General features: G+C 42.4%; 3 protein-coding genes and 1 long non-coding RNA gene across 17 annotated transcripts; 1 reads left to right on the top strand and 3 right to left on the bottom strand.

Annotated features, from left to right (window-relative positions):
• Window positions 1-35,147: 35,147 nt before the first annotated feature.
• Window positions 35,148-45,388, bottom strand: LOC124506929 (uncharacterized). 2 transcript variants are annotated; one of them, XR_006960899.1, is made up of 3 exons: window positions 45,322-45,388; window positions 42,831-42,915; window positions 35,148-35,295 (listed from the first exon to the last, which is right to left on the bottom strand). It is a non-coding gene; the product is annotated as an uncharacterized LOC124506929 (long non-coding RNA). The 2 variants fall into 2 exon arrangements; XR_006960898.1 differs by lacking the exon at window positions 45,322-45,388 and adding an exon at window positions 43,791-43,859.
• COMTD1 (catechol-O-methyltransferase domain containing 1) lies at window positions 44,277-47,384 on the top strand. Of its 3 annotated transcripts, XM_047073020.1 has the most exons (9): window positions 44,277-44,552; window positions 44,681-44,737; window positions 45,143-45,510; window positions 45,667-45,794; window positions 46,053-46,158; window positions 46,247-46,365; window positions 46,470-46,524; window positions 46,794-46,927; window positions 47,132-47,384. In XM_047073020.1, exons 3-9 carry the CDS (start codon window positions 45,417-45,419, stop codon window positions 47,282-47,284), a joined length of 789 nt encoding a protein of 262 aa, XP_046928976.1. In that variant the 5' UTR covers window positions 44,277-44,552; window positions 44,681-44,737; window positions 45,143-45,416; the 3' UTR covers window positions 47,285-47,384. The 3 variants fall into 3 exon arrangements, with proteins under 3 accessions (XP_046928976.1, XP_046928975.1, XP_046928973.1); XM_047073019.1 differs by having other exon boundaries at window positions 44,681-45,510; XM_047073017.1 differs by having other exon boundaries at window positions 44,278-44,329; window positions 44,434-45,510.
• Window positions 47,385-50,159: 2,775 nt separating this feature from the next.
• VDAC2 (voltage dependent anion channel 2) lies at window positions 50,160-62,424 on the bottom strand. Of its 3 annotated transcripts, none has more exons than XM_047073014.1 (11): window positions 62,405-62,424; window positions 62,183-62,272; window positions 61,931-61,988; window positions 60,759-60,827; window positions 59,880-59,929; window positions 56,717-56,869; window positions 56,571-56,623; window positions 55,740-55,967; window positions 54,481-54,631; window positions 51,879-51,936; window positions 50,160-50,723 (listed from the first exon to the last, which is right to left on the bottom strand). In XM_047073014.1, exons 3-11 carry the CDS (start codon window positions 61,959-61,961, stop codon window positions 50,632-50,634), a joined length of 885 nt encoding a protein of 294 aa, XP_046928970.1. In that variant the 5' UTR covers window positions 61,962-61,988; window positions 62,183-62,272; window positions 62,405-62,424; the 3' UTR covers window positions 50,160-50,631. The 3 variants fall into 3 exon arrangements, with proteins under 3 accessions (XP_046928970.1, XP_046928972.1, XP_046928971.1); XM_047073016.1 differs by having other exon boundaries at window positions 61,931-61,985; window positions 62,405-62,423; XM_047073015.1 differs by lacking the exon at window positions 62,405-62,424 and having other exon boundaries at window positions 62,183-62,312.
• Window positions 62,425-64,260: 1,836 nt separating this feature from the next.
• SAMD8 (sterile alpha motif domain containing 8) lies at window positions 64,261-143,181 on the bottom strand. Of its 9 annotated transcripts, none has more exons than XR_006960895.1 (8): window positions 142,982-143,181; window positions 114,781-115,373; window positions 102,188-102,283; window positions 99,850-99,967; window positions 95,238-95,388; window positions 92,682-95,062; window positions 87,578-87,957; window positions 64,261-65,791 (listed from the first exon to the last, which is right to left on the bottom strand). XR_006960895.1 is itself a non-coding variant. In XM_047073013.1 (8 exons), the coding sequence occupies exons 4-8, from the start codon at window positions 115,356-115,358 to the stop codon at window positions 94,758-94,760; spliced, it is 1,248 nt and encodes a 415-aa protein (XP_046928969.1). In that variant the 5' UTR covers window positions 115,359-115,373; window positions 122,288-122,457; window positions 131,603-131,644; window positions 142,982-143,070; the 3' UTR covers window positions 90,458-94,757. The 9 variants fall into 9 exon arrangements, 6 of the variants coding, with proteins under 6 accessions (XP_046928969.1, XP_046928967.1, XP_046928968.1 ...); XR_006960896.1 differs by having other exon boundaries at window positions 87,582-87,957; XR_006960897.1 differs by having other exon boundaries at window positions 87,803-87,957.
• Between the last annotated feature and the right edge of the window lie 998 nt (window positions 143,182-144,179).

Raw genomic sequence — 144,179 nt, 5'->3', positions numbered from 1 at the left:
CCTGAGACAAATCCTTGATGGAGCAGCATCGTCTGTGTCTGAACCTAGTGCCCCCACACAACTTGGCTTAGGCATGTTGTTGCTAATGCTGGAATATTGGGGCCGACCATCTCCACCTGCAGTGGAGTCATGCTTCCCTGCTCAGCATAGCATCTCCCTTCTTCTGGACAACACTTCATCTGACCATGCACAAGAGCCAGCAGGTGGCCCATGCCTGGCCCATCCTAGTACCCCATCTGCTGACTGCCTGCACAGTGATGCATCCAGAGTTGAGCACATGTCCCAAGCTTGGATAATTGAGTCCTTCCCAGGGTTTTATAACTAGACCAGGGATAGGTATCTTCGTCCTCTATGGGCACTGATGTGAGGCCACAGCTTCAGCAGCCATGACTCTGCTGTGAGGAGAAGCAGTGGGAAGAAGATGACATTACCAGGAGGAGCAGAACCTAGGGATGGAGCCTTGGGTCCTGACTTTGTTGGAGGTCCTGGGTCCACTCATCACTACCCTGCTCAAGCCTCAGAAAATCTTAAATCAAAGGTCCAGAAAGTATTGCAAGGTAGGTAGGTAGTATTACAAGGCACATAGGACGGTAGGTAACTGGGATGGGGGCCAAGAAAGTAAACGGAAACAAACCCAGGACAGGGAGGAGTGGAAGGTGCATTGCAAGATGAGCTGTAGACAGAGCATTGGGAGAGAGGATGAGGGAGGTGGGGCATGCATCCAAGCCAGTAGATCCATCTGTCCCCCAGGATTGGGAGACAGGGACTGCAGAAAGATGAAAACAGAGAACACCCTGTGCCCATGTTCAGACACTGTGGGGGAGTCACCTGGAGCATGCAGAGGCGTGACATTAGAGAACCAGAGTCTCCCAGAGCCAAGGCCAGTGCACAGCAGGCAGGTGGAGGCCATGCCACAGATGCTCACCACCAGAGGACAAGGAGAGGACCACGCCCTCCACCCCCAACCCCCTGCAAGGACCAGAAGCGACTCGTGTGGAAGGGCATTTCTGAACCACGTAGGCAGAGGGCACACTGGCTCAGGGTGAGTGGACTCAGAGTTCCACAGCCTATTTGGTGTCCTTCTAGCTGACCTGTCTGTAGAATCCAGGGTCGTGCCCCTAGGGCCAGTGCCTCCACACCTGAGATCGGGAGACTCTGGGATCACACCTTCCTCCCAGCAGTAGGAGCTTAACAAACACAAAAAAGTTTGCATAACTGCTGGGGGGTGGGAGGTTCCAGCGGAGGAGGCAGGTGACAGCAGTCCCTCTTTCTCATCCCTGGCTGCCCATACAGGGGCTCTGGCAGCTGGGAGGTGGGTGTGGGGCACCTTCCCCCCTACCCAGGGAAAGAAACACTGCAGGGAAGAAATGCAGCAACACCAAGGAGGTACTCAGCACTTGCCATGCACCAAGTCAGTGCCCAACATTCAATGGGCATGATCTCATTCACTCTTCACAGCACCTTGTGAATAGACACTATTGAGTATGCTCATTTCCCAGTGGAGCAAATAGAAACACAGAGAAGCTAACCAACCTAAGGTCACAGAGGAAGGAAGTGATGGCTTTCTACCCTAGTCTGTCTTGCTCCAAAAATGGTGAAGAATGAGCAAGCAGAATGTCTTCTACACCTATACAGTTCATACAGCAACATGTGCTTTGCACAAATACCCACAGCCTTAGCCCTATTCTACATGGGTATGGGGGAGACACTTTACATTTGTGAGCAAAAATGTAAATTCAATTAAGCTTCATTTTGTGGCTTCAAGCTCTTTATGAAAATACTTTTATACCTAATCCTGTGGCTATGGTGGCACCTAAGAGACCACCTGATACAAATGAGGACAAAGAGCTCAGGTCATGATCCCTTATTGGCAAAGCCAGGTCTAGAACTCAGGTCTCTAGACTCACTCACCAGTGCTCTCTGCACTTCCCTCTGATGGAGAGAAATTACCATGAGCTAAGCATGGGTCCTTCCCAGCCATGTGCTGGTGAATATTTAATAGCCAGCTCTTCAGGAAACCAACCAACAAACCAACAACAACAACAAAAAACCCTAACTTGTAGCATTTGCCATTTTCCTAGTATTCCTACCGTGGTCAATTTCAAGCCTCCAACATCATGTCCCTCAATGGAGTTGGGGGGCACTCCAGCACACCACTATTCCCCCCACAGACAAGGGAAGATTCCAGAGCAAATGATGCTAAGTGCAAGGACTTGCAAGTCAATCTAATAGTCCTCTTCCAGTTTATCAATGAGTCCACCATCCACAGAGGCTCAGAGTGGGAGGATTGCCAATGGCAGAAGAAAATCTGTCTATGATGGCTCTTGAAGCCAAAGGAGACCAGTATCAACCAATGTCATTAACTAGAAATGTAAATGGTTCAGGATAAATTGAGGAAAATATAGTGTTGTGGTTTAGAGAACGGACTCTGGAGCCAGATGATATTGGGTCCAATCCTAACTAGCTGTGTGACCTTGGACATGTAACTTAACCTACCTGTAAAATGGGATGGCATCAGGGCCATGGGGGTTATGAGGACTCAGATAAGAAATGTGAACCCAAAGCTGTCAGCACAGTTCCTGGCACACAATAATCACTTGGTAAGTATTGGTTTCGTGTTGAATATGGGATCTAACAGTACTTAGTTATATTTCTTTAGCTCTGGCTTTAATTGCATCCTCTGTTTAAAAATCAGTAACCTGGCTAATATTCACACGTAGTTTTTCTAAAAAGTCATTATATATTTTTTTTAATGTTTATTTATTTTTGAAGGAGAGAGAGAGACAGAGAGGGAGGGGGGAGGGGCAGAGAGAGAGGGAGACACAGAATCCGAAGCAGGCTCCAGGCTCTGAGCTGTCAGCACAGAGCCTGACGCGGGGCTCGAACCCATAAACCACGAGATCATGACCTGAGCCGAAGTCAGAGGCCCAATCGACTGAGCCACTCAGGCGCCTCAAAGTCATTATATTTTTAAAGTCCGTTTGCATGGATATAAGAGTCTACCTTCCCCTGAGTTAACCACACCCATGGAAATCTGTAAATTATAATCCAGATGGTACATCTGTGTGGTAGCAAGACAACCAAATAAAGGCAAAGGGCTCAGACAAAAAACCTTTCCAGCATTAGCCTTACATACTCCATGCCCTGACATGACAGAGTTAATCCTGACGCTTACCCCACCATCCACGCAGCAGCCCCAAGAACAACAGGGGAATGTTCTGAACCTGGGGCTGGGGGGATCCTGTCTTCTGTTTCCACCCTGCTCTCTTTCTGTGCTCTCCTCCCCATTGCCCCTCTATCCCCTTCCCTGCAGACCTCAGTCCATCCCTCCACTGGCTTCTCCTCACCACTCTGCTCTCCTAGACTGGTCTGTTAGGGCATGAAAAATGGCTCCGCGGAATAAAGATGTTTCCCCTCTGATGAGCACATTTGCAGAAGGTATGTCAGAGATCCCAGGGCTGGGGTTGGGCGGTCTCTCAAGAAAGTTGTTTGTCCCCCCTATTTTCCCCCCTCCTCCTTTCCCCTCTCCCTCCAGTGCCCCCACCCCACTTTGCTTACTTATTGGAAGAGTAATAAATATTGGGCCGACAGGCCCTTCTCACAGTTACAAAGCCTACCTGTAAGCGAGCTCAATAATTAGCAGTCTTGAAGATGATATATGACTTTCATTACCCTTTGGGACCAGAGACTAAATGAGGACAGAGCTAATTGCCGTGCAAAGCAGTTTGGCATGAATGAGAAAAATGCAGGCCCTGTCTCCTGCCAAAAAAAAGGGCCCTATTGCCGCTCTGATCTCAAGGCTGGTTTCTGCCGCAGGAGTTCACTCGGTGTCCATAAATCATGGGCTGCTTACAGCTGGGGCTGCCCTGAGTCGTCAGCGGGCTGTGCGCTGAGTGACAGATCCCAGCCGACTGCATTAGAGCCTCAGCTCGCTCCTTTCTTCTCCTCCTCGTCGTCCTCTTCCTCCTCCTTTTAGCACTGACCAGAAAATTAAACCCAGACTCCTCAGAGCAGGGAGGCTGGCTGGGGGGTGGCAGCTGTCGACTGGGGTTGGGTTCTGGATGCCCATGCCCAGTTGCTCATGCCCTGCACATGTCTCCCCCACTCAAAACATGCCCTGGGCCCTGAGGCCGGGGAAGGAAGGCTCTCTCCACCCTCAGGAGGAGGCAGGCCCCTCCTGGAATGCTCCAGACTGAGCTTTTGTCCTTGGTTTGTCATCGAGACAAATGTGGCCTCCCTTCTGGCCACATGTCTCCCTCTTCCCCCACCCCCCTTCAGGAAATGTTTCCCTTCCCTTAAAGGAGAAGGACTGACACCAGCCACATGTGTGTCTGCAGCTGACAGATGGGCACAAGCCGTGGGGGGCGGAGCTAGCTGTGGCTGTGACAGGGAGGACACCTCCCAGCAATGTTTTCATCTCTGCCCCCTCAGCCCTACCCCTTGGCCACTCCTCAAGGAGCCCTGCTCCGGAGGGTCCAAGGTGGGAAACGCCCCGACCATGCAAACACCATCCTTGTCCCCTTCCATTCACTCTTACTGGTTGGGAAGGAGGTTCCCTCCCTTGTGGGCAGACACCAATTTCACACTCAGAGCAGAGCTACCTGGCTTTTCTAAGGGCAGTCATATAATTAATTCTTAGTGTGGCCAAATTATATTTGACACTTAATTTAAAACTCAAGGTTCCATAATGCAAAACCCTCTCCTGGTAATAAGGGTGACATGCACAGTGTGTGTGTGTGTGTGTGTGTGTGTGTGTGTGTGTGTGTGTGTGACTTGACAGCCAGAGTTGGAGGGGTGGCTCCATGTAACTCCCAAAGAGGGAAGCAAGCTGACTTTTATTGAACAGCTACTTTACTTTACATCCAGGGATTTCCTGCTTTCTTTCTCATTATCCCATTTATTTTCTCACTTCCTTCCCAACAATCCTGAGGCAAGTGTTCGTTATTGCTTCCACTGTGCAGATGAGGAGACTAAGACCCAGTGAGGTTGATTCACCCAAGGTCATCCTGCTAGGAAAGAAGACAAGCTGGTGTTCATGATCTTAGGAGCCTCTTACTTCTCTGTGTCATTCAATTCTTCCTTTAACGATGGGGGTAGGGGTCCCCAAACCGGAAACCCCAGCTGCTTTACAGGGGTGAGAATAAGGGCCACACTTAGGCTGTGGATTGTGGACGCCTGGGTACAGCCCCTTAAACAAGTAGACGTTATTTGTCTCACATAACAAGAAGGCCAGAGACACGTCATCCAGGACTGGCGCAGCTCAACGAGGACTTCAAACAATCTCTATCTTTCCACTCTATCCCCCTTACATTCCAGCTTCTTGCATTCCGGTGACCAAGTGGCTGCTGTACCACCAAGCATTATGTTGCAGTCCAGAGAGGGAAAAGAGGTTAGAGACAAGGGTGAGAAAGAATTCTCCAGCCAACCCTTTGTCTTTTTATTTGGGAAGAGGAGACTTCCTCTTGTATGTCATTTGCCAGAACTGGATCCCTATCCGCCACCTTCCCCCATCGAGACCAATCAGAAGCCAGGAGAAAGAGTTGCCGTAGTTCATTTAAACCAATCACAACTCATCCCCTGGGGCTGGGAGCGGGCCCAGGGTCCCAGCTTCCCAAAGACCAAGACCCTCCAGTTGCTAGATGTAAAAGTCACACTATCAACAGGGAAGGAGAGAGGATGGCTGCTGGGTGTGCAATGGACAGTGCCTGCCACATGTAGTTCTTACCCTTGGCTGTCTCTTACTCTCATGGAAGAGACCTGGGGCCCAGCTGGAGAAAGACTGATATGCTGGCTATGTGCACAGACAACTTTGGGGAGTTTGGGAAATTTGGTTCCCTCCAAAGCTACCATCTCTTCTGCGTTCTGTTTACCCCCAAGCTCCCTGATGGTAGGAGTTTGTGTTTTGTCCTCTGGACCTGGGTCTGTGGATCTGTTTGTGCATGGGGAGGGGTGACACCATGATCACTCTCCCATGTGTGAGCCCCAGAGCCAGCTGTGGACTCTGCTTGGGCAGACAATGGAATGAGTGAGTGAAGTGGCGGTGGGGGTGGGGGGGTGGATAATTCCCACAGGAAGGTAAAGATCAGGATGCCAGAGACCCTGTCACTTTAGTGATAAATGTCACACTCTTGCTTTGTAAAGTCATTGAGAGTCAAGTTGCATTAGGTTGTTATAAGAGGGTTGTTCTCTTCCTACCTCTACCTGCTGCTGGGGCAGAACTGAGCATTCCCTCCCCACCAAGTCTATAGCACCCATGGGGAAAGTTCTCATCACTGTTTCCAAATGGGGACAGATTCACTTGCTGGGAGAAGCATCTGCCTAGAAGCAGGCTAGAGACAGGTGGCACACTCAAACAGGGCCATTGGGTGGGGGGCTTGGGGGGAGGTGCTGCTACACGCCAGCTCTCCGCCCAGCCTACAAGACTCAACAGGTGCTCTTATCTGCCACTCTCACGCCCAGATTTCTGATATTGCCCAAACCTTTTTCAAGAGGCTCCTACATGCATATAGGAAACATGATGGAAGGTTTCTCAGTGCTACGGCCCTATTTCAGGCTCCACCAGGAGCAAACCAGGTCACATCTCTCTTTCCTCAAGACCCCAGTGGCTTCTCACATCGTTGAGAATGAAACTCTTTACCTTGACCTACAAGTAGGGTGACCTGTTATCCCGACATTATTATTAGTATCACGCCTCTCAGTCTCAAATGTGCCCTAGTCTGGATGATAAATTATGTGGCCATCTTATCAAGCAGTAGGCTCTGCATGTTCCTAGCCCTGCCTCTGCCCCCAGGCTCCTCTCCTCTGCTCACTCCAGCTCACATGCCTCACTCAAGCCAGGAAGAGCCATTTTTGAAGGCCTCAGGACCCTCGTGTCTGCATTATCCCACCTAGAATACACTTAGCTCTATTCAGCTCTCAGGTCTCATTTCAATGTTCCTTTTTCAGAGAGGTCTTCCTTTATCTATCCCTTATGAACCTTAGTTGTGTCATACAAATGATGTTATTTTCCTTTATTGCCAGAATCATCAATATGATGACATGTTTATTTGTTTAATATCTGCCTCCCCCACTGGCTTGTCAGCAGAGACCCCTGTATCTCCAAAACCTAACAGAGGCTGTTGCCCTATAACTGTTTTGTGAATGAAAGGATGAATGAATGACTGAACGAATGAATACATGAATACATGATGTTACTCCCAAATGCATACACCCACTCCCAAATTAGCAAAGTCACTATAATCATCTGCAAGGAGATGTGATTCTAGCATAGTCTGAGCTTCCCAGCAACGTAACACATCACTCTGAGCAGCCCATCACAGGAGTTCAACAAAGGCATTATGGAATGAGAGACATTGCACCGTCAGGCCTTTCCTGCACCTGGTTCTCATCTTACTCCAAGCAGGACATCGGCCAATTTGCCTCCAAATCCACATCACCATATACAATGCCATAGTGAACATATACATGTCCCCTTATGGACCTGTGAGAACATCTCCCCCAAATCTAGATTTCCCAGGGAGCTAAATCAATAGACTACTAGAGATATACACACTTTAGATATTTAATTGGATTAAATCCTCACTTTTTGTTTTTTTGGTTTTTTTTTTAGTCTGCATAAGTTCTAGAATTCTTGGGCCGATTACCCATCTTGACAAGTGGGGCCTTGAACCAAATTTAATTTGATAATTAAACATCAAATTTGATAAGTAAATATACACTGTTCATCTATTCCAATTATCATGGGAAATTTGCTTCTTGCTATAGACACAGCTTTATGTCCTATTGCCCACTCTTAGGAAAAAAGGCATCAGAATGAGCTGGTTGCTATGGGGGTGGCCTGGGCAACATGAACCCTTGCCCAGCCCCTAGCATGGGTGAGGGGAGCAAGTGGAGAAGAAGAGAAATCTCTGCTAAAGGCTGGCACACACTAGGTTGTGTTCCTCCAAGACCTGGGCTGGGCCAATGGCAACACCCAGAGCCCTCCTATGCCCAGAGAGACCAGCATGCAAGCTACAAACCACAGAAGGGTCAGCCTGGGGCCTGTGGGAAGGGAAAGGAGAGGCAGAGCCCTCAGACTAGCCCCAGCAGACTCAAAACAGAAAGGCCATTCTGCTCCCACCCTGTCTTCCCAATCAGAATTACATAAGGCAAATGTCTGCTTGGCTCATCTGCAGCCTGTCCACAGGCCAGCCCAGGCCTGATGAACTCTGGCATAGGACATCCAGAAATTTGGCAGGATGACTGTATGAGCAGCCTGGAATTTCACCTGAGCAGACAGAAGGAAGAACCCTGTCCTGGGGGGCAGCCACAGACAGCTTCCCGAACTCTGGTAGAACGCATTCAGGCATGCAGACAGACATTCAGACAGATGTGCAATCAGGGATGACAGATATACAGCTATGGGCACAGAGATGCACATCCTCTCATTTAAACTCACTCCTCTCCTTCCAGCCAATCCCATAACCCCCTCAGTCTCCTCCAGAACTGCTGGCCTCCCACTTTAATGGCACTGTTTTGAAAGCAAAAGAGCACTGAGCACTTTCCACTTCCAGCCAAGATGGAGTAACAGGGACGGGATTTATTCTCCCACCTGAAACAATTAAAACATAGCACAAAATACATGAGACAATTTTTGAGACACTGAAAATGAAGCAACAGAGATAGGAAATCAACAAGGTGAGCCACATACTTTTCCTAACTTACTGCTTTGAGAGTTTCCAGGATGCAGCAAAGAGAGGAAGAATCCCAGGCAGAGCTTAGTTAAGGAGATGAGTTAAGGAGATGGAGCTAAGATGATCTCTGAGTAAATCAAGTTATCTGGTGGCATTTGCAGGATAGATTCCTGGAGAGGAGAGAGCTGCACAGACAGGCAACCTCAGAGACGTGCAGTTCTTCCTTAAATACTCAAGTACTGGCCAGTGCATGGTGTATGAGGATGCTACCCGAGGCCACTGAAAGAACTATCAGAAAAGATTAAAGGGCCAAGAATATTTGGCTGTTTCCACCAGTCAGACTGGAAATGCTCATTTTTTTAATGGGTATTGGGTAGAGTACTTGGAAGGGTCTTGCATCAGTAGTGGGGCAAAATTAGCCCTAGACAAACACTACTCTGTTTCCACCTAGCAAATTTTAAAAGCAAGACCCAAAAGGATCAAACTGTTCCAATAGCATCCAGAGGAAAGCTTTAAGAGATTTATAAAAATACAAAGTACTAGAGCAGCTGGGTGGCTCAGTCGGTTAAGTGCCAGACTTCAGCTCAGGTCATGACCTCACGGTTTGTGGGTTCAAGCCAGTGTCAGGCTCTGTGCTAACAGCTCAGAGCCTGGAGCCTGCTTCCATTTCTGTATCTCCCTCTCTCTCTCTGCCCCTCCCCTGCTCATGCTCTCTCTCTCAAGAATAAATAAATATTTTAAAAAATAAATAAAAATACAAAGTACTCAACAAAGTAAAATTCAAAATGTCTGGCATTCATCAAAAATTACCACCCATTAAAAGAAGTAGAAAATGCAACTCATAAAGAGGAGAAGAATCAATCAATAAAAACCTAGAACTGGCACAGACATTAGAATTGGCAAAGAACAGTAAAACCATTCATGCAACTGTATCCATATTTCCAAAAGCTGGAGGAGAAAGCAAACATGTTAAGTAGAGATATGGAAGACATAAAAAAAGATCCATATCAACTTCCAGAGAAATAAAATTGAACACATCATCAGCAAACTGTAGGACAACTCAAGCAGCCTAATATATAATTATATAATTACACAATATTATGTAATATATATTTTATATAATACACACACACACACACACACACACACACACACACATACACACACAAAACGTGAATCCCCAAAAGAAAGGAGAGGAGGTCAAGAAGAAATAATGGCCACAATTTTTTTAAGTTAATTTATTTATTTTGAGAGAAAGAAAGAGAGAAGAAGCAGGGGAGGGGCAGAGGGGGAGGGTGGGACAGAGGATCCAAAGCAGGCTCTGCGCTGATAGCAGGGAGCCTGATGTGGGGCTTGAACTCACAAACCATGAGATCATGATCTGAGCCGCAGTCAGACACTTAACCAACTAAGCCACTCAAGCACCCCTCACAATTTTTCAGCCAATTCTACTAAAGCTCACACAAGAATAAATAGATATGCTGGGTGCCTGGGTGGCTCGGTTGGTTGAGCGCCTGACTTCAGCTCAGGTCATGATCTTACAGTCTGTGAGTTCAAGCCCCACATCAGGCTCTGTGCTGACAGCTCAGAGCCTGGAGCTTGCTTCAGATTCTATGTCTCCCTCTCTCTCTGCCGCTCCCCCACTCACGTTCTGTCTCTCTCTATCAAAAAATGAATAAAAATGTTTAAAAAAAATTTTTTAAGAATAAATAGATATCCTGAATACCCCTGTATCTATTATGGAAATCAAATTTATAGTCATAAACCTTCCCAGTCCCAGATGACTTTACTGGTAAATTCTATCAAATATTTAAGTAAGAAATAACACCAATTCTACACACTCTTACAGGAAGTTGAAGAGGACAGAATAGTTCTGAACCATTCTGTGAGGCTAATATCACTTTATCAAAACTAGACAAAGATACTACTAAAAAAGAAAACTACTGACCAATATCCCTTGATATAAAAATTCTTAACAAAATTTTAGCAAACTGAATCCAACAATATATAAAAAGAGTAATACATTATGAGTAGGTAGGGTTTATCCCAAGACTGTAAGATTGATTTAACATCCAAAAATCAATTAATATGATACACCTTATTAATAGAGTGAAGGGGATAAAAGCCAATTGATTATCTCAATAAATGCAAAAAAAAAAAAAAAAGAACTTGACAAAATCCAGCACCCATTCATGATGAGAATGCTAAGAAATTAGAAATAGAAGGGGGTGCCTGGGCAGTTCAGTCAGTTAAGTGGCCGACTTCAGCTTAGGTCATGATCTCACAGTTTTTGGGTTTGAGACCCTCAGTGGGCTCTGTGCTGACAGCTCAGAGCCTGGAGCCTGCTTCAGATTCTGTGTGTGTGTGTCTCTCTCTGCCCCCTCTCCGCTCACGTTCTGTCTCTCTCTCTCTGTCTCTCAAACATGAATAAATGTTAAAAAAAAAAAAAAAGGAAAGAAAGAAAGAAATAGAAGGAAACATCCTTGACCTGATAAAGAGCACCATGGAAAGTTCACAGCTAGTACAATTCTTAATGATGATAGACCTAATGCATTTTCCTTAAGATCAGGAACAAGATAATAATATCACTCTTGTCACTCCCATTCAACACTGTAGTAGAAGTTCTAGACAATCCAATAAGGCAAGAAAAGATTTGTTTTTAATTTTTTAATTTTCAGGGGAGGGGCAGAGAGAGAGACACAGAATCCAAAGCAGCCTCCAGGCTCTGAGCTGTCAGCACAGAACCGGATGCAGGGCTCAAACTCATGAGCTGTGAGATCATGATCTGAGCTGAAGTAGGACACTTAACCAACTGAGCCACCCAGGTACCCCAAGAAAAGATTTTTAAGAAGGCATCCAGTTTGGAAAAGAAGAAACAAATTGTCTTTATTTGCATATGAAATGATCATCTACGTAGAAAATCCATTGGTATCTACAAAAACCTATTAAAACTAATAAATGAGTATAGCAAGATTTCAGAATACAAGATCAATGTCCAAAAATCTATTGTATTTCTATAAACTAGCACTGAACAAATGGAAATTTAAATAGAAATTCAAATTCCATTATAGTAGAAATTAGAATGACTAATATCAAAAAGATAAGAGAAAACAAGTGTTGGCAAAAATGTAGAGAAAGTGCACTGTTGGTAGGAACGTAATTTGGTATAGCCACTATGGAAAACAGTATGGAGGACCCTCAAAACATTAAAAATAGAACCCGGCTTCTGGGTATATCACCAAAGTAAATGAAAACAGGAAATATCTGTATTCCCATGTTTACTGCAGCATTGTTCACAATAGCTAAAATCTGGAAACAACTTAAGTGTCCATCAATGGATGAATGAATAAAGATGTGGGATATATATAAGTAATGGAATATTACTCAGCCATGAGAAAGGAGGAGATCTTGCCATTTGCAACAACATGGATGGAACTTGAAGGCATTTTGCTAAGTGAAATAAGCCAGGCAGACAAAGAAAAATACTGCATGGCATCACTTACATGTGGAAACTAAAAAAGTCAAACTCATAGAAATAGTAAAGTGATTGTCAGGGCAAGGGTTGGAAACATAGGGAGAGGTTGGTAAAAGGGTACAAATTTTCAGCCATAAGATGATAAGGCCTGAGGATCTAATATAAAACATGGAGACTATGACTGATAACACTGTATTGCATAATTGAAATTTGCTAAGAGGTTAAATATTTTCAAAAGAAAGAAAGAAAGAAAGAAAGAAAGAAAGAAAGAAAGAAGGAAGGGAGAGAGGAAGGGAGGAAGGGAGGGAGGGAGGAAGGGAGGAGCATGAAGGGATGGATGTCAGTTAACTAGATGGGAAGGCACTCCTTTCACAGCATATACATATATCAAATCACTGTGATGTCCACTTTAAATATCTTACGATTTTATTTGTCAATTATACCTCAATAAAGCTTTAAAATGTTTTTTTAAAAATCATATAATACCATATAATATACTATAATATTCATATAGTATGAATTAGTTCATAATATGAACTATTTAGGGATAAATCTGACAAAAGATGTGTAAGACTTGTACACTGAAAACTACAAACCATTCCCGAGAGAAAATTAAGCAGATCTAAATAAATGGAGACATATACCCAGTTCACAGGTCAGGAGATGGTTATGAGGTGACTTCTTCCCAAACTGATGTACAGCATCAAAGCAATCCTAATCAGAATCATAGAAGGCTTTTGGCAGAAACTGAAAAATTCTAAAATTCATATGGAAATTTAAAAAAAACTTAAAAATAACCAAAACAACTTTGAAAAAGAACAAAAGTGGAGGTCTAGCACTACCTGATTTCAGAACCTGTTAGAAAGCTGCAGCTAGCAAGATGGTGTAGTCCTGGCATCGAAAGAGACAGACAGATCAAGGGAACAGAAAGAGACCCACACATATGTGGACAATACATTTTCAACAGAGATGCAAAGTCAATTCAGTGAAGAAGGGCTAGTCTTTTTAAGAAAGAGCGCTGAAGCAATAGGACATGTATATGTAAAAAAAAAAAAAATGTAGTTCAAGCTAGACCTCATACCATATGCAAAACATTAGCTCAAAATGGATCATAGACTTACCATGTAAAACCTAAAACTCTAAAATTTCTAGAAATCTTTGTACCTGTTAAGCAAAAATTTCTTAGATATGACATCAAAAGCATGATGCATAAAGGGAAAAATGATAAATTGGACTTGATCAAAATTAAAGTTTTCTACTCTTCAAAAAGCTGTTAAGAGAATGAAAAGACAAGTCATACATTTGGAAAATATGTGCAAATCACACATCTGAGAGAGGACTAGAATACATGAAGAACTCTCAAAATTCAATAACAAAAAAAAAAAAGAATTCAATATAAAAATAATCAGCAAAATATTTGAACACTTTCCCAAGGAAGATATATATATATGGCAATAACAGTCAATAGGGAAATACAAATTAAAGCCACATTAGGATCCCTCTACACACCTACTAGAATAAATAGTTCAAATTTAAAAGACTGACCATACCACGTGTTGGTAAGGATGTGGAAGAATGGGAACTTGCATACACTGTTGCTAGGAACATAACATGGTTCAATCACTTTGGAAAACAGTTTGACAGTCTCTTCAGAAACTTAAACATGTTAACTAACTAAAATTTAAATTATAAAAAAAGAAAAAGGAAGTTAAACATACACCTAGCATATGATGAGCCAGCCTGTTCCCAGATATGTGCCCAGAAGAAATGAAAACATAGGCCCACATGAAGACATGTAGACAAATCTTTTAGCAGCTCTATTTGTAATAGCCCAAAACTGGAAACAACCCAAATATCCATCCACAAAGGAACGGACAAACAAGTGCTGTATGAAAAGGACAAAGTGCTAAGGAGATACTTGTACACCCATCTCCACAGCAGTATCTCTCACAATAGCCAGAAGGTGGAAGCAATCCAAGTGTCCACTGATGGATGAACGGATATGTTTACATGGTCTATAGGTGTGATGGAATATTATTCAGCCTTTAAAAGGAAGGAAATTCTGACATTTGCTACAACATGGATGAATCTTGAGGACATTGTGTTCAGTGAAATAAGCCAGACATCAGAAGACAAATACAGTATAATTCCTCTTCTTATGACGCATCTAAAGTTGTCATATTCATAGAGACAGATAGTAGAAGGGTGGCTGCTGGGGGTTGGGGAGTGGGGGATAAGGAGTTATTGTTTAGTGGGTACAAAATTTTAGGTTTGCAAGATGCAAAGAGTTCTGTGGATGGATGGTGGTGACAGCACACATTATTGTGAATGTACTTAACGCGACTGAACCGTGTGCACTTAAAAATAGTTAAGATGGTTGAGTTTATGGCATGTGTATTTTATCACAATTAAAAATTTTTTAACTTTCTTTTTAATGCCAGGGAAAGAGATTCCTTGAAAGTATCCTAGACACCTTCCTGGAGGAGGTGTCAATTGAGTGAGATCCAAGAAGGAGAGCAGGATTTACCTAGAGAACAGGAATTGGGCATCACAGGCAGGGGACAGCTTGAGCAAAGGCAGGAAGGCTGGAATGGGTTGCAGGGCGTGAGGTCAGAGAGCTGGCAGCGGGGCACCTAGGGTTGGGGGGAACAAGGCTGAGAAGTAGACTGGACCCAAACCCACAAGGGCCTCTCAGCTTCTGTTAAAGAAGAGACATTTGTAAACATCAGCCCTGAGAGAGCCAGACTCACAGCACCATGGCTCCATCAAGACAGCCATTCGGGAAGGGAAAGACTTGGGATCAGCTCTGGACAGTTGTGGAAAAATAAACACGTCCCTGGACATTCAGGAAACGCTCAGCAAGGCTGTGTCCAGGCGGGGCTGTTTGCTTATTTGTGACTTTCCTGCTTTCCATCACCCTGTCAGCAGCCACCCTGCCCCTATTCTGACCCTGACACCTGGCCCAGCCTGGCCTCAGTCATTGGCTTCAGAAAAAAAACGGGTCCCCAGGAAGAGAAGGCAGGCAGGCGGGGCGGCACACGGGGTTGGTGGGTGAGTGTTTGTGTCAGAATGCATTTGCACACAAGCAGGTCTGGCAGCATTGTGACAAAAGATGTGTGTATGAGTGTGTTTGCCCACGTGCATGAGTGGGTCTGTGTGTACATGTGAAGGCTGATACATGTCAGTGTGTGTGTGTGTGTGTGCGCGCATGCATGCATGTGTGTCACCCCAGACGGAGTAGGTGGAGGCCTGGGTGAGGCAACGTAGACTCTAGCCCCAGATGGACTGGGTTTGAATCCAAACTCAGGCAAGTTACTTAACCTCTCTCTGCCTCAGTCTTTATACCTGCTAAATGGGAAAAATAACAGTACCTATATTCACAGGGTTGTGGAAAGGACTGAAATGAATCCATGAATAAAAAGCACTTGATGAAAAGGGGCCAGCACATAGTAAGTGCCCAGCAGTTATTATTCATAAGTGTGCCCATGTGCATGTGTGTGCACACCAGTGTGTGTCTGCATGGGTCCTGAGGGTGGAAATGTGAGCAGCTTTGCAGTGAAAGAGCATGAATGCTCTGGAGGGCTCATGTGCCGGGATTCGCGGAAGGGAGCCGTAACCAGCCAGGTGCCAGCCCCCATGGTCCTTTCCCTGGCATCCAGCCCTTGACAACCCAGGCCCAGCCTCCCTGTGGAGGCAAGGAAGGCCTTTGGGCAGCTTCCTTCTCCACAGCCCTGAACCCTGGGGAGCAGGCCTTACACAACGCTGGCTTCTTCCTGCCTTGGGCTATTCATGCCCCTTGTTGTCTTTCCATTTCCTCAGGCTGGAGGATCCTGGGTATTTTTTTCTACCAAAGGCCACTGACCCCAAAAAGAAATCAAGCAAGGATCATGTACAAAAATCAACTTAATCTGGGAACTGTTTTTCTTGAAAAATAACAAAGGAACTCAACTCCTCTGCTTTTTAAATCAAGAACAGTAAGTGGCGCCAATTCTAAAAAAAAGTCCTCAATTTCATATTATGTGAAATTGCTTTATAAAGGATAAAGCACTTTACAGATGTGAGGAAGTCTTCTCTTTGAGAGGCACAGTGCAGCCCACTAGGGCGGGCCTAGGAAGAGAGGAAAAGAAGACCAAGGAGAAATCTGTGGTTTGGAACTGAGGGGTTCATCCGGGTGTGAACCTCAGGTCCATCCTTCAGTGTTCATGCAGGTTAACCACCGCTTCTGTTCTTGAAGTGCTCTAACTCTCAAGCCTTCAGAGGTTAAATTCTAGGTGCAAATAGGGGGCTTCGGAATCAAGCTGGCCTGGATTCAAGTTCCAGCTCTGCTGTCACCCGCAGGACCGCAATATTAAACACCACATCCCTGGAATTGTGCCACATGGGGGCCCATTTTCCAGGTACATGAATTGGGCTGAAGTGAGATGAAGGGTGACCCCAAAAGGATATGTCTATGTCCTATCCCAGGACCTGTAAGTGTTACCTTATATGGTAAAAGATGTGAATAAGCAAAGGATCTTGGGAGGAGGAGCTTATCCTGTATTATCTAGATGGACCCTAAATCCTAAATCTAGAGAGGCAGAGGGAGATTTGAGACAGATAAGAGAGAAGACACAGACACACAGAGGAGAAAGTGATGTGAAGACAGAGACCAAGATGGGTGGACTTTTTTTGAGGATTAAAAAATGAAATGAACATACAGTTAGTTGTAGAACTCAGGGATCCTGCTTTAAGATTTGGGTTGGCAATATTAACCCCTCAGGTGTGTCCCAGAGCACTTATTGCTGGGGATACATGGTGAACAAGATACGGGATCTGTATTGCAATGAGAATTTTGAGTTTTATGTCTGCTTTGGAGGCCTCACAGCCTGATTCTCTGCCTTCCTCACCTCCTGACTCCCAGAAACAGTCTAGAGCTCTGCAGTTTCCTTATCACTAATTGTCTCCCATTAGCTATTCTCCCCCTTCTTCCTTTTAGTAGCAGCACCTGCTGAGTGTCAGCTGAACACGTGCTTTCCAGGTAGAGACTTCATTTCCCAGACTCCCTTGCAGCCGGCGTGGTCCCCTAAGTTCCAACCAATGGGGTGTGAGAGGAAGTGATGTGTGTCCTGAGAAGGAAATTGCCTGCCTTCCCATTCCTCCCCCACCTCCCACACTTCCTGAAATCCACAAGTGGGATTGGTAGAGTCCTTTTCAGCCAGGCAGGAAGGGCAAGAGTCTAGAGGTATGCTGTTCAACACTGCAGCCATTAGCCACATATGCCTACCTAAATTCATTAAAATTAAATAAAATTTAAAACCCAGGTCCTCAGTCACTCTAGCCACCTTTCCAGTGCTCAGCAGACACATGAGGCTAGTGGCTACTCTACTTGCACACATTGAGAATACCTTCATCATCACCAAAAGCTCTACTGGACAGCACTGTCCTGGAGGATGTGGAGCAACAAGACAGAAGGAGCCTGGGTCCTTGGACCACTTTAAGGAGCAGAGTCACCCTACAGCCTCCCCTCCCCTGACTGCCCATAACATTATATTTTTACAAGAGAGAAAAAAACTTGTCTTTATGTATCTGTCAATTCAGCCAGATTTATATCCTAATAAATACTTTAAAAAATCATTTAAGTTACCAGAGGCAATTTCTGTTGCCTGCAACTACTACATGTAAAACAAAAAAGGAAAAAGGGGGGTTGCTGATGTGGCCTGAGGGAGCAGTGAGGACTTTCTTGGGGAAATGCTGTTTACACCAAGACCTTTGCCATTTGCCCTGTCCACAGCAATGAAACTGGGTTTAGCTCTTTGGGTCCTATAGTGCCCAGGCCAAAGTGAGACACACAGTGTGAGAGAGGATGTCCCTCCCTGCAGAGGGACCTAGATTTAAACAGAAGATCCCAGTTCTGAGGCAGAAAATGTACAAGATGAGCCATGCTATACCAGTCAGTTAACAAGGACTCTCCAAAGACCTCTAGGGTACTGTCAAAACGACTCAGGAGACAACTGAAGTCCTTCCATTGGACAAAGATGGGACAAGTTGGGCATTGATAATAAAACTAACTGCAGTGGATTGAAACGCATCAATATGTTTAAATCTATACATTCATAATGATACTAAAAGCAAACAAATGCAAGAAGATGATAGGGAATTAACTTGTTCTTTTGAAGACTAGTAAGTAATAGAACAAATCCAGCCTTAGCCTGCCTTTCCTATATCAATTGTACTCGGTAACCAAGTAGTAGATGGAAGAGAAATTTCTCTCTGCTAGCAAATGAAGAAGGAACGATAGTTTTTGCAGTCTCTTATGACATCTTTATGGATCTAGGTATTGAGTATCAGTGGTCCCTAATACCACAAAAAGAGAGACAACCAGAAATTATGTGTCTCCTGATGGAATAATACACTACCACAGAGTAGCCTTACCAAAAACAGAAAAAACACCCACAAAACAACAAAAAATCTAAATCTAATCAAACCTTTAGATCCAACTTCCAATTTTGGGAAATTCAGAGTCCAGAGGAGGCTTACTAAACATATAATTAGAAAATTCAGGCTATGGGGCATCCGGGTGGCTCAGTCAGTTAAGCATCCAACTCTTGATTTCAGCTCAGGTTATGATCTCATTGTTCATGAGTTCGAGCCCTGTGTTGGGCTCTGCGCTGACAATGTGGAGCTTGCTTGGAATTCTCTCTCTCCCTCTCTCTCTTCCCCTCCCTCCCTCCCTCTCTCTCAAAATAAATTAATTTTAAAAAACATTTCTTAAAAAAAGAAAGAAAATTTCTTAAAAAAAGAAAATTCAGGCTATGGGAAACTCCTCTGAACAACATTCTAGTTTCTTCAACACATCAACTTTAGGGGGGAAAAAAATAGAGGAGGCACTTATGGATTGAAAAAGACTTTTGAGATACATCAACTAATCACAATGCACAGACCTCATTTAGGTCCTGACTCTGACAAACTAAATTTTTTTTAAAATGTGGCATTAGTGAGACACTTGGAAGTTGAATATGAAGAGATATTTGATAATCTTAAGGAATTACTGTTAATTCTTCTAGGTGTAATAATGGTGTTATCAGTTGAAGTGATGTGATATGAAGGATTTCCTTCAGTATAATCTGAAAAGGACAGAAGTAAATGGGGATGTGGATGGGGGAAAACGGCCATGAGTTGATAATTGTGGAAGTTGGGTGATGGGTACAAGGGGTTCATTATATTCTTCTCTTTCTACTTGGATATGAAAATTTCTGTTTGACATTTTCTTAAAGAACCCTTTGGTATCTTTATCTGTTTGAAATTTTCTAAATATATATATATATATATTCATATATATATATATATATATATTCTTAAATAATTCTCCACACACTAAATCTCAAGGCATAAATTAAGATGACTGGACCAAGGTAGAATTTGGTTTCTGCTGCCTTCCCCACTCCACCCACAGCCACCTCCCTCTCTATCAGCCAACCTACTGGTCCCAAGACTGTCTCATGGTGATTTTATCTCAGGGACCTCAATAACCTTCCCTCCTACCAGGTCTCTTTTATTATGGTTCTAGTAACAGCTTTACTGAAATATAGTTTACATACTGCACAATTCACCCACTTAAAATGTACAATTCAGTGGTTTTTGCTATAGCCACAGAAATGTGCAACCATCACCACAGTCAATTTCACAACATTGCCACTGAGTCTTTATCATATATACATTCCAAAAGTTCTTAATACCTGCACATCTTACACAAAAAGAGTTGGAGTCTTGGTCCTTTCTCTCCCAGAAGTCTGCTGCATTTATGCCAGTCTTCCTGCACTGATACAAGTCCCACGTATCATTTATGTTACATACACACACACACACACACACACACACACACACACACACAGTGTCACCTGCCTGGCCACCACATCACAGAATGATGGTCTTCCAAGGCCAGGCTCAGCTCCAACAGAGGCCAGGAGGCATGAAGCTGTGAGCACAGGGGTTGACGGGAACCCTTAGGTCATTCAGAGGTGAAAGAAGCAGATGGAGAAATCCTGGCTGGGTGGAGGAGACTCTGGTGGGGCCCTAGCCATTAGCGGCTGCAGGTGCCCCTTCCCAGAAGGGTGGGAGCTGCTCTCCTCTGCCCTCCTCCCAGATAGGAAAGCTCTGTGTTCTCACCGCCCCTTTCCTGCCCTCCCACCCCACTCCTGAGGCCCACGAATCACACAGGCCACTAAGCCTGCGCAGCCACACCTTTCAAAGCAGTGGTTACCTTTATGAGAGGACAAGAGACATTTCCAATGTGGGCAAGAGCCCCTTCTCCTCCCCGTCCTTTCTTCCCAAGGATTCAATCTTCTTAAATTTTATCCTCCCAGAGACCATCTGGATGAAAACCATTCAGGAAACTCGGCTGGGTACTAAGCTTAGAGCTCTCATCCATCTTGCCCTGTCAGAGCCCATATTTTGGCCTTAAAGAATCCTTACAGCTGGGGCCACCATGGGCCTCCTGCGCTCAGGGAGCCTCACCTTCCAGACATCTCAGGTCTGCAAACTGCCTTGCAGTCTTCTCCAGCCCTTGCCCTATTGCTAGACCCTTGGTCCTGCTCTGCTGTGTCACCCAATTATAATATTCAGAGAAATAGTGTGATAGAGAAGAATTCACATAGACCCAGGAATGGAACTTTTCTCTGCTGTGTGACCTCTGAGCCTCAGTGTCCTCCTCATCAGTAAAATTATGGTAAAGATCAAATAGATAATGTACTTGAGAATTATTCTTCTCTTCATTTATTCTGCTCGAGCCTGCTTGCCATCCCTTGAATTGTGCCAACCATCTTCCCAACTCAGGGCCTTTGCATTTGTTCCCTATACTTGAAAGCTCTTTCTCTGGATAGCCATACACATGGCCCACTGCCTGTAGGTCTTTGCTCAAAATGTTATCTTGTCAGGGAGGCCTTCCTTGACTGGACTATCTAAAATAGACACTGCTCCCACCCCACCACCTCCACCCCTCTCTGTCCTTTACTCCACTTTAATTTTCTTCAAAGCCCTTAATACTACCTAAGTCATTAGAGAATAAGGTGTTTATTGACTGCCTGTCTTCCTCACTGGAATGGAAGTTCAGTGAAGACAGAAACCATGCATATTTTGTTCTCTGTTTTATCCCCAGTGCTGGGACAATGCCAGGCACACAGAAAGCACTCAACAAATACTTAACCAATGGAAGAATAAATGGTGGATTGCATGAACATATTACACAGTACAGTGACCATCACAGGTGCTCAGTAAATAAGAATTATTATTGCTACTAATTTGGAGATGCTAAGAATGTCCCAAGCAGGGGATGGATTTCTCAAAATGGGTAGGGACTAAAGAGAAGAACTCAGAAAATTCCCTGGCCTAAGAGGGACCTCAAGCTCCACCCACAGCAAGCCCTTCCCCCTGTGCTCTGGGAGCTTGGTCCTGGGTAGGTAGGGGACTGCAATGACCTGAGGCTGGACACCTCCCACCCACACCTGGATGGGTGCTCAGCTAGCCCCAGCAATAGGGTTAATAAGAGGCTCTTTGTCCCCACAGGGAAGCCAAGCATCAGAAGGGACTGGTCACTAGGACCAAATTTGTGATTGACCCCCCCCCCCCAGGCCAGGTAGGGCATTAGGCCAGGCCCAGCCAGAGGAACCAGAGAACAGGATCATGAGTCTATCACCCTGAGATGTACCTCCAGAAATCCGGGGCTTCCCAATTCAGAAGAAGCTGGACCCCAGAGTTACAGAGGAAAGAGCAAATCTGCACAGAAAGCCCAGCTCCATCACTTTGTGTGATCTCAGGCAAATCACTTAATCTCTCTGAGCCTCAGTTTCCCCATATGTCAGGTAGAAATAATAATATCCACTTCAAGATGTTGACAGGATGATTATTATTAAGAATAATAATAGTCAGCATTTACTAGCACTTTGCTATATGCTGGGGGTGTTACGTTATCTCCTTTGATCCTTAAAACATCCCTAATGTTAGGAATTTCTATCCCTACTTTACAGAGGAAGAAACTGAGGTTCAGAGAGCTTAGTGACCAGCCCAAAACCACACAGCTAGGAAGAATCAGAGCAAAACTGGACACAAGTCTGCTGATAGTAAAGCCCTGTATTAACTACCATCTACAGGATGCACTTAAGCCCCCAGTACCTGGCCAGGCACTAATAGATTCCCAGTCAAGGTGAATTTTCTTTCCTGAGCTTCAGGTCTGGGAGGCAGGTGAGCCCCGCTACAGGGGCTGAAGGTACAGGGAGCCAGGTGGCCCTTATCCACTGAGTTGAGGCTGCAGCAACAGCCCCCACCCCACCCCCGGCCACGTACTAGCAGCCTGGGCTGGCTTCAAGCTTCCAGAGGGTTGCAGGAAGCTCCTTCCCCAACACCTCCCCAGCTGGGATCAGGCTGGGCTCACCCCCGCAGAGGAAGTTCAGCTAGGTCAGACCTGCCCCTTTCCCACAGCCCCAGAGTGACCCTCCACAGCTTTTCCACTCACCTCTGGGCTGAGAATCTCCCAAGGTCCCCCGCCCAGGGCCTGCAGGGTTACGCTGCCGTTGGTGTTGCGCCTTCTATTAGGGGACAGCCTAATTCACGCATGACCCACACCAATAAATCAGGGAGGGGTAGGGGGGGTGGGGACATTCATAAATCCATATCAAACAGTCCCCAAATTATGACAGATGACATGGCAGTCATAAAATTGCACAAGCAAAACTCACCAAGTCATTAATTTCATGGCCGTAGAAAATAAACAGACACATTTTTTCGCGGCCCTAATAAATTTTTAAAAACTCAAAGAATGGTCCATCTGCTTCGAATAATTTTTAATTTCCTATTCTGTCTCATTCCCATTAGCTATTCCACTGAGATATTTGCTAAATTCTTTCATTTACCTCCTCCCATCTGTATTCAATTACCCTATTCCCAAATAGAGTGAGTTTTTGTTTCTCCTAAGCGCGGGACAAAATACCCCCGCCTGTACCTTAAAGCAAATGTTATGTGTGTTTTATTATCTGTTAGACTGTATGAGTCATTCTAACTCCATTGCCTGTGTGGAAAGGTTTGGAGAGCAATCTGATTTTGATGTTTTTTGGCTTGGGTGGAAAACACCTGCCCGATTCTCAAAGCTAATCTATTAACGTGGTAAATGCTGTAGCAGATGTTCCTGAGTGAGCAAGGGGCCGCACTGGGCTGTGACCAGGCCCAGAGTGTCGGGCACACGGTGGAAATGCTCAGAGATCAGAGGCCAGAAATATCACTGGGGGCCAGAGCTGTCATGAAGTCACATTTTCTGGCTGCCCCCAGGCTCTGGCTGTCGGGAGACTCCTCACTGCCTCCCTGGACTCTTAGCAGCCACTCAAGATAGAAGGACATCTCAAGGTCACCTGGTCTACTCCTCCACACCCCTGTTTTTTACATAAGGGACACTGTGGCCCAGAGAAGAAATAAGCCTTGCCCAAAGCCACACAGCATCCTGAAAAAGGACAACATCCTTTTAGGCTGCAGACCCCAATGTTCAGAAGACCTTACAAGTGAGGTGAGACTCCTTTTGTGGAGCTGAGATACAGAGGGGAGAGCATTCTGTGAGCACACCTTCCCCTACCCCCCCCCACCCCCCCCCCCCCCCACACACACACCAAGTGCCTTCTACCTGGGAAAACAAGATCACTGAGGGGCTTTTCAGTCTAAAACTCTTCTATATCTTTCCTCATCCTGGAGGAGTTGGGCCAGGCCTGTAGGAAGTGGGGTGAGGGGCTAAAGCCTTTGCTCCATGGTGGGTTAGTTTCAACACTGTGTACATACCACTGGGAACTGCAAAGCCCGGGAACATGGACTTCCAGGCCAAGCAGCAGATCTGGGGAGGAATCAGGGTCTCCAAAGACACACATTGTAGGAACTATGTTGTTGCTCTCTGGGTGCCCACATCCCCTCAACTCTCATTAAATCCATGCATGCTAGTGGCTTCTTACTATGGGCACCTGAAATACTGCCCAAGAGCTTTCTCTGGCCTGAGATTATGTTCAGTAGAACCTCAGGACAGGCCAGAGGTGCCAGGGACTTAATGGCCCCAAGAGCAAGCCTAAAACAATGATGAATGGGAGTTGGTGTGCAAATATCCCAGCTCCCTCCCCTCTTGGATGGGAGGAAAACAATTCTGAGACATGTTCTAAAGCCATGGTTCTCAACCAGACATGATCTTGCCCCAGGAAACATTTGGCAATGTCTGCAGATATCTTGGTTGAATGGTTGCTATCTGCATCTAGTTGGTAGAGGCCAGGAGGCCACCAAACATCCTACAATGCACAGGACAGCACCCGCCCCACTCCCCAACCAATAGTAATCCAGTCTAAAATGTCATTAGTGTGGAGGCTGGGAAACCCTATTCTATATCCTCTCCCAGAGGTTCCCAAAGAGATTGAGCCTCAGATGCCCAAATCAATAACCTGCTCATTTAGGCACATTCTCCTGACTTCTTTCCCCTCCCTGCCTCACTTCCCCACTCTCCTTTCAGCACCTCCTAGGACCACCTCTCACATAACTACTTTTACTGAAATCTTCATGTCAAGGTCTGCTTCTTAGGGGACCCAACCTAAGATTATCCATTACTACAGTCATAACAACAACCTTGGAAGATTCTCAAAGGTTTGGGTTCCTGTTTCAGTCACCTACACTCTTACCATACACATGAAGTCCAGTGACACCCAAACTGATGTGGGTGATTAAGGACACACATATGTGAGGGCACACCAGCCAGCCTGGCTAGGAGGTTCTTCGGTCCTACTCTAGTGGACCAGCTGATTGGAACTGTGCTCACCCTGAAAAGTGACAGAAGACTTGAGTGCTGATTCAATGCAATCCCTACCAGAATCTCAGCTGATTTCTTTATAGAAATGGATGAGCCAATTCTAAAATTCATATGGAATTACAAGTGACCAGGAATAGCCAAAACAATATTGAAAAAAAAGAACAGAGTAGGAGGACTCGTACTTCCTGATTTCAAAACTTGCCACAAAGCAACAGTAATCAAGATAGTACAGTACTGAGACAAAGATAGATATATAGATCAATAAACTAGAATTGAGAGTACATAAATACCCATATATCTGTGGCCAACTGACTTTCAATAAGAGTGTCAAAATCATTCAGTGGATAGTCTTTTCAACAAGTGATACCAGGACAACTGGATATCCACATGCAAAAGAATGAAACTGAGGGGCGTCTTGGTGGCTCAGTCAGTTAAGCATCCAACTCTTGATTTTGGCTCAGATCATGATCTCAACAGTTCATGAGTTCAAGCCCTATATAGGGCTCCATGCTGGCAGTATAGAGCCTGCTTGGTATTCTCTCTCTCTCTTTCTCTCTCTCTCTCTCTCTCTCTCTCTCTCCCTCTCTCTCCCTCTCTCTCCCTCTCTTTCTCTGCCCCTTCCCTGCTCGCATTCTCACTCTCTGTCTCTGTCTCTCTCCCAAAATAAATAAATAAATAAATAAATAAATAAACAAATAAATAAATCACTTTAAAAAAAGAATTAAATTGAATCCTTACCTCACACCATATACAAATATTAACTCAAGATGGATCAAAGATTTAAATTTAAGAGCTAAAACTATAAAACCCCTAGAAGAAAATATAGGGGTAAATCTTCATTATCTTGCATTTGGTAAAGTATTTTTAGATATTACCCCAAAAGCATGAATAGTAAAAGAAAAAGTAGTTAAACTGGACTTCATCAAAACTGCAATATTTGTGCTTCTAAGAATACCATCAATAAAGTGAAAAGACAACACAGAATGGGAGAAAATGTTTGCAAATTAGTATCTGAAAAGGGATTTATATTATTAGGTATCTATGAATTTGGAACTACTATTTTCTCCTGATGAATTTAAACCTTACATATTGACCTTTAATACCACTATATCTTCCATAGCCTTTTTTCCTTAAATCTATTGTGTCTGATTGTAATACAATTATGCTAATTTTCTTTTGGTTAGTATTTTTCTGGTTTTCTTTCCCTGTTTTACTTACAATTTTTTAAAAAATCTGTCCTCATGTTTTAGCTGTGTCTCATAGAAGCAGAATTTGGCTATTTTTTCTTTTTAAAATTTTTTTAACATTTATTTATTTTTGAAAGATAGAGACAGAGTATGAGCAGGGGAGGGGCAGAGAGAGAGGGAGACACAGAATTCAAAGCAGGCTACAGTCTCCGAGCTGTCAGTACAGAGCCCAACGCAGGGCCGAACTCACAAACCTTGAGATCATGACCTGAGCTGAAGTCAGATGCTTAACCGACTGAGCCACCCAGGCGCCCCTTGGCTATTCTTTTTAAAATCCAGTCTGAGGGACACCTGGGTGGCTCAGTTGGGCAAGCATCTGACTCTTGATTTTGGCTCAGGTCATGATCTCACAGTCGTGAGACCGAGTCCTGCATCAGGCTCCATGCTGAACATGGAGCTTGCTTAAGATTCTCTCTCTCCCTCTCCTTCTGCCACTTGTGCACACACTCTGTCTCTCTCTCAAAAAAATAAAATAAAATAACAGGGGGCACCTGGGTGGCTCAGTCAGTTGAGCATCCGACTTTAGCTCAGGTCATGGTCTCACAGTTCATGAGTTCAAGCCCCACATTGGGTGCTGTGCTGACAGTTCAGAGCCTGGAGCCTGCTTAGGATTCTGTGTCTCCCTCTCTCTCTCTGCCCCTCCTCTGCTCACACTCTGTCTCTCTCTCAAAAATAAATAAACATTAAAAATTTTTTAATAAAATAAAATTATCTTTAAAAATAAAAAATAAGAAAAAAATAAGAAATAAGAAAAAAAAAATAAAATCCAATCTGATAGTCCATGCATATTAACTGAAGAGTTCAGTCTATTTATATATATAAAGATTTATGTAATATTGCAATTATATTTATTTATAAAGATTTATATATATTTATAAAGATTAAAAATATATTTGACTTTATTTCTATGATCTTTTTGTGTGTGCGTGTGTGTGTGTGTGTGTGTGTGTGTGTGTGTGTGTTTTAATTTGTCCTGCTTCCTAAGGATTTCTTTTCTTCTTTGTTGCAATGCTTTGAATTGACTGAGGTTTTTTTTACTCATCCCAGTTTTTTTCCACCTAGTAGTGTGGAAGATAGGCATTCTACTTCTTCTTTCTTTTTTTTTCAAGATTTTAGTTTTAAGTAATCTCTCCACCCAATGTGGGACTTGAACTTACAACCCCAAGATCAAGAGTCACATTCTCCAACGACTGAGCCAGCCAGCTGCTGGCTTATTTCTTTACTGGTGATTTGGCATTTTGAAATGATTACCTAACTTAACATAATCTAAAGTGAATCAATATTTACCCTTCTCCCAAACAACAAAAAATACTTTAAAAGTTTTAATTCCATTTATTGAGTCCTGGGCTTTAACTCCTTCTCTTGTTTAACCCCATAGAATAGACATTGTTTTGGACAATCAGTGTGTTTGTTTAAATTTACCCCTATTTTTATTATTTTCTTAATTCATTGTTTCTTCTTGTATCTCAGACCTTCTTCCTGAGATCATTTTTCTTCTCAAGTTCCTCCTTCAGAAATCCCTCTAATGGAGGGGAGGGATCTGTTATTTACAAATTCTCTGTTTTAGTATAAATGAAAATGTCTTCCACCCTTATTCCTATTTTTTGCATTCTTATTGAGATGATTCACATACTATAAAATTGGCCCTTTGAAAGTATACAATTCAACAGTTTTACTATACTTATACAGTCTTACAAACATCATACAATCTAATTCCTGAACATTTCATCACCCAAAACAGTATTTTTTCAATTCTCTTTAGTGTATGAGTATATACTTAGGATATACACTTATTCTTAAAAGATATGATACCTTTTTTAAAAAAATGTTTATTTATTTATATGGGGTGCCTGGGTGGCTCAGCTGGGTGTCAGACTTCGGCTCAGGTCATGATCTCATAGTTTGTGAGTTTGAGCCCTGCATCAGGCTCTGTGCTGACAGCTCAGAGCCTGGAGCCTGCTTCAGATTCTGTGTCGCCCTCTCTCTCTCCGCCCCTCTCTCGCTCACACTCTCTCTCTCTCTCTCTCTCTCTCTCTCAAAATAAATAAATAAACATTTTTAAATGTTTAATAAATACAAATGTTAATTTATTTTTGAGAGAGAGAAAGAAAATGCAAGCGGGGGAAGGGGCAGAGAGAGACAATGCCAAGCAGGCTCCATGCTGTCAGTGCAGAGCCCAATACTGGGCTGATGAAACTTGAGATCATGACCTGAGCTGAAATCAAGAGTTGGAGCAACTGAGCCACTCAGGCATTCAAGATAAGTTATCTCTCAAAAAATTATTTCAGGAGATGCCTGGGTGGCTCAGTCAGTTGAGCATCTGACTCTTGATTTCAGCTCAGGTCATGATCCCAGGGTCCTGGGATCAAGCCCTGTGTTGGGCTCATGCTGTGCATGGAGCCTGCTTAGGATTCTCTCTCCCTCTCCCACTTCCCCACTCATGTTCTCTCTCTCTCTCTCTCTCTTTCTCAAATAAAATTAAAAATAGAATTATTTCAGTCTTATTGAGGATGAGTCTTGGGATGGTATGACTTTTTTATTTTTTATATATATATTTTTTATTTGTGAGAGAAAGAGGATGCAAGTGAGTGAAGGGCAAAGAAAAGAAGAGAGGGGGAATCCCATGAGGGGCAGAGAGAGAGGGTGAGAGAGAGAAGTGGGGCTCACCCCAAGTGTGGCTCCAGCTCACCCAAAGCGGGGCTTGTGCTCACCCAAGGCAGGGCTCAAACTCACCCATGTGGGGCTCAAACTCATGAACCATGAGATCATGACCTGAGCTGAAGTTGGATGATTAACTAACTGAGCCACCCAGGTGCCCCAGTATGACTTCTTTAAACCTCTTTAAAGCTACTAGTCTTCTTTCACTGTTACTATTGATACTATTGTAAACTGATCAGCCATTACAGTCTAATTTCTTCTAATTATAGAAGTTGTGAACAATAAAAATTTTTCTGTTATTTTAAAGATCTTCTCCTTGGCCTTCCTCAGTTTGACTATCATGTATCTATGTATGGACTTATTTTTATTTACCATGTTTTGGATTCACTGGAATTCTTGAATTTGAAAGTTCCTGTTTTTTTAATATCATGGAAAATTCTCAGCTACTATCTCTTTGAACAGTGCCTCTCTCCCATTATTCCTATAATTGCTTTCCAAAAGTCTGATTAGACATATATTAGAGCTTCTTATTTTGTCTTCCATGTCTCTTCTCCAAATTTTTCATTTTTCTTTCTGTGCTGAATTATGTGTAGTGCTTTCAGACTTGTTTTCCAGTGTACTAATCCTCTCTCCAGCTGTGTCTATTCCATTTATCTGATCCACTGAGTTTCTCATTTCAAATGTGATACACTTACATTTCTAGAACCTCTGTTTTGCAAACATTTCTGGTCATTTTCATAATCCCTTGCTTCTTTTTTGTGCCACAGAAGCTCAGGGTGTGGAGTTGTCAGCTGCCCAGCAAGGTAGGTATCCCTGGGGACATAGAAGTTTCAGCACTCACTCTCTTCCCTGGGCTCATGTTCCCAATTTGTTCCTGGCCTCTCAAAATTCCCTTATTTTACATTTTTTTAAATTTTTTAAATGTTTATTTATTTTTTAAGAGATGGAGAGACAGAGTGTGAGTGGGGAAGGGGCAGAGAGAGAGAGGGAGATACAGAATCCAAAGGAGGCTCCAGGATCTGAGCTGTCAGCACAGAGCCTGATGTAGGGTTTGAACCCATCAGCCATGAGAAAATGACCTGAGCTGAAGTCTGACACCTACACAACTGAGCCACCCAGGAGCCCCAAAATTCCATTATTTTCTTAGAGGTCTTTTTGTTAACTGAAGAAAATTTCAAAAACATATTTCTAGCATCATTAAAAATTTTTTAAGCTTATTTATTTATTTCTGAGAGAGACAGAGGGAGTGTGAGTGGGGGAGGGGCAGAGAAAGAGGGAAAATCAAGCAGGCTCTGCCCCATCCACACAGAGCCCAACTTGGGGCTCAATCTCATGAACCGTGAGATCATGACCTGAGCCAAAATCAGGAGTCAGGCACCTCACCAACTGAGCCACCCAGGAGCCCCATCATTAGATATTTTGTAGCTGACATATTTGTATGCCTTTAATCATCATCATCTTCTAGATTTTTAAATACCTTTGTTCCTTTTCCAATACCCATGTTTTCAGAACATAGCTATTAAGCACCTATTATGTGCCTAGAACTATGCTGGGGACTGGGAGAATGAGACAGAGATTGTCCCTGCCCTCAGAGTTTCTTATGGTCTGTTGAGAAGCCAGACACTTAACCAGACATCTGCACCCACCCCACCCCCCATTAATCAGTGTGCTCTGATAGGGGAGGCATTCGTAAACAAGACCATGATGAGATACATAAAGTGCAGAAATGCTCTAATAATCAAGTTGATCTCTTTATGTAAATATTCAATACTTATTTAATGGGCTAGCTTAAATAAAAACTCAAGCTCTTTGGGGCTCCTGGTGGCTAAGTTCGTTAAGTGTTCTACTTTGGCTCAGGTCATGATCTCATGGCTCATGAGTTTGACGCCCACAATGGGCTCTCTACTGTCAGCACAAAGCCCTCTTCCAGATCCTCTGTCTCCCTCTCTCTCTGTCCCTCCCCCACTTGGGTGCTCTCTCTCTCTCCCTCTCTCTCTGTCTCTCTCTCTCTCTCTCTTTCTTTCAAAAATAAATAAACTTTTTTTTTTTTAAAAAAAAGCTCTTTTCCTGCATTAGAAGGCATGAAGGAAGCTATTATTATTCAAGCCCATATTGTTACTGGGACATGCATCTTTTGGGGAGAGGATCTAGCCCCACCCCAACCCCAATCTACTTAGAAAACCAGTTACTCTAACCATATACCTCTTGGAGGGATGGTCTGGTAAATTTTTCCATCTCCTTGCATTTCTACTGATGTTTCAATTGCTTCCCTAGTCATCCCTTAATTCTGGTGTTCTGAGTAACTACTGCTGTATAACATATCACTCCAAAACAGTGGCTTAAAACAACTACATGCTATTGGTTGAATTATGTCCCCAACAAAGATATGTTGAAGTCCTAACCCTCAATATTTCAGCATGTGATCTTCTTTGAGAAATAGCATCATTGCACATGTAACTAGTTAAGATGACATCGTACTGAGATAAGGTGGGTCACTAATCCAATATAACTGGTGTCCTTATAGAAAGTGGGAAATCTGGACACAGAGACACAGGGAGAACCCAACACAAAGATGGAGGCAGAGATTGGAGTGATGTATCTATAAGCCAAGGAATGCCAAGCTTTGCTTACAATCACCAGAGCTAGGAGAGAGGCATGGAACAGATTCTCCCTCAGAGCACTGGGAACCAATGCTGCCAACACCTTGATTTGGGACTCTAGCCTCCAAAACTGTGAGAGAGTAAATTTCTGGCTTTGTACCTAGTTTGTGGTCATTTGTAACCTAGGCAGCCCTAGGAAATTCATACATGATCCTTTATTCTGAGCATGAATCTAAAGGCTGCCTGGACCCCAGGCCGCTCCCACTCTGGGTCTGTCCTGCATTGGTGGCTGGGGCTGTGCTCGCTCATCTCAAAGACTCCTCAGGCACATGTCTGACACCTGGGCTGGGAAGACTTGAACAGCTGGGGCTGGATGCATTGGGGCCCCCGGGCATTTCTCTCTCCCATTTCTCTCACCTGGCAGCCTCGGGGAGATGGACTTCTTACAGGGCAGCTGACAGTTCCCAGAGCAAGTTTCCAAGAGAGAATCTGGGAGAAGCTAGCAGGCCTTTTCTAACCAGCCTTGGAAGTCATAGAGCATCACTTCTGCTATGTTCTATTCATAGAGCCCCCCCTATGTCCAAGCAAGGGGCATGAACTCTACATCCTGATGAGAGGAGCGTGTAAGTATTCATGGACACGTTTTCAAATCTGCACACCAGCTCGGTCAGGGGACATCTGACCTGAGGGATGGGGGAAGGCTCCCTAGAGACAGTAACGTCTACCTGCCTGAATTCCTAGGCATGAGGAGTTAGCCAGGGAGCAAGGAGAGGAGCCACTTCCCTCCTCCCCCTGCCCTGAGCCTCCCAGCTGATGCGGGAATCCTGTCCCCCTTCCATTCTCACTACAGCCCCCAAGCCCAATGAAACCCTAGGCTCACTCACTCAACTCACTCACTCAATTGAGCCAGGTCCTGCACATCCAGACTCTGCCCAGATAACCACCCAAGCCAAAGGTCAGTCCGGGCTCCTCTCTCCCACCAACCAAAGAGGTGGAGGGCAAACTTAGGACCTTACGTGCCTGACAGAGACCCTTCCCTTTCTGTTCATTTCTGTCCCTCCTTCCCCACTGCTCTGGGGCAGACAGCAGGCCCCTCAGAGAGACACCCACACATACTATAAGCCCCAAGGTTTGGCATCTCAGCCTTAGGGTCTGGTGCAGCTACTCCCCCCATGAAACCCCTCCTGTGGCTCCCCAATTCTCTCCTTTGTACTGAGTCTTTACAAATCTGCTCCCTACCCCTCCCCCAGCCCATCCCACTGATCAGGAGATGAAAGCATCTCTGGCTATGTTGTTAGTCTGCCAAGGCCACTTTTCTGTGAAGGGCAACATCCAGGTGTCTCATCACCTGGAAGCGCCTAATCTGGGACAGTGAGGGGGTGTGGGGGGGGGTACACAACGCACACAGACAAACACACACACACGTGCGCGCACTCCCTTTTTCTCACCAGGCCTCAGATCTCCGGAGGAGGCTGAACAAAGGTTTGTCCAAGGTCACATCCTCCTCCTCTCCGATCCTGCCTCCACCCTCAGAGCAGCAACCAAGACCATCAGACCAGTGTGTGCAGGGCAGGAGTGCCCATTTGTTGAGTATCTGCTACAGTTCAGCCCTGAGCCCTCTGTCCCTGCCAACCCCCTTACTAGTCTACTCAATCACACGATGAAGAAGCCGAAGCTGGGTCTGTGCCTGAGCTGAGATTCATTGTCATGTTTGTCTGAACATCGTTCTCTAAAACTAGATCATTCACTTCTCGCTTCCTCCTACCCTCCTCCTCTTTACCTCTCCCTCTCTCTTCCTCTTCTTCCCTACCTCTGTTCATCTGTCTATCTGTCTCTAGGCTCCTTCTCTCTCTCCTCTGCTGTAATCCCCCACAAGGGTCTAGGGCTGTTTAGAAGCTAGAATTATCTCCAAGATGGATTTGACCTTCTATTCAGTCTTTCGTACCAGAATCTGGCCACACTTGTTAGGAAAACTGCAGGGAGGAATGAACAGTGGGCTATCTGCTGCCTCCTTCCCCCACCCACCAAGGGACCTTTCTCAGGTCTTTAAGCTGAGACCCAAGGTGGGTTGGGTGGGGGAAGGAACGACTAAAGACCAGAATGGTAAGGGAGGTAGATCATTCCCAGTGGTCAGGCTACAGTAGGACACATACAGCCGAGGAGACAGGAATTAAGTGTTTATCAATAATCAAAGTTCCTCCCAACCTGAAAGCTCCAGCCCAAAAGAGTGCTACCACTTGAAACCTATGTGACCTCTGTTATGTCACTTAACCTCTCTGAGCTAATAGTAACCCCTAATTTAAAGGACTGTTATAACGATTTAGTGTTGATTTCTTTAGAATGCTTTGGGCTAAAAATAACAGAAAAGTCAACCAAGACTTCCTCGAGTGGGGCGCCTGGGTGGCTCAGTCAGTTGAGCGTCTGACTTCGACTCAGGTCCTGATCTCATGGCTCATAAGTTCAAGCCCCTCATTGGGCTCTGTGCTGACAGCTCAGAGCCTGGAGCCTGCTTCAGATTCTGTGTCTCCCTCTCTCTCTGCCCCTCCTCAACCCCCTCTCAAAAATAAATAAACATTAAACATTTTTTTTAAAAAAAGACTTCCTTGAGCAATAAAGATAGTTAATTCTTTCAAACACTGAGATCTGAGAAGTAGGTGTTTTCAGGTTTTGTGCAATGATTCAGAAATTCCATCAAAAACAAGTTTCTTGGGGCGCCTGGGTGGCTCAGTCTGTTAAGCGTCCGACTTCGGCTCAGGTCACGATCTCACGGTCCGTGAGTTCGAGCCCCACGTCGGGCTCTGGGCTGATGATGGCCCAGAGCCTGGAGCCTGCTTCCGCTTCTGTGTCTCCCTCTCTCTCTGACCCTCCCCCGTTCATGCTCTGCCTCCCTCTGTCTCAAAAATAAATAAACATTAAAAAAAAAAATTAAAAAAAAAAACAAGTTTCTTTCTACATTTCTGTTCACTGTCCTTACCTTGTTGTTGGCATTTCATACTGCTCCTCATGGTTGAAAGTTAGCTGCTGCCACTCCAGACATCATGCACCACATTTAAAAAGTGGGGCGGGAGGGAGGATATTAATAATACAACACTCCTTCAGACAATGGATCCTAGTGCAGATGATCAAGGATCCCACCTTAAAAGATTCTGCCCTACAGCATGATCTCCCAATGAGAAACTCATTCTCAAGATACTTTTGCATCTTAAAGGTTCAGAGAAAAATGGTGACACCCCAATGGTAGGGCTCCACACACATGTGAGGCTAGGTAGGGCAGGAGAAGGCTTCTTGGCGTCTCAGGTCATATCATAGACCTTCAGAGCTGGAAGGGACCAGAGATAGTCTCCCCCAACCCCAACCATACAAATGGGGAAACTGAGGCCCAGGGCAGAGAAGTGATTTCCTCATGGTCACACAGCAGAGCCAGGATCAGGAATAAGGATTCCTGGCTCTGATCCCCTCTTAGCATTCTGGGGCAAGTCCTCAGAAAGGAGGGCTTAGACCAGGAAACGCAGGTGTCTTAGGTGGGCTCCCCAGAAGCAGAGCCTGAATCGGGGATCCCTATTCAGATGGTTCACTGGGAGAGGCTCTGAGAAAGGGAGTGAGGGCACGCATAACAGGGGAAGGTAAAAGCTAAGTCTAGCCGCAGCCTGTTCCCACTGAGGGTCCTGGGGCTTGATCAGCATCACAGAGTTAGTCCTACCTTGAGGTCTAGGGGTGCCTGTTGTACCACCACATCCGCCAGCCACTGGCCGCAGCTCGCCCAGCTGGTGCGGCCTTCGGGGTGGGGCAGCTCTCCTCCCTCCGGTGAAGGGGCAGCTGTGAGCCACTAGCAGCAACTCTCCGGCAGCTGGGGGAATGCACACACCAGCAGGTTAGAAGGTAAACAAGCAAGTGTCCTCCCAGAGCCCTAAGCCATTCCTGGCAATCCCAGCCACAGAGCACGGTGTACCAGAGAACAGGCCTGTCCCCTCTGCAACGTCAGTTTCCCTGTTCATAAAATGGGCATGCAGGACCAAGGGACTGCCAGACTCCTTTCCAGCTCTTCCTTCCCAGCTTCTTTGATTCTACTTCCTCCTCACCCCAAAGTTCCAACCAGGCAACCCCAGCTCCCAGACTGGCCACTTGCCCGGGCAGTGGAAGGATCGGTGAGAGCAAAGCAGGGTCTCCACTCAATCAGTCTTGAACCCCACGAGGCCGGCAGAGGCAACAGTTTCTTGGCATGTGTACGTCTCCAGCCTGCTGAGCAGGCCTGGGGAGTCAGTATTTCTTGAAATGTAAGTACCGAGACCACACTGGGTTGTCAGTAAATTCATTATCCCATTATGCAGACCTGAATTATTCAGCGCTCTTGAGGCCGCCTCAGGAACGTGCCCGAGCGCAGTCGATGCCGGCATTAGTGGGATGGATGGAGTCAGGCCCGGGGCATGGTTGGTACCAGGATGATGGATCTGGGCCCAGAGAAGCTGCCAGGCACAAGGGAGTGTCTGACTAGCAGGCCCTGGGCCCTGGGTGTTTCTGGGGCCTAGGAAGTGGATAATGCACACATCCACCACTCCCCTCATCCCCCAGGAAATTGGCAGAGTGTGTTTTTGGAGCCCCATCTGCTCCACAGGGCCCAGGGACAGAAGATCCAGACTTCACCTTTTCCTGGCTGTGTGACCTCCAGGAGGCTGTTTGCCTCTCTGAGTCTCAGTTTCTTTATCTGTAAAATGCAGCTAAATGTTCCCAGTATCCATTCTCCCACTTAAGTTTAACTATAGAACTGATTTTTCTCTGAGCATATAATGCTCTAGAATAAAGGCTATTTCTAGACTGAAGTGTGGCCATATGACTAAGTGCTGATCAAAGGAATGCAAGTAGAAGGATCCAGTGAAACTTTCAGGAGGTGTCCTCAAAGGAAAGGGGAGAGTCCTGTTTTGTCTCTTTCGTTTTGCTGAAAACTAGGATGAAGGTGTGATGGCTGGAGCTCACGCAGCCATCTTGCTCAGGGAGGAGAAGCCACATGATGAAGATAGCAGCACAACATAGTACAAGCCTAAGTCCGTGTTGGCCCTGGAGCCTCCTTATCACCTCCATCTCTATAAAATAGAGATCAAACTCTCTCTTGCTTACGTTGCTATTCTTTTGGATTTTTCTGTCACTCCCAGCCAAACCCAACCCTACCTTGTTGGGCAAGTCTGAGGGTGAAATGAGACGTTACAGGAAAAGCAGCCACGTCACTAGGCATTTCCTCTAGGACACTTCAGTGATTAAGAACTGTAAGCCCTGAAACCTTAGGATCAAATCCCAACTCTATCGCTTATAAGCTGTGCAACTTTGGGCAAGTTGCTTAACCTCTCTGTGCTTCAGTTTCCTCATCTGTAAGACAGAGATAAAAATTACACCTTCCCCCTCACAGGGTTAATGTGGACTAAGTGAGTCAATATGAAGTTACAAAAAGTAGCTGACACACAGCAAGTGCTATATAAGAATCGGCAGTTAGTATCCCGTTTTTACCTATCTAGGGGGATTCCATACATAGCTCAGGGACCTACGTTCCCATAACATCTCCCAAAGCTTCATCTCAGTTTGGTTTTTTCCCCTGAAGGTGATTGTGCTCTCAGGGCAACGATGCCAATGGCATTCTGAGTTTCAGCCATGACACGAATAGCTTTGCCTCGAGGGAGAGGACCCCGGTCTGAGCCAGTAGAAGTGGGTGGCAGAGACTGGGCTCCTGGTGTGGACCCCAAAAGAGGGTTTTCTCTCCAGGAGGCCTATGAAGTACTCAGGAAGAGAGAAAGAGAAATAAAGACCCCTTACTGGCTATGTATCCTGCACAGATATCCCTTCCTTCTGGGCCTCCGGGGAGTGTATTAAATCAGAGGTCACAGCTCATGTGCCAGCAGGACAGAAGACCAATATGAAATATGAGTGAAATGTGTCAGGTCTGAGGCAGCAGGGAGCAGTGGAGACCAGAACAAGAGCACATGACCCAGGGGGGCAGGCATCACACAGAGCCAGCTAACCTGCCAGGCGGCACAATGGGCCTGCTGCTGTCAAATCTTCCTTTCCTTTTTTTTTTTTTTTTTAAAGTTTATTTTGAGAGAGACAGAGAAAGAGAGCAAGCAGGGGAGGGGCAGAGAGAGAGGGAGAGACAGAATCCCAAGCAGGCTCTGCACCATCAGCACGGAGCCCAATGCAGGGCTCACTCGAACCCGTGAACTCTGAGATCATGACCTGAGCTGAAAGTAAGAGTCGGACACTTAACTGATTGTGCCACCCAGACACCAAAATCTTCCTTTTCAAAAGGAATGGAAATCAAATCTGAGTTCTTTGTGAAATTTTCTGATCCTTTCCTGTTAGCTCCATTCAAACAAACAAAACACTGATAAAGGCAAACAAAATATGTCCCCGGGCCAGCTTCAGGCCACCAGATGTAAAACAAGTGCTGAGAGGTGTGCTATGCGACACAGTCTGAATTCTGGAGTCCCCGGATATATTTCACGGCGTATGTGAGGGATCAGCTTGTGTTGAGCCTGGGCGGGCAGCATGGAGGAAAGACAGATGCTGGGAGTTTTCCCTCCCAGGGAAGCAGGTGCCGTGGGCTGGACCGGGGTTCAGGATGGCAGGGAGCGCGGGCAGAGGCTCACGCCTACTACCTCAGGTAACACTCTGGCCCCCAGAGCTTCACGTCCTTCCTCTAAGAAACAGATTAGGGAGTCCAGTTTCGGCCCCTGGCGCAACCCTGGCCCACCTGCCCTGCTGAGGCCCTGCCCAATCCACAGCCTCTGCACCCACAACTTTGGGGACCCCCTCGGGGCCTGTGTTAGCTTGGACTGCTGATCCTGCCTCTTCAGTCTGCCATCCGTAATGGGGTTGCACGCCCACACCCTTCTCCACATGACTTCTCCACTGAGGGGGTAGACTATGCATGCGCCTGTACTCAGCCTGGCCAAGTGACTTGCTGTGGACACTGCAACATCAGCAGCCCTGACTGAGGCAGAGGCTTTAGAACCACTTGGGTGCTTGGCCTCTTGCTCCTGTGCGCTGGTCTCAGAATGATCTGAACCCACCACCTGAATGAAGCACCCCAGCTGACCTGCCGACCCAGGAGAGAAAAGTGCATGGTTATTTTGGAAGCCACTGACACTTGGGACTGTTACACAGCACTTTTGCAGCAGAAGCCTGACTATTATGTTGGGAAGACAGGGGCTTCCCCCACCCATCCCCAGCTCACTGCACAAAATCTCCCGCCCTGTCTGGTCATCGTCACAGAAGTCCCTGTGCCCCTCCCTCCGAGGCAAATACAGAGACTCCCTCTGGAGGGGGAAGTCTCCCAAGTTGTGGGCTGTGAGACCTTGGATGAGCTACTTCCCCTAAGAGTCACCTGTAGGGTGTGGGTGACATGCCTACCTCACCAGGGATTGGGAGGTGTCCATGGGATGCCTCGGGTCTGAGGGGCACAGGGGTGGGAGGAAGTACCCAGGGCTGCTATTTGGACTTGTCAGGAAGGGGAGGAACTTGGCCTGCCTCAAGGGATGGGGCGTCTCCTGTGAGAAAGCTCACCCCTGAGGTAAATGGGGCCTCACTTTTGCAGGGTGTGATTTTGAGTACAGTGGGGAATCTGACACTCTAGCCTGAAGAAAAAGCAAACAGGGTTATCTCAGGACCCACTCCAAACCACTCCTGTGGGAACAGGCCACATTGTTTGTATCAGGAATGCTTTCGAGCTTCCAGTAAAAGAATATGCAACTAATCGTTGCTTTTTTTTTAAACTTTTTTTAACATTTATTTATTTTTGAGAGACAGAGAGAAACAGAGCATGAGTGGGGAAGGGGCAGAGAGAGAAGGAGACACAGAATCTGAAGCAGGCTCCAGGCTCTGAGCTGTCAGCACAGAGCCCGATGTGGGGCTCGAACTCACGAACTGCGAGATCATGACCTGAGCCGAAGTCGGACTCTCAACCGACTGAGCCACCCAGGCGCCCCCTAATCATTGCTTAAATACAAAGCGTTCCACTTTCTTATGTAACAAGGAGTCTGAAGGAAAACAGTTGCTGGTGTTGGTTCGATGGCTAGATAAGGTCTTCAAGGACCAACCATCATTCCTCTTGCCATCTTTACTGTTTGTTTGGGTTTTTTAATCCCGAACATTATTGCCTCACAACCACAAGAGGGCTGCTATGGTTCCAAGCATTTCATTTTTACACAACCCCATTCAAGGTAAGAAGAAGCTAAACAAAAAAAAAAAAGGAGGAAAAAGTCCTGAGAAGCACCCCTTTATCTCTGGCTGGAAAAGAGCTACAGGTGAGGATGAGACAGCAGGTATCTTCAAAAAAGGACTGGGATGGTCATGCCAGTCTGAGACCCATCACGGTTCATCCCCCAGAGTTGGGCATGTTGCCTGAACAACATGAGCTCCTGCAAGCAACAAAGAAAGCAGACAGTAGCCTAGGTTGACATTAACAGTGTCTGTTGGAGGTGGAAGAATCTTCCCCACAGAAGAGAGTGTACCAGGCAGGACTCTTAACTGCAAATCTCACAAGCTGCTCTGTGACAAACAGCAGATTTCACTTTGTTGCAAACAACAGAATCCACTTGGCTGCAGATAAACTCCATTGCGTTGCAAACAGCAGACTGGCGGGACCAGAGAACCGGGCTTGGGTGCTACACAGCCAGGAACTCCACCTCCGGAAGCTCCACCCACTCACTTCCTGGGACTCTTCTACTTAGAACACAGCTCCCGCCACAGCCCACCTGTGGGAAGGGGCTCCACGAAACCACCCAGCAGAGCGGGAACATCCACATCTGTCACACTTGCTTGCCAGGGCATCAATCTCCACACAGCCAACGCACGCCGCCCACACTGGCATTCGGGACCCGTGCAGCACCTCTGATAGGTGGAAGCAAGGTCACATGCTTGCAAAGGCATCTGAGAAGTCTGTATGCTTGTCTTCTTTTGGGGAAGGAAGGACCCACAACATAGGCCAGTGTCTCAACGTGGAGAGGTAAGAGCTGCAAGGAGACGCTCTCCACCCGTTCTCGGAAGGGCCCCATGAAGTCTTGGCCATTTGAAGCCTCCTGAGGATCAGCCAAGATGCCCCACAGAAGCAGTGACGCCCAGGAGTCACCATGGCAGCCCTGGCCATCCCGTCAAAAAAGGAGGAAAGTGGGGCACCTGGGTGGCTCAGTCAGTTACGCATCTGAGTGTGGCTCAAGTCATGATCTCCCCGTTCCCGAGTTCGGGTCCCACGTCAGCCTCTGTGCTGACAGCTTGGAGCCTGGAGCCTGTTTCAGATTCTCTCTGCCCCTCCCCCGTTCGTGTCTGTCTCTCTCTCTCAAAAACAAACATTAAAAAAAAAAAATTTTTTTTTAACATTTAAAAAAACAGGAGGAAAGAAGCAGATGACATCATGAGACACACACCAAGGTCATCGGGGATCGTGGCAGACAGAGTTTTGCCCCCATGATCTCTATGACATCCACCATCAGTGCGAATCCTGTGGTTCTTATCTTAAATGGCAAGGGGACTTTGCAGATGTGACTAAGGTTACTAACCAGGTCACGTTAAAATAAGGGCATTACCTGAGATTATCTGGGTGGGCCCAACGTAAGCACAGGAGCACTTGAAGGCAGAAGAGAAAGGCAAAGTGATTTGAAGCACCAAAAAGATCCAAGACGTCTTTGCTGGCCTTGACACAGGAGCTTCACGAGAAGGAACTGAAATCCACCAACAACCAGTGGGCTGAGAAAAGAGCCGGGGGGCCCGGCAGAACCGCAGCCCCAGCAACACTGTGACGTCAGCCTGGAGAGACCCCAAGCAGAGAATGCAGCCATACCTTGACAGCTTCTGCCCTACAGGACTGTGAAATGGTAAATGGGGGCTGTTTAAAGCCCGCACGTTTGTGGGTGCTCAGTACACAGCGAGAGAGGTAGAGAAGTATCACCCTCATTTTCTAGCTGAGAAACTCTGAACTCACAGCCACGGAGCTATGGGACCAATGACAGACCCCAAGTCCATCTGATTCTAGAGCCCGTGCCTTCGCTTTCCCACTGGGCCTGTCCAGATAAGGAAGCCGGGGCACAGGAGGCCGGGGCATTGCCAGGTCTGTAGCATCTCAGCACAGAGGAGGCAGGAGCAGGCAGTGGGGCTCCATCGTCCCCACCTCATCTGAGAAGCCCCAGAAGCCCCTAACTCATGGTCTCTCTGATTCCATCCGCTCGGCCTGAAACACCCCTAGAGCCTTGGAGTCAGGGCATTGCCCCCGCCCACACCCCCAAAGTCTTAGGTGAACAGGTGCCATCCTCCCTGGGGAGCTTGGCAAACCTCACCCAGATGCGGTCAGACTTCAGGCTGCAAATTTCTGTATGGAGAGGCCTACAGAAGGCAAGACCTGGACAGAGGCTCCAAGGTGCCCCTGGCAGCCCACAGCTGCTGGGGAAGAGCCCACTGAGCGTGGGAAGGGGATGGAGAGCCCAAAGGTAGGAAAAGGATTCCTGAGGTGGGGGCAGGGCAGAGGCGTCAGCTGGCCCCACCAGACTCCACCTCCACGTCTCAGCTCCTCTGATACATAGGCTCCCAATCAGAGGAAACGGTGGTCCCAGGGGCCAGATCAAACCCAGACATCAAAGATGTATTCAGTTCGGCTGAAGCAATGCTTAAAAAAAAACAAAAGTCTAATCCAAATGCTTAAAATGGTGAGGTTTCACATTACAAGCCAGATTTCAACCCTTCTTGAGAACTCACAAGCTCTGGCCACACTGCATCCATCTTCCCACATGGCGGCATAGGCGGCCAAGTGGCTGCCAGGCCTTTGGACGGGACATGAGCTCTGCAGTGCCCCAGTCCGCACTGCCCCCTACTGCTTCCCCTCACCTACCTGTGCAGCCCCTGAACACTTCCATCTTCCAATTGCTTAGGCCTGACCTGACTCCACAACCCTACTTTTCTGCCCCTACCCTGCCCTGCACAGTCCTGGGGAGCCCCTGGGAGAGAGGATCCAACCCATGTGATGTCAGCAGTTCAGAAGTAGAAGCTGGGGGTGTCATGATAGAAATTCAGGGGCCTCTTCCAGACCCATTGTGGTGGAAAGCTGTTTCCAGGGCCCTGATTTGGCTAAGAATTTGTCAGGGGTCAATTCTCACTTCCTGGTATGGACCTAAAGGCATGAAGAGGCACCCACTTTCTCTGCCCTTACCAGCCTGAGAGTTCCTGGGTGCCTAGTGGGGCATTTGACCTGCATGGGACCAAAAGGGCAACCCAGAGAGGTAGAAATGGTGTTCCCCCTGCCCAGCCCCTCATGGCCCTGGGAGCAGCTGCCCACATCCAGATGGCCCTTTGGGGAGGCCCAGCTCCCTCCTCCCCACCGCAGGGGCACCTCTGAGGAAAAGAAGCAACACTGACTTTGTTTTCAGCCTCCTGGAAAAGGCTCCGTAGGATTCCAAGGCGACACTTTGCTCCCTTCATTGTGAGCTGAGACGCCCCGGTGCTGCAATGCAAGAGACAAGAAATGAGTAGCAAACGGGGGAGGGAGGTGGAAAAATTAAATTTTGCGTGATCAGCAAGGTTTCAAACAATCGCTCGCCAACTGAAGTGGGTGCCACGTCTATAAGTCATTCTGTTTTATAGACCATTAGGATCTCCAGAGAGAGCCTGCATGGAGACCACTGCTTTTTGTTGAAATTAAAATGTCAGAGAAAAAGAAATAGAACAAAACAGGGAATCTGCAATTAATTACCAGGCCATAAAAATTCAATAATCAGGAGGCAGAGCGGCCGCGGGCCCAGAGGTATCAGAGCCAGCGTAACAAGAATGGAATACATTAATCTTTTCAAATTAGTTTTTTAATCTGACGGGGATATATGGTGACATGCCTCCCCTCCCTGCCGGCTCCCCGCCCCCCCCCCTCTCCGGGGCTCCCGCCGGAAGCCAGGCTTGGGGAGGGAGGCTCGGGTGTGAGCTGGGGGCCTGCCCAAATCCGGACTCCCAGACAAGGTAGAGCTGAGCCCAGGGCCCCCAGGCCGGTGGCCTGGTGGAGAGAGCCCAGCACGGCTGCCAGGAAAGCACTTCTTGGGTGTCTGGATCTTGCTGGGTCTCAGCGCATGGAGTCAGTGAGGAGGGCACCTCTCTGAGCTTTGGTTTCCTCCTCGGGAAAATGGGAATAGTATGCCAGCCTCATAGGTAGGCTGCATTTAGGAGGCCTGGTACTCAGTGGAAGGCCCCTACGGTTACTGTGTTGACTGTCTAGACCCGCAGCTGCAGCAGCAAGGAGCGGGGTGCCGCTCCAGCACACTGCTCAGGCCGCACTTATGTATCATTTGCTGTGTGCTCAGCCCTGGGAGAGGAGAGACCAGCAGCCCTTACCCTGGGGATGAGGCTCAGAGTCTGGTCAGAGAAACATTTACTGGGGGCCAACCAGGATGCAGAGGATTCGAAGGCAAAGGGGCAGGTGCTTCCCAGCCAGCCGCACCCCCGCCCAGCCCAGGCACAGACAGCAGGCTCCACCCCGCGCCTGGGGTCAGTCCCGCCCTCTGCGTCTGACTGGAGGTCACGTCAGCGGCTCCTGGAAACTTGACCCGGAACTGAGCCCTCCTCCTGCACCGCCTCCCAGCTGGGGTCAGGGCTGTGCTCCAAGTCTCTCCAGCTCGCTCCGATCTTCCTCGGCTTAGCCGGTCTCACGGACCACCCCCTAAACCTCAACAAACCTGCCTCCGGGCCTCGGGGTCCAGGGGCCTCGCACCCGCTAAGCCTCCTCTGGGAAGCCCCCCGGTGGAGTTCCTGACTGGCCAGAGTGGATACTAAATGGGCTGTTGGAGCACCCAGCCCGGGGGGGGGGGGGGGGGGGAGGTGACCTTGAGCGGCCGGATGACCCGCTGCCCTTTGGCCCTGGACTCCTTTTAAATGTAAGTTACAGCCCACCAAGTGCCGGCCCTGTGTAAATCCTTCACGTGGATTTTCTCGTTTCATCCCCTGGGAGGTGGCGACTGTGAATAACCCCATTTTGCAGAAGAGGAAATTGTGAAAGCAGAGCTGCTCCCCATTCTAGTGTGTGCTGTGGTCTCTGAATGCAGCGTCACTAGGAATACAAGCCACAGGCTTCTTTCGCCTTCCCCACTTTGTGTTACAGTAAGTGTTGCATCAATGCTCACTGGAGAGTGACCCTGCAGAACAGCCCTGCAAGGGGACCTCACCTGCCCTCCAATCACTCCCCCTCCCCCAAATGTCTCCACTCCTGCCTCCACATGTCTCCACAGCTGCCATTTACTGGACACCTACTGTGTGCCAGGTTGTGGGATCTGGTGCTGTTTACGGTAAGACCGTGGTTCCTACTTCACACAAAATAAACAGGCTGAGAAAGAGGGACCCAAGAGCTCATACGTCTGTCTGGCACCCAACGGCGGGTTTCTAAGAACCTTGTCTCAGAGCCCCATCAACAAGACCTGCCTCTGGACTCTCAAGCCTCCCCTCCTGTGGTTTTTGTCCCCAAACCGGGTCCTTCAACCGGATACCCTCACTCACCTCCCACAGGAAGCCTCCCCTAATTCTCTCAGTCCCTCTCGGAACTCCTGTAATTTCTATCACTTCGTGCAAATTACTATCCTGTTACGCCAGCGGCCCAGCCACCCACCCACATATGCCCCAGGGTCCCAGCAGAAGCAGCAGCGATAATAAGAAGCACTCAGAAGGGGCATCAAATTTCTACCTCCCTGACCCAGGACCGTAGACCTCGAGGACCCGCACCGAAAGCCCAGACCCCAGATGCAGGCTTGCTCCCCTTCCCGGGCGCAGTTCCAAGCGCAGCCACCAGATGGCGCCCGGCTCGCTCTAGCGGGGCTTGCAGTAAAGCTGTGCGGCCGCCAGATGGCGTTCGAGACCGCAGTTCTGCGGGCAGTACGGGGACAAGGCGGAGACTAGAAGGCAGGCGGGTCCCAGTGCGGGCGCAGAAGCCCAAGCCAAGTGACCTGGACGTCGCTCCCTCCTGGCCGCACCATGATCCAGCCCGCACCCCGGCTCTCTGTGCCCGCCGCGTTGGTCCTGGGCTCCGCCGCGCTGGGCGCCGCCTTCGCCACCGGCCTCTTCCTGGGTGAGTAAGGCGGGGCCTGCGGCACCTCCCGCAGAGCCCCCGCAGGCGGGGCAGGTGCGGGAGCGGAGCCCGTGACTCCGCGAGGCTGGCTGAGGCTGAAGCTCAGCCCTGGCGCCCCGGAGTCCCAGACCCTGACCCAGGACCCCTCTCCGTCAGGGAGACGGTGCCATTCGGAGCGATCCCGGCGAGAGAAGCGCCTGCTGCCCCCTGAAGACAGCCCCCTCTGGCAGTATCTGCTGAGCCGCTCCATGCGGGAGCATCCGGTGCTGCGGAGCCTACGGCTGGTCAGCAGGGCCAGGGGCGGGAACAGGCGCCCACTTCGGACCCAGCGGGCCCCACGTGCTTGTGTGACCTTGGGCTGGGCCTTGGAGCTCCCCGGGCTTCCGGGACACCGCAGGCGGGGCGCGGTGGGCGTTCCCTGAGGGCCAGTCCCTCCTAGGCCACGCCCACAGCCGCGCACCTGGAGGGGGTGTGAACACGGGGCGGAGCTGGGTGACTGGCAGTGGTGGTGCGACCCTCTCCCCTCCACCACCGCGACACAGCTGACCCTGGAGCAGCCGCAGGGAGATTCCATGATGACCTGTGAGCAGGCCCAGCTTCTGGCCAACCTGGCACGACTCATCAAGGCGAAGAAGGCGCTGGACCTGGGTAGGGCACACGGCTGGGACCACTGGGAGCCTAAGTCACCAGGATGTCCCCCATTCTGGCCTGAGCCTGTCCATGTCCCTGCCCACAGGCACTTTCACAGGCTACTCAGCCCTAGCGTTGGCCTTGGCGCTGCCCCCGGCCGGGCGCGTAATAACCTGCGAGGTGAACCCAGAGCCTCCGGAGCTGGGGCGGCCCCTGTGGAGGCAGGTGAGTGTCCCGCACATTTGAGGCCCTCATCAGGCCCTTGGAGCCTGACCACTCCCAGCCCTAGGAGAAGGGACCTGCTGGCTGTGACCCCACTCCTTCCGCAGGCTGAGGAGGAACACAAGATCGACCTTCGGTTGAAGCCCGCCCTGGAGACCCTGGGTGAGCAACGGAGTAGAAGGGGCCTTGGCACCATTTTCTAAGTGGGACGACTGGGCGTGAGCTAGTGACCAGGTCTGCTGGGCGGGCTTGAGGTAGTGACAGTCCTCTGCTTCCTGGCCTCACCTATGCGGCCACATGCTGGGTGGCAGGGCGCCCCTCCAGACCAGAGTCCCTGAATGGTCACAGCACCTGGGCAGGCCTGGGCAGGGGCTTCTGACCACCTGGGCTGCGGACTCAAGACCTATCTTACCCCCCGCCCCCCCCTCAAGACGAGCTCCTGGCCGTGGGCGAAGCTGGCACCTTCGACGTGGCCGTGGTGGACGCGGACAAGGAGAACTGTGCCGCCTACTATGAGCGGTGCCTGCAGCTGCTGCGCCCTGGAGGAGTCCTCGCCGTCCTCAGTGTAAGGGATAGACTAGGGGGAGAGCCCTCCTGGGCTGGGTCTCGGTCTTTTCCCTTGGCTCCTCCCTGTGCCCCGCCCCCATGCCACAAAGCCCCGCCCAGTGTTTTCTCCCCCTGGGGTCCTGTCTCCAGCTCTCACCCGGCCTCCTGCTTAGGCACCTCCTCCTCGGCCCTGTCCCTCCATGATGCCCCGCCCCCCCCGCAGGTCCTGTGGCGCGGAGAGGTGTTACAGCCTCAACCGCGGGACACCGAGGCCCAGTGCGTGCGGAACCTGAACGAGCGCATCCTGCGGGACGCCAGGGTCCACATCAGCCTTCTGCCTCTGGGCGACGGCCTCACCTTAGCCTTCAAGATCTAGGGCTGGCCCCCCGAGAGTGGCCTCAAGTGAGGGGACCTGGGTACCCCAGACATCAACCCTGAGTTCTAAATTCGACAATAAAGTGGGGCCTGGGACAAGATCTTCTCAGCCTCCGTACGTGGCTCTAACGTGGGGTAGGGAGGGAGGGCCCAGCACTGGCAGGTTCTTCAGCAAAAGGGAGCCTTGAGGTCATAGGCGTCATCCCCTCCGTGGCACTGTCCTGAGGACCACGTGGCACCAGGGCTAAAGCCTGAGTAGGAGCCTCCAGCTGATGGGAGGCAAGATACAAAGTTTTGATTGACCTGGCCACATACAGTTGCTCAGAGATCCCAGCTCTTCGGATTTGCCTCCACTCCACAGGATGCTGGCTAGAGCCCCGCCTTGGTCTCCCTCCTACTTAGCTTCCTAGGAGGGTCAAGTGAATGAAGCTCTTGTTTGGCACAGCTGGGACTGGTTGGGAGACCATAGCTGGAGTCTGACAACAGGAAACAGACCCTACAGCTGACCAGGTTTGTGGCTGGGTACTTTCACAGGTTATGCTGGTTCTGCTATCTGCCCATGTTTTCACAGCACTGTCAGCTCGATCTCACCTCTACAGTGGAGGCTCTGGTCAGTGGACATCACTTCTGAAACCAGGCCACTTGACTTAGACCTGAGGACCACGAGGTTGGAGTATATATCCTGTCCTCCCCCTGAAGTCCTGGAGAAAGGTGAGGGACTGAGTGGGATCACTGACCAGAAAGGTGTGAAGCAGACAGGCCAACAGGTAGGAGGAGACCATCAGTACTGCGGTTTTAAATAAGTTCCCCAGAGGAAGATGAAGATATGGTTAGGCTGTCCGGCACCAACATCTACGAGCTGAGGTGGAGGGAAGCCAGGTGCTTCACTTCTCTCATCTAAACCTCCCTAATCCTAATCCCCTAGGAAGATATCTCCAGGCCACAGATGAAGTGTTCTTCCCACTAACACTGCCTCAGGCAGAAATGGCATCAGCCTAGAAGACAATCAGGTTTTGCCACCACTTGGTTAGGCCTGGGTCCTGCTATGAGGCTGGAGGCTACTAGAAACAAGGCCACAGGAGACCATAACAGGCAACTTTCATAATCCTAAACTTCTTGGTACGTACCTTACATTTTAACCCACAGGGCTCTGGGTGTGAACCAACCCTTGTCTCTCCACACATTAAAGCCTATTAAGGTTGCACATGGGGAAGGGGCGCCTGGGTGGCTCAGTCGGTTAAGCGTCTGACTTCGGCCCAGGTCATGATCTCACGGTCCGTGGGTTCGAGCCCTGTGTCGGGCTCTGTGCTGACAGCTCAGAGTCTGGAGCCTGTTTCAGATTCTGTGTCTCCCTCTCTCTCTGCCCCTCCCCCGTTCATGCTTTGTCTCAAAAATAAATGTTTAAAAAAAAAAAAGGATGCACATGGGTGAACAGGCCCAATTTACTCTTAAATAGATCTTTGACAAACTGGTAGCTCACTTGTGCCACACCCAGTCCTGAGTACTGGACCAGGTAAACACAACATGAGGGAAGGCCACTGGTTAACTAAGGGGCAGCAGGTCCTCCAGGAGGCTTCAGGGGTCGCCAGGCCTGTGACCAGTTCCTTCCCACCAAGCACCGCCAGCAGTTTCTCAGCGGTCTGCTGAGCTACTTCACACCTCTCCTGTGTATCCCAAAAGCATGAGGTGTTTTCACACCTAACTTGCAGACATCTTTTTTAACCTAGCAACAGTGTCTCTCAAATGGCTCAAATTCCAACTTTCTGCCATTAAGTCCTGTCTTATTCATACAGGCCATTTCTGCCAGTCCGTCAAGACAAACACAGTAAGATCAGAAAGACCCCTTTTTTGTTGTTTTTAGAGGAGAGCACGAATGGGGGGAAGGGGCAGAGATTGAGAATCCTAACCAGGCTCCACACTGAGCAGAGCCCAAGGCAGGGCTTAATCTATAACCGTGAGATCATAATCTGAGCTGAAATCGAGTCAGATGCCTGACTGAGCTACCCAGGCGCCCCAGAAGGAGCCTTTTTATCACCCCAGTGTGGAAAGTTTGCTTGGGTTTCTAATCGCTCATCAGATTCTTTCTGACCTAGAAATATTCAGCATGTATCATTTTTTGGGTAGTGAGTCTGAAAGTACTTACATTTCCTTATCTGTTCTGACTTCAAATGGTACACTGGGTCTAGTAGTTTCAATGTGAACAAATCTCTCCCTTCTCTTAAACTCTGATCACATTCTTCAAACTATCTCCTCCCATCAGAACACTTGCACTTTCCTACTATTCCAACCAGAATCACTATTAATTTCTATCATTCAGTCCAAGTGCAGATTAAGGGCCAGTGGCCACAAAACCTGAAGGCACGGCTTCTGGTCTCACACACTTAAGCCCGACCCTTTCAGTCAGTGTCTGCCTAGAATGAAATGACTGACATCTGACCGAGGCCCACATATTCCCTTCTCAGTTCCTCTGGTTACAGACACCCCACTCCACTTGCCTACACCTTGTCCCATCCCACCTATGGCCTAGCTCATTTTCCATAGCGATAGCTTGCAGGGGTGTGGTGTATGTGGCTAACCTTTAGCACAATCCGTTCTTCCTTTCTTCATCACTTACTCTCCACTCCCTCCTGAGGTCAACAGTGATCCAATAGAATTTTGGACAAACTTACAAACTGAAGATATAAAGGCATATATCCTCTTATTTTATTGTAGTCCAAAAAGCTCATGGAGTTACTTTAGGGACACAGAGGACTTAATGGCACAGATTTAGGTAAAAAGCAAAATGCTCACCTGAAAAATAAAGTACTAACTAGATACAAGGGAGATTTGACCCTAGCTGGCAAATGTTTAACTCTGCAAATACTTGGAGTCATTAGTTATGTATACTTGTTTTATTCATAATCTGTAATGTTTTGGGATACCAAAAGTAACTCTAATAGTTGAATTTAACAAAATTTTTTAACCTCATCTTAAAACTTCCACTGATCCATCTCATTCAATGGCAATTTTCAATGTTAATAAGAACATAAAAACAAACATGCACACAACTGCACAGTTTTCATAAAGGTCTATTTCATTATTGGTGGGTAGCGCATTTAACAGTTAAATACATTTAAATAATGTATAGGTGACTGCACGACTGCAGCATTGGTAACTAGATAGATAACCGATTCAACTAGAAACCAGCTAACAAGTAACTGTCTAAGTATTTAAAATACAGCTCTTGTTTAGATCATCCTTTGTTTTGATCACCTTCTTGGGGGGAAAAAGCCTGCTGGTCGGTCACACTGGAAATATATTAAGGCCAAATCTTCTGATATCCATTCCCAGAGGTTTCTTTCAGCTAGATTAAGCCTCCAACTCCAGGGCAAGCCCAAGTTTGTGGCCTCCAGCATTAATGCTCTTCCCATCTACCAGAGCAGACAGTGTAAGCTTGACACCTGTAAACAAAAGCAGGCAACTATGATTTGTCTGAACACCTCGAAAGTCTGCAACCTTTAATAGCCTGCCTGTCCCTCCTCAGCCTGTCAGATGACCTACTAGTGCCAGCCACCAGAGGGCACTTAGGAGTATCAGAGATACAAGAGAATTCAGAAAGTAAAGAGATAAAGTCACAGAGCATAAAAATGTTACTAAAGTTCAAAGTGCTCTAGAAAATATAGTAATATTCAATATGCTACAAAGGAAAATCATAATTGGACTCAGGAAAGGAAAACTACAATAGAGAAGTGGGGGAAACAGAATATAGACTACGTGTATAGACTATTATGTATTGCTAAATTAATGTTAATTTCCTTAGCTGTGACAGTGGTATTGTAGTTAGGAAGAAAAATGTCTTAATCTCAGGATATGCATGTTAGGGCTGGTGTATCCACATGTCTACAAAACAAATAATTCTTAAAGGCATATAGAGAAAAAAAGGATTATGTATGCAGACATGGACAGAGAAAACACATGTGGTAAATGTTAACTGGTAAATGTGGCTAAGGGCATATGGGTGTTCTTCATACCATTCTTTCCTTTAGGTTTCCAAAAGGCCAAAATAAAGTCTGGGGAAAAATCCCTATTTGAAAGGGGGGGAGGGTGGGGGTGGGGAGTTCCAAGTGCTTTAGAACCTGCTATTCAAATGTGGTCCAAGAACCAGTAACACTGGCATCACACAAGAGCTTGTTAGAAAGACAGAACCCTTCATCCAGATCTATGGGCTCAGAATCTGCATTTTGATGAGTCCCCGGGTGATTCATGCACACTAAAATTTGGTAAGTACTGCTCTAGAAAACATAGCAAGGCTCAAAATAGTACATAAAGTAAACGAGACTACAGAGACCAAACAATGAAAGCAATGAGTTATGTCAGAGAGCACAACACTCCTGTTCTGAGTAGATGCATGCTAAAGCATTTAGGGAAGTGTCATGACAGCTCCAACTTCCAAACAGCCCAGCAAAAAAAAAGAAAAAAAAAAGGAATAAAAAAAATTGTGGCAAAAGATAAACATGTTCATTGTACTTTTTTTGAAAGGTTTACAAAGAAGCTGAGAAATAAAAAATAATTTTTGAAACACCATCAAAAAAATCCTACGTATCAAGAACACTTACCAGGCCTCAGAGTCTGAGTATAGCCCACTCCAATTAAACTAGAGTTGTTGACTTTTGCCTAAAATAAAATACAAAAACAGCTGTAAACTTTTTGAATCTCTGGAGAGACAAAGGCCCTCCAGGTTTCCCTATCATGCAATTACGAAGTGTTCTGCTTTTTTATTCACATGTGAAATACTAAAATTCAATATTGTTATTAAGCCAAACAGCAGCCAGGTGCCACTTAATTCTTATCCATTAAACTCAAAGTCAGATTATCAGTAGGACCCAATTTTCTTCATTGTAAAAAGGTGACAAACAACCTCTAGGATCAAAACAGATTTGGAAATTATTTGATGTCTACACTCTTGTAATGTGTAACATCACAACAGTCCAGTCCATGGGGCGCCTGGGTGGCGCAGTCGGTTAAGCGTCCGACTTCAGCCAGGTCACGATCTCGCGGTCCGTGAGTTCGAGCCCCGCGTCAGGCTCTGGGCGGATGGCTCGGAGCCTGGAGCCTGTTTCCGATTCTGTGTCTCCCTCTCTCTCTGCCCCTCCCCCGTTCATGCTCTGTCTCTCTCTGTCCCAAAAATAAATAAAAAACGTTGAAAAAAAAATAAAAAAAAAACAAAACAAAAAACAGTCCAGTCCAGAGACAGAAATCATGTACCTACAAGCAAAAGTCACATAAACGGCACTTACATTCACTCGGCACACAGCCAAGCCTTCACTAGCCACCAATGGCCAAGTGAGCTATTGGTCTTAAGAAAGAAATGCCCCACTAGTGACCATCTTGTGCCCAACAAGCTAAGAGCCTCAGACAAAACTGGATACAAGTTTCTACTATTTCAGAATAGAAGTAAACCATCAAACTGTGATGGGCAATACTTCAGGGTGATGCTTGACTGGGGGCACAGGGGCACTAGAAATGTTAGATGTATTTCCAAACTAATCCCCAGGAGTCACTCAATGGCACACAGGCCAAAGTTGCCTTCCCATTTTAGACTATGAGAGAGCTACATCAGCTGGCATTAAATCTGTGATGGTGCCATGGACATACATTTGAAAAGAACAGCAGCGTAGCTACCAGAGGATAATGTGTGAATCCTAAGGTTTTTACTGCTACAGTGTAAATGGAAACAGATGGGAAAAATAAATGAATCACCGTCTTTGCCAATGGGAAAAGCATTCTGGGTGCTTCTCATTCTTTCTGCTTACAACTGCTATCATAAAATAAGAGTGAGGCTAAAGCTTAACTGCCCAAATTATCAAAACATTGTTCTCAGGAATGAAGATCACTTTACGTAACAGAAATAACTCTCGGGGAAGGTTTAACTTCCTTTCATTCCCAGTACATACAGTATAGGCAATGCCTGACCTGTAAGCAACTGACACACAGGAACAGCTGCTAATGTGCCTCAAATAGAGCCAGTGCCTTGCCTCTACACTCTCAGACACCGCACGCCCTTCTACCCTAAACCCACTATGACTGAAGGATGAAATAGCAAAGAAGCAAAGCGACTGGGTAGTTCAGTCAGTTGAGTGTCCAACTTTGGCTCAGGTCATGATCTCATGGTTCACGGGTTCGAGCCCCCAGTCAGGCTCCGTGCGGACAGTGCAGAGCCTGGAGTCTGCTTTCGATTCTGTGTCTCCCTCTCTCTCTCTCTCTCTGCCCCTCCTCCTGCTCAAGCTGTCTCTCTCTCTCTCTCTCAAAAACAAACAAACAAACAAAAAGCCTAAGAAAAGGACTAGGGTGGCTATCCACCCCAACTAACCAAGAACAGGTGGAAGGGAGTCCTTGGGATGCAAGACTTTTTTTTTTTTAATGTTTATTATTTTGAGAGAAAGCGCAGGCGGGGAGAGGCAGAGAGAGAGGGAGACACAGAATCCGAAGCAGGCTCTAGGTTCTGAGTTGTCAGCACAGAGCCTGACACTGGGCTCAAACTCACAAACCGTGAAATTATGACCTGAGCCAAAGTGGAACACTTTGCCGACTGAGCCACCCATGTGCCCCTGGGATGCAGGACTCTTAATGCTAAAGCTGGAACAGTCCCAGGCAAAGCAGAATGAGCTAGTGGTCACCCTAGCCAGGAGGGAAATCAAAAGATGTACAAGTCCAATCCTGGTTCTACCCCTTCTGCTCTGGGCCTAGCAGTAAGGAAAGTCCTTTCTCTCTCTAAGCTTTGGGATCTCCACCTGCAAAACAGCATTTGTACCACAGACCCTGAAGATCAAATCTAAAGATATTTTGTTAACCATAAAGACAGAGTCCAACTAACATAGTACTACTATTTCCTATAGAAAGACAAAGTAACAATTAAAATGCTATTACTCCTGGCCTGGGGCCAAAACACTGGCTTACCTGAGCTTAGACAGGCTTGGAGCTCAGGGTTATTATCCACACTAACTGAGCAGCTTTTGAGGTTAAACAAACTCCTATGACCTGGTAACAAACTTCTAACACTCTCTCCACAGAAAATGCAGCATTACAAATTCTAATTCCAATCTAGGAGTAAACTAGGGATCCTGTGAACCACGGTTCAAACTTTCAATACAATTCAATCCACCCAAAGATGAATTCCCACAAGCAAAGAGCCCACTCCAAGCCCACAGCAGTACTCACAGAAATGGAAGCAGTGGGGTCCAACTGATATTTGGCTGCAATGCCAAAGCGAGTGCAGTTGGTACCTGATGTCCAAGCAAGGTTTACTGAAGTGTCAAGATCTTCACATACTTTCTGATAAATTGATCCTCCAAATTCTGTCCCATCATTGCTGTAAGATACTTTAAATTAGTAAATCTAAAACAGACACTGTAATGTCTACAGCACTAAGCTGATATTGTAGAATTATAGTTAAACAATGCTATAGTTATACTGCTCACATGGGTCTCTAGTATTCCACTGAAAACGTGTTTTAAAAGGTCTTTATTCCAACGTATGCCCCAAAGTAAGGTCATACAAATCATGATAAATCATTCAGTAGAATTACCACCCAGCCATTAATAATCATGCTGTAGAATGCTACAATAAAATTATCAAAATGTATTAAGGTAGTACGGGAGGGATTATAAACCAGGCTTTGTAATATGTATTTTCTATATTTACATATAAGAAGAGAAAACTCCCAAACATTACCAGGTAACAAAGATTATACATCTAGATGGTAGGATTAGGATTATGAGAAATTTTGGTCTTCTTCTTTGTACTTCTGCTATTTAATAATCCGTTGTTTTTATAAGGGAGAAAAATTCTTAAATCCTTTCAACATACATACCTAATTTGGGTTAGGTAAAAACACCATACATTTTAGGCAATCCTACCAACTCAGCACCTCAGATATCACAGACAAGTCAAACATACTGGTAATTTGGCAAATCTTAGCCTTTTCTAAAACTCCAGAGCACATCAAGCCTCACATAAATTAAACATTTACTCTCTCAGCACCAAAAGTCAGGCTAACGTTTTTTACTATACACTTCTAAGGGCACCCGGAAATGCCTAAGGATGATGATCTTTTTGTGTTAAGAGAGATCCTTTAGGGGTACTGGGTGGCTAAGTTGGTTAAGCATCCAACTCTTGATTTTAGCTCAGGTCACGATCTGACAGTCTGTGAGTTTGAGCCCCTAGTCGGGCTCTGCGCTGACAGTGTGGAGCCTGCCTGGAGTATTCTCTCTCTCTCTCTCTCTGCCCCTCCCACACATGCATGCACACACACTCTCAAAATAAATAAAGAAATTTTCTTTTAAAAAGGCAGAAATTCTTTTTTTTTTTTTTTTTAAGAGAAATCCTTTAGATTGTACCTGGGTTCATAAGAAATGACAGGTGACATCAATACCACTCCCAGGTCCTATGTCCCCATAACCCACAAAGGAAATACTCACACATTAGTGTGTAGCTGGAAATCCCCAGTCCTGTAGCCCACTGCAAAGTTGTTTCTTGTCAGCTTTGATTTGGCACTGTCAAAGGTCATCTGGTACCCAGCAAGCCAGCCCTCATAACCAAAGACAGCTGAACCATGGATTGCAGGTCCAGCAAAATCAAAGTCAACATCACAACCGAGGTTTATACACTCCCTCTTGTAAGAAGACTTGATTTTACCACTTTTCTTTCTGGAAAAAGAACAAGCTGACTTAAAACTGATGCCAATGGGAAAGCCTTACACACTCAACCTCTGCACAGACAGCACAAGAGGGATTTATGAACTGCAGCACAAATGGGGAGTAAAAGCAGTAGCAGGATAACCCTAAGAGGTAAAGAAGATACAGCTCAGTGAGCTAAAAAAACAAGGGAACATGGAGTTACTGGACTTCTACCACCATCAGAAGATTGCTTTTTGCACGACTGGCAATCAGTCACAAAAGCCTATTAGAAACATGTTAATTACCCAAGTTAGTGCCACAATGGGAAGAGGCATATATTTGAAGGGAAGCCAACAATAGCGACTGTAGTACTCATCATCTTCCAAAGGCAAAAACAGAAATTCACCACCACAAGGAAGTTAAGGAATCTATCAAACAGTAAACGTGCACCTTTCCTAAATATACAGAAATGCTTTTAAATTTAAAGCAGATAAAGGGGTGCCTGGCTGGCTCAGTTGCTAGAGCATACGACTCTTGATCTCAGGGTTGAGCTAAAGCTCCACACTGGATATAGAGATTACTTAAAAATAAAAACGAAATTTAAAGCAGATAAAAATGTCTGTACATGCTTACCCCGTGTTTGGTGAAAAGGTAGTATCAAATGTCAGTTTCAAACCTTGACAAATCTATTTTGAGAGAAAAAGAATTTGTTTTCATCATTATTTCCTTTTTGAATTACAAAAATAAATTAATACTAAAACACATGTTCAAAATGTTACCTGGTCTTCAATTGCTATTTCTGTTCCCAGAGTGTTATCAGTGTTCCATTTTTCTGTGAAAGTCAGACCATACTCACACCATTTATATTTGGTCTCCAAGGTTCCAGTAACTTTACCAGTGTCTGTGTTAGATGAACCAGATGTTGAGAATTCCTAGTAAGACAATAAATGACTTCATGAACTTTCTTGTAAGCCTAGAAGAATCACTGCCTAACTTACATAAAAACCCACTAAAATACAGGAATTTCACTAATCCTTTTTTCTAGTTTCCCAAATATTCCTATCCTCTGCTACTGTGAGTACATACAAGAACAAATTAGCCTGTCAGTTACTAACTGCCACCTTACATACACTGGACATTTCCAACCAGTCAATCACAAGTTAACCTGTATCTAATTCTCAAATGAACAACAAACTGTAGACCTTTTAAGGAAACTTCCACTAAGGTGATTTTATTTGGAATTTAAAAATCAGGGAAGGTGGCGGGGAGGAATGAATGTTTTGGCACTGTTTCCTTTCTGCCTGATATTAAATAAAACACCACGAAGGTTAGTATGGTTAATCATAGATGCCCCCCCCATCACTAAAATGAGCATTTATAATAACTGACACACTATTAGGAAATGTTTTCTGAAAATTCCTACAACAGAAAGCACTCCAATGTAGGAAGAATTCATGCCATGAGAAAAAATTGAAAATCTTTGGTAACCCCAATATTCTATTTTTCTAAGATTTCATACCTTCCCAAACATCTTTCACATTCTCATTAAAAACGAAACAAAGTAGGAAAAGATTTGCTCTACAACTGGTTTTATCATGCATGATGTAAACTATATTATGTATGATAGATAATATCAGTAGAGAAAACAATCTAATACAGGTATTAATTTGAAGTACACCACATAATCTTATGTTTGCAGCAAATATAAGTAACTTGCCAATCCCTAATTGCACACCAACTGGAAAGGAAGGCATAATATGGAGGGCTTACTGAAATTTACAATCTGCTATAGAAAATCCAAAAACCTAATAATCTTTCAAAGTTTATTATACAGACAGGCAAACTTCCAAGTTAAAATATTAAAATACCTACTGAGTGTTCTGATTCACAATTTGCTAATGATGGCTACACACTTTGGCCAATGGAAAGCCAAGTCTAAAGAAGACAGCTAATCTAACTAATAGAACTCAACCTGAAATTGTGATGCCTGCAAGAGTGAGGAAATATCAAAAATATATCAGTGGAAGAAAAGGCCAATCATCCCTCACTTAGAAAACAGAACATTTGTATAACTATTGCTCTGCATTGAGATGGATTCAATCTCCTGATGTAAAATGCTTTAACAGGAATTTCAAGTCAAGGCTTGGCACTCAGTGCCCATACTAAAAAGCACTGGATTGTCAGGAAAAAACACTGGATGTAAAATTTAAGAGTCCTGGCATCCAGTTCTGGCTGTCATTTAGTAAATGAGTAACACTGAAGAAGACACTTTTCTGGGTCTCAATTTCCTGTATTGTATTAACAAGATCTACCTTTGGAGGATTAAATTGGACTGGCACTGTGAAAGCTCTGCACATTTTCCTGTGCTCTACACAAAAGGAAAGCATTACTAAAACAATATATATGGAGCATGTTCTTCTAGCAAATCCTTGGAATGCTGAATGTGGAAGTAGCTATTTTTAATCCCGAGTGACAAAGACCAATGACTCTTGAGGCTCCACCCACTGCCATCCATCAGCCTATAGGTTATGAGCCAGCCTATATATATATATGTGTGTGTGTGTATATGTATCTATATCTATATCTGTATCTCCAAGGAATCCTCAAGACACAAAATCAAGATCATCATGTGGGACCGGAATTGGACCAGATGACATCACTGGAACAGCTTACACCTTTCACTCCATCACCAAACACTTAAGGCTTCTACATTCTGGAGCAAACTGGACACCTCTGCAGTTTAGGTGAGAAAACAGAACGAGCTGTTAAAGGGACTTATCTGGGGCCAGGTACATACTACAAGAGCAGTACCACATTGAGTTACACATTAATGGAAACAAAACATACTGTATGGAATCCAACCCGTATACATCCTTCTTGATCTTAAACCTAATTCTGTAAAGCGTTCCTTAACCACTGTCCACAAAAAGCCTTTTCTCTCCAACAAAGATTTTGATTAATCAATCTAGTATTAGATACACTTCTCTGATTGTTCTCCAGATTAAAGTTTATTTTGTCTCTCCAACCAGCAATAAACAAGCTCTTTAAACAAGGATTGAGTCTTCATTTTTCTCAGAAGGCTTTTGTGATGCCAAAAGTGCACGGCAGGTGCTTATATAGGACTTCAAGAGGTTAAAGAGTGGGAACACAAAAACAAACACTAAGTCACTGCTCTGTACTATTACTCTGAGCAGGTAAGCTGCACAACCAGTGAACACTTGGGCTTCCTTACAGACCAAAGAAGCCAAATGACAGATGTGACCAATATAATACCCCTGAAATCCAAGTCTGTGCATTAAGAAACTACAATATGATCAATTTTAATAAATATCAGTTATATGCACTAAGGGAGCTAACAATTACAGCAAGAATTTATCAAAATAACCAGTTAATAGTCAGTATTCACACATATAACCATCCCCAAAGCAATCTCAAAACAGGGCAGCGCCTGGGTGGTTTAGTCAATTAAGCATCTGACTCTCGGTTTCAGTTCAGGTTAGGGTCTCACAGAGCTCAAGCCCTGCATCAGAGCAGTGTGGAACTTGCTTGGGATTCTGTCTCTCTACCCCTCCATTGCTCATGCAAGGGCGTGTGCACGCTCCCACTCTCTCTTCTAACAAACAAATGAATGAACACTGAAAAACAAAAAAGGCAGGGGACACCTGGGTGGCTCAGTGGGTTGGGTGGCCGACTTTGGCTCAGGTCATGATCCCGAAGTCATGATCTCGCAGTTTGTGAGTTGGAGCCCGGCACAGGGCTGTGCTGACAGCTCAGAGCCTGGAGCCTGCTTCAGATTCTGTGTCTCCCTCTCTCTCTCTGACCCTCCCCCACTCATACACACGCTCTTGCTCTCAAATGGATTAACATTAAAAATGTTTTTTAAAAAGAAAAAGGAAAATTATTTAACAGTTCATCAGGATTTATTAGATATCTAACACTCACCACACCACTGCATGACTTTGTTTTCACATCCAGTTTCACCAACCCAAAACCTTCAAGTAGAGAGTAAAAGATAACAAAATGATTATTCTGTATAAAAAATGCATACCAATAGCTGAAATCACATAAAAAACAGAAAAACTTCATATATTCAAAGGAGCATAAAAATGTGGGTTGATACAACATTTAAATGAAAAGATTTTTAATTACTCTATGTAAACTAACATGTACAGCACAGAACATCTCATGCAGCTTTGCCTAGTGTTCTGGTGTATATATGGCACAAAAAATGGTTTTCAAACCATTTTAAAACCTAAATATCAGATCAGAAAATTAACTTTAAGTCTTGGAATAACCAATAGTTTATTGTAATACAGACATTTAGAACAATTATCCCAAAGAGATCTTCCTTTAGGATTAATCAACTAAGTAACTGGAAAAATAATCCAAAGTAGAGGGGGTGTATGTGGAACAAAATCTTCAAGAAGAAAACCCAAATGCATTTGAAAAAATCCATAAACCACTAGGAATAACCACTGCCAAAGCAAAAACACTTTAAACATCATAATTCTAGTTACTCAAGACCTAAGCTGTATCTGAAGGAAATGAAAGCACAGCTGTTTTTTTCTTACAAATAAAATCCATGAACTACAGTTTGAAAAAAATTAGAGGAAACTGGGGTGGAGAAAGATGTGGATTGTTACTATTTTAACAGAAGTTTTATCTAAAATGTATCTAGTAAACAAACCAACACAGCAAGATATTTACAATTTGAAAAAATTATTAACTTCCTCAAGCAATCCAAACACATTTTCACTTCTGATCGGGGGCGGGTAAGGAAAAAAAAAAAAAAAAGGAAAGAAAAGAAAAAAAGAATCTTACCAAATCCCTTGTTGAAAATATCTCTGGCAGCTTTGCCAAGGTCAGCATATGATGGAGGAATACACATTGCTGGTGGGAAGAAACATTCCAGTGTTAAGGTTCCTGTTCTCCCACTTTCTGTCCAGGAACTAGATTATCACCCACTGCTATCTTTAAATTGAAGCAGTCCAACTTGCTGAAGATGTTTTCTTTTGATACTACCAGGAGCTACACTAACTATATGTATTCCAATGATCCATGAAAGAGATATCACCAATAAAGGTTTATTTCTAAAATGAATAACCACAGTAAGTGGCTATATAAACTTGGGCAATTCCTTCCAAAACAGAAAAAACAGACTTTCTATTCCTAAATTTACACAGTATCTACAGCCTCACCTCTTAGGACCCAACTAGTACAAAGAACCAAACACATACACATAAACATAGCTATACACACAGAAATCTCTGCCAAAATTCACTGGGATAGGCTGATTTAACCAAGTGACCTAAAACCAAAACCTGAAACAAGGCCCTCTCCCATAATAGACCTCTTAGTATCCTCCATGAGTTCGAAACCAATATTCTGGAGTGGGAAGAGATAGGTAATTAACACGTTAATTTAAATACTAGAATTCAGACAAAAACACAATAAACTGGGATTCACTCAAGTATCTACATCAACTAACTATCAAAAAGCACTTTAGGCATATTAATATGGCACTCAAGTCCTTGGCCAATGCTATGCGGCTTAAGGACAAGCAATCTGTGGTGGTTATACCAGCTCATTCATTCTACAGAGCACGTCCACGCCCTTAGGAGCACGTGTAATGACCTTGTGCTCTCACCAAGGGGGTTACTACTTCCTCTAAAAAAGTGACTGACCCAATCTTCCAAAGGCTGAATCCAGCAGTTAGTAACTTTTTGCTTTCGAGTTCGTCAAAGGCACGTTCGAGAGGTGGAGGTGATGCGTCCACAGACCAACTCCCCTGACCTAGTCCCTCTATCTGAAATCCCACAGCCCAGCCCCTCCTCCGCAGAGCTGAGGCAGTCAGACGGTGGAGCGGCTACCGAAAGGGGCGAGTTTCCAAGCCCTTGGAAAGATTAGGGGAAAGAAGGTGCGGTTTTCCGGTGGACAGGCTTCGACTCCCAGCCAACCCCGCCCCATCCCGCAGACATCTCTGCTCTACTTACGCCGCGCGCAGCTCTGTCCATAGGTCGCCATGGCGAAGCCACAGAAAGAGGTGATCTGCTGGAGGGACAAGAGGTGCGGTCAGCGGGGGTTAGGGACAAGTCAAGAGGCCAGAAGGGGGTCTCAGACGGGGAGGCGAAGAGCCGCGGGGCTGCGCGGCCATCTTAGGGAGCCAGGGCCGACCCCGAGTGTGGCTAAGGCGTCCTGCTTGGCCGTCGGGGCCTAGGCGGCCAAGTGACGCGACAGCGGCGTACCTGGTGCTCTCCCGGGAGGGGCTGCTGCCGCCGCTCTGCTCGCAGCTGAGGCCGCTCGGCTCGCTCAGGCTTGGGCTGCAGCTACCGCGGCTGGAGGGCGAAGTGAAGGAGACACCGTTCCGCCCGCCGCAACCCTGTCCTCCCCCCGCCAGGACCCCGCCGATGCCCCCGAGGCTGTCCGCCGCGCCGGCCCCCGCAACGCCGCCCGCTGTCCACTCCAACCTGCTTCAGAACAGCCACGAGGGCCGAAGACACACCCGGCCCCGGGGTGGGCTGCTTCTGTCCGTCGGCGGGGGCCGGAAAGGCAGAGGCTGCTGGACCTCGGGTCAGGCAGCGACGAGGGCAACCCCAGAGGAGAGGGGGCGGGGAACGGCGGAGGCAGCGCTGTAGGGACTGCGCGTGCGGCGAATGGGGCCGAGGCCCGGCGCGCGCTCCTCATGGATGGGGTGGGGCGTCAGGCGCGCACCCGCGCGGGACCCGGCGCCACTGGGCGCGGCTGCGCAGCACGGGGGTCACGTACGATTCTCCAACTTCCTTCCAGGGGTGTGTTTCCCATACCCTGCAGAGACCGTCTCCTTGCAGGGTGTCTGGAAGGAGTTAGCTAGCGTTACCCCGGCCTAACCTGAGCAAGTGCAGCGTGCGCTTCTGAAAGACTCTCTCCAGGCCCAGGAAGAACGAATGGGACACTGGGGCGCCACCTCGAACGCCACCCGCACTCACTGCCTTCGCCCACCTCCCATCGCAGAGGCCGCGGTGGGAGGGCCAGCCCAGAACTAAGTGGAGCCGGCCTCAGGGTGCCCCGCCCCTTTTCCTCGCTTCTAGCCCTTAGGGTTCCTCTTTTGTCGCCGCCTCCTGGCTTAGGGATAGGACTGCTTTGCACACGCACCGAACCGGAGCTGTCTTGATGAGTCAAGCCTGCTAGAAAATTTAGGAATCTTGCTGACAAGGCAGTAGAATGTTGCGCTCAAGTTCCTTGAGTGTGCTGGAAGAGTGAGGGAGCTAAGAGAACAAGAAAAAATGAGCCGTCTAATGAGATAGAAATAGGGTCAATTGAAGCCCCAGAATCCATCAGCAATCTCAGCATTTTATCCTTACTGTATCTGAGTTTCCTCATCACTAAAATGGCAAGTTTAAAGGAGACGAAGTGGTCTTTAGTAGCCATTCAGCCGCACACAATGAGGAAAGCCTCCCAACCCCCATCCCCTCTGGCTCTGAAAGCCACCTCTGCTCAACTCAAATGCTGCTGGAAGTTCCACCCTCCTCCTAAACCAGACGGTAACCAGATAGAGATTTCCACAAGGCAAACCCAGACTGAAGGTGCATCCTGATGGACTCCCTCCCATGTGTAAGCTCAGCCATAAAACTTGCCTGGTTATGGTTGGAACTACTCCTGTAACAGGTTAGAAGAAAGGAAGAGTCTTTGCTCAGGCACCAGAAACACTAATTAATGCCTTCATTCAAGCTCAGACAGGTTGCGCTGAAATCAGCCTGGTTCTACTGGGAACTTGTTTGCTTTGGCTGTGCTTGATGCTTTTGTGAAACTAATAGCAAAGACTGATACCTCATCCCAAATGCAGCCTGACACACCGCCTTCCTGAAAAACCTAGTCTGTGCTCAGCCACCTGCATTACCTGCAGTAGGGCTTATTCACAATGTGAACTATCTGTAGTATTTTTAACCCCCAGAGAATTTCACTGTGCCACAGAACACAGACCTTAGGCTTTAGTTTAACCTTCAGGAACCCAAGGAATGTACAGAATACCTAATGACCAGGAGAAGAGTCATGGCAATTTATTTCAAAGTTGTATTCAGTAAATATATTCCAGTGCTTTCATTCAAAGCCCTTTAGAAGCAGCAATAGTAGCAGCCACCACTATAAGCAACTACCTTGTGTCGCCCACAGGGGAAGCAAAGTACACTCAGCTGCACTTCCTGCTCTCGGGGCACTTATGGTCAAGTGTGTGTAGAGGTATCCAGAACTGTGAAGCGTCCAAGATTTTACTCCACTCGCAAGCTAGCAAGTTAGTCTACCATAGTTTTATAGGTTCATAAATGCTGGCAGAAGACATGAGACTCAGTCAGAGACAAAAGACTTTATTACTTGTGGCATGGCAAGCAACATAGGTTCATGTTTGAATTAGTTCCCCTTGCCCTCTCTGTCCCCAGGGGTGATACAGAACAGCCCATGTGGAAGCTGTGCACAGTGTTTGTGTCACAGCTGAGGACTTGAATTTAAGAAACCTGTTTTACAAAAAAAGAAAAAGAAAGAAAGAAAAAACAAACCTCCTGTTTCACAAGCCGCTGCTGCAAACCTGCCCAACCTCTTCACTCTGCCCCAGACAGAGACACTATCTCTATCTTCCAAGGCTGTTTGCTATGCAGACATCCTTGAAAAGATAGTTTGGGATAAAAGAAGTCATAAGACCTGGAGAAACTCCATGGAGAACTGTCCCACAAAAAAGGATAGGGAATTCAGGAATTGCAAGTACAGTGCTAAATGCAAGTACAGAGATTTGTGGGCATAGTCACACTGAAAAGACACTTGCCCTAAAGTCTGAAAGGAGAACTTATCAAAATTAAAAAGCCAATAGGTCAAGGGTGGAAAGCTAAATTCTAGAAAGAGACATGTGCAAAGCCATACAGGTACTTCAAGTGGCAAGAATCACTTGGAAACCACAAGTAATTAAGTAAACCTGGAAAAACCTACAGGAAAAGTTGAAGATGTTGGGTGGAGTCAAATGCTGAAGGTCCTGAAAGCAGCAAGTGAAGAAGAATCTAGGATGGCTGGGAGCAACATTTCTGACCTGAGCAACTGGGAGAACAAAGGTTCCACTCAGTGTTTTGAGGGTCCTACAGGAGGAGGGTCAGGTGTGAGGATGGAGGATGAGGAAGAGAGAGGAAAGATGATTCTGTTTCAGATAAGTATGAGGAACCAGGGGCCACATCTGAATAGAGTTATCCAGTAGGCAATTATGAAGCCTAGGAGAAAGGTATAGGTAGGAGATACTGGAATGAAAATTTTGGTTTTAATTAGGACTATCCTTGGGTGTGATTAAAGTCAATAAGTGATGGGATAGCAATAAAGATAGTAGAAGCCTTAGCAGTATTGGTATTCCAGGGGTGAACAGACTGGCCAGGAGGCTAAAAGAAAACCTAGGAGGGAATACTTCCTGGAAGCCAAAGGGCAAGAGCAGTGACTGGACGGTGCTCTGCAAGAGCAGTGACTGACTGACGGGGAGAGTGCTGGACGGTGTCACATCCTGAGGAGTGGTCAAGTGAGGCAAAGAGTATTAGCTTCTCTTAGCTACAAATTACCTCAAAACGTAATATTTTAAAACAACAAACATTTTATTACCTGAAAGTTTCTGTGGGTCAAAAATTGGCTTAGCCGGGTAGTTCTGGCCCAAGGCCTCCCACTGAGGCTGCAGTCAAGATACTTGCTAGGGCTGCAGTCATCTGAAGGGTTGACTGCTATAGGATCTGCTTCCAAGATGGCTGCCTCATATGGCTCTTGGCAAGAGGCCTCAGTTCTTCACTATGTGCATCTCTCCATAGGGTTGCTTGAGTGTCCTCATGACATGGCAGCTGGCTTCTCCCAGAGCAGGTGATCTAAGAGAGAGAGGCCAAAGCCACAATGTCTTAGATGATCCAGCCTCAAAAATCACACTGTTGGAGCACCTGGCCGGCTCAGTAGATAGAGCATGTGACTCTTGATCTCAGGGTTGTAAGTTCAAGCCCCACATTGGGCACAGAGCCTACTTAAAAAAAAAAAAAAAAAAATGGATTCCGAAATCATGCTGTCATTTCTGCCTTATTCTGTTTATTAGAAGTGAGTTATTAAGACCAGTCCATGCTCAAGGGGAAAGAAATTAGACTCCATGTTTTGAAATGAGTGTCAAAGAATTTGTGGATATATTTTAAATTACTACAATCAATGCTCTTGTCACATTATTTACATTTCTCCTACGTGGAAAATATATTAACTCCCTCTGAAGATCTCCCCCAAACCTCCAGCCTTTATAGCATTAGCAGAAATCTTCCAAAGTATATTTCCTTAAGTACAGCAACTCCAGTACAGTTCCTCTTGATCTGAAGACTTATGAACCAAAGAGACAAGCTGTCTACCCCCCAACACATACACACTTTCAGTACACATGGGGTAGGATAGGCACAGGATATCTAACTGCTAAAGACACCCGTGGTCAAAAAGGGAGAAATAGGACATATACAGGAGTCCATAGCAGTTCTGAAATCCAGCCAGGCAAATTTTGACTGTTTCTCTATTAGGACTCAGTCCTATTGTTGCCTGTGCCAGATGAGATCACATAGGGAGAGACAGCCCTAGATTCACATGTCTTCTTTTCCTGTCCCAAGCTCTGTCCCATTATGTGAAGGGTACACCCCAACTCACACTTCTACTCCATCCCCCTTCACATACACACACTCCTTGACCACTTCTGTGGGCTCAGGGGTATGTCACTGGCAGTTCAATCCATGCTCAAGAGAAAGGACTCTGGGGAAGAAATCCTTACAGTCCCCAGAAGCAGGCTGAGAACTGTTTCAATGGGGAAGACAGATCTTCGGTATCCAGAGTTTGGTCCAGCTATGGAGAAGGTGAGCATGGTAGGCATGTTTCCTTGGCCCTGCAGACTCCTCACCCCATAGAAATAGGTACAATCTGAGGAGGGTTTGAGGGGGGCTTTCTAAAGTATGAGGCCCAGGGTGGGAGGGCCCTTTTGCCCAGGTCTAAGGACAGCACTGGGGCTAAGGACTGGGAATCTTCATATGACTGAAACAGACATTTATTGTGATGAGAGAGAAGGAGAGCCAGGATGGTAAGCTGTGGTTATGGTTAGAATGTGGGACGTTGAGATGTAAGGTTTAGCAGTGGAGCATTCTGGGTGGTGAGGAACCAGGGAAGAAGGTGGAGTGGAAGTGAAGTTCACTGGAGTTGAGGTCAAAGATGACAGGTGAGGCTAGGTTTTTGAAACTAACCACCCCACACACACTCAACATGCAATGGTGAGATAGGCACAGGTTGTGGCAGGGATACTGAAGCCACCAGGATGTTGCTAGGATAAAAGGTAGAGAGGAAAACTGGGGAGTCAAGTGCCAAAGTCCTCAGGGAACACAGGGGAGTAGCCAGGAAGTTAGTCATAAAGGATAACGAGTAGAGGATGATAGAACTGATGGTGGAGGTGATTTTATAGGAGGGTGGAGGGGAAAAAAAAAAAATGACCACCCTTCCCATCCCCAGGTCCAGCCCTTGAGTATGGAAGGGTGTGGGGGAATGATCAGGCTTCTCTCTGGGAAGAAGGAACATCTGTGGGAAAAGGTCCTTTTTTTGCCAAGGTGAGGAGAATGAAAGAGCATTCACTGGTGCAACTGAAGACTTAGGGTAGTTTATTTATAATAGAACAAGGCTCTGGAGGGGATCAAGGGAGGGGGCAGCAGTGAGAGGACAAACCAGAAAGAAGGAAGCACAGACAGAACTGTGGTGAAAACTAAGGAGAGTGCAAGGAAATAGGGGGACTTAAAATATTTGGGGAAATTAGGACCCATGGCTTGAGGTGATGTCATTCCTAGGATTAACAGGGCTCAAAAGCCAAGCCAGTACCTATGAAAAATCCCTGAAATTGTGCATAAAGAACAGTGTGCCTGGTTTTGTGCACATAACTTTGGGCTATCATTCTCAGATACTCAGATATCATTTTCATCACTGATCTAGACTGCCTGTCAAAGCCCAGCAGTGACCAGGGGAAAGGAGAAGCATTCTACAGCTCTCCAGATCACAGGCAGGGGGGACTGTATTTCAATTTACTATTTAATATAAGATGTGATGATTAAAGAAGATAGTGGAGTTACAGCTTAATAGGTAGAACACAAAATAAGTGTAAGTTTCATGCAGTTCCTCCCCGTTGATTTTCTGGTGGAATGATTCTGGGTTGATGCAGAGACTGATATAAAAGGACTTTGCTACTTATCATGCAGTCAGCAACCTGGGGTCTTGCTCGGAGTTCCAATTAGAACACTGGTGAAACATTGTTTTTTTTTCCTTGAAAAACTCACACCTTCCTTATGGGAAAGCTTAGCCCAAAGCAACAGGGAAAATTAAGAGAGGCTCCTGACCAAGAAACTTCAGTGGCTCCCGTTTGCCCAGAGCATAAGGTCCCTGGTATAAGGAAGATGGATCATGATTCCACTCTGCCTTCCTTCACAGACATGCTTCCTACCTACCACCTGTGCTAATTCAGGTCATGGACTATTCCCAGATCACGGTGTTTTCATTCAGTCTCACTGCCTTTGCTGTATGCTGGTTATCCCACCGGGAAGGCTTCCCCATCCCCACTGTTTTGAATTAAGAATCCTTTTATTTTCTTTTAAGTTTATTTATTTATCTTGAGAGAGAGAGAGAGAGAGAGAGAGAGAGAGAGAGAGAGTCACAAGCAGGGGAGGGGCAGAGAGAGAGAGAGAGAGAAAAAGAGAGAGAGAGACTTCACACCATCAGCATGGAGCTGGATGCAGGGCTGGATCTCAGGAACCATGAGATCATGACCTGAGTCGAAATCAGTATCAGACGCTTAACCGACTGAGCCACCCAGTTGCCCCCTCTGAATCCTTTTACAGCCCTACTCCAATGTACTCCCACCACAGTGTTGGCTGACTTACCAACTATGCATTCATTTACTTTCTCTGAATTTCTAGGGCATGTGTGACCTTATGGCATTTATTACATAGTTTCTAGTATTTTATTATGAAAATTTCCAAACATACAGGAAAGTTGAAAGAATTGGATAATGGATGCCATATGCTACTATCTAGATTCTACAATTGCCATTTTGTTACATTTATTTTTATCCCATATCTATCCATCTATCCATTCATCAATCCATCTTACCTTTTTGATGCATTTCAGGGTTAGTTGCAGACATGAGTACACTTCACCTGTAAATACTTCAGCATGCATACCATTAACTAGAGTTCAATATTTATTTGTGCTTTTTAAAGTGAAATTTACTCACATATATCATGGAGTTTTTCTGTTTGTTTGTTTGTTTGCTTTGTTTGTTTGTTTTTAAATACTCTGACGCACCTGGGTGGCTCATTAGGTTAAGCATCTGGCTTCGGCTCAGGTCATGATCTCATGGTTTGTGAGTTCAAGCCCTGCATCAGGCTCTGTGCTGACAGCTCAGAGCCTGGAGCTTGCTTTGGATTATGTGTCTCCCTCTCGCTCTGCCCCTCCCCTGCTCTCTCTCTCTGTCTCTCTCTCTCTCAAAAATAAACAAACATTAAAAAAAATACTCTGCCTTCCTTATGACTCTTTTTTTTTAATTTTTCAATATTTATTTTTTTTATTTTTGTTTTCTAAATTTTTTTTTCAACGTTTTTTATTTATTTTTGGGACAGAGAGAGACAGAGCATGAACGGGGGAGGGGCAGAGAGAGAGGAAGACACAGAATCGGAAACAGGCTCCAGGCTCCGAGCCATCAGCCCAGAGCCTGACGCGGGGCTCGAACTCACGGACCGCGAGATCGTGACCTGGCTGAAGTCGGATGCTTAACCGACTGCGCCACCCAGGCGCCCCATGTTTATTTATTTTTGAGAGAGAGAGAGAGAGAGAGAGTAGGAGGGGGCAGAGAGAGAGGGAGACAGAATCTGAAGCAGGTTCCAGACTCTGAGCTGTCAGCACAGAGCCTGATGTGGGGCTCAAACTCACAAACCATGAGATCATGGCCTAAGCCGAAGTCAGAAGCTTAACCTAATGAGCCACCCAGGCACCCCTACCTTCCTTATGAAACTTTTTAATGGTGAGAATCATTTATTACTCCATTCTATCCCCACACACCCAATATCTAATAATGATGACACTAGTAATGATAAACATAATCAAAATAATCATGGCTAACACATACTGAGCACTTTGTTTGTGCCAGGCACTGTTCTAAACACTTCATATGTTTTTTTAAAATTCTTATAACAACCCCATGAAACAGGTAGTATAAAGATATCTGTTGTAGATAAAGAGAGGTTAGGTAACTGGCCCAGGTTGCATAGTTCTTCCAGTGGGTGGAGACAAAATTTAAACCCAGCTCTGAGTCCAGGGCATAGGTTCTTAACCACCATTCACATTGCTTCCCCATTGTCAAAGCCTTACCCATTGAGGGAGAATAATTTTATTTATGGAACATTCAAAGAGTCCACTGCTCTGGACCATCCTTGTCATGACACATTAACAGAGACAGTTGGCTTCAAAATTTCCCCCTGTTAAATTTGTAGTAGGGGCATGAATCCATAACCTAAGGGAGAGGAAAGCTGGCTTCTCCACAGACTTGTCACTGGGTCATTGCTGTGAGTCTCATGACTCACATCCCACGGCTGCCTGCATCTACTGTATGGCTGCCCTGTATTTCTGGGCCTAGTGTGGGAGGCAATGGAAGGAGGGTGAGGGAGAGTTCTGAGGCCTGGGAGAGTCACAAGGACAGCTTGGCTGGCAGCCGCCTGGACACTCAGTAGAGAGGGAAGCTGATGAGGAAGCCAGAGGCACAATAGGCCATTATTTCTGGCTGCAGGAGTTTGGTCGGTTTGCTACTGGGTGACCCAACATCCCTCCTACCAGTTTGAGTTCCCTTAGACCTTTGGTTGGAAGTAAAGCAATTATATTTCAAGTGATTCACGGGCTATGTCTGGAGATTGGGGGAAATACCAAAGCTCATTATGGCTGTAAGTAATCGGGCATTCACTTTGAAGACCTCCCTCTTGCTACAATCCCCACTACACACCACCTCCAGGTAATACAACGGAGTGCATGACTCCCCTCTTCAGAGCCCTCCATAAAGCCATGAATGCACCAGGTTAAACATAGGCTACAGCCCTCTGAAATATGGTCTAACCTAAGCTTCTAAGCAAGCATAGAGTTTTGTTAGCCACTATTTACACAGGGCATTAATAGAATTTATATATATAGAAAGAGCTCTGTGATCAAATAGATTCAGGAACTGTTGGATTAGTTAACCCATTCTTTAAGTGGAACTTCTGAGAGCCTTGAATTGATGTGCATGATGAGTCTCTGCAAGGAGAATGCAATATGTTCCCAGTTTTTTCAAGAAGGATCTCAAGAGACTAGTGTTCCATAGAAAGTGTGCTATCTCTGGGGCGCCTGGGTGGCTCAGGTGCTTAAGCATCTGACTTTGGCTCAATCTCATGGTTCATGAGTTCAAGCCCTGCATGGGGCTCTTTGCTGTCAGTGCAGGGCCTGCTTCATATCCTCTGTTCCCTTCTCTCCCTGCTCCCTCCCATTCATGCTCTCTCTCTTTCTCTTTCTCTGTCAAAAATAAACTTTGAAAAAAAAAAGAAAAGAAAATGTGTTATTTCAAATATCATTCTCAACATAGCTATCCCTGAAATGTAACCAGTTCTTCTAAGCCTATCATGGCAGCCATGAAAATGCACTGTTCAGATCTGCTGCTATGCAGAGCACAGCCAACTCACTGGTCCAGTTGCTGCCCTTCTAGATCCAGTGAAGTCACACAAGGTATTTCTAGCCTGGAACCAAGCATAATGATGAACAGGGGTCCTCGTGCAGGTCCATTGCCGCACAATGTGGGACTCCTCTCACAAATGGCTTTGGCTTAAGGATGTCCCTTTGGCCTGGCCGAAGCTTTCTTAGAACTGCGTTGCCATCTGAAACTCTTCCTACTCAATCTTCCTTCCTGTGCTGAAATCTGAAGCTTCTACATTTTCTCCTTTGTCACAGGTATATCCCTCAGCAAATCTCTTGCACATTGTTTTAAAGTTTATTTATTTATTTTGAGAGCAAGAGCAAGCAGGGGAGGGGCAGAGAGAGAGGGAGAGAGAGAGAATCCCAAGCAGGCTCTGTGCCAACACAGAGCCTGACATGGGGCTTGATCCCACCAACCATGAGATCATGACCTGAGCCAAAACCAAGAGTCAGACGCGTAACCAAATGAGCCACCCATGCACCCCTCTTGCATGTTTAATTCTTTTTTTTTTTTTTTTTTAATAGTTAAATGTTTCTTTTTTTTTTTTTTTTCAACGTTTATTTATTTTTGGGACAGAGAGAGACAGAGCATGAACGGGGGAGGGGCAGAGAGAGAGGGAGACACAGAATCGGAAACAGGCTCCAGGCTCTGAGCCATCAGCCCAGAGCCCGACGCGGGGCTCGAACTCACGGAGCGCGAGATCGTGACCTGGCTGAAGTCGGACGCTTAACCGACTGCGCCACCCAGGCGCCCCTCTTGCATGTTTAATTCTACCTCAGCATCTCCTGCTCAGAAGATGTAAACTAGCACTCCTATCTCAAATGTTTTCTAAAGCCTTTCCAGATTTAGCTCCTCCTTGCAACTACACGTCACTTTTATGGCATTTGCCTTTGTGGTCTGCACTGAGAGGCCTCCTGATACAGTAGAGCAGCACATGGAAGACACTCTTGGAGACAGTGACCCAGGTCTGAATCCCAACTCTGCACTTACCAGCAGTAAAACCTTAAGGAAATTCCTCAGCAAGCAGTAAGTGGGGGTGACACCACTCTTTTGCAAGGCTTCCAAGGATTAAATGAAATGTTCTATTTAAAGCACCAAACATAGGGGCGCCTGGGTGGCTCAGTTGGTTAAGCATCTGACTTCAGCTCAGGTTATGATCTTGTGGTTCACGATTTTGAACCCCACATCAGGCTCTGTGCTCACAGCTCGGAGCCTGGAGCCTGCTTCAGATTCTGTGTGTGTCTCTCTCTCTGCCCCTCCCCTGCTCCTTCTCTCTCTCTCTCTCTCTCTCTCCCCCTCTATCTCAAAAATAAAAAAATAAATAAATAGCCTTTATCTCTTCAAAAAAAAAAAAAAAGCACCAGACATAAAGCAGGTACTCAAAAAATAGAATAATGGTCATTTATAGTCATTTGTATTTTTTCTCCTTTCCACTATCAGATTATAAAGACTTGAGGGTGGATAGTTTGATTTTCATCTAACTCTCCTGAAGGGCCTGAGATACAGGTGTTATTCATAGTGGGTCAACAAATAGCTGTTAAATTAAGTGGGGGAAAAATGCAGAAGGAAAGGGGCATCTCAGAGAAGAGGGGCAGAAGAGCCAATCAGGAGTGTTAGCCAATGACATAAGAAATATAAATATTCAAAATATATAATACATGTATAAAATAGAAAATATTTATGTTATATATGTGCATACATATATACATGTTATATGTATATTTATATTTAAATATATAAGAGAACCATGGTTTCAGAAATAACTGCTGAGAAGAGGGCCAGGAGACCAAAGGTGTGCTCCCTGGTCCCTTTGCAGAGGTTTGTACTCTAAGGCCTGTAAGCACAACCTGGAAGGGCGATTTTACCAGTGAAATCCTTATTTCCTAAGCTCAATGCAACTAAGAAAAAAGTGGCAGGAAACCAAAGGAAGGAAATTGCAAAGATGGATGGGAAACAATGTGTCAATGAAGGGACACAATTAGAATATACAGAACCAGGAGTTTCCATCCAAGTTCAGAGTACTGCTTTTTTGTTCAATTCAGGGTATCCAGTCACCATGATTTTAGCCTGGCTTGGAGGGGGAAACCACAGCAGTGGTGGCCCCCAGAATAACCTGTCCTGGGCCTTTGTAGGAGGAAGCTACTGGAATTCATAGATCTTCTGCCTGTATGCCCAGCTGTGGCTCCACCTCTGGGGAAGCTCAGGAAAGGACATCGTCTGTTTTGGGAGCCATTGCTCTCTGATGGGAGGAAGGAATTCACACTCACCTCAGCTTTTCCCAAAGCCTCATTAATTCCTTGAAACCCCAGCTCCAGGACATTTTTAGTAGAGTACAAATATCATACTGGAAGAAATGCTTAAGGCCCTGTTTGTGGAGCACAGCCCAGCATTAATGGCCTGTTTGCCCTCCCAATCAACAGGTGTTCATGTGTAGCAAGATTCCCTCCCCAGGTAACACCCTTCTGTTCTAACAGAATGACCTTCCATGACAGCCTACCTTCTCTTCATTTAAATCCCTTATGCCACAGAAAAGCTCTATGGATACATGTATATATGTGTATACAAGAAGTGTTTGAAAGAGGAGGAGGGGAAAGTTGGGAGGGATTGCCTCTTAAGAGTCAAGGCTACTGCTACATCTCCCCTACAAGTAGAAAGCTACCAAGCTCATGAAGTTCAAATCTAGAAGCCAAAGTGTACCCGGGACATCTCCTTCATCTCCTCCAAAACAGTATCAGTTTTCTCTGTGTTTCCAGCAGTTTTATGAGATGAGCTACAATGACACAACATTTGAATGAATCACTCTGCTCAGTCTGCAATGCCAAGACTACAAATATAGTTAATTCAGATGAACTAGGTCCCTCTGACAAGCGTTGGTTTGACTGAATCATAGAGCGTATTAAAAGAAATTCAGTTTTATTGCCTTCAGGAATCTAGTGGAACTAGCTAATAAATTGCTCTTCAGTATAGATCTTAAGGGAAATTTGCGTTAATGAACAGATGAGAATATTTTCTAATTATGTCCATCAATTGTTCATATGGAAAGCGTTACCTGAAATGCTCGCTCTTGTTTATATCACAGTATTTTAGTTGAATAACCTCCTTGATAAATAGTATAAAATAAACCATCCAATTTTCTATTCCTTCGAAAGAATTAATGCTGCAATGGCTCTATAAGCATGAAATCAAGCTACTGTATGTATCAGTCAGCTTTTATTCTTCCTGCCCTGGGGACACCCTAGTCTTTCAAATTTTGTGACACACATTCCTTCCTCTCACACTTCCTTCTATAAATGTTTGTTAAGCAACTAGTGTGTGTCAGATACTAATTAAAATCAGCAATCTCACAGACTAGAAAGGGAGACAAACATGAACAAGTATTGTAAGGTGTTATAGCCGCAAGGATTGCTACATGAACAGAGGACCAGGGATTATGAAGTAGTCAGTTCACCTTGAGAGTATCAGGGAGACCTTAGATTTAAATGGATTCTTGGAAATGGAGGACATGTTCATGTGACCAGCTAGGAGGGAAAGGGGAGCCCCAAAAGAAAGATGCCTAGGCATGATAGAGCATGGCATGTTTGACAAACTGTAAATAATATGGCAGGAAAGGGACAACAGATGGGATGTTAGCAGAGGAAACAGAAGAAAGAGGGGTTACTTAACAAGGGCAGGCTGGAGAGGTCACTGGGGGCCAGATCAAGGGGAGCATGCACTGGCTCTCCTCAGTACTGGGCCAACATCACATCTGGAGTATCTTATTTAGGACAATGGTGACACACTGGAGGGCAATAATGAAGTGAGAGGGTGAATCTGGTCTCTATACTCCATCTTGGCTACAGGCAAAAGTCTAAATTTGTGATTTCTTAACAGAAAAATTTTGTAAGTATATGTGTTTGCCCATTTAATTCGAGGCAAAGCCAAGTAAGAATGTGTCCTACAATGAGATTGCATTTAAGATATACAGCCTCAGAGCCAAGACCAGCCTTGTGAAAACAGACTTCAGGACAATATGGAACTGGATATTGGCCAAGAAGACTGGAAAAACACACTCTGACCTCTTAAAGAAAGCCAGGCCTTTCAAAATACAGAACAGTGGGAAGGGGGTTTAGAAATAAAATGTTAGAGGGGCGCCTGGGTGGCTCAGTCGGTTAAGCGACCGACTTCGGCTCAGGTCATGATATCGCAGTTTGTGAGTTTGAGCCCCATGTTGGGCTCTGTGCTGACAGCTCAGAGCCTGGAGCCTGCTTCAGATTCTGTGTCTCCCCCTCTCTCTACCCCTCCCCTGCTCACGCTCTGTGTCTCTCTGTCTCTCAATAATAAACATTAAAAAAAATTTTTTTAAGGAAATGTTAGGTATATCAGTTATCTGTTGCAAACTAACAAATATACCAAAACTTCATGGTTTAAAACAATTTATGTCTGTGATTCTGCATATTGACTGGACAATTCTTCTCTTGGTCTCCATTGGGCTTCCTCATGCAGCTGTCTCAGCTGGTGGGTCAGCTAAAGGCTAGGCTCAGCTGGGATAGCTTGGTCAGCTGGGCCTCGCTCTCCTTACAAGATCTTTCATCCCAGGCTCCTTTATGGCATGGCTGTTTCAGGCCAGCGTCCCAAGAGGGTGAAAGTGGTAGCCTCATGAGTCATGTATCAGCACTTCCATCACATTTTATTAGTCACAAAGACAGCTCCTGTAAGGGGTGGGGAAATAGACTTTGTCTCTTGATTGAGGGAGTGGTAAAGTCATATTACGAAAGAGTAGGCGTCTACCACAGAGGATTTGATTCCTACTGCAGAAACACCTGTATGATGTGGGGGAGTATAGAAGGGCTGAAAAGCAAAGAAATCCTTCCCCCAGTTCGTTGACCATGGCAGGGACAGAACGCTGGAAAAGCTGAGTGGCAGAGTAGCCAAACTTCAGCCAAAGTCTTCACTGAGTACAATTTCCAGAGCCACCCGGTAGCAAAGCCTAGTTAGGGCAAACATAAAAGTTAGCAAGAGAGCCCTGTATCCAAAGAGGGCATGCTGCTCTCCCTCACACTGGACTCTCAGATTTTAGGGAGGTTTGGTTCAAGTATGGTAATTTGCCAAGTGATACTTTTACTCCAATAATACCTTTTGTTTTTATATCTGGGACTATTTCCTCCCTGTCTTCTTTCAAGCACCTTGTAAAGTGAGAACAGGACTTGTCTTCTTCTTCTAGAGATAAGGAAACTAGGACCAGGAGGGACCATCCTCCAATCCCTCAGAAGGTTGACACGAGAGCCAGGCTTCTCAAAATCCCCTCTCGGGTCTCTGTCTTATGCCAGGGCATGGATTGTTCTTGTCCCTGATGCCTACCGAGGCGTCCGTCCTCAATTCCTTCCTGCAGGGGTAGCTAAGTCCTTCCCTGGTGGTGTAATATCTTCAGTTTTTAATTCACTAGCATCTAAGGCTCTGTATAAATAATTAGGACCCAAGTCCTCCATTGCCAGTTTGCGGGCAGAAGAACTACCCAGGCAAGGGCAGCTTACTGGGGCTTTTGGAAAGTGATGTGCAAAACCAGCCCACATTTATGCAAAGAAAACAAAAACTCTAATTCAAAACGATATAATGCACTTCTTTTTAAAAAATTAAAAAAAAAATTTTTATTTATTTTTGAGTGAGAGAGAGAATGTGAGCAGGGGAGGGGCAGAGAGAGAGGGAGACACAGAATCCAAAGCAGACTCCAGGCTCTGAGTTGTCAGCACAGAGCCCAACACAGGGCTCGAACCCATGAACTGTGAGATCATGACCTGAGCTGAAGTCGGACACTCAATTGACTGAGCCACCCAGGCACCCCAAGAAGTATGCACTTCTATGTTTATTGTAGCATTATTTACAATAGCCAAGATATGGAGGCAACTCAAGTGTCCATTGATAGGGGAATAAATAAACACACACACAACTGAATATCAATCGGCCATAAAAAAAAAGATGAGATCTTACCATTTGTGACAGCATGGTTGGTTCTAAAGGGTATTATGCTAAGTGAAATAAGATAGACAAAGACAGGCAAATACCATATGGCTTCACTTACACGTGAAATCTAAACAAGACAAAGGAATAAACAAGAATCAGAAGCAGACCCATAAATACAGAAAACAAATTGATGGTGGCGAGAAGAGGGTGGGTGGGAGGATGGGAAAAATGGGTGAAGGGGAGTGGGAGGTACAGGCTTCCAGTTAGGAGATGAATGGTACACAGATGAAAGGTACAGCATAGGGAATATAGCCAATGGTATTATAATAGCGATGTATGGTGACAGATGGTAGCTACACTGGTGGGGAGTATAGCATAACACATAGAGTTGTGGAATCACTATGTTGTACACCTGACACGTATGAGTCATTATGTAACATTATGTGTCAACTATATTTCAATAAAACAAACAAACAAACAAACAAAACAAATAACAGTCCTCCTCAGCCCGCAGGCTAAATACAACTAATTAAAGAGCTGCAGTGGGGTGCCTGGGTGGCTCAGTCGGTTAAGCGGTCGACTTCGGCTCAGGTCATGATCTCGTGGTTTGTGAGTTCGAGCCCCGCGTCGGGCTCTGTGCTGACAGCTCAGAGCCTGGAGCCTGTTTCGGATTCTGTGTCTCCCTCTCTCTCTGACCCTCCCCCGTTCATGCTCTGTCTCTCTCTGTCTCAAAAATAAATAAACATTTAAAAAAAATTTTTTAGGGGCGCCTGGGTGGCTCAGTCGGTTGAGCATCCGACTTCCGCTCAGGTCACGATCTTGCGGTCCGGGAGTTCGAGCCCCGCGTCAGGCTCTGGGCTGATGGCCCAGAGCCTGGAGCCTGCTTCCGATTCTGTGTCTCCCTCTCTCTCTGCCCCTCCCCCATTCATGCTCTGTCTCTCTCTGTCTCAAAAATAAATAAATGTTAAAAAAAAAATAATAAAAAAAAATTTTTTTTAAAGAGCTGCGGTAAGGTAATGATCAAAGGGTGGATATCACTTTTTAGTTTCAAAGTACTTTCACACTATGAACTCAGCAGATCCTTATAATGTGATGATGATGATGATGATGATGATATCTTACACTTACGATGTTCCAGGTACTATTTTACATCCTTGCATGTATTAATTCATTAACCCTCATAGTAACTCTATGAACTTAAGTACTATTAGCAACTCAAAACTGAGAGACAAAAAGTCTCCATAACTTTACAAAGTTACAGAGCTAGTATGTAAAGGAGCCAAGATTTAAGTCTAGGCCCCTGGCTTCAGAGTTCATGCCCTTAAACTGCCATACTATACTGCCTTCCAAATACTATCATCCCATCATATCAAATAAGGAAACTGAGGCAGTGATTTGGTGACCTGACCAAACTTAGGCACAGTGCCATTACATCACATGTAGGACACAGAAGCCAGGCTCTCCCCCTGTAAGCCAAGCCCTCTTACAGGTAATAGTTGAGGTTATCAGCCATTTCTATTTCGAGTGGTTTTCCTAATAGGAAGGATTATAAGGGTTGGGAGGTGGAGTCCAGAGTGGGAGGCCAAATTTGAATACCACACCAATTTTGAATCTATTCCTAAACATGCTACCCAAGGCTAGGGAAATGAAAACATAATGCATTTTAGACATGCTATTTTCCTTAAGAAGACAATGGCTACCTTTAAGTTCAGAAGCAGAGGAAGGATGAAATTGTGAAAATGGGAGCTGCTCAGTGAACTGACCCTAGAAGCTAGTCCCTAGGAAAAGGAGCTTGACAAAGGGAAGGAGGGTCAAGGAAGGTCATGCTCTCAGTGCCAATGTATGAAGGCACCAGGCAGTGTGCAGGGAGAGAGAATACAAAATTACATTGCTCTCAGATGATATTTATCCCCACTCAACTACTACCCAAGAAAGGACAAACTTCCTCTAGCCTGCGCCTAGATTAGAAGCCCAATCTGTTGCTTTCCTTTTGGAGCCCTCCATGAGAATGCAGCTACCAATTCCCATGATGAATCAAATCGGTGAATATATTCCTTTCACCTCTGCCAAGCCCTGGTCCATCCCAAGGCTTAACCAAGAGTCCCCTTGTGTCCTACAACTCAGATACCTGACCTACTCAGGACCCCCGGCTCAGAGTGGTAGGATTGAAGGCCACTCTTTCCACTCCTGGCAGGAGCCTAACCTCTCCACTCTATACAGGTGGGGTTCTACTCTATAGCTCTGGCCAATGAGAACTACTTCAAGGCTAGGTCTCTCTCATCTCAGGGCCAACGCCATTATCGTTATTTCAAATATTTTTCCCCTAAGCGTCCTCAGTGGTTGCTTAGAATTCAGAATGCTGTCAGTTGCTTTGTGAGTTGGTGTGTGTGTTATCTGCTACTGAATATCATGACAGAATGGGGTCAGCAGATTCTCTAGTTCTGGCCACCAGAGAAACAAGAATTTAAGCTGGAATGAGGGAAGGATAAAATGGTCCCTATTCACAGATGGACTACAACTATGTGCAAAATCCTAAGAAATCTAGAAAAGAACTTCTAGAATATAGTACATGAGTTTGGCAATATCACAGGGGAAAAGGTAAACATCCAAAAGTCAGCTGTATTTCTGTATACTAGAAATGTATAATTGGAAACCAAAATTAAAAGAGGAAATGAATGGGGCACCTGGGTGGCTCAGTCAGTTGAGTGTCTGACTTCGGCTCAGGTCATGATCTTCTGGTTCATGGGTTCAAACCTCTCGTCAGGCTCTGTAGTGGACAGCTCAGAGCCTGGAGCCTGCTTCAGATTCTGTGTCACCCTCTTTCTCTGTCCCTCCCCTGCTGGCACTCTGTCTCTCTCTCTCTCAAAAATAAACATTAAAAATTAAAAAAAAAAAAAAAAAGATGGAATGAGTGAATAAAAAAGCTAAGTGTAGCTTAGAGTAGCTATTTGTATAGAGCTTCAGTGGACAGAGTACTTTTAAAACCACCAAAGAGGACAGAGGAGGGAACTAGGGAGCTTGGCAAACACCTGCATTCTCACTGCACCCCATTCTGAAATGCCCTTAGGGGAGGGCGCCTCAGACAGTTGGCTGAAAGGCTCTTCAAGGGATTCTTATCACCTCCAGAAAGAGAAACAGTTTGACCGGGAACATCAGCATTCAACACGGTTGGCACTTGCATCTAACCTAGGAACCTGTTAGAAATGGCCGGTGGGGGGAGGGGAGAGGGAGGGGAGGAAGACAGGTGATCTTGAGGCACATGCTTTGTTCCAAACAGCAACTTCCTACCTCATTCTGTGCCTAAGACCAAGGCATCCAGGTTGCTGGAGGTTTATAGCACCCTCTGCTGGTGACCACTTGCAAAGCCCGACCTCTGAACCAAAACAAAGCTCTCAAAATTAATTTGCTGGCCTGTGAATTTTTTACTCAACTGAAGGAATGTTAAGAAAAATCCTCTTTCCTATTACATACACTGATGCCTCCTCATTTTATCACAGAATTTCCGAGATCATGGCGTATTCTCCTCTGGTTCTGCTGCCGCTTTCATTTCCTTGTGCATCCTTCCTTTTTCCAGGCTCCTAATAAAGGACCCAGAAGCACTTGGTGAAATTTTCAGAGACAATGGTCTCCAAGGCCAGGCAAGGCCTGGAGGCCTCCAAGGCCACACAGGAGGTGGGTGGATGAGGCCTCCTCTGCCTTACCCTCAGGTCTGTGTCACTCTAGCTATAATGGAGATGTGAGTCACTCCCCTACACAAACACAAAGTCTCTCAATGGCTTCCAGAAACTTGAAGCAAAATCTAGTCTTCACCAGGAACTCTGAGGCCTGCATGATTGGGAGGCTGGCTACTTTTTTATAAGTTCACTTCCAATCATTCTTTCCCTTGTTCACTTTTTAAAAGAAAAAAAAATTGTTTATTTTTGAGACACACACACACACACACACACACACACACACACACACACACAGAGTGTGAGGGGGGGAGGGGCAGACAGAGAGGGAAAAAGAGAATCTGAAGCAGGTTCCAGGCTCTGAGCTGTCAGCACAGAACCTGATTCAGGGCTTGAACTCACAAACCATGAGATCACAACCTGAGCTGAAGTTGGGCACTCAACCAACTGATCCACCCAGGTGCCCCTCTCTTGCTTACTCTTAAGCTGATTTGGCCTCTTATTTGTACAACATGCCAAGCCTATTCTAGAGGTCAGTGTACTCACTATTCCCTCAACCTCTAGATATCCATGTGGTTCCTCCCTCATTTCATTCAGACCTCTGCTCAAATGTCACCTCTGCAGTCAGACAGAAAGTGCTCCCTAGCACTCACTATCCTTTTATCTGTTTTCTACTGTGTGTGTGTGTGTGTGTGTGGCCACTTTTGACTACCAAAAGGGTCAATTCCCACCAACCAAAGATCGCTGGGGCCATGCATGAGTCAAAGTTTTTAAAATTAAACTTCATGTAGCAAGAGAAACTAAACACTATTGAAAGGAATGGGCAAGCTCAGTAGGAGGGTGTTAGGAGGGGCTTGTACAGGATTTGGGCTTGTGTTTGGTGATATTACAGAGGGTTCATGAAAACAAGGAGGTGGGATGCTATTCTGAATTGAGTGTTTTCAGAAACCTGGGGCAATTCAGGATCTTAGTTGTACGTATTAATCGGGATAGGGGTGTATGGTTACTTTTATGTTGCATGGTGTCTGTCCTAGCCTGATTACAAGTGAAGATGGTCTATCAGTCATGCATGTTGATGTTGATATTCTATAACATTGTTCATGTTCAGTAAGGAAACACCACTGTCAGTTACTAGTTGACAACTGTTAGGGATGCCTTTTTCTTTCTCATATATTAGTTAATTGTCTATAAAGTAAGCTTCCTGAGGGCAAGGAAGTTGTTTTATTTACCACTGAAGCACCGGTGCTTAAATAGTAACTGGCATATAGTATATGCTCAATAAATGCTTGATAAATATTCTTTCAAAATATCTTCCATTACTCAAGTCCTATACATCTACAATGGAGCCCTATATCTGGGACAGGGTAAATTCAGATCCTTAGAATGTCTCATAGGTAGAGGCAGAGTCAGCAGTAGTTGCTGCTGGGCAAACAGGTATTAATGTTTACCCTTTATTAATTTTTTTTAATTTTTAAATTTTTTTAAAGCTTATTTTGAGAGAGAGAGAGCACAAGCAGGAGAGCGGCAGAGACAAGGAGAGACAATCCCAAGCAGGCTCTGCACCATCAAGGCAGAACCCGATGCGGGGCTCAATCTCACTAACCACGAGCTCATGACCTGAGCTGAGGTCAAGAGTCAGATGCTCAACTATGTAACACAGGCACCCTGTTTACCCTTTATAGAACTTTAAAATGGAAAGCAACTGAGTCTTCCAGACTCTCCCTTAGACCAGGGAGCACTTAGCTTCCTTCAGGTGCTTAGGAAGACAATTATCCAAAACCCCCACTACTCTGCATTGGCAAGACATGGCCAAGTTAAAGACTATGCTATAAATAAAATGGGAGAAACACACCTCAGTCTGTTAAATCATCTTCGTTTCCCTGTTTTATATATTTTAAATGGAGCGGAGTTTTTTTTTTTAAATGTCTATTTTGAGAGAGAGAGAGAGGGAGAGAGAGAGAGAATCACAAGCAGGCTCTGCACTGACAGCGCAAAGCTCAATGCAGGGCTCCATCTCCTGACCCTGAGATCATGACCTGAGCCGAAATCAAGTCGGAAGCCTAACCAAGGGAGCCATCCAGGTGTCCCTCCCCATTCAATATTTTATAGTCATATGGATTTTTAACAAAATATATGACATAGTCTGCAATGCAGTTAGTCCTCCATAAAGATTTGTATTCCAGGGGCGCCTGGGTGGCGCAGTCGGTTAAGCGTCCGACTTCAGCCAGGTCACGATCTCGTGGTCCGTGAGTTCGAGCCCCGCGTCAGGCTCTGGGCTGATGGCTCGGAGCCTGGAGCCTGTTTCTGATTCTGTGTCTCCCTCTCTCTCTGCCCCTCCCCCGTTCATGCTCTGTCTCTCTCTGTCCCAAAAATAAATAAACGTTGAAAAAAAAAATTAAAAAAAAAAAAAAAAAGATTTGTATTCCAATAAAGCTGTCACCTTCCCTTACTATATTACTATTTAAAAATACTTCTGGGGTGCCTGGGTGGCTCAGTTGGTTAAGCATCCAACTTCGACTCAGTCATGAGGTCATGGTTCATGAGTTGAGCCCCACATTGGGCTCTGTGCCGATAGCACAGATTCTGTGTCTCCTTCTCTCTCTGCCCCTCCCCCGCTCACTCTGTCTCTCAAAAATAAACATTTAAAAATTTTTATTTAAAAAAATAATTCTGCAGGGGTGCCTGGGTGGCTCAGTTGGTTGGGTGACCGACTTTGGCTCGGGTCATTCATGATCTCGCGGTTTGTGAGTTCGAGCCCCGCATCGGGCTCTGTGCTGACAGCTCAGAGCCTGGATCCTACTTTGGATTCTGTGTCTACCCCTCCCCTGCTCACACTCTGTGTCTCTCTGTCTCTCAATAATAAATAAACGTTAAAAATAATTTAAAAAATACTTCTGCACTTACTTAAGTGAAAGGGAATTAAGATATCATTTTTAAACCTATCAGATTGCCAAAAATGATAAAGTTCAGTAATACATTATTTTGGCAATGGTATGGATTAACTGGCAAACTCATACACTGCTAGTGGAAGAAAAAACTGTACAACTTCTATTAAGGTCAATCATGTGACAATATCTAACAAAATTTAAAATGCACAAACCCTTTGACCAAATACCATCAGTTTTAGCAATTTATTCTACAGATGAACTTGCACACATGCAAAGTAATATATTATTTACTATAGCACTGTTTGAATAGTAAATAATCTAAATGTCCATCTTTCAGGGAATGAGTAATAAATGACATCTATACTCAATGGAGTATCATGTTGCCATTAACAAGAATGAAACAGGGCAGCCTGGGTGGCTCAGTTGGTCAAGCTTCTGACTCTTGATTTCAACTCAGGTCATGATCTCATGGTTGTGGAATTGAGCCCTACATTGGGCTCTGCGCTGAGAGTGTGGAGCCTGTTTCAGATTCTCTCTCTGCCTCTCTCTCTGCTCCTCCTCCCCTTACTCTTGTTCTTTCTCTCTCTCTCTCTCAAAATAAATAAGCATTAGAAAAAAAAAAAGAATGAAGCAAATTGCATTCTTTATGTACTTATATGGAAAGAACACCAATATATCATGTGGGAAAGAGAAAAGCAGCTCTTGACACTGGGGAGCTGGCCTGGTACCATCAGCTAGAACTTGGGTGTTGCCAGAAGCTGGCCCAGGACCCATAGCTAGGCCTTATTGTTTTCCTGTTGAACATAAACAAAATTTCACCAAACACCATCGTATGACAAGGAGACCAGTGACCATGATAGATCAAGATAAAAACAGGGGCTCTGGGTGGCTCAGTTGGTTAAGTGGCTGACTTCAGTTCAGGTCATGATCTCGTGGTTCACGAGTTCGAGCCCCATGCTGGGCTCTGTGCTGACAGTTAGGAGCCTGGAGCCTGCTTCAGATTCTGTATCTCCCTCTCTCTCTGCCCCTCCTCTGCTTGCACTCTGTCTCTCTCTCTCAAAAAAAAAAAAAGGATAAAAACAATACTAGTCAATAATTATGTCTGAACACAGATAAAAACATAAATATTACTGAAACCACAAAAATGACCAAATATCCCTCTATCCTAATATGTGACTGTTGCTTCCTTACCAATTGTAACATTAGCTTCGATCCATTCTTCCTGTCTTAAGATTTATTAAGATACTCAATCATTGGATTGCCCCAACATCCCGAAAGCATCCAATCCAGAGCAAATCCATGCTTCCTTAAAACTTTCCCCCTAAACCACCTAAATAACCACCCAAATCCTAAAATAAGTCCTTTCCAACACCCTCCAGCTGAGATGCCCTATAATTTCCCATGTTATATGTTCTTCCTCATTGTAATGAGCAATAAACCTTATTCAGCTAAGGTGTGTCCTTGGAGGGGAAGGCATTGGCATATGTTAAGTGAAATAAATAAGGTATGAAACCAGGTATGCATGTGCATATACATGTATATGCTACAATTTGTTTAAAATAATATAAAAATAAATGAAAAAATATGTATTTGTTTGAATATGCATGGAATGCCTCTGGGAAAACATACTAGTTAAAAATGGTTGTCCTGATGGACTTCAAGCTGTATTACAAAGCTGTAATCACCAAGACAGTATGGTACCGGCATAAGAACAGACACTCAGATCGATGGAACAGAATAGAGAACTCAGAAATGGACCCAAAAACATGGCCAACTGATCTTTGACAAAGCAGGAAAGAATACCCAATGGAATAAAGACAGTCTCTTCAGCAAGGGTGCTGGGAAAACTGGACAGCGACATGCAGAAGAATGAACCTGGACCACTTTCTTACACTATACACAAAAATAAACTCAAAATGGATGAAAGACCTAAATGTAAGGCAGGAAGCCATCAAAATCCCTGAGGAGAAAGCAGACAAAAACCTCTTTGATCTTGGCCGCAGCAACTTCTTACTCAACACATCTCTGGAGGCAAGAGAAACAAAAGCAAAAATGAACGACTGGGACCTCATCAAAATAAAAAGCTTCTGCATAGCAAAGGAAACAATCAGCAAAACTAAAAGGCAACCGACAGAATGGGAGAAGATATTTGCAAACGACATATCAGATAAAGGGTTAGTATCCAAAATCTATAAGGAACTTATCAAACTCAACACCCAAAACCACATATGAACACATATGTTCAAAAAACACCCAAAAACACATATGAACACATGTTCAAAAAACAAATAATCCAGTGAAGAAATGGACAGAAGACATGAATAGACACTTCTCCAAAGAAGACATCCAGATGGCCAACCAACACATGAAAAGATGCTCAACATCACTCATCATCAGGGAAATACAAATCAAAACCACGAGATACCACCTCACATGTCAGAATGGCTAACATTAACAACTCAGGCAACAACAGATGTTGGTGAGGATGTGGAGAAAAAGGATCTCTTTTGCACTGCTGGTAGGAATACAAACTGGTGCAGCCACTCTGGAAAACAGTATGGAGGTTCCTCAAAAAATTACTAGGTATTTATCCAAGGGATACCAGTATGCTGTTTCAAAGGGGCACATGCACCCCAACGTTTATAGCAGCACTATCAACAATGGCCAAAGTATGGAAAGAACCCAAATGTCCATCAATGGATGAATGGATAAAGACGATGTGGTATATATATACAATGGAGTATTACTCGGCAATCAAAAAGAACGAAATCTTGCCATTGGCAACTACGTGGATAGAACTAGAGGGTATTATGCTAAGTGAAATTAGAGAAAGACAAATATCACATGACTTCACTCACATGAGGACTTTAAGACACAGAACAGATGAACACAAGGGAAGGGAAGCAAAAATAATATAAAAACAGGGAGGGGGACAAAATGTAAGAGACTTTTAAATATGGAGAACAAACACAGGGTTACTGGAGGGGTTGTGGGCTACATGGATTAGGGGGCATTAAGGAATCTACTCCTGAAATCATTGTTGAACTATATGTTAACTAACTTGGATGTAAATTAAAAAAATAAATTAAATTAAAAAAAATGGTTGCCTCGAGATGCCTAGGTGGCTCGGTCAGTTGAGCGTTCCACTTTGGCTCAGGTTGTGATCTCTCAGTTTGTGAGTTCGAGCCCCACACTGGGCTGTCTGCTGTCAGCATGGAGCCCGCTTCGGATTCTCTGTTCCCCTCTCTCTCTGCACCTCCCTGCTCACGCTCTCGCCCTTAAACATAAATAAACATTAAAAAAACGGTTGCCTCTTGGAAAGGGAACTAAACGCTGGGGCACAGGAGTCGGAGGAAAAGTTTTCAGTATATACAGTTTGTTACCAAGTTCATTACTTACTCACAATAACTTTTTAAGAAGATAGCAAAATCACAGGTACCACTGTGGCATGCAATCGTGAAGAAAATTCAGAATCTTGCCTGGACAGTTAGGATTATCAAATTTCTGCAGGTATGATTTCCACCATGTTGCAGTCCTTCAAAAATCGCATCACCACTGCCAACTACTCTCCAGCTAAGCCTCCAAAATGAGCTTTGGGGAAAAACAGGATCAAATTTCATGTACTTGGCCATCGTATTGATGAAGGCTGCTGATCGATGATCTCTAATGAAAAACCATCAGGTATAGGTGTTTAGAGTGGGATCCAAGACTCTTAAGGCTGGGATATGAACAGGTCGTGGTGGTTTTATACTTCCAGTTCTCATAGGGGGCCCTGTGAGCTGAGAACATACAGCATTTAAATATTATGCTCCTCTAGCAGATGCCTTACAGCCATCAAGTAGTCTTCTTCACAGTTACAGCTGACGGTGGTAACCGAGCGTCTCTGAGGCATTCTCTTGACCCGGCACTTTTCTCAAGCCTCTGCTAGAGCCGGCTCCCACTCCACATGGTAGCCGGCAGTCTAGCACTCCAATGGGTGGATGAGCTGTTGACCATAAAACAGACAATTTTGGATACAGGGTATATTATATTCTACAGTCATATTTCACAAGCCAGTAGCAGTTGACAGCTCATTTTTGGGGTGTCTTGATCTTCCTTGGTGGGGGGCAAAAGCTTCCTATAGCTGTGCCCAGGCCTGGTTCCTTGACCTACTATCTTGGGGTCTGTAGCATTTCCTTCATCTCTAGTTTGACCTGTTGTGTACTTTCCACCATCCTACCCTCTCTCTCTTTGCCCTCGATTAACTCCTGTTTTATAAAGCTACTTATATCTGTCCCAACAATATAGACCCTGGCAATAGGCATCCCAGTGCTTCCATTAAAAACACATACTTCTGTCAACAGCTCTCTAATACATACACAAATAAATCCCCCCCTTTTTTTTGCATGAGAATTAGAGTCCTGTAAACCTTTCATCATATCTTTATGAATTTTTCCTTCAGGGAGGGGTCAGTTCAAGTTTCACATGCTTAGTAAATTCTGCTTGGACCCTCAGACCCCAGTGAGCCCTTCCTCTCTCAAGTTACCAAATGAAGAGAGTAAATTTGTCTGTTGACTCAGGGGTTTCTAAACATTTCCTTCCCCTATCCTCAACTCTTTTTTCAAAGGGAAAGCCAAATCTGTGAAATATCAGCTCTGGATGACAACAGCACAAACTCAGGGTGCCTGGGCGGCTCAGTCAGTTAAGTGACTGACTGATGATTTTGGCTCAGGTCATGAGCTCATGGTCATAGGATGTATCCTCACGTCAGGCTCCACAATGAGGTGAGCATGGAGCCTGCTTGGGATTCTCTCTCCCTCTGTCCCCCACTCTCTCTCTCTCAAAATAAATAAATAAACTTAAAAATAACTGGGGTGCCTGGGTGGCTCAGTTGGTTGAGCACCCGAGTCTTGATTTCAGCTCAGGTCATGATCCCAGGGTCATGGGATTGAGCGCTGAGACGGGCTCCATGCTCAGCATGGAGCCTGTTTAAGATTCTCTTTCCCTCTCTGCCCCTCTTCCCCACTTGTGCTCTCTCTTTAATAAATAATTTTTTTTTTTTTAGGTTTATATATATGAGAGAGAGAGAGAGCAGGGGAGGGGCAGAAAGAGAGGAAGAGAGAATCCCACGCAGGCTCCACACCATCAGTGCAGAGCTTCACGTGGGGCTGGAACTCATGAACCGAGAGATCATGACTTGAGCCAAAATCAAGAGTTGCTGCTTAACTGACTGAGCCACCCAGGCGTCCCAATAGAATGTGCTGGGTTTTTTCTTTAGAAGAAAAAAAAAGGAAAAGAATGGTAAAAACTCCAATTCCCTTTCCCCTACCCCTGAAGAGGTTCAACCTGCCATTTTCAAAACTACAGATTTATTCCACTAACAAATGTTGTTGGCTACCTTTTCATGTCAACTTCCCAGATAGATTATTAATTTCCTATGGGCACAGATCCTGTTTTATTGACCTAAATTCAACTAGTGTTTCAGCATTATGTACCAGCTACTGAACCAGCAAGGGTAGAATACTTTCATATCTGGCCTTTGATACAACCTAGGAGATAGGCATTTTTTTGGTCTCCATTTTACACATAAAGTTAAGAGGAGCTGGAAGAAAAGACCTAATTTAAACAGCAGCAGAGATGCAACTCATGCCCAGGCCCTCAGAGTCTAAATCCAGTACCTTTTCTATTCCATCAAGCAGCCTCTAGGGTCTGTCCTGGATTATTCCTTCCCAGAGTTCTCAAGAGAGACCAGCTGGGGCCACCACTAGAGAGGCTACAATTAGTAGTGATCATGAAGACAAGTTCAGTCATGGATCAAGTTCATATGGTCTATGACAATGCTTAGTGTTCCAATGACACCATGGTTCTAAGCTACTGAGCTACCCCCAACAGCTGTTTTCCCTTCTTTTCCTGTTCATCATTATTTCCAAAGCTGACCTGCCAAGATGATGGCATCTTCCTAACATAATCTACAATTAAACCAAAACCAACCAGACAAAAGCTTTAATCTGTCCAAGAATAATTAGCAATTTGCTTCTCTTTTCTCCCTCTCAACTTAACCTACAATTATTCTATACCTTCAGGAAGATCACTTTTCTTCTCTAGTTTACACAAAAGAAAGGGGAAAGAGCAAATTGCTTATCTAAAAGACAATTAGGAATCAGTAAATGCCCGGGACTAGATACCATATTAAGATTTAAAGTTGCTGGGCCCAATCATTCACAAAAATAAAAACTTACTGTATAAAAAATAGACCAGCTGCATTAGGAATGCAAGACACTCAAAGAAATGACTGCAATCCAACTTTCAAATGTTTTATTTTTAGTGTTTTTAAACATTTTAATACAACAAAGATATAAAATAATATATATTAGTTAAATCTGGATTTAATTTAGAATCAAGATATTTACTTATATACAATACTGTGCTTCAAGGTATGGCTACCACAGGAACGTTCACATCTTCAAGTAATACTAGTTTCTTCTGTGGACAGAGTGACATTTAGGTAGTGTTCTTAAAACAAAACATGCTCACTTTAGTTTAGCAAACTAATTTTGCTTCCCCCGCTCAGTACCAGTTTCCACTTCCTTTGTTCCATATCAGGAATACTTCAATTGTCCTAATAATCCATAGATTCTCTCAAAAAAAATTATTAAAATAAAGCATTTTTAAGATGACTAACTAATAAGCCAGTAGTTTATACTGAAACAGACCTGAAATAACAACAAAATTATCATAGTATTCCTTCTCCCTCCACATCAGGCACAAAGCATCCTTATGCTTAAACATGGAGTACACTGAATAAAAAGTCCATTGGCTAATTTAGGGTAGAACATATTCTAAAAACCAACCTTACCAGTAGCTGAATTATGGCTTATAGATTTCATAGATATTTTTATTGAACTTGATGCAAAATAATAGGCCACATTTAAGTTACTTGAAATTGGTGGCATTCACTGGGTGTGAGGGGTAGGTGAGAGGGGAGACCAAAACCTACTTTCATCGTAATTTCAGTCATTCAGAGCTTCTCAAACACAGAGAGGGAAAAATCCTCAACCTCTTTCCTTTCTCACTTGTCATGTGAAGCAGTCTGACTTTTGATGTTACTAACAAGTCACCACTACAGAGGTAAGGGGGTAATTCAGGCTACACTTTTACAAGTGCACACCATCTTAACCACCAAGTAAAGATGGCATTAAAACTGACATGCTTTGTTGGCTTTGAAACTATCTAAATGAAACCAATCCTGCTTAAGAAAGCTATTGGACTATTCTAAAAGAGAACTTTCTTGTCTCAAATGCCTGAATACCTTAAAGAACTGACACATGACTATTACTATAATTACTTTTTTTAAGGGATAACTTAGGTCTACAAAGACTATCAAAGAAGTAAATTTATTAGATCACAGAGTTTAAAACAAGAATATGGTTAACGTTCTCAAGCATTTTAGAACAAGAATCCTTAAAAAATGTTTACTATAAAACTAATGATGAAATTGCCTTTTGCTGAATACACTGAAAGCAGGTTAGTGTTATGAATATGACTTTGAAATATAAATAACACTTTCCAAACAGATGTCTCTAAAACAGACTTTCATATAAGCTATAAAAGGATTTGGTTCCTCAGTTCTCCATTTACAAATTGTAAGATTTTTGAAATTCTAAGTAACAACACTCAGGCAGGTACAGGGTAAGAAAGAGCCACTTGTGGTGTGTGTAAATCATTACACAATCAACAGGTCTTTTAGTCAACAGATGTTTTGTTGTGAACAGTCCACATTTCTTCAGCTGACTGGTTCTAAGATCACCTTCATTGCTTTCTGATTACGAAAAAAATACTTAATCAGATATGGAAGTTGTATTTTTACCCCAGCAATTCTGACCACAGAGAGTTATGGAAAGGATAGGCATTTGAGAATTTTGCAGCAAAGCCAAAAAAGGTTTCTCCCAAATTATTCAGTAATAACAATAAATGTGCCTTCTTCAAAATCTCCTACTCTCTACTAACTTCAATTACCCTTCAGTTAACAATGTCCTGCATGGACTAAAAAAAAGAAAAAAAGACAAAAAAGGCTACACTGTCCTCAGGAACATAGAGAAATGCATTGAGGACTTTCAATATAACCTCCAGTTTGCATTCCCCAAACCAAAACCTTCTTGGTTCCTTCTATACTGAACTTTCAGTATTTTATAAGCTTTCACAAGCCTGCAACTGAAGACAGGGCAAAAAAATATATAGATCTAAGGCATGTAGCTTCTCCACCTAGCCACATTCATACCCAAAATGTGAATATAAATACCACCTTTCCAATGGTTTAGATTTTAACAAGAAAAAAAAATACAAAGACAAAATCTGGAGAGTTTCTGGACAAAACAAAACAAAACACAACTGTAGTATAGGTTTCATATTAAAAAAAGAAATGGAAAAGAATTTTGTGTCCAAGTTTTCCAAGAAAGAGACTTGGAGATGATGAATTTATGTAAACACTGCCTTGTATTAGTTATAAATTATAAATTTGGCTTACCTTTTCCTCAAATCAGATACGATAAATGCAAGGTTGAAAACTTATTTTACAATCCTCATTGCAGTCTGCTGTTAGGCACTCTGCAAAGTTAGTTACAATTTTTTTTTTCTATTTTGTTCTAGAATAGAATCCATATAAAGGAAAGAAGACTGACGTTAGGAAATTTATCATTAAGTAGCTATCTAACATTCTTGAATTAATGTTGCCACAGATTTTCTTCAAACATTTTTCCAAAAGCTAACATTAAGTCCCTCCCTAGCTAAAATACTGTCTTGCTCTGTCAGTTGGAAAGAATGCTAGTTACACATAATTTGACCTCAAGAGCCATAGGAAACATCCTTCACCTTTCATAATTATGCAGTTTCCTTACATGAAATGTTGGCATTTTTGTCCCTAGTATGTAAAACAATCAACAATTTAAGATATAAGATTCTAAAGTGTGAGTTTTAAAATCATAATAAAATTTGAATTGCCTTGTGTCATTTCTCAGGTGAGAAATAAGATATAATGTTCAGAGTAGACTCAAATTGGGGTAATTCAGCACTGGCTGAAACTTGTTTGCGTAATATTCCTTTCCTGCTCACTCCCTTCAAGCTCCTCTGTACCTTATACAAGGGTGGGAATAGGACTCAAAATGCAAAAACAAAATATTTCACCCACATGACAAGCAGATTTCAGCTAAGTGGCCTAATTTTAGACCTCAGTATGTCAGCACTTTTTCTAACTCCTTGTTTTAAAATGGAATGTAAAAACTACACACTTAGTTTTCCAAGTGGCTAAGCTCAATCAGTTGGGGCTCAAATTCCAATTCCATAACCATTCTACTGTCATAACTATTAAAATCATTAAAAGCAAAGTGACAAATGTTATCACAGGGGTCAGATTACTTACGGTACTAAATTTCTAGTGTAAACAGTAACTAAGTTATATCACTTCCTGACTGCCAAATTAAGACAAAATAGAAAGAATGTATGTACACAATTGTATTTAAAAATGAAAAACAACAAAACCTTTTTATATCCAAATATATTTGAGACTGTTTACTTCTGATGGCCAAGAATGACAAATATTAAACCAAATAATTGTATAATGCCTGCAACCTGTTATCATTTCTTTTCAGAAATAGAAAAAATATTCTTTGCATGCAAACCTCCCTACTTAAAGACATCAGAACTTTATCTAACATTTGGTAAAACACTCCACTATTTTACTCATTAAATAACATCATTAAATATCATAAAATTGGGTTGTCATAAGTCTAACTAACAACTACAGCACAAAGTTGTTCCAGGTACCTACCTCACTAAAATTAAGCCAATTTGATTTTTATGGATGCAGCCACTTTTCCCTCAAAAATACTGACTGATGGTCATACTGAGCCCTCAGAACAAAATAGGAACTGCATCTTCTGTTTTATCTTTGGTGAAAAATGCCAGTACCATATTTGTACTCAGTTACTTCGTGGATAGCCCCTTTCATTTTCTTCTGGTTTCAGGCATCCTGGTATGTTCAGGATACTTTTCTTAAAGATGGTTCAGGAGGCAAAAATTATTTGTTAGTAATACAGATTACTTTCTAGAGTTGCAATTTTCAAGAATACAGAGATCAGTTCAAAGAACAAATACTGCTCACTTGGTAGGGGTTTTTCCCTTGAAGATATTAAGGAGCTTAAAAAAAATTATTTCTTGACTAGAGTCCTAATGAAATTACAAACAAACAAACAAACAAACAAACAAAACCACTTTCAACCAGCAAATTGCTTAAGTTCAACAAGCCAGTACTCAACACATAAAGGTAACAATCTGACTTCAATCACAACATTAAGTTTGTTGAAAAAGAAGGGTCAGGAAACATCTACTTAAACTTAAGCTTCCTATTCAAACAGATATGTAAGGACTCTTGATTGTTCTTTCTTGATTTCTATAATCATAGCCTTGCTCAGAATATGAACTTTACTTTGTCAACATATAAGCCCAAAAGCAAGGCATCCAGGAACAACCTAGGGGGAGAAAGCAAAGTTACTCACTTTCGACAACTACTATATATTTAATCAAGAACCCATTACAAAGGTAGTCTTTATCCAATTAATCTTTTCATTATTGCTGGTTTTGAAAATGGCCAACAATATTCATTAGGTACTGTACCATTAACATTGCATTCAAAAAAAGAAAACATGGGAAACCAAATTCTTGCTCTCCTACTCTGCTGATATGCTCTGGTATTGGCTAGAGTATGGTAGTACAAAAAGAGTCTTGTCGTGATATAAAAGGCAATAAACACATCAATGGAATAATGTTCATGGGCAGCCAAAATGAAGAAGATTCCAAAGAGGTTGAGAACCCAGGATAAAGTGTGCAAGAAATTCCAGCTTCTTGGTGTATCTGGGAAAAGGACAGAAACATCGTTTCAAAACCACATTCCTTCCAGTGCTCCTAAGTCATGTGTTTCTTAGATCAGTCTGTTCCTTTTCATTCTTCACAGAACTTGACACCCTTCCCACAGCCTCCTCTGCAGCCAGTTATCTAATATGCATGGAAGCATTAAAGAGATACTTACATTCAGTGACAAAGAAATTCAGCATAGTTAGGACGACTGTGTGACCACTGAACATGTAATCTCCGCAAGTGTGAACACCAGTTAGGGTCATACCAAAGCCACTCCAAATGGCAAAGGCCCGGCGCAGTTTCTCCCATACACTGCCATATACCTATAAAGAAAGCTACAGATTAGAGAGGTAGGGGCTTCTGAACATCTACTCCCATTGAAATTCAAATGCTTTAGAAATAAGATCTAAACGAAAGCAACCAGACTCCCAGTCTAATTCCAGACATCAAGAAAGAGTGGTCAGAAATATTCTGGTAATTACATGAAATCAATGTAATTCAAGTTTCTCTACTAGAAGTTCCTTTACAGTGAAAAGGTCACCATTACACAAAATGTTTCCAAGTTTTAATCCAATAATACAGTAGTATTTGCTGGCTGTTCTTGTCAACAAGAAATAGGCTATGACAGTGACAATGGCTACCATTCAATGTCTATTCATTTTCCCCTTCTTAACTGGTAACAGAATTTCAAACACTGCATTTCCTATCCTCCCTTACAGGTTTGGTGTGGTTATGTGACTAAGTTTTATACAAATAAGATGTAAGTGGAATTGTAAAAGATTTCTGGGAAGGCTAATTACAAAGGAAGGAGACAACAACTATACAGGAGAGCAGAAAGACAGAAGAATCATGAGTTGTGGTTAATTAAGTCCATACAATTACACATGACCTACTTTCAGATTTCTCTTATGAGAGAGAATAAACCATTTGTTTATTAAACCATGCCACCTTGAATTTCCTGTTATTTAAAGCCAAATCTAATCCCAACTCCCACACATAAGCTTAAAAAAGCAATCCATTTTGAGGAAGAGTTTGAGTAAAGGTCACTTTTTTTTAAAGGCATTTAACACATAATAACAGTACAAAAAATTGCTAGAATTAGTGTGCATTTACTATGTGTAAGGTATACTGCTAAGTGCCTTATGTGTTACTGTATTTAATTTCCACAACAATCCTATGAAATGATTCAATTGTGCAGATGAAGAAACTGGCTTAGAGAGGTCACACAGTTAGTAAGTAACACAACGAGGATGTGAATCTTTGTTCACATGTGAATCCAGGAAGACCAATTCTAAAGTCCTAAGTCTTAGAATGCCACTCTACTTGCTAGATGGGGTGCTGCCCAATTCATCAATCATTAATAAAGCCAGTTAGAGGGGCGCCTGGGTGGCGCAGTCGGTTGGGCGTCCGACTTCAGCCAGGTCACGATCTCGTGCTCCGTGAGTTCGAGCCCCGCGTCAGGCTCTGGGCTGATGGCTCAGAGCCTGGAGCCTGCTTCCCATTCTGTGTCTCCCTCTCTCTCTGCCCCTCCCCCCTTCATGCTCTGTCTCTCTCTGTCCCAAAAATAAATAAACGTTGAAAAAAAAAAAAAAGTAAAGCCAGTTAGATTTAAAAAAAAAAAAAAAAAGCAGGGCTGGACAAGAAGAGGAATTTATTATTAGACAAAAGGAAAGAGAAGTTACTAAAATACACATGGTTTGGTTCCTCTAAGCCCTCTAAGAAGAACAGCTTTGGAGATAGTACTCTTGTAAGAGTAAGAAATTAGGTAGTGAAGCACAGAGACTGCTAGGAAAATGTATCTCTCAGCCAGGGACAGGAAAAAAATGATGCCAGTCAAAAGAAAGCAATCATTTCTCAGTTACTCAAGTCTCCCTATCCCTTCCAATTTTAAATGTCCCAAATATTCTTCCAGAAAAATAAAAATTAAAACATAACAGACTAAGATGGCTTGATAAGACAAGGTACAGAAATCTGCTTTAAGTAGTTCTTTCCTTAGGGTGGGTCCATTGCTACGTTTCAAAAACAGGCAGGTTCTTGGTTCTGTCCTTAAACCTCCTACTTCTGGGAATGAGATTTCAAGCAATTACTTTATTTCAATGAAAATGCCCTATGGAGTTCACTGTAAGGGACTTGATTGCTAGTTACTATCACCTTAACCTTCTATTTTTAACAACTGCAACAAATAATACAGGTCAATAAGTAGGTTATATTATAATTTAAAGCAATTAACAGTATTTAGGGCAAATTTGAATAGAAATGTCCACATATAACTAACTGATAATGAAAAACAGTCATTAGAGACAGAAAAAGGGTTATCCATACTATAGAGGAATGGTACCTAATTTATTTTTGTAGTACATGTTGTAGTGCTACGTACGTATATTATTCTCTTTAGTGGCTGACCCAACAATTAAATCCCTCAGCTACAGGAAATTCTCTTTTCAGTGTAATAAGCTTATATATTTCTTTTTAAAAATCTCTTCTAGGGGCGCCTGGGTGGCACAGTCGGTTAAGCGTCCGACTTCAGCCAGGTCACGATCTCGCGGTCCACGAGTTCGAGCCCCGCGTCAGGCTCTGGGCTGATGGCTCAGAGCCTGGAGCCTGCTTCCCATTCTGTGTCTCCCTCTCTCTCTGCCCCTCCCCCATTCATGCTCTGTCTCTCTCTGTCTCAAAAATAAATAAACGTTGAAAAAAAAAATCTCTTCTAATCAATTACCATACTATTTGGGGGAAATTGTTCTATCCCTATTTCACACCATGTACAGAAACAAATTCAGAAGAGTAAAGATTTAAATAGAAAACATAAGACCGTAGAAGTCTCATATCATTATCTTTCATTAATCAGAATGACAATGACTCTAAAAATTGATAATAAGTAGTGCTGGCATGAGAGTGGGAAAACTGATATGCATACAGTGTAGGTAGTAGTGAAAAATTTGTCTTTTCTGGTAAACATTTGAGCAATATCATCACTATTTTTAATGTTCATGTTCTTTGAGGTCATAATTCCACTTCCAGGAATTTATCTTAACTAGATGTTTAAATAAGTGAAAATACATAAATGCACCAGGATGTTTACAAAGGCACTGTTTATAAAGAGTAAGATTTGGAAACAACATAAATGTGTATCATTTGGAAACTGGTAAATCATATAATGGGACACTGCAGCTATTAAAAAAATGAGGTATAACCATATGCATTTCTTTTGAAAAAAGTAATTAACATTAAATAAAACATAAGTTAAAAGAACAATATCTGCAATATAATCTCATCTTTTATTTAAAAAGTATCTATTATATAAACTTATGTGAATGTGTAAGCATGCTTAAAAATAGTCTATGTGGCTATATACCCAACTGTTAATAGTATTATTTATGGGATGGGTGAAAGAGGGAATTATGTGAGCTTTTACTTTTTTTTTTTTAATGTTTATTTTTGAGAGAGAGAGAGCGAGCCCAATGCAGGGCTTTAACTCATGAATCGTGAGATCAAGACCTGAGCTGAAGTCTTTTTAACCAATTGAGCCCCATGTGAGCTTTCACTTTTCAATTTATATATTTTTAGAAAAATAAAACATTTCCTTTACACGAAATCCTAAGTGTCATATTAACCTTTCCCCCTTGCTTACTGGTCAGTGTCCTAATACCTAGAGAAAGTTTTGTTACCCTTCAGCTCAGGGCTGTATTTTTAGTTCTTGATCTCCTTTGGCTGCTTAATCTTCCCTTGCTGGCATTTCAGCTATTTACATTGCAATAGAAGACCTGACAATTATGTTTTACACTTTACAAAGAATATTAAAATAACAACAAAGCTGTTAACGCATACATTTGAATATTAGGGAATACATAACTAAAGCATGGAAGTTTATAATAGTAGGATAATAAATTCTTTTGTCCAAATTTAATGAGTCTCAAAGGCCAATTTTGTATAGTATAGGTGGTTTTCAGGTTTTTAAAATTTTTTGTTATCTGGGTTTTGTTGTTGTTCCCATCTGCATAATCTCTCCTCTCTCAATTTAATCAAAAGAGAAGATATGTCTACAATATAGCAAAACAAGCTACAAAGTTTAAAACAAAAACAATAAATCAGCCATTATTTAGTACAGTATACCCCAGGAAAGAGTAAAGTTTAGAATAGAGTTTAGAATGCTTTAAATGGAATATGGTCAAACTGCAAAACTTTTAAAAAAGGAGTGATGAGGACACTGAAGGGACCAGAGTCATGTCGTATGAGGAACTAACGATGTTCAGGATAGTGGGAAAGGGAAAATGACAATTGAAAGAAACTTGTTTTCTTTTCTTTCTGTGTTTATTTTTGAGAGAAAGAGAGAGAGAGAGTACGAGCAGGGGAGGAGGGGCAAAGAGAGAGGGAGACACAGAATCCGAAGCAGGCCCCAGGCTCTGAGCTGTCAGCACAGAGCTCAATGTGGGGCTTGAACCCACGAGCAGTGAGATCATGACCTGAGCCAAAGTCGGACACTCAACCGACTGAGCCACCCAGGCACCCCAAAAGGAACTTGCTTTCTATAGCTTCACGGCACAGAACCAGTTTCAATGGACTGATGTAACAGGGAGGTAGATTTTGGCTTAAGATTACTACCAAATTATTTCTAGAAATCTACAGAGATCTATAGATCCAGAAATCTATAGAGATTTCTTACAGATATTGAAAATACTTAAAAGCACATTTTACTATTAAAAGCAAAATCTTAGCCCTATTACATATATGGTGCCAACAACCCACCAAGAACAAAAGGAAAGAATGATGAAGAGGTAGCAGGCTACCTTTCCAGTACACTGCAGGTGCTGTCCTGGCACGGAGAGGGAGGTCACAAACATGGTAAAGCAGCGAAGCAAGAACACAGTACCCATCAGACTACAGAGCCTTCGAAGAAGTATTGACCTGTGAACAGAGTGACCAAAAAAGAGAGAAAGATCAGAAGAAAGCAAACCAAAAAACTCCAGGCATCAAGTGTTTACTTAAAGGAAGAACAGACAGGAAAACCACTAGAACTAGACTCTTTGAAGAGGACAGAAATTTTAGAGAATTCTTCAATCTAAAGCATCATTGTCTAATAGAACTTTCCGCAATGATGGAAATGCTCTATAACTGCACTAATAAGGTATCTACATGTGGCTCCTGAGTACTTGAAATGTGACTAGTACAACCAAGGAACTGAATTTTAATTTTATTTCATTTTCATTAATTTAAATAGCCAGATGTGGCTAGTACCTGCCATGTTAGACAGTGCAGACCTAAGAGCATCATTTCATTGATAAGAAAATATGGCTAAGAGAAGGTAAAGGAGCTAGTGAGAAAGAAGTAAGACTAGTACCTAGCCTGATTCTTAGCTTAATGTTAGCCCTGTTATTCATCTATTGCTCATAAATTATTTATTTTATAAGAGGTAAAACTAAACACATGATTCTGGGGAATTTTTTGCTGATTAATAACACCGTAAATTGGTTACCGATAGTAGCTATCTAATAAACATTCTCTAACTTCTCCTAAGTTAAACGTAAGGTATAAAATACTAAGTCTTTTGGGGTGCCTGGGTGGCTCAGTTGGTTAAGTGTCTGATTTTGGCTCAGGTCATCATCTCATAGTTCATGAGTTCAAGCCCCGCCTCCGGCTCTGTGCTGACAGCTCAGAGCCTAAAGCCTGCTTCAGATCTGTGGCTCCCTCTCTCTCTGCCTGTCCCCCACTTGTGCTCTGTCTCTCTCTCTCTCTCTCTCAAAAATAAACATAAAAAATTTTTTTAAATACTGTTTTTTTAATACCAAGTTTTATATTAAGTAAACCTAAAATTTTGAACTGCACTGTAGTATCACTTGTACTGTCATATTATTTTTTTAAATGCCTTAAACCAAAACAGACTATAAGATTCTTAAAAACAGGAATTATGCTTTACACGTTTTTGAAATGCTCTTCCCACCCTCAAAAAAGCATTGAACACAGGTTAAGACATCTCAAATTTTAGTGTGTACACCTGGGATGGAGCTTAGGAATCTACATCTTAACAAGAAGCCTGGTGAGTCTAATGAAAGTAGTACAAAGACCACATTTTGAGAAACACTTTCTTTGACAAATTAAACATCACAACTTGCATTTAACTGGCCACTGCTATGCTTTGCTAAACCTACCACAGTTTCCTGTTTTGAAGAGTGGATAAATTGAAATTCACTGGGTCTTGTGAGTCAAAGTTAAATCAGAGAGCACCAGTGATATACATGTTCTTAAATCACCTCTGGTTTTAAGCAATTCAGAGTTAAAAATATTGCTGGAAAATGGGAAAGAATGAAGCACAATACAGCCTGAGAGTGTGACAACAATAGCAATCATCAACCTTTCTTTTCACCTTCAAAGCGATGCAATAACTGCTGCTTAGGAACTGAAGCCCATCAGTGGACTCAAGCACTTCCTGGTGAGGAGAACCAATCAAAAATTCAAGAAACTGTCCCTATTTCTCATGTGTCCAAAGACAACAGATAGCAGATCCACAGACTTTAGAGTTCTTTAAAATTTTTCTTCACTATGCCTTTTTACTTAAATCAAATAATTTCCTCTCACTAAAGTAGGAAAGAAGCCTCCCTTATACTTTTTTTAATAAAAAATTTTTTTCCTTTATATTTCTTAGTGGAAGTGCCAAAGAAACACTTTCCCTATTCATCAATTTCCTACACCATCTTAAGCAAACCACACTGGCTAGACTGATGTGCATGGTGTGCAAAATAATCCCTTTTCTAATGAGCCTCCTGCAAGCAGATAACAATGTCTTCCATTCAAGCACTATCCTTGTCCAAAGACCGTCTTTGGAGGAGTTTCTATCCTTCCACAAAAAGTGATATTTCCGGTTTGTTTCCAAAGAAAGTTAAAGCTAGACTGTTAGCGATTGGCTAACGGCCGAACATTGCCAACTCTGATCTTTGTGTTCAGAATACATTCAGAATGTAACTAAATATGGAGGTATTACCTCACGGTGACTTTCTTGTTGATCAAACCCAAAACATTTTCCATAATGGCTAAAGGAAATTAACAAGGAACAAAGGGAGAAACAAGGTTTGATGAACTTTATCCAAGACAGTAAAAACATTTTGTCTTTTAATGGAATAACTGAGGTACCTGTGTTTGTGGAGAAGAAGAACCAGGAGCCAAATATAGCACAAAATCATGCCACATACTTCTGTCATGGCAAAGGCCCATGGGATTCTAGGAACACTGAAAGAGAAAAAAATTACATTTCATACTGACAAGAAGTGCATGTATGTGACACCTTTTGCAACATGATACTCTTCAAAATTTATTTCTATAACTTTTACCTCTTTTAGGACAGGATATTTAAAGAACCTGGGGGAAAGATCTGTTTCATCAAATATCTCATTTATCAAAACTTCTTTGCTGTTTTTGATTCCCAATTAATGGGTCTCTGTGAAGAGGTGACAATCCTTTTCTTCCTCCCCCCCCCCCCCCCCCCCGTAGAATGGTAGACCTGGATACGAAACTGCCCACAAAAATCAATGGGAAAGGGTTCACCTCCTGCATGATGTGCTAACTGCAGAATCCAGACAATTGGGGCTTGAACTTGACTCTTTTCTCCCTATAGTAATTTTTTTTTTTAATTTGGTTTTGTTTTAGAGGCAGTAAATTGTTTTTACTCCTTTTTCTGCCCTCCTTTGTTTTATATCCTTGTTTTCTTCTATTGTTTCCATTGACCCCTCTTTCCTCACGAAATCCACAGCTCCTGCGGTTATTCACTAGTAAAATACATGTCACATTTCCTAATTTAAAAAGAAAGAGAAAGGGGCACCTGGCTGGCTCAGTTAGTAGAGCATGTGACTCTTGATCTTGAGGTTTAAGTTTGATCCCCATGTTGGGTATAGAGATTACTTACAATCTTAAAAAATAAATAAATAAAAAGAGTGAAGGAGGAGAAAGAGAAGACAGAGGGGGAAAGGAGGTAAAGGTGGAAATGAATTAGTGCAAATATATCATCTCCAGGTGATTGTCTTTTTTTTTTTTTTTCCATTTATTTACTTTGAGAGATTCAGAGAGCGTGAGCTATGGCGGGGTAGGGGGTAGGGTGGGGAGAGAAGGAGAGGGAGAGAGACATAAAATCCCAAGCAGACTCAACACTGCCAGCATGGAGCCTGATGCAGGGCTTGAACTCACAAATTGTGAGATCATGACCTGAACTGAAATCGAGTCAGGCGCTTAACCAACTAAGCCACCCAGGCACCCCTGATTGTCTTATTTTTATTCTTTGTACATTTCCACTAAAATTTTTTGTACAATGTATTAATTTTATAACTAAGGAAATAAACGTATCTTTAAAAATAAAACATGAAATCTGAAAGAAAGGTATTAATAGTTTTATCCAACCAAACCTTATTCAGAGTAAGTGAAGAGAATACATCATCTTTAGTCAGGGACTTGTCATTTATTACCTCAAAAGATTCCTCTTATGTATTTTTAATCTATTGCTGCCTTATTTATCTCGCATTACTAGGGGAAAAGGTTATCACATATCAGAAATTTTTAAATAAAAGAAAAATTCCTTTAAAAGACTTTTAACTATATAAATTTTTAAATGAACATTTAAAAATAATACATATGTATATATGTGTGTATGTATATATATGTGTGTGTGTGTGTATGTGTGTGTGTGTGTATGTGTGTGTGTGTGTGTATATATATATATATATATATATATATATATATACAATTTTACAATGTTTAGGATGAAAATACATTTCTGCCCCACCCTCTACCTAATTCTTGCTTCCCAGAGGCAATCACTTTCACTCTTGTGTTTTATTTAGCATTATATCTCTTAGTCAGCTCCCACAGTCCATTTTCTCTCCCCTATTCTCTACAGTTTCACAATTTTTTAAAAAATAATTTTTGGCTTTTACTTAAGTTTCTAAATACCATTTGCAGCTGAGTCAGTAGAGAACAATAATTAAATCCCTTTCTTGTAGAAATTCTTATAATTCTCTAGAGCTAAAAAATCTTTCTTTCTTTCTTTTCTTTTCTTTTTTTTTTAGTTTGCTCTGTTTCTTATGTGCCTATCATCAATTCAGCTTCAAACTATTCTACCAATTCAATTTTTCCTTTTGGGGAAATCTCTCTTAGAGCTCTTCTTTTTTTTTTCAAATTTAGTAGGTTTGGTCATGATCCCAAGGTTTGCCTTTCCCAGAATGGCATATAAATGGAATCACACAGTACGGTTGCATTTTCTAGTCTGCCCGTATGGCTCTTTTTTTGAAGTAAAACTCGACTTTCACCTTGTAAACTCCTCTTTTCTATATTAGATTCTTTGTTTCCTGAATCCAAGTACTCGTCTTCTTCAGTTTACTCTTTAGTTTTGATTGTTTCCTCCATTCGTTTTCTGAGAAAGACAGGCTGAAGGACAAACTTGTTTTTAATGTTAGATTTATTGAGGTTTTAATTTACAACCCAAAAAATTCATCCCTTTTAGCTGTGTAGTTCAATGAGGTTGACAAACGTATTTGTCAGTCATGTAACCACCGCCACTATAAAGATATAGAATATTTTCATTACTCCAAAAAGTTCCCTTGTGCCCCTCTGTAGTCAACCCCCTCTCTCACTTCTAGCTCTGGGGCAACAAGTCAACTGATTTCTGTCCTATATAGGTTTGCCTTTCTCAGAATGGCATATAAATGGAATCACACAGTATTTATCTAGATACCTTTTGTATCTGCCTATTTTCACTTAGTATAATATATTTCAGATCTACCCATATATACTGCATGTATAATTCTTTACCCTTTCTTTATCTACAATTTCCTTTCCATTCACTGGTTGATGGGTATTTCGGATATGTAATGGATATTTGGATATATTCAGTTTTGGTGGTTTTGAATAAAGACCACATACAAGTCTTTGCATGGATATATGTTTTCATTTCTCTTAGGTAAATACTTAGAAGTGAAACTGTTATGGGTTATGTTAAGAATATGTTTAACTTTTTAAGAAACTATCAAACAGGGGGCGCCTAGGTGGCTCAGTCGGTTTAGTGTCTGACTCTTGATTTCGGCTCAGGTCATGATCCCAAGGTCATGGGATCAAGCCCTGTGTCAGGTTCCATGCTGAGCATGGAGCCTGCTTAGGATACTCTCTCTCTCTCTCTCTCTCTCTCTTGCTCCTCTCCCCTGTTTGCATTCTCTAAAATAAAAAACATATTATTAAAAAAACACAACTATCAAGCTGTTTTCAAAGCAGTTCTGTCATTTTGCATCTCTACCAGCAATGTATGAGATTATCAGTTCCTCTGAATCCTCATCAGGCATTATCATCAATTTTTTTCATTTTAGCAATTCTAGTAGCTGTGGGATTGGAAAGTAAATATTTTGAGACTTGAAAACTTAAAAATATCCTTGGGTCTATCAGCAATTGCACTACTAGGTATTTCCAAAGGATACAAAAATGCTAATTCAAAGGGGCATATGCACCCCAATGTTTACAGCAGCGCTATCAATAGTCAAATTATGGAAAGAGCCCAAATGTCCACTGACTGATGAATGGATAATGATGTGGTGTGTGTGTGTGTGTGTGTGTGTGTGTGTGAGATGGAATATTACTCCGTGACCAAAAAGAATGAAATCTTGCCATTTGCAACAATGTGGATGGAACTAGAGTATATTATACTAAACCAAATAGGTCAGAGAAAGACAAATAGCATGATTTCATTCATGTGGAATTTAAGAAACAAAACAGATGAACATTGGGGAAGAAAGGGAAAATAAGATAAAAACAGGGAGGCAAAGCATAAGAGACTCTTTATAGAGAACAAAGTGAGGGTTGCTGGAGAGGAGTAGGTGGGGGGATGGGCTAAATGGGTGATGCTCATTAATTAGGAGGGCACTTGTTGGGATCAGCACTGGGTGTTACATGTAAGTGATGAATCACTAAATTCTACTCTGAAACCAATACTACACTATATGTTAACTAACTTGAATTTAAAAATTTTTTTTTTTTCAACGTTTATTTATTTTTGGGACAGAGAGAGACAGAGCATGAACGGGGGAGGGGCAGAGAGAGAGGGAGACACAGAATCGGAAACAGGCTCCAGGCTCTGAGCCATCAGCCCAGAGCCCGACGCGGGGCTCGAACTCGTGGACCGCGAGATCGTGACCTGGCTGAAGTCGGACGCTTAACCGACTGCGCCACCCAGGCGCCCCAACTAACTTGAATTTAAATTAAAAAAAAAATTTAAAAACTATCCTTCGGTCTAACCTTATAACTAATTGGTAGTTTGCTTGGACTGAGAATTCTAAGTTAGATGTTATTTTGTCTCAGAAAGTTAAAGGTCTTGTCCTCTAGCTTCCACTGTTGCAAAGAATTTGATGCTATTTAGATTTCCAATCTTTTCTATGTTACTTGTTCTGTCTCTTAAGAAGCTAAATTTTAGGGGGCACCTGGGTTGCTCAGTAGGTTGGGCTTCTGACTTCAGCTCAGGTCATGATCTCACAGCTTGTGAGTTCAAGCCCTGCATCGGGCTCTGTGCTGACAGCTCGGAGCCTGGAGCCTGCTTCAGATTCTGTGCCTCCCTCTCTCTGTGTCCCTCTCCTACTTGCACTCTGTCTCTCTCTCTCAAAAATAAAGATTAAAAAAAATAAATAAATAAAAAGAAGCTAAATTTTAGGATCTTCAGCCTAAAATCCAGTGTTATAAAATTTTCCATTTCTTATTCAGTGGGCCCTTTCAATCTGGAAAGTCACATCCTTTGAATTCAGGAAATTTCCTTTATTATATCCTAAATAATATCTTCCCCTTCATTTTCTCTATGTATTCTTTCTAATACCCTTATTTGTTCACTGTTGGGCCAAATGGATTGATCTTACTTTTTCTCCTCTACTTTTCATTTTTGTTCTACGTACAGGGCAATTTATCAAATCTATATCCCAATTATTCTGCTGGATTTTAAATTTCTACTTTCATTTTTAATTTTCCAAAAGCTTTTTTCTTCTGAATTTTCCTTTTTTATAGCCTACTGTTACTGTCTCATAAAATGCAACATAACATCTCATCTGTGAGAATATGGTTTATTTTTTGAAGTGTTCTTATGCTATTTTGTGTTTGCCATGTTGCTTTTTTCTGTTTGCATTGGTCTTTTGTCCTTAAATGTCTGATCATTCTTGACCATTCATATTTGACAGTGAAGCACTAAAAAAATAATTTGAAGCTCTGTGCGCATAGATTGAGCTTCTCACGTTGTGGGTTTCATGGTAGAGTGATAAAGGGGTCTGGTTGATGAGATAGGGATATCTCCCCTACCATTGTATCTATAGTCCTTTTCTCTTGTGTAGGTTTTCCAAGGAGAGGGATCTGTTCTCCTGTTTAGATGACTGGTGCTGGGAGGGAATGGGGATAAGAAGTCTGGCTACTTAAGGAAGGGAGCTAGAAGTTTCAGTGATCAGTATGTAAATTTATAGTAATCACCTTGAACACATCTAGGTACCTTTGTTCTCATGAGTCCAGAGTCCCTCACATTTAACTACTCTGGAGACTATACCATCTATCTTCTGTTGGAATAGAGCAAGTCTAAAAGCTTTTCAACCAATTCTCCCATATTTGTCTCCTATTTGTACCTGGTTGTGACAGATACCTGGTGCCATCTGTTTAGAGAGTTTTTCTGGGGCTCTGCAACACAAACTCCCCTTTTGGACATTGCTAGCTCCGGTTCCTAATCTTATAATAGGCCCTCAACTTCCTACTTTCCAAATATTCATCATTATCACTACTTTTGCCTTCATAGGATTATAGGGTTCCCCTTCATCTCCTTTTTACTGTTATTTTAGTGGAATGTTGTGAGGAAATGTTTTTTCAAGATCTCATTATTTATTTTGATACAAAGTTATCTAAAATGCATTATACATGTACATGCCTCTTTTTTTCTAGATAAAAATTTAACTTTGGTAATTATTACCATTACTTGGTAATAATCATGATTATGAACACTGATTATTACACTGAATATGATAATGACCTCAGGATTACTGAGAAATGAAGGTTAAGCTCCAGGCTAGAGTAGTTTTTCCATTATTTATGTTTGCTTTTTATAATGCTTCTGGTTCTTCTGTTACTAGTATGGCTATCAGCTATCCTTTCTCACTGTTTTAAGTGGGCCTGCCTATAGAGGCATCCCTATCTCCTAATTTTAAGATGTACTGAAGGTCTTGAAATTGTGTAACATAAGCTTCAGAAACAGACTTTGAAACAAAGATCAATGTGAAAGTGATTAGGAGTGTTCCCAAGGGAAAACCTTAGGGTAGTAAGAAAATGAGATTAGGAAGGCAAGGAAGCAGGGTAAAAGTGAGACATCAAATAAAGGCTTGTGGGGTTAACTATGGCAAGGGTAATTATGGCTCAATCCTATGGGGACTTTGGGAGACAGTGTAGGTCCAACCTAAAAGTTGTCCCAATTAGGGTGAAGAGAAATAAAATATTTATACCCTATCTCATCAGTCATTAGTTAAAGGCCGTTGCTGGAGGGATGTAAATTCCTAAGCATGTTTGCCTCTCTTTCCAAGCAGGCAAAATGTATTCAGCAGCCCAGATGCAGCTCTCCAACACAGATACATTTACTGGATGTTGGGGCATCCACATGCAAGAAAATGAAAAAGAGATCTGAGAGTACACAGGAAAAACACTGATAGCACCTGTTACCATTCTCCTATGAATAAAGCTTCAATGCTTAAGAGCATGAAGATTTGTAGTGGGTGGCACTATAGGGAGTTAGGCAAAATTTGGCTTCATATCCCCATTACAAACTGAAAATTACATACATGTTTACACAAAATTTTGTACACAAATGTTCATAAGCAGCATTAATGGCAGCCAAAAAGTGGACACACCCAAACATTCATTAACTGATCAATGATAAACAAAATGTAGTATATATCCATACAATGGAGTATTATTCTGTAATAAAAAGGAATGAAGCACTGATACATATTACTATATGGATGAATCTTGAAAAATTATGCTAAATGAAAGAAGCCAATCACACGCAAAAAAGGCCACATATTGCATGATTCCATTTATGTGAAATGTCCAGAACAGACAAATTCACAGGTGTAGAAAGTAAATTAGTGGCTTCCAGGGAATGGAAGGAGGAGGGAATGGAATGAGACTGATAATGGATAGGAGTTTCTTTCTGGGGTAATGAAAATATTCTGGAATTAGTGGTGATAGTTGCACAATTTTGTAAATATAATAAAACCCACTGAATTGTACACTTTAAAATAAAATCCTCATTTCTCTCTCAGGTCATTTTTCCACCTTTCTCCCACTACACCTTGGTTATAGGCATCTATCGAACCTCAGCATCCATTCTCTCATTTCTTGAAGACTTCAGCTTCTGGTTCACTGTCACTTTCTCTAAAACTTCTATTGTAACTTGGGTTCTTCTCACTTATCTTTTTACTTCTTCTTTGGCCTTGTCTTTTACTCTGCTTCAGTGACTTGCACCCATGGTTATAACCTGGATCTTGTCATTACTAAGATTATTTTTCATAATCTTAATTTCAAGAATCCTATATAAACCAACACCTCTTTGCTTTCCAGCTTATTCCTTCTAGTACTCCCAACCTCAATAATTTTGAGACCTAAAATCCATTGTTCTTACAACATTTTCACTGTCCTTCACCTATCTCATTTCCTCATGTCCCTTCTTATCCACCTGAGTCTATGGTCAGTCATTGTAATCACTCCCTTGCCTGGTCTTCCTTCATCATGCTGCCTAGCAAACCTTCAAACCTGCTTATTAAATCCAGTTATGCACCTATTCCATCCACCTATTTGAGTGAGGTAGTAAAAATACATCATGCCAACATGACTACTAACTTCAAGGAGGCCATCAGTGCTGCTACTACATCACACAAGTCTACTCACTCTCCTAGATGACTATTTTACACCCCATTCATTTTCCTCAAACTGCCATCTTTCTCTCCATTGTAACTATTTGCAGAGAAAATAAAAACAATCAGGAGAGCACTTCCTCATGCTCTACCATCACATCTAACAATGTGCTTCTGTATTTTCTATCTTCTCTGTTATGTATAAACAGTCCGTGTGCCTAAACCAACCTCTCCTACCCATTAGATCCCATCACTTTTCATTTACTCAAGGACATGACTCTGATCATGTCCATCTCTTTCCTCCTAACATCATTCCCCTCCGCCTAAATTGGGTCATTCCTATCATCAATACAACAAACATACTATAATATAGCCCATCCCAAACTAAAATCCTGGTGACTTTCTATCCTTTCCTTCTCTGTCCAAGATACAGCTCCATTTCTCTACCACCTTTACAGGAAACCTTTTAAGATTTGATTGTTTCCAATTTCTCTCTTCCTATTCTTTTTCTCTCTTATCAACTCTAACCAATTTTTTTTTTAACTTTTCTTGGCTATGAAAAGTTGAACAAATAAATACTTTAAGGTCTTCACTTAAATCCACCGTACAATAATTACCATTTTTTCCAAATTTATTTTTTTTCACTCTTTCTATGCATACCTACATACACACACACACATACTGTTTTGGAAGAACCTGAACCCACCCCCTGCAAAGTAAGTTGCAGACATTATGACACTTCTCTCCTAAATACTACAACATGATTCTCCTGGAAAAAAGGATATCCTTTTCATAACACAATACACTATTATACCCAGGAAACTGTAACACTGATTGTTAGACAACATTGTTTAATATGAAGTCCATACCCAAAATTTCCTAAATGTCCCCAAAATATCAACAGTATATATTTTTTCTTGATATAGGTTCCAATTAAAGTTCATATATTGCTCTTGGTTACAGCTCTTCAATATCCCTACAATTCTCTTTGCCTGACTTCCGTTTGCTATAATATCTACATTTTTGGAGAGTCCAGATCAGCTGTCTTATTAGACTGTTCCTTGTTCTGGATTTGTCTGATAATTTCCTCATGATTAGACTTAAGTTACATTTGGAGGGGCAAGATTATTATATAGTTGATACTGTGAACATCACATCCAATGCACATGTCAGTTTGAAATGCTACATTTGATCATTTGGTTAAAACAATGCATGTCAGATCATGACACTGGAAAGCTACCTTATTCTTCCTATAATTAAGTAGTATGTGAGATGATTATTTTCAAATCATGTGAACATCCTTGATCTTTCACCTAATGATTTTAGCATCCACTGATGACTTGCCTGAATCAATTACTATGCTGGATGTTGCAAAATAGGCCATCCATGTTTATTTGCTGGTATCATTCTTGAAGAATTTCCCCTCTTGCCAGACCATTTTTTGTTTGTTTTATCACTATGGATTCACAAATTCTTTCTTTTACTCAATATATTAGAATCCATTACCATCACTATGCTTTTGGATGTTTTAATTGCCCTAGTTTGATCAGTGCAAGTCCCTTCAAACCAGCTCATATGTTCTTCTGACATGCTTTCATTGGTTTTATGCACTTCCTTGATTTATGGAACAAGAGCTGTTTCGCTCATTTTATATTTTCCTTGCTTCACACTTAAAACTAGTTCATATCAGTTCTTAAAAATCTTCCTCACTCTTCTTTGTGATTTAGTAGTACTCTGCTATGCAGAGTATTATATTCAACCAGTTTTCCAAGGATAGGCATTTATATTATTTCCAATATTTGCAATTACTACAAATAATGTCACAATGAGCAACTGTCACAATGAGCATATGTTTCCTATTTGTGGATTATATCCCATTAGGTAAATTTCAGTAAGTCTCATATTCTCTTTTGAACCCATTACAATCAGCTTCTGCTTTTACTAACTCTTGTGAAGGTCAATGTTGCTATATCTGATGGTTAATTATCCACATTTTACTTGATGCCTGAATAGCACTTAAAAACAGCTAATTATTAATTATTCCTGCCCTCTTACAATACTTTTTTTTAACTTGGCTTCCAGGATACTACTTTCTCTCTCTGCCCTGACATTCTCAGTCTTCTTTACTGGTTTTGCCTTACTTCTCTGATTTCTGTTAGAATGTTCTTGGGCTTGGGGGCATCTGGGTGGCTCAGTTGGTTAACTGTCTGACTTTGGCTCAGGTCACGATCTCATGGTTTGTGAGTTGGAGCCCCACATTGGGCTCTGTGCTGACAGCTTCGGATTCTGTTTCTCCTTCTCTCTGCTCCTCTCATGCTCATGCTCCGTCTCTCTCTCTCTCTCTCTCTCTCTCTCTCTCAAAAATAAACATGTAAAAGATTAAAAAAAATAATAAGGAAATATAAAACAGGTCACTCATTTAAAAAAAGAAAAAAAAAAGAAAAGAATGTTCTTGGGTTCAATCTTTAATCTTCCCACTTTTTAACTCACTCACTAGAAGACCTTATCTAACATCACAGCTTTACCTGTGCTGGTAACTTCCAAATTTCAGCCTACATCTTTCTGAAGTCCAACTCATCCTTCCATCTCTTACTTGACATAATGATTTGGTGTAAAAGATATCTCAGTCTGACATGTCCAAAACCAAATCCTTACATTTCTTTCCAAGTCAGCTGTCTTCCCATCTCTGTAAAGGGCAACTCCATCCTTGCAAAGGGTCAGGTCAAAAATCTTGGAGTAATCCTTGACTTTTCTTTTTCTTATGCCTTACATGCAAATCCATCAGCAAATCTTGTTGGCTGCGCTTTCTAAATATATAAATAGAACTTGACTCTTTCACACCATCTCTACCACTACTATCCTCATCCAATGCACCTCATTTTTGTCAAGGTGAATTCAATAATTTAATCCCTATTTGGCTACACTCAAGTCCACACTCAGGCTATTCTCAGTACAACAACTAGAGTTACCTTTTAAAATGGAAGTTAGATCACTCCTTCTCTAAAATACTTTCCAATGGCTTCCCTTTTCATTCAGAATGAAAGCTAAAATCCACACAATAATCTACAAGTCACTATACAATCTGGATTCCTGTTTCCTCTCAAACTTCATCTCCAACTGTTCTTCCCAGCTCTGATTTGCTGTTCTTTAAACCTGCTAAGTACCCTACCAATTCAGGATTTCTGCAATTTGTGTTGCAACTTGGAATAAGGAAACAACTTGGAACAAAGAACAAGGAGCAAGGAACAACTTGTTTCCTCTGCCTCCAATACTCTTTCCTTAGATATCCATATGCTTTCTTCCTTATTTCCTTGGGGTCTTCTGTTTATAATTGGGAAAACTGTATAGAATAGGGGAGGAGATATAGGGATCTAACAGTTTCTTCAACAGCTTTCATTAGATTCTTCTTTTAGCACCACCCTTTCACCTGCAATATCCAGAGTTTTGAGAAATCTGCAATATAGACTGGGTTGGTTCTCATTTTTCCTAATTGCTGTTTTAGAATTTGATTATTTTAGGTCTGTTTGTTGCCACTCATCCACCTACTTTCTTTTTTTTTATTTTTCTAAATTTTTTTTCAACATTTTATTTATTTTTGGGACAGAGAGAGACAGAGCATGAACGGGGGAGGGGCAGAGAGAGAGGGAGACACAGAATCGGAAACAGGCTCCAGGCTCTGAGCCATCAGCCCAGAGCCTGAAGCGGGGCTCGAACTCATGGACCGCGAGATCGTGACCTGGCTGAAGTCGGACACTCAACCGACTGCGCCACCCAGGCGCCCCTCATCCACCTACTTTCAAACTTCCAAAAATGTATGGCTACTCTCTCCTCTCTTATCTGCTGCATCCTTGTAGGCTTACAACTTAAACAAAAACCTCTTTACTACACTTTAAATCGGGGTTTGTGAGGACAAAAATGTGATATGTACATCATTTTGCCATCTCAACACGAATACTTTAATTCACTTCACAAAAAAAAAAAACACATTCTAAACAAAAAAAACATTCTACAAGGCACTTTCAGAAGGGTAAATATTTTATAAAAACAATCAGGAAAGTTCTACAAACTTGAAACAGATTTTTAAAATCACAAATATAAAAACTAATAGTTTTGAGTTTTGTTCTATTCTTATTTTTCATATGCATATACTATATTCTTTTTTATGCATGCAACACTTCATAAAAACATAGAGGATAGAGGATACTATCAATGAATCAATTTGTATTATTTGTGATAATTCCAATTTATTTGGTGATACAGGAGCCTTCCCTATATTTTTGGAAAAGCTTTTAAACCCCATTCATCAAGAAAAGGTAACCAAATTCCATTTATTATAGACACCATTCCAGGAAACCCTTTTAAAATGTGAACTGCCCAAGGAGCTATAATATAGCTATAAAAAAAATAAATTAACCAGTGGCTTTTCCCACTCACACAGGCTTAAGGTCTAATTTACTTTAAGACAGGGGAACCTGGGTGGCTCAGTCGGTTAAGCGTCTGACTTTGGCCCAGGTCATGATCTCACAGTTTGTGAGTTCGAGCCCCGCATCAGGCTCTGTGCTGACAGCTTGGAGCCTGGAGCCTGCTTTAGATTCTGAGTCTCCCTCTTTCTCTCTCTGCCCCTCCCCCAGCTCATGCTCATACTCTATCTCTGTCAAAAATAAATAAACTTAAAAAAAAAAAGCGACTTCAAAGCATATCTTCATATGCTACCAGATAAATAGAAAGTATGTATCAACCAAAATAATAACAAACAACATAATTATCATAACTATATTATCATTGCTGTTATTGCAACCTTCTGCAAACTTGGCAACTAGAAACAAAACTTACCTGTCTAAGAATATATCTGGGAGTGGTGGATAGGTCTGCATATCAGGCACTCGCTCGTGGACTATAACCATAATGAAAGATGTAAACCCAAATACTATAAAAACATATATACAACTCAATATGGTCTTCCAATACTCTGGGTCCAATCTTCGAATAGAATGTTTGTTTTTACCATTCATGTACTGGTACTGATCAGAATTCAAATCAGTGATCGGTCCATCACAGTCATGTGAAGGCTCTCCATTACAGAGCCACTCTGCGCTGTGAAGAGCACTGATGAAAGGTGTCATGGAACCCATGGGACTGTCACTGTTGTATCCCATTTCTTCTAAAACATCAATATGTATTTTCTGCAATTTTCGGACTGAGAGCATTAACCTTTTAATGTCCCCTAAGATTTTGATTTCCAGAGGAGGAGACCGGAGATCATATTCAGTCAATGTTAGCAATGTGATTCCATCAAGTCGGTGCTTATTACATAAAATGTCCACATATTCAAAAAAGCCTTCATCCTTCAGCCAAACAGCTACATGCTTGGTAGTCCAGCGGCGAATGCAGAGGTGATTAGGAACAGCCATTTCCTTTTCCACTGCCTGTCCAGGGAAATCAGGAAAACAAAACAAAAACTTCAGTGTGTCCTAACAACTCCTTTAAAGACCAAATACACGTAAACATACCAGAAACAATAATTTTTCTACTCTGATCTATTGGCTTCTAGAAGAGAGTAAAAAGGAAAAAAAAAACAAAACCCAAATGATTGGTTTTCAGTAGATTAACATTCTAATAATTTTATGATATGGCCCCCACAGAAGAAGGAAGGCTAATGACTAAACATTTTTACAAAAAATTACTCTACAAATGGCCTTTCCACACCATAGCAAGTGTAACTTCATTAGAAAAAGCCTACTGCTGAGAATTGAGAAAAATCTCATTTTAATGCTTCTCTTAAAATGAGATACAGAAAGATACCTAATACATAAAAATTAATTAAATTTTAGAAATCTTCATGTTTGATGGAATAAGTATCTCCCACTTCTCTAAAATGAGAAAACAAAAACAAGAAACACCACCAAGGTAGATAGAGAACTAGTTTTAGGAAACCCCTTAGATTAAGAATATTTCTACCCACTACACAAATGATTTCTAAACAGATATAAAGCCTATAAACCAGATATAAGTATCTTATTAGCTCATTTCTTTCCATACTTTGAATATACCATTATAGAACTAAATAAGAAATTTCCTTCTTAAACTATCACTGAGATTTCAGTGATAAAATTTTTAAAAGAAAACTGTCATTTCAATGTACTCATATTTGAGGACCCAAACTTTATATTGTGATTGTAAAAGGCCAATAATGTACTATCTGAAAATGTACTAATTATTTTTACTACTTTGATCCACATAGTTCTGTTTATGTTCTTTTTCCATTCTAAAACTTTCAGTAACTTGGGCCTCTATCAGGTTTATAAGATAACACAGGAGACAAAGGCCTACATGGAAAAAACTTATTTCCCTGAAGTACTTTCCTCAGTTACTAAAGCATGTGGGTTTTCTGACATCTTCCATATTTTTAAAGATCCTATTTCCTTCTGAGATGATTTTTTAATTAATTTTTTTGAGAGAGAAAGTGCAAGTGAGCGAGGGAGCAGAGAAAGAGAGAATCCCACGAGGGGTAAAGAGAGAGAGAGAGAGAGAGAGAGAGAGAGGGGGGAGACAATTTTTTTTTAAAAAAACACAGTAGGCAAACTTTAAAGCATAACAACAACAAAAAAATAAAGAATGACATAAGAAATACCCAAATGTCCACTACCCAGTTTGAAAAAATATCAAATAATTCCAATATATGTTCTGTTTCTTAATCTGGGTATTAGTCATAGGTTATGTTCATCTTATAAAAATTCAAGAAGCTATATGCTTATGATCTACACTTTACGTATGTTAAACTATATTTTAAAAGTTTGCTTTAAAAGGCCAAAAACAAAACATCAATACAATTGAATGTCCCTCCCTGATACTGTCCCCTTCCTCCCCTTCCCAGATGAAATAATTCTTGATTTTGGTGTTTATCATTTTCTTATAATATGCACTTTTGGCTATGATAAATCTTCTATGCTTGCTTATGTTGAGAAAAGTAAAAAAACTGCTACTGTTGTACATTCTTCCCCTACCCACACAAACTCTTGCCATGAAGACTTATAAATACTTGAAAAAGGCAGATACTTAATTAACTACATGAGCACCACCACTTAAACCATCAAAAATATTCAGGCAACAAGAAATGCTTATTAAATATTTATTTCTTAATTACTAAAAAGCAATCCTAATTTTTGGAAGCCTTTAATCAGATTTTGTTTCCAAACAGAGTTTTTCATATTATCAATCCACAATAGCTTTTCAATCTTAGAACATTAACAGCACATCTGCCTATAAGGATCTGTATGCTTTAAAAAGCTGCCTAATTCTTATGTACTAAAGAGGTACATAAACTCTTACTCAGCTCTTTTTAGCTACAGTATATCATCGCCATCCCAAACATGTTTTATGCAATTTACCACATTGAATTTATACACACTGATGTATATCATTTTATGTAAGTTATCACATATATACAAAATTCCATTAAAATGACTTTGGTATGTTTTAGTTCATATATATATCCAGATGGTTTCATCCCACCCACTACATACATATCTCTTCCCCAAAGATATGCTCTAAATAAATTTCTTCATCTTTGAATATCCAACCACACCTGTTACATACAAACTCTGCAGCAGTTACGATGTAGCAAATCTGCAAAGTTCATCTCCCACAAAACAAGGCTGGATTCTTCTGTCATTTTATTTTCTATTCTGCTACCTTTCTCCTTTCTCAAACAGCTTACCACCAATGGGTTCCAAGTCACTCCCATCCTTATAGCATTATCCTTCAGTACGGTTTTGTCTCATACACTGTTCAAAATGATCTTCTCTTTGTTTTTTTCTTTTTTTTCCCCTGTCTTAGATCACCAGTTCTCTATACTCTCAATTGGGCCAACAATCAGAGTTTGATGCTGGTGTTTTAGCTGCTACAGAACGAGTAACACAAGGAAGCCTTCTGGAAGTCTCTGAGCCTGCTGTGGCAATGTCCTAAAAACATGACACACTCCACTAATGTGCTTCATCAAGTCAGGACATGTCCTTTAATTGTATGCTACTACATATAGTTAGAGGCCCATATTTATGTAACACCGTGAAAACCTGCACTAAAGAGGTATATTAAAAAGATGATAAAAGGCTTTAGGGCCAATTTAGTATTTATGTTGTGCCATAGAAACTACATGGAACAGGAAATTTTGAACAAAGATATGACGGCTATGAGTTTCATATAAATCCAAAAAAATGAAATTAAGTTAGTGTTTAAGAACACTTTCAGCTTTTATCAACAATTAATATGAATCAATTAAGGTTTAAAGGGACTCCATTTTTGACCAAGATTTAATGAGAGGGACCAAATTTACCCTCCCACCACAAATAACCAAATGATAGACAAAATACATGGGAGAGAAAAAGCATCAAGACACTGGGTATCAGACAAAAAAGATCGCTGCCAAACAGAATACAAAGTGAACCCTACTGCCCCAGCTTACTGCCCTGAGAGGTTCCAAGTCATGTGTGACACAGGACACAAAATGGGTGAGGGCTGGCGGACTTGCTGAGTTGAGGAGATAGAGCTGAGGGTCTGGGGAGATCCAGGTGGCTAGTGTTCATGAAATAGATTACTGGAGAAGAGAAAGATGCACAGACAGAGAACTTGTTATAGACTGAATGCTTTGTCTCCCCAAAATTAATATATTGAAATCCTAACCCCCCAATTAGGAGGTGACTAGTCATGAGGGCAGGGCCCTCATAAATGGGATTAGTTGCCTTTTAAGAGATACTCCAGAGAATTTTATCACCCCTTCCACCACCTAAAGACATAACTAGAAGATGACTGACTATGAAGCAAGAGTCAGGCTCTCACCAGATACCAAATCTGCTGGGCTTTGATCTTGGACTCCTCAGTCTCCAGAACTGTGAGAAATAAGTGTGCTTTGTTTAAGCCACCCAGTCTACAGTATTTTTGTTACAGTAGCCTGAAAAGACTAAGACAGAACCCCAGAGATCTGCAGAGACTGTCCTTTGAATATGCAGCTAAAATGCTGATCATCACATACACACGAGGAAACAAAACAGGACTGAAAAAAGCACCACCCAGAAAGATTAGAGGGAACAACACTCAGTACACACACAAGACCAATACAAATGCCTACCCCAAACACACTGAAAAAAACCAAAAGAATCTCACAATTCATGGGGCATTAGGCAAAGTGCATAGGAAGATCTTGCATAGTAGTAAGACAAAATTAATCCTAAATTAGTAGTTGTTTGACTGGGGGCAATTTGCTACCCCCTCCCCAACATTTGGCAATTTCTGGAGTCATTTTTGGTTGTTACAAGTAGGGAGTCACTTAAAGGGCAGAGGCTACAGATGCTGTTAAACATTCTACAAAGCACAGCATAGCCCTTCACAACAAAGAAATAACTGATTCAAGATGTTGATATTGAGTGCTGATATTGAAAAACCCTGCCCTACAATGAACAGGTCTCTGGTCCAGTCAAATAAATCTTTTTTTTTTTTTTTGAAGTTTATTTATTTTTGAGAGAGACAGCGAGATAAACAGAGAGAGACAGAGACAGAGAAAGAGAGAGAGATTATCCCCAGCCTCCATACTGTCATCACAGAGTCCAACGTGGGGCTCGATCTCATGAATTGTGAGATCATGACTTGAGCTGCAATCAAGAATCGGACACTTAGCCGACTGAGCCACACAGGCACCCCCAGCCAAACAAATGTTAAAATCAAGATCCAAAAGAATCAAATTATTTTCCAGTAACTTAACTACATCCTACAATAAAGTTCAAGATTACTAGGAGTATTTAGCACTCAACAGATAAAATCCATTATGTCTGGCATCCAATCAAAGATGCCTACTCTCTATCCAGAGTAGGAAAAATTACCTATAATTAATAGAAAACAAATCAATCAAAATTGACCCAGAACTAATACAGATTAAATAGAATTAGCTTGGGGCGCCTGGGTGGCGCAGTCGGTTAAGCGTCCGACTTCAGCCAGGTCACGATCTAGCGGTCCATGAGTTCGAGCCCCGCGTCAGGCTCTGGGCTGATGGCTGAGAGCCTGGAGCCTGCTTCTGATTCTGTGTCTCCCTCTCTCTCTGCCCCTCCCCCGTTCATGTTCTGTCTCTCTCTGTCCCCCCAAAAAATAAATAAACGTTGAAAAAAAAATTAAAATAAATAAATAAATAGAATTAGCAGACAAGAAAATCAATGAAGTTATGATAACTCTATTACATATTCAAGAAGTTATAGACATGGGCCTTAAACAAGCTCCAATGGAAACTTCTAAAGATGAAATTACAATACACAGAATGAAAAATACACTGGATTGGATTAACAGCTGATTAGACATTACAAAAGATAAGAACAATAAACTTGAAGACACAACAACAGGAATTACTCAAAATGAAACACAAGAAAAGATAAGTTTTTTTTTCCTTTGAAAGTAACCTTGTAGGGGCACCTGGGTGGCTCAGCCTGTTAAGTGTCTGACTTCGGCTCAGGTCATGATCTCATGGTTCCTGAGTGGGAGCCCCGCGTCGGGCTCTGTGCTGACAGCTCAGAGCCTAGAGCCTGCTTTGGATTCTGTGTCTCCCTCTCTCTCTGCCCCTCCCCCACTCATGCTCTGTCTCTCTCTGTCTCTTAAAAATAAATAACTGTTAAGAAAAAAGTTTTTTAAAAAGACACTCAAAAAAAAGCATTTGAAAAAATCCAATATTTATTCCTGATAAAACCTTTCGGCAAACCAAAAACAGAAGCGTCATCAACTTTATAAAGGGCTCTTTGAAAAACCTGTAGCTAATATCATACTTAATGACAGAAGTCTATACACTTTCTTATAATATCAGGAACAAGCCAAAACTATCCATTCTCACCAATTTATATACATTGGACATTCTGGCCAGTAGAATAAGGCAAGAAAAGGGAATAAAGCTATACAGATTAGATAGTAAGAAATAAAACTCACAATCTGCAGAATTTGCAAGCAATATAATTGTTTATTTAGGAAATTCAGTGGAATCTATATGTACACACAAAAACCTACCACAACTAGTAAGTTAGTTTAGCAAGATTGCTAGATATAAGATCAATATACAAAAATCAATTGTATTTCTATATACTAACAATAAAAATTCAAAAACTGAAATTTATAGGGGCACCGGGGAGGCTCAGTTGGTTAAGCATCTGACTCTTGGTTTCAGCTCAGGTCATGACCTCGTGGTTCCTGAGTTCCAGAACACTGGCTCTGTGCTGACAGTGTGGAGCCTGCTTTGAATCCCCTCTCTCACTCTCTCTGACCCTCCCTTGTTCATGCTCTCTCTCTCAAAATAATTAAATAAACTTAAAAAAATAGAAATTTATAAAACACTACCATTTACAATAGCATCAAAAAATATCAAATACTCAAGGATAAATCTGACCAAACCCGGAAAAGACCTGTACACTAAAACCTATAAAACACTGTAAGAGAAATTAAAGATCTAAATAAACAATGAGAGATGGGTGGGTCAGAAGATTCAATATTGTTAAGATGTCAATTCTCCCCCAAATTTGAACTACAGATTCAGTGCAATTCTAATCAAAATCCTGGCAGGCTTTTTTGTAGATGTTGATAAACTTAACTCACAAAAGCTCATATGGAAATGTAGAAGATCCAAAAAAACCAAAAACAACTCTGAAAAAGAACAAATTAGCTGATTTCAAGACTTATCATACAGCAATTATTTTCTACCGCTATGTAGCTAATTACTATAAACTTAGTGACCACCCTCAGTTCTTGCCTCTTCTTATTCTGAAAAGCAGCAGCTTCACCTGTGTTGAACTCCCCTTGTACCTAGAATCTCTCCTGGAAAAGCACATTCCTTCTCAAGGACTTGCCTGATTAAGTCAGGTCCACTAAGAATAATCTTAGTTTCTTAGTCAACTGTGCCACATTAACACAACAAAATCACAGGAGTGATCGCCCATCATATTTACAGGTCCCTTCTATTATTATACAACAGTCACTGGAGACCATTTTAGAATTCTATCATCTACCCCAAATCAAGACAAAGTGGTAGTGGCATGATGATAAATAAAGCAATGGAACAGAACAGGGAATCTGGAAATAGACCTAGATAGATAGACAGATCGATAGATACCTGTTTTTCTACAAACATGTAAAGGCAATTTAATGAAGAAAGGATAGTCTTCATCAAATAGTATTGGAACAAATGGATATCCATATGCAAAAAAATCAATCGATATCTCTCACCACATATAAAAATTAACCCCAAATGCATCACAGACCAAATGTGAAGTCTAAAACTATAAATCATCTAGAAGAAAACACAAGAGAAAATCTTTCTTACCTTAGGTTAGGTCAAGATTTCTTAGATATGACACCAAAAGCAAAATCCATAAAAGAATAAACTGATAAACTGGATTTCATTTGTCTAGGCAGGAGACTGAAGGACCTTTATAGTTTTTAGTCTGTAAATTTCTGCATTGTTTGAATCTTTTACAGCAATGTATTTCTATACTAAAAAGACAGAAAATACATAAAAGTAATATATATTCATTGAAGAAATAAAATTTTAAAATTACCTTTGAGACTACTGCTTGTAATTTGTTATAACTCTCACAGAATTTTCTACGAAAAGAAATCATACCACAGATAATTCTGTCTCATTTTTCCTTAACATTATTACATGAATCCTGTCTAATATTATTAAATTATCCTTTGAAAAGGACAGTCCATTAATGGTTATACAATAGTTTGTCCATCTCTCCATTGTTGGCAATTGTTCACAATATTATTACTATTACAAATAGTACTGTAGTGCCTTACTTAAGATTTCTAGGAGTCAAGTAACTATCAAAAAAAATCTCAAGTGTTTCCCCACTAACGTCATTAAAGCTTAATTCACAATTAAAAAACACTGCATGAAAAGCTTGTACTTGTCTAAAACATTAATTGGTATGTATAAAGGAAACATCCCCATTTGAGATAAAATTCTAAAGAGGTTTACTCTGAAATCATGAACAATTAAGAATTTAATTATCAAAGGCACTGAGAGAATATTCAACTCCTGCAGAATCTCATTATCAACAGGCATTAGTCAGAGTTCCAAGTCCTAGATAACAGATAAACAAAAGGAGCTGACTGTTCTGTACAAAGGGGAACAAAAGTATCTTATGGATGGACTCCAGTTAGAAATTTTTGAAAACTATAAAAAATGCAATTTTTGGCACATCAACTCTTTTATTTACAAGCATATTTCTTTTCTTTCCAAATTTAGTTCATACTAATTAGAGATTTCACCAGCCTGAGAGCAAAAGAGCTTACAGTATATTGCCTATATACTGTAAAGATGACTTTATCTCCATACTTAATAAAATGAAAAAACCTTATCATAAGAACTTTAGTTTGGTATTTCTTAACAGTAGCATAGCTATTCCTCAATCAACAAGCCTTTAATGCATCCCATTAGAATGACCCAAATCTCTTCACAATAATATAAATAACTCAGTTGTGTTCTTCTCTATTAAAACTGCAAGTACTGTATGTTAGGCTTGACAAAGTACAACCAGTCCAGAACTGCAAAAGCAGATAATGATTATCAATGAACTCTTTCCCTACTCCTCCTTGTTGAAACTATTTGTGTGCTCCACCCTACCTCTGTATGACCAGTTGCAGAACAATCTGGCCCCCACTGAAAATGACTGAACTGAAAGGAGCATTACCTTCGTGAATCACACTGACTCAGTGTCTGTGACAGATACGATGAATTTGGCACTGATGAATTGGCATCTTTTCCAATCTCCCTCTAGTTGTTTTCTGCTACTACAGAGGTTGAAAACTAAAAAATTATTCCCCAGGATCCCTTGCAACTAGAGTTCTAAATGTGAATTAGGTTCGGTCAAGTGGATTCTCTGACAAGAGATACGGAAAACAGTAAGTGAAGTAGGGGCCATTTTCCTGAAGTTCTGGCTGTCCACAAGACAGACTATGTAAATGTTGGGTGTGTGTTGTATGTGTGTGTGTGTGTGTGTGTGTGTGCATGCGCGCAAAATTCTCCAGTTTTCTGTCACTAAGTGTTGAGTATAAGGAAGAAGTTGCAATTGTGGAACAGCAATGCTGCCTTTCTAATGCCTGCATCAGACACGATGATACGTTCTTTGTTTTATGTTTGTTAAACCATACATAAAACTTACTATTTTAACAATTTTTTAAGTGTACAGAACAGTAGTATTAAGTACATTCACATGGATGTGCAACCATCACCACCATCCACTTTCAGAACTTTTTCTTCATCCCAATTGAAAACTTTGTATCCATTAAACAATAACCCCCCCCATTATCCCCTACTTCCTCACCCCACAACCAACATTCTACTTTCTGTCTCTATAAATTGGACACTAGGTACCTCATATAAGTGAGACAATATTTGTCTTTCTGTGTCTGGCTTATTTTCCTTAGCATAATGTCTTCAAAGTTAGTCCATGTTGTAGCATGTTATCAGAATTTCCTTCCTTTTTAAGGCTGAATAATATTTTGTTGCATGGGGGCGCCTGGGTGGCTCAGTGGGTTGAACCTGAACCTTGATTTCAGATCACATCATGGTTCATGAGTTTGAGCCCCACATCGGGTTCTCTGCTGACAGCATAGAACCTGCTTGGAATTCTCTCTCTCTGCCTATCTCAAAAATAAACAAACATTCGGGGCGCGTGGGTGGCGCAGTCGGTTAAGCGTCCGACTTCAGCCAGGTCACGATCTCACGGTCAGGAGTTCGAGCCCCGCGTCAGGCTCTGGGCTGATGGCTCAGAGCCTGGAGCCTGTTTCCGATTCTGTGTCTCCCTCTTTCTCTGCCCCTCCCCCGTTCATGCTCTGTCTCTCTCTGTCCCAAAAATAAATAAACGTTGAAAAAAAAAAATTAAAAAAAAAAACATTTAAAAAATATTTCATTATATACATATATCACATTTTGTTTACCCATTCATCCATCAACAGACATGAGTTGTTTTCAACTTTTGGCTATTGTGAATAATGCTCCTATAAACACGGCTGTACAATAACTGTTCAAGTCCTATTTTCGCTTCTTTGGTGTATAAACTCAGAAGTAGCTGAGTCTTTGGTAATTTTTTTTATTTTCAGGAATCACCACACCATTTTTCTTTTTCTTTCTTTCTTTCTTTTTTTTTTTTAGAGAGAGAGAGAGAGAGATGGCGCAAGTGAGAAGGGGCAGAGAAAGAAAGAGAGAAAAAGAAAATCTCATGAGGGACTGAGAGAGTACTGTGGGGGGAGAGAGAAGCAGGGCTCACCCAAAGCAGGACTCAAACTCACAAACTGTGAGATCATGACCGAGTCAAAGCCAGCTGCTTAACCAACTGAGCCACCCAAGAGCCCACATACCATTTTTCAAAGTAGCTATACTATTTTACATTTCCACCAGCAATGTATAAGTGTTCCAATTTTTCCATACTCTTGCCAACACTTGTTATTTTATGTTTTTTTTTTTTTAACAATAGTCATCCTAGTGGATGTAAAGTATAAAGTAGTTTTTATTTGATTTCCATAATGATTAGTGATGTTGAGAATCTTTTCATGTGCTTACTGGACATTTGTATATTTTCTTTAGGGAAATGTTTGTTCAAGTCCTTTGCCTATTTTTGAATCAAGTTGGTTTTGTTGTTGAAATGGTATATTCTTTTTAATTTTTTTAATGTTTTTATTTCTTTGTGAGAGAGAGACAGAGCATGAGCGGGGAGGGGCAAGAGACAGAGGGAGACACAGAGTCTGAAGCGGGCTCCAGGCTCTGAGCTGTCAGTACGGAGCCCGATGTGGAACTTGAAATCACGGACCACAAGACCATGACCTGAGCTGAAGTCGGATGCTTAACTGACTGAGCCACCCAGGTGCTCTGAAATGGTACATTCTTAAAATCGTTCCACACCGGCCTTCTAATACCTTTGATGACTGTGGCAAAGGTAGCACTTCTTTGGCACACAAGTTCAAATCTTGTTATAGAAGTCATTCCTAGCAGCCCAGCCCAGAGCCTAGAGTAGTTTCTATCTCTTGTAATTGAACTCGCCTGAATATGTCAGTACAGGCCAGGCCATTCAATCTTCCCAGTTGTTAACTTTCTTTTCTTTCCTTCTTTAAATGTTTACTTATTTATTTTGAGAAAGGGCAGGCATGTGGGAGCAGGGGAGGGGCAGAAACAGAAAGAAAGAGAGAATCCCAAGCAGGCTCTGCACTCTTAGCACAGAGGCCTGACATGGGGCCTGATCCCACCAACCATGAGATCATGACCTGAGCCGAAATCAAGAGTTGGGACACTCAACCAACTGAGCCACCCAGGTACTCCAAACTGTCATCTTTCAAAGCAAGTGAAGTACCTAAGGTTAAAGGCTTCAAGCTTGCTCACAAGGTCCACATTCTAGTTCAATTCTAGGTAAGGCAAATAAATTTATGCTATTTCAACTTCCTGGGAAATTAATTAAGCAGGATACGGTTTCATCTGTTTTTCCCCCCCATTAAATGCACATACTCTTGCATTATCTTTGGAATGAATGACTTGTTTTATTTCAATAAGCTGTACAACATATTTTTTTCTCCACCAAGCACACTGTGCCAATGGAAAAAGATGAAGCAGTAAAATGTCCCATTGATAATTTAAACACAACAAAGGCTCTGATCTGGTCATTTCATCTATTAAATAGGTTCAACTCTATCTATTAAGAATAAGAAAGTAGACAGGTGCCCCACGGCTTCTAGCCAGCCATAGGTCTCCTGGGAGTACAGGATAAGTGAGGAGGCTGTGGGCTTGGGTGCACCAGACTGCCTACTGTGAAGCCCACAGGGGAGAAAATAAAGGAGGCAAATAGCACGACAAATTAAAGAAAGGGGGAGAAAAAGTAAAACATGAATATATCTAGTAAAAAAAGTTATCTAGCACCTAGGGCAGCAGGAGAGCTTAAGAGATTTTTTACGTTAGATTATTTTTATTTTTAGAGACTATAGTAGGGATTACTAAGAATATTACAAAGACCTGTATGATGAGCACATAATAGGTTCTCAACAAGCATTATTAAATAAATGTGCAAAAACAAAGTAGCAATCAAAATAACTGCCCCAATGCCCTTCCAAACAGGATTATTAAAAACAAAATGCCTTGTTTTACACTGGCTATTTCATTCTTAAGAGTATAGTCTTAAAAAGATTTTACATTTTCCCTTTATGCACATTTTTAATAATAAAATTTTATTACAAATTCTTCAGGGCTTCAGTTTTACATCAACAAATTTAGAATGTCTAACTGCCAAGAGACAACCCCTGGTCACTAATTTGATAAACCCATAGGAATCAGGATCTGGTAATCAGCCTCAATGATTGAAAACTCGATCTTTTGTCATTACCCCAGAGTTGATCAAATTGAGTGAGACTACAAGCGAACTTATATAAGGTACTGACAGATAAACTAGAATGCCAATACTAGGCACATAAGTGTCTAGAAAGAATACTCAAGAATCTTGTCCCAGGCAGATTTGTTCACAACTCTGAAGTATCTAGAAGGCTGACTTAATAAGCAGAATGTTACTTATAGAGTAAGTAATCAGAGCACAGAAAAGCAGATGATTTTAAGCAACATTTTTATGAGACTTAATGTATAATGTCTGTGCCTCACAGAGTATCTGTCTAGAAAAAGTTGTTTACACCTCTCAGTTTATCTCTCTTTTCCACACAGAGTAGATATAAAAAACCTTTGACTCCTCCTTTGCCTATGCTCCATGGAATCAATATAAACAATGGTTTTCAACCTGGCTACACATTAGAATAATCTGAAAACAAAAACAAAAACAAAAACAAAAAACATGCCTGTTCTACTTCCCATGCTTTTTTTTTTAACTTTCTTACTGGATCAGAATCTGAGAAGCTTGACATCTGCATTTTTTTTTTTTTTAATTTTTTTTTTTCAACGTTTATTTATTTTTGGGACAGAGAGAAACAGAGCATGAACGGGGGAGGGGCAGAGAGAGAGGTAGACACAGAATGGGAAACAGGCTCCAGGCTCTGAGCCATCAGTCCAGAGCCTGACGCGGGGCTCGAACTCACGGACCGCGAGATCGTGACCTGGCTGAAGTCGGACGCTTAACCGACTGCGCCACCCAGGCACCCCGACATCTGCATTTTTTAAAAGCTCCCCAAGTGATTCTGAAGCACTACACCAGACCATCCAATCTAACTCTGCTTGTTCTTCTACTTCTGGCTTGGCTAACATTTAATCTTTCAAGTTCCTTCACACATATCTTATTTCATCCATTATATGTTGATTCTGTGTTGAGCAGCTGTTTCTCCTATATAAAAATCTACATGATACAACTGAATAAACTATACCTATACACAGAACTGCAGGTAAAGACATATCACACTCTAGGGTTGATACTGATATTGATATATATTAAGAAAAACTGCATTTAGTTTATACTAAAAATAATCCTTCAGAGTCTGTTTATAATACCCTAGCACCCAGGAAACAGAAACTTTTTATTATTTTAAATAACTGATCAAATGTACCCACAATTTGGGGTGCCTGGGTGGCTCAGTCGGTTGAGCATCTGACTCTTGATTTTGGCTCAGGCATGATCTTATGTTCCGTGGGTTCAGAGCTGTGTTGCAATCTGCTTGACAGTGTGGAGACTGCTTGGAATTCTCTATGCCCCTCCTCCACATGTGCTCACACATGTGCACACTTTCTCTCTCTCTCAAAAATAAATAAACTTAAATAAATTTACCCACAATCTATATATTAAAAAAATTTTTTTTAATGTTTATTCATGTTTTTGATAGAGCATGAGTGGGGGAGGGGCAGAGAGAGAGGGAGACACAGAATCTGAAGCAGGCTCTAGGCTCTGAGCTGTCAGCACAGGGCTTGATGCAGGACTCGAACTCCCAGACCATGAGGTCATGACCTGAGTTGAAGTCGGACACTTAACTGAATGCGCTACCCAGGTGCCCCCACAATTTATATATTTCTGATAATTATAAGGAAAAAAGTCTTCAAAACATAGTAAGAAAGCTAAAAAAAAAAATCTATAATAAATATTAAGTCTATAAATCCCTGGTAGGATTTAAGAGCTTTATTTTCAACCTGTCCTTTAACTTAAAAGAAAAGTAGCATGATATGGTGAAGAGCAGTGAATTGGTTGTCAAAATTCTTGGAGCTCAATTTCAACAACATTAATTAACCTTTTAGGTGATTTAAAACAATCTAAACTTCTTGGCATCTCAATGCCTTATCTATAAAATGAGGAGGCAAAGAAAGAGCTAATAGAAGGAAACTAATATTTATGAACATCTATTATAGATCAGACACTGTCCAGGATGATTTCACATGTGATTTAATAATAATAATATTAATAGCAATAATTGTAATAATAATTCCTGCTTCATCTTTGCCTAGTTGCTTTGGGGACTCTGTCTGACTGGACCTGTTTTATGTTTTATTTTATTCATTATTTTTTTAAGATTTTATTTTAATTTTTATATTTATTTATTTTTAAGAGTATATATTATTTCTCCTCCTTTTTTATGTTTATTTATTTTTGAGAGAGAGAGAGACAGAGTGATATCAGGGAAGGGGCAGAGAGAGGGAGACACAGAATCCAAAGCAGGCTCCAGGCTCCGAGCTATCAGCACAGAGCCTGATGTAGGGCTTGAACCCACGGACTGTGAGATTATGACTTGAGCTGAGGTCAGTCATTCAACAGACTGGCCACCCAGGAGCCCCTAGGATTTTATTTTTAAGTAATCTCTACACCCAACGTAGGGCTTGAACTTAAAATCCCAAGGGGTGCCTGGGTGGCTCAACTGGTTAAGTGTCCAAATTCATTCAGATCACATCATGATCTGGCAGTTGGTGGGTTCAAGCCCCGCATCAAGCTGTGCTGATAATGTGGAGCCTGCTTGGGATTCTCTCTCTCAAAATAAAACTTAATAAAACCCCCAAAAACTGAAGATGTCAAATGAGACTAGCTAATCACTCTCAAGACCAAAATATCTTCAGAATAAAAAAATACATACTAGAAATAAGATCCAGATGATTTGGAGGTGATTTGTAATACAGCTTCTTCATTATAAAACTTTCAACTTTTGTTAAGAGACCCTTTTACAGATAGAAATAATACATTTTCCTCATTATTTGTTGGGAAATCTAGGCTAACTATTTAGGGACCAAAATCAGGTACATACACATATTAATAATACAAACAAATAGCTGGATTTCAAAAAATCTTTTCATTTCAGGCAACTATTAATTTCCCTTATTTTATAACCACCATGTCACCAGCCCAGTATCCCAATGAATAACTCTGTTCTTTCCCCCAGGGGAACTACAAACCTATCTTTGTGATAATCCCTTGTTTTTCTTTATAGTTTCAGTACCTAAGCATATATTCATAAACAATATAGTTTAGTTTTGCTTGTTTTTCTCTTTTATATGAATCGAATCACACTGTATGCATTCTTCAAGTATTATACAAAAGTAGATTGTAGCATTCACTTGTTTTAAAAAAATCTGAATGACAGTAATTTTGGAAAAAGTTTAGAGGACTGCTAAATTGATAAAAACAGACTCAAGATTCAAAGTAATATAGGAAATGTTAAATAGCCATTTTAATTTGTCCATGAAAACAAAATTAATGGTATATCACCTCAGAAGAATTAACTGCAAAATAGGGAAGCATATTCAACCAGAACCAAAAAAACTCAGTTATCATATTCTTCAAAGGAAGAAGACAAAAGTATGTACTGTTCCTTGATATGAACTCATAATCCTTTTTCAGTAAAAAGTCCCTGGAAGACTTGTTTCTTTGACTTTTGTATGATTAGTACAATGAAGTGAACAGGATTATCAGTTACCCAATCAACACCTACTGGAAGAGGAATACAGTGGGCAGGATGTGCAGGTACAAGATATTCCATCTCTGCAGAGTGTTGTTCTTTAAAAGAATGTATGTCCTAACTCACACACTCTTTGATTTCTGAACTGAGTTCAGTACATTTTTAGGAAGTAACAACAGGCAATAATTAGATTAGCTACCACCTTAAGACATTTATGAAGGGCCAGAAAGTGCTCTAAGTGTTTTACTTGTATGTTCATATAATTCTCACAACCACATAAAGTAGGCATTATCATCTTCCTCAGTTTACAGATGAGATAACTGAAACAGATGGGTTAAATAACTTGCCCAAGATAAACTTGTACTAGTAACTAGTACAGACAGGTTTCCAACCCAGGCAATCTCATTTCAAAGTCCATGTTCTTTCTCACTACACCACACCACCTCACATAAGCTGAGGGTTCTTGTACTTCTGTAGGGATTGAATCTCATAAACATTAAATATTTTCTAGTTATCAGCAGAGGAATTTATCAAAGGTTTTCAGTTACATTACATAAAGATTACATCAATGAGACTGCTTAATGATGGAAGCTTTTTGAATCACAAATTTGCACCGTACAGGCTCAAACATTTACTGTCTGCTATATCCAGATGTCAGGTAATAAGGCACTGGGGATATAGACAGTATTAAAATGCCCTCATGTTATGTTTGTTCACCTATTAAATATTTACTGTGCACATACTACGTGAAGAGTATCTCACTAGGCAATGTAGCACTTACCTAATAAATATGAAACAGATCCTGGCCTCAATGATTTTTAGTCTAGAAAGGGATATTAAAGAAAGTCATTATGAAAAAAAGGTAAAACAAATTACAGCTGCTATTTATATACATTAGCTCACTTAATCCTTAAAACAACACTAATAAAGTGGTTACTTATGAAACTTGTTTAAAAAATTAGGAAGTTAAGGGAAAGAGAGGTTATTTCCAGTTGGTGAGATCAGAAGAGTTCTTGGAAGTGACATCTGAGCTGAGCCTTTAAGGAAGGGTGAAGCTGTGAACAGAGACGGAAAAATAAAAGTACACTAACAAAGGGGCAGCTGAGTGGCTCAGTCGGTTAAGCGTCTGACTTCAGCTGAGGTCATGATCTCATGGTTCGTGGGTTCAAGCCCCGCGTTGGGCTCTGTGCTGACAGCTCAGAGCCTGGAGCCTGCTTCAGATTCTGTGTCTCCCTTTCTCTCTGCCCTTCCCTTGCTTGTGCTCTGTCTCTCTCAGTCTCTCAAAAATAAACGTTAAAAAAAAAAAAGTTAAAAAAAAGTACAGTAATAGAGGAAAATTGTATGAGCAAAGGTATGAAGACAGAAAACAATGGAGAACTATTAGTGTTCACAGGGCACAAAGGACTACTGGGATATTAAGCTGAAAATATAAATTGGGGCTAGATCATGGAAACCTTTGTCAAGTTAATGATATTCTTTTAAAAAATTATTTAATGTTTATTTACTTTTGAGAGAGAGAAAGAAAAAGAAAGAGAGAGGCAGAAAGAAAGGGGGACAGAGAATCTGAAGCGGGCTCCACGGACAGCAGAGAGTGTGGGGCTTGAACTCAACAAACCGTGAGATCATGACCTGAGCGAAAGTCAGAGGCTTTAACTGACTGAGCCACCCAGGTGCCCCACCAAGTTAAGGGTATTCTATAGACAATGGGGAACCACTAGAGATTTCTGAATAAGAGGATGACATAATAAGTGTGCTTTAAGGAGAATAGCTGTCAGAAAGTGTAAAACAGACTGTGAGGGATGAAGCTAGCATAAAAGTATTTAACAGACTAAATGAAGGAAATAGCTTCTAAAAATAGAGGCTTCACAGTTCATGGGTTTGAGCCCTGTGTCGGGCTCTGTGCTGACAGCTCTGAGCCTGGAGCCTGCTTCAGATTCTGTGTCTCACTCTCACTCTGCCCCTCCTCCACTCACACTGTGTGTCTCTCTCAGAAATAAATAAACATTAAAAAAATTGAAAGAAAATTTTAAAAATAGAGGCAAGAGATGAAGGAAATACGACAGCAGATGGAAAAATGGCGGTAACAGCATTCTTTCTGATAAATACTTTTTTTTTAAGTTTATTTTGAAAGAGACAGAGTGCAAGCGGGGAAAGGGCAAAGACAGAGAGAGAGAGAGAGAGAGAGAGAGAGAGAGAGAGAAGAGAAGAGAGAGAGAGAGAAAGAATTCCAAGCAAGCTCTGCACCAGCAGTGCAGAGTCAGACACAGGGCTCGAATCCACCACCTGAGCCAAAGTTGGACGCTTAACTAACTGAGCCACCCAGGCACCCCTCTGACAAGTACATTTTTATTTACTTATTTTTTAAATTTTTTTTTAACGTTTATTTATTTTTGAGACAGAGAGAGACACAGCACGAACGGGGGAGGGGCAGAGAGAGAGGGAGACACAGAATCGGAAGCGGGCTCCAGGCTCTGAGCCATCAGCCCAGAGCCCGACGCGGGGCTCGAACTCGTGGACCACGAGATCGTGACCTGAGCTGAAGTCGGACGCTTAACTGACTGAGCCACCCAAGCGCCCCTGACAAGTACATTTTTAAAAAGAGCATATGTGGACTTCTGCTTGTGGGAAGATGGAGTCGACATACTTTTCACTATTACTCCCTGGATGAACTCAAATCTAGAACATACAAAGAATTCCTAAAATTCAACAATAAGAAACTAAAAATCTAATTAAAATCGGTGAAAGACATGAACAGGCATGTCATCAAAAAAGATGTATGAATGGCAAAAAAGCACATGAAAAAATGTTCAACATCACCAGCTGCTAGGGAAATGCAAATTAAGACCATGATGAGGTATAAATTGTTACAATATGGAATGCTGTCAAGGATGCAGAGAAACTGGACCTCTCACACACTGCTGGGGGAAAGTAAAATTGTACAGCCATGCTGGATGATAGTTTGGCCAATTTCTTTAAAATCTGAGCATACGCTTACCATACAACCGAGCAACTGTACTTCTGGGCATTTATCCAAGAAAAATGAAAACTAAGGTTCACACAAAAACCTGTATACAAATATCCCCAGCTTTATTACTTTTAATAGCTGAAAGGTGTATAAAAACAAAATATCCCATAATATGTGAACAGTTTAACTGTGGTACATCTATACCATGGAATACTATTTAGCAATAAAAATTAATAAACTATGGATACATACAATAAGTAGATGGATCTCAAGGGCATTGTGCTATTTGGAAAAAATCCAATCTCAAATGGTCCTATACAGTATGATTCCCTCTGTAATATCCTCAAAATATCAAAATTATACAGGTGGAACACAGGAAAGAGTACGTATTGAGGGTGGAGGGTAACCCAAGGGAGATCCTTATAGTGATGGAATAATTCTATATTTAAAAAAAAATTTTTTTTTAACTTTTAAAATTTATTTATTTAAGTAATCGCTACTACACCCAATGTGGGGCTTGAACTCATGACCCAGATATTAAGAGTTGCATACTCTTCTGAGCCAGCCAGGTGCCCCTCTATATCTTAATCAGTGCAATGGTTATACAAATCTACTCATGCTAAAGTAACACACGACTACACACACCTTTTGAACCAATGTCAATTTCCTGGCCTTGATATTGTACTATAAATATGTAAGATATAACCAGTGAAAGGTATGTGGGGTCTCTCTGTACTATCTACACAACATACTTTGAATCTTTAATTATTTCAAAATAAAAGTTAAAAAAAAATTTAAAGGAGCAAAATGTCCTAAAAAATAGCAGATGCATCATATGCCTGTATCTTTAAATAAGTAAAATGTCAAACTATTAAGAGTTCTCCTCCAGTGGACTCCTTCACTATCTACATTAAACATTTCTAAAATTTCTAAATTTTATACAATAAGCATATAATAGTTGATAACCAAAGAGAAAAGACTCTTTAAAAAATTTTTTTTTCAACGTTTATTTATTTTGGGACAGAGAGAGACAGAGCATGAACGGGGGAGGGGCAGAGAGAGAGGGAGACACAGAATCGGAAACAGGCTCCAGGCTCTGAGCCATCAGCCCAGAGCCTGACGCGGGGCTCGAACTCACGGACCGCGAGATCGTGACCTGGCTGAAGTCGGACACTTAACCGACTGTGCCACCCAGGCGCCCCGAGAAAAGACTCTTTAAAGAAAATGAAAACAATATTATCTCTCCCTGTTTGAAGCATATCACACAAATAAGATATGAATAGAAAATTAAGAAAATCAATTAAACTCAATTATTAATCTACGTATGCATATATACACTAAATAAAAGAAACAGTGAGGCAACTAACAAGCCCAAGAGGTCCAAAAAAAATATCTAATTGCAGATCCAGCACCATCACCCATTACCAGTGTGACTTTGGAAAATGACTTAACCTTTGTACTTTAAGAGATCAAGAGATTAAGAACAGAACCTAATCAGAAATATTAAACATACAATGTTTTGTAAATCAGGATGACAGAATTCTTAAAATGGTAGAATTGGAAATGACTTGAATGGAAGATTTAGTACAATTCCTCAACTGACAGCTTAAGAAACAAAGGCTTGAGAGTTAAATAAATTTCAGAAAGCTATTCTGCAACAGAATTCAACAAATAACCCAGAATGCATAGCAGTTAAGAATGCTGGCTCTGGAATCAAACTGCCTAGATTCAAATCAGGGATTTACAACTCACAGCTATGTGACCCTGCATTAGTTACTTAACCTCCTTGGGCCTCATTATTTTTATCTGCAAAATGGAGAGAATACTAGCTCTTACTCCACAGGCTTATTAAGATTACATGGACTAAAACATGTAATGCTTTTGTAATAATGCTTGGCAAATACAAACTGCTCAGTAAATATAAGCTAATACTGCCATCCTAACTCCTCTTTCTGCCAGTATTGCGCTAGGCCTGAAATTAAATCATTAGGATAGTCACCTATCAACTAATAGTTAAACCCACTCTTTTTTTTTTTTTTTTAATGTATATTTATTTATTTTGAGAGAGAGAGAGCAAGCGAGCAGGGGAAAGGCAGGGAGAGAGAGTATCCAAACCAGACTCCATGCTCAGTGCAGAGCTCAGCTTGACATGAGACTGGATCTCACAAACTGTGAGATGGTGACCTGAGCTGAAATCAAGAATCAGACATTTAACCGACTGAGCCACCCAGGTACCCCCAAACCCACTCTTAACTCAACCTTTGGGTTAATATGAAATAATTATGAATATTTGAAAACAGCTGTAAAATCTTATTAAGGTTTTGCTCAAGATGGAATTACCTTTCAGGGAAACAATAATGTAATCAAAGAACAAACTGAAAAGTAAAATAACAATAGTGATTCCAATTAATCGGTGTAGACTTCAACTCAACCTGAGTTTCTCATATAAAGACTTCCTTAATATCAAGTTTAACTAAATAAAAATATTTCAACAGGAGCATATGAATATTTTAAAAAATATGTTATAGGTTGATAATTGATTATTGTTGACATCTAAAAGTACTTCTAGGGGTGCCTGGTTGGTTGGTGGAGCATGAGAATCTTCATCCCAGGAATGTAGGTTCAAGTCCCATGCTGGCTGTAGAGGTTACTTAAAAATAAAATCTTAAAAAAAAAAAAAAAAAGTACTTCTATACCTTAACAATTAACTTGGGAAATTTTGCTAAAGTGACAGGCACAGGGCGCCTGGGTGGCTCAGTTGGTTAAGCTTCTGACACTTGATGTCGGCTCAGGTCATGATCTTAAAGTTTGTGAGACTGAGCCCCAAGTCAGGCTCTCTGCTGTCGGCATGGAGAATCCCTGAGAATCTCCTACTTGGGATTCTCTCTCTCCTTTTCTCTCTCTAAAAAAATAAATAAACTTAAAAAAAAAAAGTGAGAGGTACCAATAACTGGAAATAGACAAACCATCCTGGTGGTCTTAATTATACAAACACATAAGAGACCAAAATGACTTTCAAGTTATCATTATGCAATCTTTAGAATACAAAGGATATATGAACAAAATGAAAACTTTACTTTTTTTTTTTTTAAGTGGGCTTCGTGCCCAGCACAGAACCCAATGCAGGGCTCAAACTCACGACCCTAATGTCAAGACCTAAGCTGAGACCAAGAGTCTGATGCTTAACTGACTGAGCTACCCAGGTGCCCCAAAAACTTTACTTTCTGTGTGTTTTCAGAACCAATGTTGAGGTTCATATGATGATAGTAATTTAAATATGCTGGATTTTTCTTGTAGTTTCACTCGATCATGTGTAATCTAAAATACTAGGGTATAACCTGAAGTAATTGTCTTATTTAAAAACCATATATTGTCTTCAAAAACCATACATTCGAATGCCTCTAAAGGAATTTAGAACTGATTAAACTTGATTCATGAACACAAAATGTGCTGTTTTTGAAAGTTATTACTGATTTGGCATACAATAAAATTTTTTTAAATTATAATTTCCAAGTGACCATATCCCAAGACAAAAAAGAGGGGGAAGAAGGGTGACTGGGTGGCTCAGTTGGTTAAACGTTGGACTTCATCAGCTCAGGTCATCAATCTCCCAGTTCGTGCGTTTGAGCCCTGTGTCAGGCTCTGTGCTGACAGCATGGAATCTGAAGCTTGCTTCGGTTTTTGTGTCTCCCTCTCTCTGCCCACGCTCCTCCCCAGCTTGTGCATGCTCTCTCTCAAAAATAAACAAATCATTAAAAAATTGTTTTACAAAAGAGGGGAAGAGATTTTTAAAAATTATATAGTAAATATATTCTCCTTAAAACAATTAAACATTATAGTTGAACTCAAGCTAAAATAACATTAAATCCAATTTTACCTAATAAAGCTTACTTATTATACATTTAATACAGACAAATTCTATCAGTTTGCAGATCCATAAGCCAGAGCGTAAGAAGACTAAACTATAATGTAGAAGAACGAAGTTTACTTTGGGCATTTAGCTCCGCAGTTTGTAGTATTTAGAACTATGCAGCTTTTTTTCTAATCCCATTTTTATTTTTTAATCCTATTTTTAAATCTTTTCATCAAATTTTCTTTCTTTTTCTAAATGTTTGTTTATTTATTGTTTAGAAAGAGCATGAGTGGAGGAGGGGCAGAGAGAGAGGGGGACAAAGGATCTGAAGCAGGCTTTGTGCTGACAGCAGAGAGCCCCATGTGGGGCTCAAACTCACAGTGAGATCATGCTTGAGATCAAGAATCGGATACTTAACCGCCTGAGCCATCCAGATGCCCCGTTTACCTTCTTAAGCACAGAGCATTGTTTCCAAAACATCTATGAAATCTGGTATAATTTCAAAAGTTACAAAGACCCTGAACCAATTTCTACCAACCATTTTTGAAACTCCAGCAGTGATTCTTTACTATTTTGTTATGTCCTACTTCTGAGCAGTAGAGTTTGATGCAGCACATTTGAAGAAATTAAATTGCCTTCTTAGTTACATCATCATTCTTTTGGCTGCACTTCAGTTCAGGGACGTTTTTTGCTGTCCAGATCATGCAATCTCATATGCTATTAAAAAAAAAAAAATTGTCATGTACACCAAAGAACCCACACTTTTTCTGGCTCCAACTTGCCTTTAAACTAAGACTCCCGGGGCACCTGGGTGGCGCAGTCGGTTAAGCGTCCGACTTCAGCCAGGTCACGATCTCGCGGTCCGTGAGTTCGAGCCCCGCGTCGGGCTCTGGGCTGATGGCTCAGAGCCTGGAGCCTGCTTCCGACTCTGTGTCTCCCTCTCTCTCTGCCCCTCCCCCGTTCATGCTCTGTCTCTCTCTGTCCCAAAAATAAATAAACGTTGAAAAAAAAAAAATTAAAAAAAAAAATAATAAACTAAGACTCCCACTGGCAGGATGCATCTAATTCTATACCACATCCAGAACCATCACAGCTCAATGAGTAAGAATCTAATTAGACAATATTGCTCAGTTTAAACCCTCAGTTGCAGTAAAATGTTTTACACAATGATGATAATTTAGTAGTAAATTTGATGAGGGGTTCTTGATCTGGCTACATGCCAGTACAAAGAAATATACCAGCAAAGAAGTATATAAATTCTAATTCTTATTCTAATCACTAAAATGATATTTGGAAAGACTAGTAGTTTGATATATTGATTGGTAAAATCTTTATTTCTAAATATGCTACACCTCCAAATCAAATCAACATGATGGAAAATGAGAAACTGGCTCAAGATTTCAAAACCCATCACAATATTGTGAAAATATACTGAATTTGGACTCAAAATTTAATGTGTAGTTTTGGCAATCTTTGACTTTCATGACAATATTACATTGATAAAACTGACATTGATTTAATTTAGTCTCGAAGTTCCAAAGTAAAACCAATTTGCAGACATTTTCAATAACTCAGTGATACGGCGTAACTTACAAGATTTGAAATTAGCAGAATTCGTGGTTCTCACCTCCTACTAGATAGAATGTCTTACCTGTCAAGAATTTTAAGAGAACAAAGGATCAAGATATTAGATACTACCTCTCTTGTCCACTGCGACAATTACTCACCTAAGCCCACAATAAAAATTTAAGACAAATATAAATATAGGTCACTGACTCCACAACACTCTTTTGAGGTACACATGATAAAAACTATTTTATGGTGAAAGACTGTGATGAAACTATTGTAACCAAGTTTTCCTAGTTTCTACATTCCTAAGCAAGAGCAAAGATAAACTCATATTATGTTACATTCTGTACTGAAGTGATTTTATTATCAGGAAGACCCAATGTGTAGGGAAGTAACAGAACACTTCAATATGGAGACATGAAGTCTAGACTCAACTAGAAGGTTAAGCTTAAGATCCAGTGATGACAGTGCTGTGTATATGCACTGTCATATGGGGGGGGGGGGAGGGGAAAGCCGAGGAATATTCACACAAGTCTGTCACAAATTCATATCCAATACTCATGTGACAAATTACCAACCAGTGACAGAGGCAGCATGTAAACACTGAATTGTTCTCCAAGCGTGCCTGGTCCATGCTCTCCAATTTTTGTTAACGTCTGGATTTCTCAACGGTAAGAGGACAGTAAAACCTAAAGTAAGAATTACTGTCATGATTAATGGCTGTGTTAGATTCACACTACGTAACACCATATATTACATCAGGCCAGAAGGTAAGAATTTTCAAAGAATATCCACTTAATATGGTCATTCTTATAAGACAAAATAATAATATTCATTAGAACATCTGTGATTCAACAATTTCTCAAAAACAGTGTTTAAATTTCAATTCTCAGAAAAGCCATGAAAATGTTTCCAAATCAACTATGGCAAAGTTTTGAAAACGCATTGAGGATTTAGTGGTTAGCAAAATACATTTTTACAAGTAGTTGTGCAATGTGAGAGTTTTTACAGAATGCAGAGAGTACTACTGAAATCAAAACTGATTTATCTGTGATAAACAAATAAATAGTAAAAATAAAATAAGTTTTAAAAAATAAACAAAAATGGATTTATCTAAGTATATCTGCAAGTTCTGCCACTGTGGTCATGATGGCTTCTTCTTGTTTTAGGGAAAATGCTCTACCACAAAACTGATTTTCTTTACAACTAAGGGACAGTGAGAACTGTCAAAGGTAAACAAAAGTAACCATTAGGCATTTAATATGTTAATTATACAACTCCAGGGGTGCCTGGGTGGCTCAGGCAGTTAGTCTGACTTTGGCAGGGGTCCTGATCTCGCAGTTTGTGAGTTGGAGCCCCACATCCGGCTCTGTGCTGACAGTTCAGAGCCTGGAGCCTACTTTGGATTCTTTGTTTCCCCTCCCTCTCTGCCCCTCCCCCCCAAAGATAAACAAACATTAAAAATTATACAATTCCATTTAATAGTTTCTTTAACATTATAGTAATATTAAGATGTAACCTTAATAGAGAGTTCTATTTCAGTTCCATTCAGTAAATTTTTAAATGCCAAGACTTTTATTTAGAGCTAAGTATAAAGGCAAGGTCTTTAGAGAAATCCGTCTGGTGAGGGTAAACAGAGATATAAGCAATAGTAATACTCCGTAACTTCCAACTAAATATCTTTTGTATTAAGTTAAAAGGGAGTTAATCTTTTGACAACAGTTAAAGCAAAGAATTCATCTCTCCTTTGAAGAAATAATTACTAGTCCACTAAGCATTTGAAGATGACAGTCTATATACATAAGCTAATTGAAAAGTTTTTGCAATAAAGTACATTTTCACTGCATGAAGATTAAATAGTAGATACCTGTTTAGAGAAGAAACACTTGATCAAAAGTTTGTTTTGAAATGGCCAACAAATGTGCAAAACATACAGTCAAATAAAAAGTTGCAAAAGTAAAACAACATATGAAACATAGCTGAAGTCAAAGACTTCTTGAAGCCATGTTATAATTTAACAATTACAAAAGGAAATTAACTTACTTATACTAAAGTGAACATAAGTATTGCAATCATTATTTTTCTGGCACAATTATTGTTTTGGTACTGTCTTCTATAAAAAGCATTTGTGTACCCACCTATCCCAGTTCTGTTTACTGACAACTACAAGCATCCTCTATTTCTTATTCTTCTAGATTACTCTCCTAAAAATATTATTTATACAATATATACAAAATTGCATTAATACTGGTCCTGCAAATGTATCAAAAGAACTTCTCCGATTTTCAAGAGGTGACTCCAATCCTGGAGTTAGGGGTGAGAGAAAGAGCTGGTACTCCTGGGCTGCAGTGATTTCACGTAGACAGCTGGCCCTTGAACAACATGGGTTTGAATTGCACAGGTCCACTTATATGCACACTTGTTTCCCGATAAATACGGTACTGTAAATGTATTTATTTTCTCTTCCTTATGATTTTAACATTTTCTTTTCTCTAGCTTACTTTACTATAAGGATACAGTATATAACACACATAACATACAAAATGTGTTAATCGTTTATGTTATCAGTAAGGCTCCTGGTCAACAGGCTATTAGCTAAGTTTTTGTAGAGTCAAGAATTATAGGGGATTATGACTGCATGCTTCCAACCTCCTGGTGTGCAAGGGTGAACTGCAGTTTTATAACCCTTTTAACCTGCATTGATCATATTTTTACCCTGTGGTCAGAATAATGTGTCAACTCAAATTGTCAAAGCGGAACCAGTCAATACTGAGTCTCTGTAAAACCTAAGCGTCCAAATTCTTGTTTTGAGGTGTTTTTTTTTTTTTTAATTTAATGGTAACGTATTAAGTCTCTTCTTTTTTAAAGATCTAAACTTGTCTGGTATTTAAAGTAAACTTGAAGAAAAAATACAAAGACAAAAACACGCTATTACTGTTAGTAAAAAACCCAAAATGATACCTTTATGTTCAGAATCACCCCCTTCACTATCTTTTCCAAACATCACTTCCTTTTTACTACTTCCCCCCAGTCTTTACGGCAAATCAATGTTCAACACCGCCCCAGATGATTAAAACGATCCCCTATTCACAAATGAGAAAGCCCCATTATCTAAGCACATTACCCTAGTGATCTTCGACGTTTTCAAAGACACCTGTGAAAATGCCAAAGCCCTAAATTAGATCCCCCAGGGCTCTTTTTCTTTCTTGACCCCGTTTCTCTTTTTAAGGCCCTTTAGGTCAGACGACTTCCTAGCGGACAGCCCCTCCCTTTTCCAATCAAACCTAAATCCTTCCCCTAATTATCACCCCCCACCCCCCCCACCCCCGACTCTGGTCAGCTACCTCATCATTCACACCCGGGTTCCGTCGCTCGCCAGGCAGCAACACTGACCGTGTTCCTGGCTCCTACGGTGCCTCGCCCCCACTGCCAAATCCTGGAGCATCTCTTTCTCCAGTCCCGCATTCACGCGGGACCCCTTCGATCTGCTTCCCTCTCTATTCGGCTCTCAAAACCTTCCAAGCCCTTGTCTCTTCAAAGCCATCTCTCCCTCAGTCTCCCACTCTCCCACCTCACCTCAGGCTCTCGGCTCAACAGCCTCCATTTCCCACAGATTCCATTCTAGAGCCGACTCTCCAGGCTCCCTCAACCGTCTCCTGTGGCCCCTCCAGACCCCAGTCCTTGGGAGCCCCGGCTCCGCCCCTGACTCCCAACTCACCCTCGGCTGCAGGCGACCCCAAACCCCCCTCTCGTCAGGCTCAGCTGCCGCTCACCTCTGCGGTCCGGGTCGGGCTCCCCCGACCCAACTCCGAGTCGGCGTCCGAGCCGCTGTCGGAATCCCGGGCCCTCCGGGCCTCGCCGGAGTGAAGCTCCTCGAGCGGCGGGGGCGGAGCCCGGGGAGGAGAGCCCGAGTGGAGACGAGGGCGGTGGCGGCTGCGCGCAGGCATCGCTACGGCCTGTCTCTGCCGCGCCGGGAGCCACTTGAATCCGAACCGGAACTGCTTCGGGAGGAGGGGCCGTACCGGAGGGAGGCGGAGCCTACGGGCGGGGGTGGGGCCCAAACCGGAAGGTTCGCGGGACTCAAGCTGGGCTGGGGGAAGGAAAACCGCAGCAAGGAAGTCTGAGAGCGCATGCGTCAGGCCCAACGCCAAAGGGGGAGAAAATAAAGGGCTGGTGAAGTTGGGGTGGGGCCTATGGGATTAGTAAGTGGGGTTTGGGAACAAGAAATTACCTAATTCCTTTGGAGGGAGCCAGCTCCTCTGCAAGAGCCAATATCCAGGGATCATTGTTACCATTTATTGCCTTTACTTTCTGACAGCGTTTATGCCAAATGTTATATAAATATCTCACTTAATCCTTGTGCCAACTCTCAGGGTGTTATAACACAGAACTGCCAAGAAACCTACCTGAGGTACTGCAGTTAATACATGCCGAAGCCAGTATTCTTAAATCTAACAAGATTCTGTACTCTTCTTATTCCATTACCCGAAAGTACCTAACCTGGCCTAGAATTGGCAGAAACCAACTCCAAAGCCACCTGTGACCTGAGCTCCAAACCCTCCTTGATCTTGCTTCCCCATCAAGTGCAGGGCAGACTTCGGAGGCTCTGATGGGATGGAGACAGGTTGGGGGGGGGAGGGGACAAGAGTGCCTACTGCTCCGGTGGGATGCCCTGCTGTAGCCTTTACCCTCAGGCTGGATTCAAGGCCAGAGGCAGTTGGGAGCCTTCCCACTGATGAGGAAGCATAAGGCAAGCTGAGGGCAAAGCACAAGCTAACAACACCCCCCACCCCCACCCCCGTGGGATATATGTGACATTCCTCAGGCACTTTCAGGCTGTCTGAGAACAAAATAAAGGACAGTAAACAAATGGTCAAGGGGCACCTAGGTGGCTCAGTCACTTGAGTTTCTGACTTCAACTCAGGTCATGATCTCATGGTTCGTAGGTTTGAGCCCCACCACGGGCTCTCT

This window comes from Lynx rufus, unplaced genomic scaffold (genome assembly GCF_022079265.1).
Source record: "Lynx rufus isolate CCGP_SWC_20201006 ecotype Redwood Valley unplaced genomic scaffold, mLynRuf1.p SCAF_11, whole genome shotgun sequence".
Taxonomy (NCBI): Eukaryota; Metazoa; Chordata; class Mammalia; order Carnivora; family Felidae; genus Lynx; species Lynx rufus.
Note: the sequence above shows the minus strand (reverse complement) of the source record. Positions and strands in the feature narration are given on the sequence as shown.

Bases quoted from the DNA above. Each gene is read 5' to 3' on its own strand.
- VDAC2 (XM_047073014.1), bottom strand. From the start codon at position 61,961: ATGGCGACCTATGGACAGAGCTGCGCGCGGC. The intron at 56,870-59,879 runs GTGAGTGTTAGA...TTGTCTTACTAG, and splicing joins CAAAGTCATGCAGTGGTGTG to GAATTCTCAACATCTGGTTC. The intron at 50,724-51,878 runs GTAAGTGTTCTT...TTTTGTTTACAG, and splicing joins TACTCAGACTCTGAGGCCTG to GTGTCAAGCTTACACTGTCT.
- COMTD1 (XM_047073020.1), top strand. From the start codon at position 45,417: ATGATCCAGCCCGCACCCCGGCTCTCTGTGCCCGCCGCGTTGGTCCTG. The intron at 46,366-46,469 runs GTGAGTGTCCCG...CTCCTTCCGCAG, and splicing joins GGCGGCCCCTGTGGAGGCAG to GCTGAGGAGGAACACAAGAT. The intron at 46,525-46,793 runs GTGAGCAACGGA...CCCCCCCTCAAG, and splicing joins GCCCGCCCTGGAGACCCTGG to ACGAGCTCCTGGCCGTGGGC.
- SAMD8 (XM_047073007.1), bottom strand. From the start codon at position 143,155: ATGCCTGCGCGCAGCCGCCACCGCCCTCGTCTCCACTCGGGCTCTCCT. The intron at 102,284-114,780 runs GTAAGTTTTGTT...TTTCTCTTTCAG, and splicing joins CCAGATATATTCTTAGACAG to TGTTCCTAGAATCCCATGGG. The intron at 95,063-95,237 runs GTAAGTATCTCT...TCCTTTTCCCAG, and splicing joins GAATTTCTTTGTCACTGAAT to ATACACCAAGAAGCTGGAAT.